This window comes from Astatotilapia calliptera, chromosome 12 (assembly GCF_900246225.1).
Source record: "Astatotilapia calliptera chromosome 12, fAstCal1.2, whole genome shotgun sequence".
Classification (NCBI taxonomy): Eukaryota; Metazoa; Chordata; class Actinopteri; order Cichliformes; family Cichlidae; genus Astatotilapia; species Astatotilapia calliptera.
In genome coordinates this window covers 28678196-28820160 of record NC_039313.1, presented here as the reverse complement: position 1 = coordinate 28820160, position 141965 = coordinate 28678196, and the positions used below count along the sequence as shown (strand labels likewise).

At 39.0% G+C, this 141965-nt stretch overlaps 9 protein-coding genes across 22 annotated transcripts; 3 read left to right on the top strand and 6 right to left on the bottom strand.

Moving 5' to 3' along the window:
• The first annotated feature begins 1429 nt into the window (after window positions 1-1429).
• Window positions 1430-15090, top strand: prlrb (prolactin receptor b). Of its 2 annotated transcripts, none has more exons than XM_026188253.1 (9): window positions 1430-1557; window positions 4611-4771; window positions 6930-7062; window positions 7914-8077; window positions 10632-10795; window positions 12485-12623; window positions 12747-12843; window positions 12931-13000; window positions 13097-15090. In XM_026188253.1, exons 2-9 carry the CDS (start codon window positions 4693-4695, stop codon window positions 13835-13837), a joined length of 1587 nt encoding a protein of 528 aa, XP_026044038.1. In that variant the 5' UTR covers window positions 1430-1557; window positions 4611-4692; the 3' UTR covers window positions 13838-15090. The 2 variants fall into 2 exon arrangements, with proteins under 2 accessions (XP_026044038.1, XP_026044037.1); XM_026188252.1 differs by lacking the exon at window positions 1430-1557 and adding an exon at window positions 2818-3014.
• A 1996-nt stretch (window positions 15091-17086) lies between these two features.
• On the bottom strand, window positions 17087-25081 carry LOC113033843 (selenocysteine insertion sequence-binding protein 2). 2 transcript variants are annotated; one of them, XM_026187977.1, is made up of 18 exons: window positions 24871-25081; window positions 24304-24422; window positions 24082-24223; window positions 23929-23998; window positions 22883-23088; window positions 22694-22778; window positions 22501-22595; window positions 20437-20580; window positions 20263-20349; window positions 20066-20167; window positions 19840-19972; window positions 19544-19710; window positions 19301-19430; window positions 19035-19194; window positions 18709-18929; window positions 18070-18224; window positions 17808-17973; window positions 17087-17690 (listed from the first exon to the last, which is right to left on the bottom strand). In XM_026187977.1, the coding sequence occupies exons 1-18, from the start codon at window positions 24877-24879 to the stop codon at window positions 17566-17568; spliced, it is 2316 nt and encodes a 771-aa protein (XP_026043762.1). In that variant the 5' UTR covers window positions 24880-25081; the 3' UTR covers window positions 17087-17565. The 2 variants fall into 2 exon arrangements, with proteins under 2 accessions (XP_026043762.1, XP_026043761.1); XM_026187976.1 differs by having other exon boundaries at window positions 24082-24226; window positions 24871-25080.
• Window positions 25082-27375: 2294 nt separating this feature from the next.
• Window positions 27376-35099, bottom strand: LOC113032966 (major facilitator superfamily domain-containing protein 10). 3 transcript variants are annotated; one of them, XM_026186156.1, is made up of 13 exons: window positions 34919-35099; window positions 33595-33776; window positions 32954-33050; window positions 32742-32845; window positions 32455-32613; window positions 32088-32279; window positions 29965-30067; window positions 29755-29866; window positions 29561-29669; window positions 29351-29441; window positions 28306-28353; window positions 28121-28210; window positions 27376-28004 (listed from the first exon to the last, which is right to left on the bottom strand). In XM_026186156.1, the coding sequence occupies exons 2-13, from the start codon at window positions 33745-33747 to the stop codon at window positions 27901-27903; spliced, it is 1362 nt and encodes a 453-aa protein (XP_026041941.1). In that variant the 5' UTR covers window positions 33748-33776; window positions 34919-35099; the 3' UTR covers window positions 27376-27900. The 3 variants fall into 3 exon arrangements, with proteins under 3 accessions (XP_026041941.1, XP_026041942.1, XP_026041943.1); XM_026186157.1 differs by having other exon boundaries at window positions 33595-33773; XM_026186158.1 differs by lacking the exon at window positions 34919-35099 and having other exon boundaries at window positions 32742-32813; window positions 33595-33676.
• Window positions 35100-36159: 1060 nt separating this feature from the next.
• LOC113032965 (zinc finger protein 462-like) lies at window positions 36160-51346 on the bottom strand. Of its 5 annotated transcripts, XM_026186154.1 has the most exons (13): window positions 51093-51346; window positions 50702-50766; window positions 47772-50616; window positions 45929-47729; window positions 45568-45833; window positions 44842-44960; window positions 44356-44484; window positions 43970-44213; window positions 43419-43561; window positions 43252-43315; window positions 43035-43050; window positions 39466-40690; window positions 36160-37414 (listed from the first exon to the last, which is right to left on the bottom strand). In XM_026186154.1, the coding sequence occupies exons 2-13, from the start codon at window positions 50709-50711 to the stop codon at window positions 37275-37277; spliced, it is 7002 nt and encodes a 2333-aa protein (XP_026041939.1). In that variant the 5' UTR covers window positions 50712-50766; window positions 51093-51346; the 3' UTR covers window positions 36160-37274. The 5 variants fall into 5 exon arrangements, with proteins under 5 accessions (XP_026041939.1, XP_026041935.1, XP_026041936.1 ...); XM_026186150.1 differs by having other exon boundaries at window positions 45929-50616; XM_026186151.1 differs by having other exon boundaries at window positions 45929-50616; window positions 51130-51346.
• A 116-nt stretch (window positions 51347-51462) lies between these two features.
• On the top strand, window positions 51463-56079 carry coq2 (coenzyme Q2 4-hydroxybenzoate polyprenyltransferase). The gene is made up of 6 exons (XM_026187068.1): window positions 51463-52465; window positions 53702-54033; window positions 54785-54951; window positions 55137-55286; window positions 55641-55829; window positions 55941-56079. Exons 1-6 carry the CDS (start codon window positions 52245-52247, stop codon window positions 56055-56057), a joined length of 1176 nt encoding a protein of 391 aa, XP_026042853.1. The 5' UTR covers window positions 51463-52244; the 3' UTR covers window positions 56058-56079.
• Window positions 56080-56188: 109 nt separating this feature from the next.
• Window positions 56189-64859, bottom strand: mboat4 (membrane bound O-acyltransferase domain containing 4). Its single transcript, XM_026186159.1, has 3 exons — window positions 64631-64859; window positions 59698-59922; window positions 56189-58449 (listed from the first exon to the last, which is right to left on the bottom strand). Exons 1-3 carry the CDS (start codon window positions 64750-64752, stop codon window positions 57501-57503), a joined length of 1296 nt encoding a protein of 431 aa, XP_026041944.1. The 5' UTR covers window positions 64753-64859; the 3' UTR covers window positions 56189-57500.
• A 4646-nt stretch (window positions 64860-69505) lies between these two features.
• gldc (glycine dehydrogenase (decarboxylating)) lies at window positions 69506-87042 on the top strand. Its single transcript, XM_026186328.1, has 25 exons — window positions 69506-70197; window positions 70374-70452; window positions 73399-73534; window positions 73943-74107; window positions 74330-74407; window positions 75220-75367; window positions 75522-75718; window positions 75816-75912; window positions 75996-76101; window positions 76357-76496; window positions 77360-77440; window positions 77589-77686; window positions 78372-78456; window positions 78572-78613; window positions 78708-78850; window positions 79493-79568; window positions 81255-81380; window positions 81733-81882; window positions 83665-83777; window positions 83939-84080; window positions 84587-84698; window positions 84806-84901; window positions 85095-85267; window positions 85362-85442; window positions 85935-87042. Exons 1-25 carry the CDS (start codon window positions 69910-69912, stop codon window positions 86073-86075), a joined length of 3093 nt encoding a protein of 1030 aa, XP_026042113.1. The 5' UTR covers window positions 69506-69909; the 3' UTR covers window positions 86076-87042.
• Window positions 87043-88330: 1288 nt separating this feature from the next.
• On the bottom strand, window positions 88331-95419 carry LOC113033057 (monocarboxylate transporter 13). Of its 3 annotated transcripts, none has more exons than XM_026186329.1 (6): window positions 95317-95419; window positions 94895-95041; window positions 93436-93666; window positions 93217-93360; window positions 92003-92785; window positions 88331-90762 (listed from the first exon to the last, which is right to left on the bottom strand). In XM_026186329.1, exons 3-6 carry the CDS (start codon window positions 93635-93637, stop codon window positions 90560-90562), a joined length of 1332 nt encoding a protein of 443 aa, XP_026042114.1. In that variant the 5' UTR covers window positions 93638-93666; window positions 94895-95041; window positions 95317-95419; the 3' UTR covers window positions 88331-90559. The 3 variants fall into 3 exon arrangements, with proteins under 3 accessions (XP_026042114.1, XP_026042115.1, XP_026042116.1); XM_026186330.1 differs by lacking the exon at window positions 95317-95419 and adding an exon at window positions 95169-95300; XM_026186331.1 differs by lacking the exon at window positions 95317-95419 and adding an exon at window positions 95133-95188.
• A 574-nt stretch (window positions 95420-95993) lies between these two features.
• jak2b (Janus kinase 2b) lies at window positions 95994-123229 on the bottom strand. Of its 4 annotated transcripts, XM_026186865.1 has the most exons (25): window positions 122654-122930; window positions 122421-122549; window positions 119395-119631; window positions 118774-118897; window positions 118549-118666; window positions 115762-115907; window positions 114373-114664; window positions 113989-114108; window positions 113669-113826; window positions 110302-110413; window positions 109760-109946; window positions 107478-107602; window positions 107137-107268; window positions 106291-106378; window positions 105205-105332; window positions 104847-104985; window positions 104498-104649; window positions 104204-104354; window positions 103609-103745; window positions 103295-103484; window positions 102920-103044; window positions 102645-102817; window positions 102410-102527; window positions 98436-98549; window positions 95994-96792 (listed from the first exon to the last, which is right to left on the bottom strand). In XM_026186865.1, exons 3-25 carry the CDS (start codon window positions 119624-119626, stop codon window positions 96685-96687), a joined length of 3369 nt encoding a protein of 1122 aa, XP_026042650.1. In that variant the 5' UTR covers window positions 119627-119631; window positions 122421-122549; window positions 122654-122930; the 3' UTR covers window positions 95994-96684. The 4 variants fall into 4 exon arrangements, with proteins under 4 accessions (XP_026042650.1, XP_026042646.1, XP_026042648.1 ...); XM_026186861.1 differs by lacking the exons at window positions 122421-122549; window positions 122654-122930 and adding an exon at window positions 123121-123229; XM_026186863.1 differs by having other exon boundaries at window positions 119395-119634; window positions 122421-122930.
• Between the last annotated feature and the right edge of the window lie 18736 nt (window positions 123230-141965).

Below are 141965 nucleotides of genomic sequence, written 5' to 3'. Positions count from 1 at the left end.
ATGTAACAGTAGAGAAAATCCTGAACACTGAATCATAGTGGATATATTTAGGCTTTTTTTGGTCAGCTATTAACTGTGACTCATCTAGAATCAAAAGGCCTAAAAACTGTATGACATGACAAATACTACAACAGAAAACATATCAAATGTTTGAGCTGAGAAAATGCATTATTTAAAGCAATATACTAACTAATTAACTAACTAACTAAAAAGAAATAAAAATATACTAATTTTGAATTTGATGGCAGCAACATTTCTCCAAAAAAGTTGGTGCAGAGCCATGTTTACCACGGCGTAGCATCACCTCATCTTTTTACAACAGCCCATAAATGTCTAAGACCAGCTGCTGGACTGTGGAAGAAGAATGCTGTCCCTTTCTCGTCTGTTAGAAGATTCTAGCTGCTCTTTCATGATGGACTGAATGTTTTCATTGGTGAAAGGCTTGGACTGCTAGCAGGTCAGTTCAGCACCCAGACATATATGCAGTTTGACAAGCTGAAATACCCACGCTCTTCCCTGAAAAATACATAGTCTGGATGGGAGTATTCGATGCTCTAAACCTTTAAGCGTTGATGGTGCGTTTCTAAATGTTTCCACTTCCACAGGCACTAATGCACCCTCATACCATAAGTGATCATCTAGATCATGTTCACCTAAAGCTCCTTTCTTACATGACAGAGTTTCAACCGGCATTTGTGGATGCACAATGAACTGTGTTTACAGACAGTGATTTGTAGAAGTGATCCTGAACCCATGACGTGATGACCAAAGCTCACAGACAACCAGTATTGATATTCTGTCTTGTCTCTTGCGCACAGGGATTTCTCCAGATTTTCAGAATCCCTTGATGATTATGTTCTGTAGATGATGGGATAAGTTTTTCAATTTTACATTGAGGAACATTATTTTAAAATTATTCCACAATTTGTGGACAGTTTTTTTTTCGTAAAATGGTGACCCTCTGCCCATTTTTACTTTTGGAAGCTCTGCCTATTTAAGGTGCTTTTTTGATGCCCTTGCATGTTACTCACCAGTTGCCAATTAACCTGATTAGTTGCAGATGTTCCAATTGCTTTTCTACCATTTTCCCCCATCTGAACTTTTTTTTAAAATGTGTTAGTGCTATTATGATGCTATTAATGGCAGCAGGCTTAAGGGAGCTTGTATTTTTCATAAAATACAAGTGAAACAACGTGAAACTTGTGCACACTCTGATCAGGTTTCACGTCATTTGTTTGTTAGCAAGGAGCTGCTTAAGTGAACTCCAGAAAACCTTTGTGGACATGGTGATCTGTAGTCTGTCCTTGACCAGTGCCCCTAAAAAATAACAACACTGATGATGGTGGACAAAGAGGAATGTCCACACCTCCATATCAGACGAGAGCATCCCCATAACATCATTTCACCTGTTGTACTTAACCCTTTCATATTCCAAAATAGAGGTTGTCGTCACTGGAAGACAGCTGCACCTGTTTGCAGCAAACAGTGTACAAGCCATCTAGAAATCAACAATACCGCACAGATGGATGCTTGAAGTAAAATTCAAAGATAAGGCTGGTGAGATTCTATATTTTACTTTTTGTTGCCAAATCCTAAAGTAAGACCAAAAGTAGCTACGGCTAAATCTACATCAGAGAATTAACACCAACAAGGAGATGTATATGGGACTGAATTAAAAAAACAAATTCTGTGTTCATGGTAACAAAAGAGTTAGTGTGGGGTGTATGTTAATATATTTTTATTTTACAGCAACAGTGTGATTATTGAATTTTATTACAAATTTCAACATTTAAAATGTTGCTCTCATACTGAAGGCCTTATAATTTACATAATGATGTTAGTGAAATCAAAATTCCCTAACATCATTCAACAAACCCATGTGAATGTGTGATGATTAGTGTTTATCTGATAACAAACCTAGTCATGACCCTCATATACTCACTCGAACAATTTAGGGTTTTGAAACAAGCTTTTATATGCTTGTAACCAGTATCTGTTTAATTCTGTTTTCTACACCCCTCGTTCATTTCTTCATTTTATGTTTGTTGGCTATTTAAAATAATGAAATAGGTGCAGAAATATTAATCTATCACAGAAATGGTAAACGGAAGAGAAAGTGTTAGGTACAAGAGGAGGTCGCTCAAAAAACTCTACTGTAACTTTCTTGAGTTTACAACCTTTTCTTCATGTGACCTGTAAAACATGACAGCAATATATTTTAAGAGAAAATGTGAGACAGGTGTGCTGCTCTCGCTCTGACTGAGTTTATGCATCTTGATGAGTCACTGCAGGCAAATATTCAGGCAAAAAAGTACAGTGTACACAGTGTATATATACAACAATAAAATAAAACAAGAAAACGTGAATATTTTTAGAAATCTGCCAAAGACCTGTTTAAAATTTTTAAATGGTTTTGTTTTTATTAGGCAAGTAACAAACTGAATTCACGTTTTTACACCAAAATGCAAAAATAATGTGTTTTACAATTTTTTCTGCCTTTTTTTTAACTGTAAATATAAACTCGTGGATAACAAAATAATCAAAGCATTAAAATATTTTGGAGTAGCTTTGATATGCGTGTGCATACTGGTGGATTAACCATTATAGGAACATTAAAAAAATGTAGCTAAATTTGCTAAAATACCAATAAAACATCATGAAGGTATGAAGACTGCCCTTTAAACCTGTTACTAACCAGCCAGTTACCATTACTGCTGGCACTTTCAGGGAATTAAGTGAAGTGAGACATCTCGCTGTGTTTACTCTCTCGCTCGTACTCAGGTGGGTATGTCGTGACGACAATAAGCCCCTCCCCCGACTACTAACGAGACACCTCTCTTCCTTATTTGTGGTCATACCTGGGGTGTTAGGCGCATTGGTTGCCAGGTGTGCGGAGCTCGTCTGGAGCTCGTTTGGCTTTGTGTCATGACTGAAGAAGGCTACCTTTTTTGTTCTGTACCCGTCAACGTCCGATAAATATCGATGATAAACATAGCTGCCAAGATCATAAAGTGGTGAGTGAACGCCAGAGCGCGTCTATTAACCCTCTACTAACCTTTAGTTGTACTTATTTGTGTGTTTTTTTTCCCCCCCGCGGCTTCCTGGTAAATATCACACCTGATAGGGCTGCATGTAATTCTTTGGTAATGGATTCTGTGCGTGTTGTGTGCTCGCAGGTTGGTCTACAGAAAATGAAAACCTAAATGTGCTATGTAATGCAATGCACGGTATTAATCAGGCTTCCTATCACTGAGTAGCTGAGAGTATAAAGCGCGTAAATCCACATGATTTTTTTTTTCTGAATTTAATGTGGGTTTTTAAAAAAAAGTTATTTCTTCCGCTTTAACACAAAAAATCTGATAGTAATAAAAGGAAGCAATTAGTTAATCAGTATTAGTACACATAATAAATATTATACATATAGTACAGTTTATATCCTTAGGTACAAATTATTAGGCCTATATTTATACAGAGTGTTGACTGAACATCTATGCTGTTGTGTGTTACCCTAGTAACAGTTTTTCAGCATGCGTCTTGCCAAACATTCTTATATTTTTGCACTTTAAATACAGCATAATAATGCAATTTTTTTTCACTTATCTTTAAACATGTAGAATATTATATGTACTTCATTAGAAGAATATTAAAATATATACGTTATACTAGATTCAAGATAGGATAGGTTTACTCCCAGACCAAATGTTTATTCTGATTGCCAAATAGAGTATTTAGCTTTGGGTTTTAATTTTGGCATGTAATTGAGACATAAGCCCGATCCAAGACTTGCTCCACTGAGCGATCCTGTTAAAACTTGTCAGAATGGGTGTCACAGCAGGGAAAAAAGGAGCTTGTTGTCTCTGTTTGTGCTGAGCAAAACAACACAAATTACAAAAAGGGAAAAGGTGTGGCCCCTTTGCGATATTCTGTACATTACAGGTTGGTAACCAGTAAAAGACGGTTTCCTACACCTCCTGTGGTGACTGATTGCATCAAGCATGTTAAGGTGGCAGAAAACTACTTTGGTGTCTGAGTTCCCACTGAGCTGAGCTTCAGTAAATTTCCAGTCCATGTAGAAAAGCCGTGCAGCAGTTTGCAGTGACGTGCAGTTATTCATCAAGCATTTCCAACATAATTGTGCGTACTTTGTTTCTGTGTGTAATCTTTATCCAAGTATCTCTCAGGAATAAGGAAGTGCATAAACAGTCCAAAGTGCGTGTTTGTGAATTAGATGACTTTTTTAAAATCCCCTACACACATATTAACGTATTCATCTCCAGCATTTTTTTTTAGACAATGTAAAATTTGCTTAACACCAAACGGCATGTTTCAAACTCTTTTTCACGTTTTGTCTGGCAATTTCTGGCAAATCCACTTTGCTTTTGAAATGAGCAAAATGAATCTAACATCACACTTTCAGTTTATTTATTTACTAAAACACTCATATAATGTTTGAAGTCCTTGATTACAGCTGATGATATTGCCAGCCAATTATTAACAGTTCATTTTAACGTTTGATAACCATATGAAAATTGTTACTGACCCGTATATGTAAATGAAAAACTGGTATTATTGGTTGTTTGCTGTTTTCCCACCATATCTGCTTGTTTCAGGTAACAACAAGACATTCTGCCTCAAGCTCGTATCACACCATTGCCACTTGCTTGTGATGTCACTTCCCTGTCACAGAGTGTGATGGCTTGTGCCAGGATGGTGAAGCATCTCAGGCTGCCATTGCTGCTCCTGCTGCTGGCATTAGCTGCAGAATGCAACAGTAAGTTAAATCACTGAGGCTCGATTCGCTCAGAATATTTACTTACGGTTAGACGACATTTCAGCTGAAGTATAGACGTTTTAGTGTTAATGCATGGGGTTTAACAGAAGTATTGCTCCTACATCTCTTTTGACGTCATGCTGAGAGGATTGATAAAGAAACATCCATCACTGGGCAAATTATCAAATTATTTTTGAACCTCTGAAAATTGGTGACATACATAAAAGTGGCTGTAACACCCAAACCTCAATGTGATTCTTTTGTTAAACCCTTTGAATTAAAGCTGAAAGTCTGCACTTCAATCACAGCTTGACTAAAATCCACTGTGCTGGTGTACAGAGTAAACGACTACATCATGGTCCAAAACTGGGCCTTAAGTGCTAGTGGCCTACAGACTATAAAATGCAGATAGTTTTGGATTTTTTTTTTTTTTGTAAAAGGATATTCGGTGCTCATTATCCTGAATAATTACATTTAAAAATTAAAACGAAACACCTTTTTTTTTTCTTTTTTCTTTTTTTTTTTTACTTAAATAAGTTTTCTCTGGTGTGTTATTCTGTTATTTGTAATCTAACAAAAAGCAGCAATGGTTAAAATCTCAGTTTGAAAACACTGAATCCAAGCAAGATTTAATGTACAGACTAATAACTGTGTCTCTACATTAAATCAGTCTGAAGATTAACTGTGAATCTTTGCAAACATTAAAGTCCACGAATAAAATGAAATGAAGTTATGTTTGATATTAGTGGTTTCAATTCTGCCTACTTTCCGTAGCCATGTTACGTCTAGCAGCTGGACATTTCTGGGCTCCTGCTCTCGAGCAGTAGGAGTTTTACCCTCACTTTATCCTTTCTTTTGAGCCAGAAGCTCCCTTGTTGTGCCTCCTCCACCAGATATTTGAGAGCATTTATCAGCATGGAGTCTGTCATCGCAATTCCAACACCCCACACTCTGTTCATGAGCCCACATCTGGCAGTCCTCAGTAATTTTCCCTTTTCCCACAGAGCAGGCATGGTAGTGGTAGATATGTTGTGGTATAGTGAGGTTGTGGTTTTCTGTTGTGGTAATTTTGATTTTGTATTGAGCTCATGTTCTATTTCCTTTCAAGCCACAGTAGTTGCCAACACCTCCAACTGCAAATCTGAGCCCCACCTCTTTGCCTGACAAACAGGATCAGGCACTCTGTTATCATGCTCTCTGTTTACTTCCAGCCTTATTGCTTTCAGTTAGGTTATACAGGACCCTCATATCAGGCCTATGTTACTGCTTCCTTCTAGAAAACGTGCTGCAAGGTGGTAGCTCTCCTCTAGGCCTCCTACATAGCCTTGATAATGATACACAGCCTTGCTTGGGGCATCCACCATATGTGTTCTCATAACAGCCCTTCAATAACAGCCTCCCAGGATGTCCACCTACTGTGCTCCTGTTGGCTAACAGCTCTGATTTTATTTGTCTTCTCTTTCATTTTCTCAGTCTCAACCCACATCTATCAATCTGTCCTACATTTATAGAAACAATCTTGTGCTTTTTCAGTCTAATGATGACGGAGTTTACTGAGATTCCAGACCACTATGCCCTGTGCTTGAACATGAGAATGACCCAGTCATATACAGATTTTATTATTGTTTTTTCTTAATATTATTCTTTTAGTTGCTCCTTTTATGGGTCTGCCTCCATTTCACCCGTTCCCTAACATCCTCCTCTGTCACACCAACCACATGCATGTCAATGACTATATCCATTAATCTTCTCTGTGGTCTTCTTCTTTTCCTCCTCTCTGGAACCTTCACATTCAATACCTTTGTCCTATATACTGACTGTCCCCACCTTGCCTCCCTAGCTTTGTCACTTAAGTATCAAGAAACCTATTAAACTATTTTTGACAAATTTTTCCACCAATCACTGTGGAGTTTTATGTCTAAATAAACATTATAGAAAATGCCATTTCAAATGGTCACAGGTTGAGTTGCTGTGAGCACAGCTTAAATGAATAAACTCTGGGTGGATGAGTGAAACTAAGATAAGTTATCAAAGGTAAGAGACAACGTTCACTTACCTGAGATAAGTGAATGCTGTCCTTTAAATAACTGTGCCAAGTTTTTTTTTTTATCATATTGTTTATTGGAAGCTGATGTCTCTTTGTCACGTGTGTTGCCAGGCATGTCTCCACCAGAAAAACCAGACAAACTTGGCTGCAGGTCCCCCGACAAGGAGACTTTTTTCTGCTGGTGGACCCCAGGCTCTGATGGAGGGCTGCCCACTGTGCATCACCTCTACTATAAGACAGAAGGGTTAGTTTAACCTACCAAGTCTGTTTTCTTGTTATTTTACACAATAGAGATTGTGGGTCCTCCGCTGGAATCAAACTGGAGTTTTAAGTACGGCATAGTGTATTTATCTTCACCCCACGCTACCAGATACTCCATGAAGTTTCAAATTCTTTATCACCCGCGTTGAGAAATAGTAAAGGTGTTGTTTAGTTGTACGTGGTGCTAGATAAGTAAATGTGGGGAAACTACTGGGTCTCTTTTCACACCCTTGTGAGCTGAGCACAAATATTTGTGGATGTGCAAGTACACCAACATAGACGTGGCTCACCCAAATGACCCACATTTCTCTAGCTAAATCCTAGCACTAGCATTTCAAGAATCTTCACAGATGAAATGCCACAAAACTGAGTCATGGTCCTGAGAGGATGGATCTCGAAGATGTTTGTGTGTTTGTGAAGCCCTGACTTGGTGACATTCTAAATCATTAGTCATCCCAGCGAAGAATATAATATAATAACATGCTAACCAGCTCATATTATCATTTAGGTTTCCAGTAGTTGTCTTTACTATAAATAATAAGGATATTATATGATATTTTTAAGTGTTTTTTTTTTTCTTTTTTCTTTGCTAATTTTGAATCATCAATCACTTAACACGCATATTGGGTTAATTGATTGATTCCAAACTGGGCAAACTTGAGTATGTGAGATACACTTAATGCTTAAGCCCATAGAATATGATAGTAAGGTGCAATAGAAATGACTGTACATGCTTACAGACTCATCAGAAAATCCAATTATTCATTTCATAGGAGATGCAACTGAAGTCACATTGCAGTGATCGGTGATGACATGTATTTTGTTCATGTGCAGTCAGGAGAATATGCGCCAGTGTCCGGACTACCACAAAGCTGGAAGTAACTCCTGTTTCTTTAGCAAGACCTCTATCTGGGTCGAGTACACTGTGATTGTGGAGGCCTCCAATGCCCTGGGGAATACTTCTTCAGACCCCCTTACTTTTGACTTGATGAACATTGGTAAGTTTTTCTAGTTTTAAATAATTTACATGAAATATATAAATCAAACATGATTTTTGATTGTTTTGTGATAAACAGAAACCATTAAAAATAGAAATATGAGCATATATCATTTCTGTAAAGCATTCTTGTACTAAAAATATCCTCAAAGTTTATTTATTTTTTTATTTTCTGGGTTGTAATGGTGGCACGGTGGTTAGCACTGTTGCTGCACAGCAAGAAGGTCCTGAGTTCAATTCCACCATCAGGCCGGGGTCTTTCTGTGTGGAGTTTGCATGTTCTCCCCGTGTTTGCATGGGTTACCTCCGGTACTCCGGCTTCCTCCCACCGCCCAAAGACATGCAGCTTGTGGGGATAGGTTAATTGGATAATCCAAATTGCCACTAGGTGTGAATGTGCGAGTGAATGAGAGTGCAAGTGGTTGTCTGTCCCTGTGTGTTGGCCCTGCGACAGACTGGCGACCTGTCCAGGGTGTACCCTGCCTCTCGCCCTATGACAGCTGGGATAGGCTCCAGCGCCCCCCGCGACCCTGAAAAGGATAAGCGGAAGCGAATGGATGGATGGGTTGTAATGATCATTTAAACTATGATTGCTTTTGGCCTATCACTGTACTGTGCACTAAACTATAAATCACGCTGACCTTTCTTTAGCTACACAGGTTATTATTTTACAACACTGAAGCTTGTTGATATAATTAGGATTTTCTGGTAATGATTAAGGGTCACTTCAAACTTTCTCATTCAGAATTAAAAACTTTTAAAATGTTAATAATAATAATAATCTGCTCAGATCAAAATATATTTGTGTCAGAACAGGAGTAACACAAAAATCTGTACGGACTGAGCTAATGATTGGCACAGTTTTATTGCCCAGACTGCCTTCTTGAGGCTGGTGAGGAATGGAAAAGTACTGAGTGACATACATGAGCCGCAAATAAAAACCTGAACAGAATGAGGTGGAACTGGTTTGTGCACAGCAAAACTTCTGTATACTCCAGCATCAAATTTCACACCTTTTGTTGGGGTTATACAGGCAGAGCGGTATCTGCGTCCTGTCCTGTAAGCAAACAGTAATTTCACTGCATTAGTTGTGGAGGGTTTTTGGCCTCAGAAAACACACTTTACAAGCACCCATGCATGAGACTAAGCACAGATCAACATGCTGGTTTCTGAATAGGGCAGCTGCAAACCAAAGTAGAGGTGTGGCCATAGGGGAGGCAATGCTAGTCTGCTGGTTGGTTGTTTCACATGTTTGCCTGCAAACAAATCATGGGTGTAGGGTTTCTGTTGAGTAGCACGAGAAAATATAGAGTGTCGGACTCTTCATTTGCTAAATTATGATTACATTTTATGCACTAGAGTGGTTTTTTTTGTTTGTTTTTTTTGTTTTGTTTTTTTCTAAATCAGTTCATTCAGTTCAATTCAGTTTCATTTACATGGCTCAAAATCACAACAACAATTAACTCAAGGCACTTTACATTGTAAGGTAAAGACCCTATAATAATACAGAGATGGCCCCCAACAATCAGACAACCTCTTATGAGCAAGCAGGTGGTGATAGTGGGAATAAAAAAACTCACTTTTAACAGGAAGAAACCTCCAGCTGAGCCAGGCTCAGGGAGGGGCAGCAATCTGCTGCAACTGGTTAGGAGGGAGAATGGACAAAAGACATGCTGTGGAAGAGAACAAGACATTAATAACTAACGATTAAATGCAGGGTTTTGTATAAAAGAAGTGAGTGAAGAAGAAACATCATGGGAAACCTTCTAGCCGAATAGACCTATTGGGAGCATTCTGTGTCGCCTGATCCAGCCCTAACTATATGCTTTATCAAAAAGGAAAGTTTTAATCCTAATGTTAAAAGTAGAGATTCACACTGGGAGCTGGTTCCAGAAGAGGGGCCTGGAAGCTGAAGGCTCTGGCTCCTATTCTATTATTGGATAGTGGAGTAGTGAAGACAGGAAAGGGTGAGTGGGTGGGGGTGCAGCAATGGGTCGCAGGTCAGACTAAAACCTGGGCTGCTGCATTCTGGCCATGTTGAAGGCTTTTCAGAGAGTTCATTGTAACAATAAATTATAATAGTACAGCTTAAAAAGCAATAAATGAACAGAAGAGGATGTTATGGATAGGCTGAGATGAAGTCAGGAAGTAATTTTGTTAAATGAGCTTGCTAGAGACCAAAATATTTACGATTATGATTTTTGCCTCACTTTAACAGCCCTACCTGATAGCTTGACAGTAAACGCACAAACTGTGGGTTAACTCTTGGACACCAAGAACCTTGTGTAAAGTCACTCCTCACTCCAACATGCCCATCTGTATCTACGCTGGTGTTATTGGATAAAGGCAAAATGACAAAAAAAATACAATCACTTTTTTCAGCCTAGTTCAAAATTTCAATATGTAAGCAAACTAAAGTTAATGCTCTTCTCATAAAACTTAATTTCATTTTGCTTTTAGTGCCAAATACCAAATGTTGGCATGCAAATATACTGAACTAAGTTTGTACCTGATAAACAGCATCACAGTCTCTGTTTCTCTCTATTGATGAACAGTGAAGCCCTTTGCACCTGAAAATGTTACAGTGGTGGTCAACATAGAGGACAGCCCACACCTCACCATCCAATGGCATACACCGTCTAACATAGACACAAAGTCAGGATGGGTCACTCTGAAGAATCAACTGAGAGTCAAACCAGACAAGAGCAAAATATGGAAGGTGAGTGGCTGACAGAGCTTCTCTAATATTGCATGGAAACGTTCTTACACTGTGCCAAAAATGAGTCCCCATGGAAAATTACCATTGGATGAATGAAACATGTGCCAACCTATTTTGTTCTCACCACTGTGTGTATGTTAGTAAATTATAATTGTTCAGAACAAACAGTTTTGTAGACTCTTCGTGCTATTTGGATACTATCTACATGCTAACCCTCCCCCACCATATATAAGGAAACAAGTTTCCGAAATGACAATAATAGTTATTATTGGTATTATCAGTATAGGAGGTGGTTGTTGTTGTTGTTGTTGTTGTTGTTATAGTAGTAGTATTAATTTTAAAGATTTGTATTTGTTTTCCTAAGGCAGCCAAGCTGTGATTTGTTTGTATGCATTTTCAGGGGGGCTTCTAAATGTTACTTTTCTTTTTTTGTTTTTTAAGATACATGATTTATCAATATTTTTATATTTTTCCGTGAAACTTCATTTAGTCAATTGATGAGGTCTAGTTATCCCAAGCACAGTGGCAAATCTACTACAAAATAACTTCAAACGAAAAAAATTAAGGTATTGCAATGGCCCAGTCAACGTTCAGACCTCAACCTGACTGAAATGCCGTGGCGGTACCTTAAAAGAGAGCCATGCATAAATGAATGACCGCAAAACTCAGTGAACTTAAGCAATGCAATAAAGAGGAGTGGGCCAAAGTTCCTCCACAATGAGGTGAGAGCCTGATAAAGTCATACGGAAAATGATTGCTTCAAGTTATGCATGACCTTGTGTTTTTCACACACTGCCTCTGCCTTTTGGCTTAGTTTTTGTTGAATAAATAGTGACATGGTGTAATATGTCACCTGCTGCTGTATCTGAGGTTGTGTTTACCCAGTTTTAAAACCTGGAAAGGACTAGATTTTTTTTTTTTTTTTTTTTTTAAATGTCTCTGTATATAAAACCTTCAAACTGACACAGCGCACGCTTCCTGTTTGTATTGATTGTATGTGAAAATTGTAAATAACTTTCAAAGATCTGTGGATCTGAATGCCAATCAAGTCTAAAAGTTACTTCTTCTTAGAAGTCACTTCTAAGTTTGACCAACATTAATTTTATGCAAACCTTTTAACAAATATACAAATCAAACCGACATAACATTTTAGAATTAAATGTGAAATCAAATTAAACTCCAAGTTTAAAGTAAATTAAGTATTATTATTATTACCATTTAGATTTTCTATCCAAAAAAACAGAAAGCCACACAGTGAAAGCTTAACATATTACCCATTATGAGTTGAAACCTCAAAATGTTACATTTTGAAAATTAATGCAATCACAAAATTAATTTTAGGTCTAACTTTTAGCAGTCTTGGCTAGTAGCGATTATCTCCTCTGTCAGATGATGAATCCATGTTGGCAAGTCAAGCATGAAATCAGGCTCTGGAATGAACTGCACCAGCCCAAATAGGAAATCATTAAACAACCTTTTACTGTCATGTGAAGAATAAAGTTGTGGTATAACCTGTCACACACGATTAATCAGTAAATCAGTATACTGCAGTTTAACCATAAATTTTATGGTTAAATTGTTTTATTTCAAAGTAAACAAATGTATTTTTAACTCTCATTTAGTCCAAAGGTGATCTTAACAGTAGTAGAAGTCAAATGTTTTGTGATTTCTTTTCCTCTTTCTTTCTAGAATTACGCGTCAGAAACACAAACACATTTCACCATTTACAGCATTGATCTTGGGGTGGTGTACATGGTTGAAGTGCGCTGTGCAATAGACAACAGCTGGAGTGAGTGGAGCAACACTACCTTTGTCAAAGTCCCTAACTGTAAGTCCCGAAAGCCCTTTACGCCTTCTTTACAACATATTGGCAAGTGCTAACAGTTAAAGATTAATAAAAATGTGCCTCTTTTTTTTTTTTCTTTTTTTTTTTTTTAAAAACAAAATTCAGTTTCTCGCAAGGACAATTCCTTTTGGATACTGGTTTTCAGCCTCTGTCTAATTCCATTGCTTGCGGCAATGATTATCTTGATCCTGAAGAGAAAAACGTATGTATCTGATATAAAGTCTAAATCACTCTATTTTACATGAAGACAAGATGTGAAGACTTGACTCATGACTGTTTTCTTTCTCAGTGTGAAGAAGTATATTCTGCCCCCTGTCCCTAGTCCAAAGATAAGAGGAGTTGATGTTCAACTTCTCAAGGTGATTGCCTCTCCATTCTGCTTCTAGAATATGCACACACAAAAAAAGCCCCATTGTTTTGGTGCTGATAATAATATACTCAATTAACCTTTGCAGAGCGGCCAATCTGAAGATGTCATTAATGCCATGCTTCTCAACCAGAGATTTCCTGTTATGATACCCTGGAAGGACCAGAAAGAGGATTACCTGATCGTGTCTGATAAAGAAACCTCGTATTTGCCATTGGAGAAAAAGAAAATATTCATTCTGCCACTTGCCATGGCATTAGACTCAGAAGTCCAATCTAAGGAGACAAGTGAAGTGGATCACTTTCCAAAAGACAGCGAGTCTTCCTCAGAGGAGAGTTCAGATAAGACAGAGTCGTCGCAGCTTCTTACTAAATGCTCAAGTGCAAACGTTTTAAATGATGAGAAGGCAAATCAGCTAAAAGGTGTCACTGAGAAGATCTTCCAACCGTTTGGAATCTGTGGTTATGTGGATATTCCGAGACATGAGCACATGCAGGAAGCAGACTACAGCAGAGTGAACGAGGTAAATGGTGACAATATTTTAATCATGAAGAAAGAAAATATTCCCCATACTCTGGACACACAGGGACAAGAAGGCAGTGTGCCTGATAACTACAGCATGGTGAAAGAAGTGAATAGTGACAACGTGGTTTTCCTGGAGAAACACAGTGAGTCAGTTAACGCTTCTTTTAAGGCTAAAGGCTACATAGACTGGGTCAATCAGAAGCCAAAAAATCTTCATATGACTGGGCACAGTGAAATGGGAGTGTGCCCACAACTAGTTGGTTGTGAATATGTAGATACTGTCCCTCCACCAGCTGTAATCTAAAACTTTTTATCATATAAAAATGCTATTATAAGGTGACAGCAGACATTCATCATTACTTACTGTTGAATCAAAGCTGTGAATAGTCTATATTTTTGCTGTTCTCGTTGGATGTACGGTTGGTACAGACATTCGTAAAAACCATAAAATATACCATCTCTGGTCCAGGGGTACTTGGGCTACTGAGTATAAATTATACTTGCACCAACAGCAGGTAAAAGTTTGTCCTTATTCAGTAGAACAGTTTGACATGTGCTCATTGGATTTGCGCATTTTGTCCAAACATCCATGAGAATGATAGTGCTCTGTTTCATCTCGAGTTATCTGGGGGCTGACTTTTTGTTTTGAGTAACATCCAGTGAATGGATTCTTTTCAACCAGATTTGGCTAATACTGTGGTTTACCAATTAATACCTGCAAAAACCTCAGGTGTAATTTGTGTTTAGTAGAAATTAGTATTGCCAAAGTTATGCTGAAATAGATCGAGACTATACCAGCTAAACATCAAATCCCTGCTTTTAGCTCAAAGCATGATGTGTCCGAGTACAGCATGACTGAATTGCTTTTAAGTCAACTCTTATATTACATTAGCCATGTCAAGCTTTCAAAACATTATTAGTAGAATGCTTAATTTGTGGTATAGCTAAGTAAAGTAACCCAAGTTTAATCATTTAAGGCTTGTTGGCAAAGAGACTGTTGCTTGATGGCTTTACAGTTACTGTTTTCATTTTTTGTTTTTGTTTTTTTGTTTTTTTGCCTCTGGAAGGTAAATTGTGGTCTGTTTCATTATCAAGAATGTACACAAAGAGCATATCCAGGTTTCTAAAGTCATTACAACGCAATATTATTGGCACATTTTTATTTATTTTTTTAAAGTGGTGGCATACTGTGCTGTAACTGACAAGCAAATCTGCATATGAACCTGTGCCTAGTCTAATCAAGTGATTATTTTACAAGATATGGTATCATTAAAAAAGCTTCAGACTTAAAGAATAGATTTGTTTTACTGATGTAAATTTATAATTAGATTTTTAAAATGCATCTTGTAACATAATACAAGGACTTCCAGATAGGTAATACTTATGCATTACGCATGTAAACAAGCTAATTACATGTGGAATTTAAAAGAAACTTTTGTTGTGTGTGTTTGTTTGTTTTAAACACTCAATTAGAGAGATGGGGAGAGAGAGCGAGATCAGAGGGAGCAGAGTTCAAATGGGTTAACAGAGATGACATAATAAAATATGGAAAAATCATTGTTTGTTCATTTTTCTTCTCTGCCTGAATCTTAAATACTCTCTATGGTCTAAAGGAGCATTTGGCTACCATACATTTCATTTTTTTTCAGAACTGGTTCATGTATGAACTAGCTTACATTCACCTCAAAAAAGGTGAGATATATAGATATAGATAGATCTATTTTTTTTTTTTTAAATTTAAATAAATTTTTATATACCAAAACCTGAATGTCAAAGATGTATCGGCTCATCCAGCTCACAATCCATCACCAGTCACAGGTTATTGCCTGTAAAATGACAAATGTGACCTTGGGGTGGCTGTAGCTCAGGTGGCAGAGCAGGTCAGCCATTAATCAGAAGGTCGGTGGTTCGATCCCTGGCTGCATGCCAAATATCCTTGGGCAAGATACTAACCCCATGTTTGCCTACTGGTGGTGGTCAGAGGGCCCGGTGGCGCCAGTGTCCGGCAGCCTCGCCTCTGTCAGTGCGCCCCAGGGCAGCTGTGGCTACAATGTAGCTTGCTATCGCCAGTGTGTGAATGTGTGTGTGTGTGTGAATGGGGGAATGACTGAATGTAGTGTAAAGCGCTTTGGGGTCCTTAAGGACTAGAAAAGCGCTATACAAATGCAGGCCATTTAACAATTTGGATAAAAACCCATTAGGTGATCACCGTGTGCATGTTTCATTACAACCTGATCAATACTGTTGGAGCGGCAGCGATTCTTACTTCTGTTTAGCATTTATTGATAAATGCTGATTGAACAAATATTCATATATAAAGACAACTGAAGGTTGTAGACTTGCTGTTCTCTATAATATTGGGGGTGTCTCAGCCAAATGTACTCAAGCCTCTACTCTTGTGCATTAAAGATTCACTTATTAAGTTGTGATTACACAAATGACACTTAAAATTGAAATTTAAAATTAATGGACTTCAAACTGATCACAAAATGTAATTCCATTGTTCTTGGGACAGTATCTTTTCTATAGTTAAGTATTTGTCAAAAAAATATATACCATTTTAAAAAAAACAAAAAACAAAAAAACAACAACACCTCAACAGTGTGGCAATACATACTTATCAGCACTTTTGGAGCTTACTAAATATTTATTATCTGTATAATTCGATTATAACAAATGTCGTAAACTGACAAATGTGATTTCTTACAACTTTTTCAGGTTTAAACAAATCTACACAAACAATACACAAATTAAATGAATGAGACTAAACATCTTAAACTTAAGACTATGCACAGACAATTTGACACAACACACATGTCACATGACACTGTTACCTTGCAAAATGTCTGTTATGAAATCTATTTTATATCTATTTCTCCCTGGCTTGAATCAAAATGTAAATGTAATGACTTAAATGCAAAACCATGTAATATCAGTCAGTCATTCAGATATTAAAATCCAAGCTTGGTTTCTACTTTTAAAAAATAAAGCGCAGTTTAATGGATTTTAGTTTTTTTGCCCCTGTGAAATATTGCATGGTTTAAGTTTATTACCCTGCGTGAACCTGCCAAAAACTGAACCAAATGTGTAGAAAAGATTTGTATTTGTGGGTAAAATTTTGAAAATGTAAAAAACAAACTTATTAACATGAGTGAAAGTCTAAGCAGGTTGTTTCATCTTTCATCCAAGTGGATTCTTCAGTAATAAAATCAAATTTATTTAAACCCTACTGAGGGTTGTGCTACATATGCTAAATACCAATTCTAAGCAGTGTGAAAGTCACAAAAGTCTGTATTTTAAAAAAAAAAAAAATCATTGACTGTGTCATATGCACTCTAAACAAATCACAGGTATTATGTTTATTGTGTATATATATTCTAATATACACTGCTTTATGTTGATTTCTTGTGTACAGACAGTATGCTATAGAGACTGGTATGCAGCATATGTTATATAACATGAATGAGAACATTGAAGAACATAAACATTGGTTTATCATTGTTCTTAAATTAATGTGTAACTTCAGTGTCATGGCAAAATAAAAGAAGGTAAATTTAAACCATTAATTCCTTTAATATGCAATCTTGAACTTACTCCACATGTTTACAAAGGATGATACACAACTCTTTATTCAAAACCTTCAAATTTTACTGGAGTCAAGGAATGTCACTATGTCAAAATGTCATTTCTTTATGTAAAATGACACTAAAATGTCAAAATCGTTTGAACTGAAGTTTATTATAAAGAAAAAAATGCAGTGTTAAATCATCATACATCCCCTTAACAACCTCCACACACTGTCATGAAGCTGCTGATCATTCAGATTGTGGGATCTCTTCAAGTTCAGCCCTACTAAGAAGAAATCATAAATAACTGGAATAAGCACTAACATGATACTGACAAAGTCCTGGAAAGCTGCGAGCCGCAGTTTGAGAAACACCTGCAGCACTGTAGCCTTGGAAGGCTCTTTTTCTGCCAGTACGATGAGAAATAAGGGGATCCATTTTTCAGGCACAAAAGGCTTCACAACTGTTAGCTCTCTTCATCATCAGTGTTTTCAGTACATTCATTGTCCAAGTGCATGGACCGCAGCTCCACCTCAAAGTCCATTAATGTGTGGTTATACTCCTCCTCCAACATTTTCTTCCAGATTTTTACTGAGAAAGGGAGACAATATGTAATTATTTTTTACTGTTTCACGATTACTGTTAGAGACACTTTGTTTTTTACTAGACAGAGCAATATCATCGCTATCCAATGTTACAGTTACTTACTGTATTGTGGTTCCTCTGGCTCCGTTACATCCGGGTCAGGCACAGGTTCCTCAGTGTTTGTTTCAAGCTCTGCCTCTTCCTGGTCTCTCTGCTCCAGGCTTGACACCATCCCTTCATAGGCTGTCCTGGCCTCAGAAGACAGCTCGATCATCTTGTGATAATAATCCTGTAGGTACGAAAGTTTTCAGCTCATTTGAAATTACCTATTAATGTCATCTTAAAACAATAATTGTGCGTACATTTGCATAACAATAACCCTGACCTGTGCACCATCATAGTTGAAGATGCCGACCAGGGTGACAGGCACGGCCTTGTTGACACAGCGTCCCAAAGCTTTTCTAGAGAGTGCAAATATGAACGGCACACCCTGCTCACGACATGTATCGATGATTGTGTGGAGAGCCTCATCCAGGCCGCCTGTGAAAGGTGATATTTTTGCCCTTTTCATGCAATTGTAAGCATTCCTTGTACGTCACAGCTCTCCCAGGATCACATTTATGAAAGACTATATGACAATTCTCGCTTTTCCATGTTGCTTGATAAATCAGAAAACAACAAATTGTATTCTCTCCATTTTGTCTTCTCTCTAATTTGTGATTTTTAAGACCAAAAAACATTTCTGAAATGCCAACAGGGAATAGTGTGCTTTTTAAAAGCAATAGCATAAAACTAGAAAAAAAGGAGATAATGAAGTTCTGAAACTGTAATGGACATGTTTAAAAATATTAAGTGACCATAAAGAATTGGGATGCATACATATAACTCCTGCTGATCATAGCCTAGACTTGAATTTTAAAGTAACAACACAAAGAACATGAAAGTTGGACTGGCCCAAATTTAAAGAAAACGTTCAGAATTCCTAGTTTCCAAACTGAAAGCCAACTATCAGGTCTTATAGTACCTTTGGACTGGATGCGTTCACAGTTAGGTGAGATAATGACACACTTGATCTTCCTGAGTTTGAGGTGCTTGTGGACCTCCCTAAGGCCCATCACGAGCCGCCTCTTCATGCGGGCCTTCATGGGGTCCTTCTGGTACAGGCGGTCCTGGAACCGAACCAGCTCCTTTAGCAGCAACATCACGCACTCATCCACATCTTTGCTCAGCATCTGGCTGCAATAACTGAAATGCAAATGAAAATGGAAACGCGATATACTCAGGGTGCAAGCAACCAACATCAACTTGTGACTGGTCATGCAGTGAAGCGTGCAGCTTTGGCAGTCTTACTCTCTGAATTTTCTGCTGTGGATTTTAGGTGCTGGGTATGACTGAGGTGAGGGGATTTGTTGCTGTATGGTCTCATTTTTGTCCGTCTCTTCAGCTTCTCCCACGATCTGACATGTGTCATTTAATTCATCAAATCCCTCTGCAGGAGAGCCAACCTCATCTATGGTTTGAAAAGCACAAAATTAAAAATATTAGCTGCAATCATTCGTTTCCAACAGCTCAGAACAAAGCATACTGGCAGCAATAATTTCACTGCATGCTCTGACCTGTGGCGTTTGCATCACACTGCTCTTTTTCTGTACAGTTACTCGCAAGTTTATACTCGCTTTCAGGCAGCAGTCCTCTCTCCTCCAGTAAACGCCTCTGCTTCCTCTCCTCTCTCTCCTTCAAAATGACCTGAGGAACCAAAACATGAGTTCAAGTCTATAAACAGAGCTACACAGCTGAAATGAATTCTCATAAAATTGATTATATTTGTCTTTATTGCATAGTAAATAAATGAACTTTGCCTTCTTCAGAGGAGTTGGTTTCTTTGCTTTGGGCACCTCTCTTTGCTTGCCTTTCTTTACCAAAGGACTAGTTGAATCGAGGGGATTGTGTGCAATTTTATCCTGCTGCCACAGAGGCTTCTTCTGGGCAGATGTTTGCTTCTGAACAACAGGTAGTCCTCCACCAACTACACATACAGGAATACTTATTTTTCATCAGGTTATGATAGCATGCACTCCAAGATCGGGGTTAGGAAACTACTTAAATTAGCATTATTCTTCAAAACAAAGTATAAAGTGATATCTATCAAGCCAACCTGTGAGAATAACTGGCTTAGCGTCCTGCTTGGCTTTCTGAGACTGCTGCTTCTTTTCCAGGGTGGCCAGCATGTTTCCGATGTCCAGTTGCATAGGAACCTTGCTCTTTTTCCCAGAGGCTTTCTCGCTTTTCTAGAAATCAGGTAAACAAGAACAGAACTGCACATTAAAATCAAACCTGTTTCCAATTCTAAAGGTTAACTTTAATGTACACAAGACACAAACCTGTCCTTTTTTTCCCGTTTCAGTGGGTTGTGTCTTTGCTGCAGGTGATTTTCCCTGGTTCTGGTCAGCAGATTGATGCTGACTTCCTTCTCTTTGGTTTTCCTTAAAAAGAATGTAAAAATCACTATCATAAAAAAACACTATAAAATGTAATTTTAGACTAATATTAAATATATATATGATGAAATGATGAGTACCTCATTGCATAGTTTTGTATTGCTGCTGGTTATTAACCTTTCAGTCTTCGACAAAGCAAGAGTCAAGTCTGGGAACTCCTCTTCATCCTTCAAAGAAAACCATACAACAGAAGTAATCCTTCTCCTAGGAACAGAACGAGTTGAACAAAAATTCACAACTCAGATTTTCTTCACCTCAAATTTTGGAGGCTCTTGAGAAATCACTGGCTCTGACGAGTCACCTCCTGCACCCTCACTGCTACTTTTCGGCTTCTTTTTTTTCTTTCGCTTTTTCCTCCCTGGAGCTATCTCTTCCTCCTGTGCAGCCATGCTCTCAATCTGATAAGATATAAAAATGACAAAGCTCAAACACCCCATGAAAATATAAAGGCTTACTGTGAAAATTTAGCTTTTTGTTATGTTGAGCAACCCATTTGATAAATTCTGTTATATCAAGGATGTAAACACCACGATATATAGTCTGTGTGTCTATAATTACATGTTTGCTTGATGTTCACAAATAATGTCTCTTTGGCCTCATTACTCTGTTGCCTTGCTTATTTTGGTTTGGTTTACAATGTCTTTGTAAATAAAGAACAGCTCTTCACAGAAACTCTCCAGTGTTGCCATAGTTTGAACACAATTTTAAGTACTGCACTCTAAAGATAATGTTAGAGATTTCCATGGCTGTTGTGAATGGCATTGTTTGTTGTTGTTAGATCAATAGATTTCTGATAATCCACAATGAAAGTTCAAACAAAGTTGAAAAAGACTTTTGGAGGGCGGTTAGACAACATAATCATATGCATACTATATGCAACTATATCTGCCTGTGCTAGAATGACTTAGACGGTTATAAGCGATATGTGTCTCACACAGTGCACAAACTATGTCAGGGTGCTGCTGCTTCCTGAACATAATGGAGGGAGGTGTGCCTTATTCAGAGCTAGAACACGAGTCCCTCTGTGCTAATTGCAAAAGAGGTACAAATTGCAAACCTGCAAATGGAGCTGCTAAATGTGGAAAGTGAAACGAGGCATAATAATCTCTACTTTGACTGTGACGCATGTCAAGTGTACAAGCTGATATGGTATTAAAAAACTGTAATTACCTTGGACTTCAGCAGGTGTGCTGTGTCAGATTTTATAACTATTGCAAGTTGGCATGCTGTAATTTCATTTACATTTATGAATAAAATGCAAGCTTCGAGAGAACATTTGTTGCTTCTTGCTTTTTCTGTGATGGTGCTCAGCCTCTGTGTGGATACAGAGTGTAACGGGAGAGCAGTGGGAGCTCTGTTGCAGAGTAATACTGTCCACATATTTTTAATTAGCGTGAAAAATCTACCTACATTTAAGAAAACCTAATAAAAAGGTTAATTACAAAAAACACCAAAAGCTACTAAATGGATGGTGCATAAGTGAAATTAAGTGTGATGGTTACTGCTGTGCGAGAGACATCAAGAGCCAAGAGTGAGCTATTTAAAAACAAAACAAAACATGACAACAAATGGTAAATGGCCTGTATTTGTATAGCGCTTTACTAGTCCCTAAGGACCCCAAAGCGCTTTACATATCCAGTCATCCACCCCTTCACGCACACATTCACACACTGGTGATGGCAAGCTACATTGTAGCCACAGCCACCCTGGGGCGCACTGACAGAGGCGAGGCTGCCAGACACTGGCGCCACCGGGCCCTCTGACCACCACCAGTAGGCAACGGGTGAAGTGTCTCGCCAAGGACACAACGACCGAGACTGTCCAAGCCGGGGCTCGAACTGGCAACCGATTACAAGGCGAACTCCCAACTCTTGAGCCACGATTGTCCCAATACAACAAAACGAATACATACACAACTCACAAATACTCAGATATATCTAGTAATATTTAGTAACAGCCTTACAGATTTCTTTCCATCTTGTAAGTATATAAAGTGTAACGCAGAGCAGGGGTAGTGAGAAGGCTGTTTCGCCTTTCTTGTAGAATAATGAAGAAAAAAAAAAAAAAGTGTTCACACCTATAATACTCACAAATTAACTTTTAAGTGTCCAATTAAATCTTTTTTTTTATATTTACTCAAAATTTATTTAAAGAAGTTAATTTCGGCTGCTCTCTTGTCACAAGGGACGTAGGAGCATCCCGTGTCGATTTGGCAAAACATGATGCCCTTCCGAATGCTATCACTTACGGATTGTTAAGATTTGCCAATTGCCTAGGAATCTGGTATAACTGTTGAGAATCTAAAACATGCATCATACCTGCATACTGTTACAGCTGATTGTCTTGTCATTGGGATCAAGTTTCTTCGGAGGCTGAGAGGCAATGTTAGCCCAGGACGTCACCACCGGTTGGACTGTGCACACACACCAAATAAAGATAATCAACGTGTGAAATATTTTTAAAACTGCCTTAAAATTGCTGAAAGACAGACTAGAGTAAATCTGAGCCTACCTGCTTGGATAACTTGGCTTTCTGGCTTGGCATTAGTGGCACACACCTGGGGACCAGGTAGGGTTGGAGATCCTCTGCTGCCAGACTATGCAACAAAAAATTACAGCAGCACCAACATCATGAGTATAGCTTTCTGTAATGTGCAAGAGCTGTCACATAGCTTAACATTTGATATTCCCATGAGCTGACCATCCAAGAAGATGCCAATTTTGGAGTTTGGGAGCTTGTGAATGGAGGATCCCAGCACTCTTTCCGAACAGTAGGAGCTGCTTTGGCCACTGAAACACCACCCAATTCCGGAAAATCAGCCATCTTCACTTCAAATGGGACAGAATTTGTCTGTGCTGGTTTTGGCTTCCCTGCAGAGGTTGGGGCAGATCTTGTACCTTTAAAACCTGGGAATGAATTATGAAATATTAAAGGAGAAATATTTACATAAAGCAGCGGGTTTTAAACATTTTGTGCCCAACATACTACAATTCTGTTCATCAAAACTGAACAAACAAACAAAATCTATAAGACAATAATATGCTAAAGAATCTCATCAAGAATTACTGCAATTCTCACTGTATTGACACCTTTGCTCTACATCATCTCAACTGAATGTTGTCAGTTCATTCTTTAATTGCATTTCAGACAGTTACAGTTTATCTGCAGCATCTAGATCTTGCAAGATACCGTTACACAAAAACCATTAAATGGTCTTGCAGCTTCAGCTGTAGAGCTCCTTTAAAGTAGGCCAAGTTTCTTTCAGAATCTCTCTGTGCCCCTTTAGCTTTCTTGGCACCATATTAACATTGCCAAACTGCTGCCAGAGGTTTATGCACTTGGGCTAAAGGCCACAGACATTCCAAATCCACGTGAAGCTGTAAGACAGGCAGCTTTCACAATAATATCTGCTGGGTCATCAGCATAGGTTGTTACTTGGAGTTTGAGTAACATGAGAAAGCAACAAGGTTGGTGCACAAACATGCCCAAGGCACTAAAGCAATAGCCAAGCCTTTAATGTGTGGGCAACTCACAAGTTAGCCGATCATTCGTGTCGCTTTGCCCTCCTGTATATGGCAGTAATACGTGCAAGCTTGATACCAAATCCCATGGGATATTTGGGAATCACTTGACCACAAAATGATTTCCAATGTTAAAAATATTTTGTTTGTACATTCAATACAAAAACTAGCATCTGAACCAAGAAATTATTCCCAAAAAAAGTTAATACCATGTACGCCACTTACCTTTTTTCTGCATGTCCACTGAGGTTTTGCCCATGAATTTTCCTTGAGAGTCCTTTTTGTTTTGAGGCATCTGTGAAGATTAGAAAATAACAATTTACTTCATGAATAAAGTTTGTTTACATGTAGGTTTCTGTAAATAAAAATAAAGCCAACCTTAGCTTGGGGATCCTGTTTGGTCCTATTGCTCTGTAGGAAGTTATCACTGGCCTCTCTAACAGGGCGGCTGCTGCTGTAGCCATGACTCCTCGGTGCATCTCCTCCTCTGCCTGCTGGTTTTGGGCTCAGACCTGACTGGCTTCTTAACAAATTGTAACAACATGAGCACCCGATGAAAAGCCAAATGATTAAATACCCCTGAAAATGATAACTTCCTACCCTCTTGAAAACTGATCGGAGGTATAAGGGTTTGGTAGAATCAGAGGTTGCGCTGATGCTGATGTGTGGGGCTCTGCAGGCGGTTTCCTCGACCCCCTCTGGTGTCTATGGTCAAAGTCCTGGAAAGCAAAGCACATGACAGTTTTTTCTTCTGCCACCAAACAGCGTGTTGGTGTTTGACCTTTGATAATCACGCCATTAATTCCAAATTCGAGTAGAATCTGCATAAAGAAATTTAGCTTAAGACTAACCGCTATATCGATGTTTTGGACTCACAATGCACTAAAAACGAAACGCATCCATCTCCACTTGATTACAGAACATCCAGCTTATGTTGCACAATAGTAACCGCCGGGTTGAAAATGTCTTACAGTATAACTGAACTATTAGCTCATTATTGTGTTCAAACCACACATTGTCTTAGCAGTATCTCACTCGTGTAACTAACAGTTAAAGTTTGCTAAGAGTTAGCTCACGCTCAGCTGCAAAAACTAACATTCGTTAGCTTTCTAGCTAACTAGCTAGCAAAAGAAAAGAACAAATGTGGCATTCATTTTCATAAAATACCTTGTCCATCACTCTAGTTGAAGTCACATCTTCGTATCTTCATATAAGCTCATACAAGTCGCCAAGCTCCATCTTACGAGTGTACAGACAATAATCTACCCCAAAAGTGTGTGCATGGCTAACCAGGCTAAGCAACCTGTTTGACAGCATGAAGCCGGAGCAGCTAGCTGCGTGAAACAGCTGGTGTTTACATGTGCAGTCAGGAGATCCACAGCGACACCCTCTGATAAAACAATGTAAACCGTTTAACGAGTATTCCTGTTAATTAAAAAAGTATAATAAACTCTATGAATCCATCTTTTATTGAGACCCCGAAGGCTAGAAAGACGCATAAACATATCTATAACTCTATACTCTGTGCATATATGTGTAAATATAAAACACTTAACATTATCTAAACATACCAGGAGGACCCCAGATTAACGTTGTTGCTTGGCCCTACTTAATTTAAGTTGCTTAAAATTGCACTACATACACATTATTACTGACGCTGGCTCCGTAGTGTAGTGGTTTGCACATCTGCTTGGAACGATAACACATTATTAGTTATATTTTGTTGTAGTTTGCTTGGACTTCTTTGAAACTCCAAAATAAATTGTTGTGTATTTATTTAGTATTTCATGAAAGAGAATTGCGTCTTTAAATTTTCTACTTTGTTAAATTAACAAAACTAAAAAGCTTTACTCTGAGTACCAAAAGTCAATGTCTGGTTTAATTATATAGCACATTTCATCATAGGCCTGCTTTAACTCAATATGCTTTACACAGAAGATAAAAACACCTATGCAAGTTTATGATGAAAACAAAATGAAGTAAAGTGCACATCCATGCACACAGTTATTAACTGTAAGCCTGTGAGAACAAAAAGTTTTTGAACACAGATTAGATTAAATTTAGGTCTGTAGACAGCTTAATCCAGAGAACACGACCATACGTGTAAGCACCCTCAGCACACTTAGCTTTATCTCTGGAGACAGTTAAAAGATCTGCAACTGAAAATCTGAGAAGAACGACTGAGTAATAGACACTGAGCTATTTAGAAGTTTACTGGAGGAAGTCAGATGTGTACTATACAAACCACTGAGAGCTTTATGAGCTAATAGAAGGATTTTAAATGTAATTCTGTATTCAGCTGGGATCCAGTGAAGTGACTTTAGCACTGGGATAATATGGTCCAATTTTCATGTCAGGACTCGCCGCTGCACTCTAGACAAGCTGAAGTTGTCCTACTAGTAATTTGGATAATCCTGCAAACAGAGCAGTAGTCCAACTTGCTGAACACTTGGACCAATTTCTCAGTTAGTTTGTGATTAGGATTTTCTAACTATATCTGTGGTAGAAAGCAGTTCTGGTGACCTTATTGATGTGATTATTAAAACTGAGATCACTGTCCAAAATGCTGCAGAAGTTCCAGACAGAAACAGAGTGAGACTGTATGGGATGATAAATATGAAAAAATTTTCTCTCTCTGACTTTTTGGACCAGGGACAAGGATTTCCATGTTTAAAACGTCTCTAGACAGCCAACTGTTAATGTCATCAGTGCATCAGTTTGTGAACAGAGGTTAGATCATCAGAAAGTGATAAGTACAGCTGTGTACTATCTGTGTAAGTATGATAGGATATATTGCGATTCTTTATGATAGTGCCAAGGAGGAGCATGTAAAGGTTAAAGAGTAATAGACTAGTAACAGACCCCTGATTTAATTTCTGTTACACTTTAGGGGCCAGATGTTTTGCAGTGGCACAAATGTGTGTTTTAGAGTAAAAAACTTTTTTTCTTCTTTTTTAGTACAGCCATTTCATTTTCAAGGTGCAAAATGTAGAGAGGAGAATATTTAAATCAGTGGTACAAACTGAATTGAATCATGTTTTCAGCACACAACTGCTGACTGTGTCAAAATTTAACACTGAAAAAAGTATACCTTGCTTTTTGCACTTCATACTGACCTGAACTGACTGTGCCTATGAAATAATTGCACCTTAGAAATGAGCGCAACTTTTGTAAATCAGCCATAAAACTAACCACACCAGTTTGGGTCTTGTGCTTACATGTTATTTTGCCCCATGATGAGAACTGGTTAAGAACCTGAACTGTTAAACCAATTGAATCACAAAGTCGTTGACTAAAAAGTCACACATAATATATCAAATTTAAGTTTCTTTCATATCGTACATTGAGTGTAAGGACTTTCATGGATGGTGCTTACACTTTCCTTTGTTTTAACTGGACTTTACAGTTATTTTAGTTTTCTTGATATGAAAGCATCGAACTGTGTATACTATGCTCAGAATAAATCAAGTTAAACTCAGATTAAAAAACAAAACTCATGAAGAATTTCCCTTTTTTGCATTTACCAAGAATAAAGATTGTAATCTTTATTTTTATATACTAAAAAAAATATCAAAAACATATCTTACCTTTAAAAATGTATTTCAGATACATATTGTGAAGTAAAATGTATGCAGCAAAAGCATTAAGTAGACCCAAATACTAAAGCATAAAGATGTTGATCAAAGCTGTACTTGAGTACAGTATTTAATGTGTAGTTCACATAGAATGAATTAGAAAAATTATACAAAAGGTTCAAAGTAAGATAACTGTTCATTGCCATGGACTGATGTTTCATTCTCTGTAGTAAAGAATAGAACATCAAAAAGTTTTATGTGTGTTAATGCTAAAGTATCCTTTGCAAAATAGAAAATCTTAGTGATTAATAAAATACAACATTACAAAAATATCTGTGTACCAGGAGCACTAATATCACATGGAATTCCTTCTAACCCACCCAGTCTACAATACACACCGGTCTATAAGAACACACAAACAACATTATGTTCATTCATTCGTTTTTGGTATTTGTACCATCTTCTCATATCATTTTGTTTCATTTTTTGATCTTTGGCCAACAGCATGGAAAAGTAAACATCCTATTACTGTGAATTTAGTGCTTGCTTTCCCAGAAGATGTAAACATCATTGCATTGATGTAGGTAATGAAACAAGGTTTTTTAAAAAGTCTTTAAGTTGCTCATTCCTCTTTTAGTCTCCTGGCTATGCCCAGGAGAGCTAAGGGCAAGACGAAGGAGGCCGATGTGATAAGAAAGCAGGTCTGTGCTCCAGCAATCCAATACACTGCAAACAAATCAGTTAAAACAAAACAAATATGAATATATAACAAATAATTCAAATAGCACCATCTCAAGAGAAAAGCAGCATATGGAAAGATCCTTTAGTTTCAGTTTCCTCACCTGAGGAGGACACAACTGGGCCCAACGCTCTGGCCAGGGCACCCAAACTACGCAGAATCCCCATCACAGTGCCCTTCTGACTGGCTGAGCCTAGAGGAATCAGCAACAGTGGGTAATCAGCAACAGTACCAACATTATAGCAGGATCAAAATATTTTTGATACTTTGATTTGATAAAAGGCTCACCATGGTCAGAAACTAGAGTCGACAAGCAGGGGACAACTATGGCAGCCGCTGTAAGAATAGGATACATAATACGTTGGAACAATTTTATAATTTAGGGACATTTAAGTAAAATGCTATATAGCACAATATCATACAAAACAGTAACAATCTGATATTTTGCTTCTTAGAAAAGTTAGAGGACGACTTGATAACAAAAAGTAACAAAAAATAATTTCCCCCAGGGATCAATAAAGTATTCTGATTCTGATTCTGATTCTGATAAGAATAACACGAAGTATTTAAACTAAAGTGATATTATCCACTCCTGTTAGGGAGCAGACTAAAAAAAAAGGATCCCTACTTCAATATGCACGCATATTCTGATCAAAACAACGCCTAGATTTATGGACTTTGCATCAGATTAAGTATCAGGTTAGACACCATGTTTCTAAAATTTTGGGGGCCAAATATAATAACATTAGTTTTTATCTCAATTTTGAAAATGAATGAAAAAAAAATTCCAGACATCCAGGCCTTTGTTCTGTAAGATATATCTGTGGTTTAGCTACATAATTTGCTGTAAATATAGCAGCATATAATCTGTATATCAATGAAAATGTATGTAGGATTTTCTTAGGGAAGAATGTAAAATGTAAATAGAACTGGTCCCAGTACAGAACCCTGTGGAACTCCACATGAGTATAATTCATTCTGAAATTTGACTGAAACTCTTCAGATAAACCACTCCTCTGCTAATGACTTCTTGACTATGTTATAGTTGTTCATTTAAGAATTTTTGAAATAAGAGAAGGGATGAGGATTGGTCTATGATTACTTAAGACAGCTGGATCAGGCAAAGTCTTCTTAAGCAATAGTTTAATTACTGCATCCTTGAAAGTGTTCTTGGCAGTGTTCTTCTATTTTAACAGTGTACTGTCCTGTTATGTATTTTGGCAGTAGTTTATCACATAGTTTTTAGATTTATTTACACATTCTTGGGTGCTGTCAAGACAAGACAGATGAAACTGAGTTACTGCATATTTCGAATACAGTAATTTTGACTCACCAAAGGAATACAGTGACAACCCAATGTACAGCATTGTTACATTCCACGATAACCCGATGATTACAAAGGCTGGGATCAATGCTATGATTGCCTAAAAACAAGAAAAATGGTTCAGTAAGGTAGACATTTGTGCAGTGATTTATCCTGTTCCATTAACACCAACAACGGCATTAGATCAGTATTTGCCATGCAAGCAGTTGGTGACTTTACCATACGAACAGCCCTGATGTGCTGCCCCGGTTTTATTCTGCGAGCATAACCACCCTGGATTAAAGCCATGATGACACCAATAAAGAAGAACATCTTTCCCTGCTCCATGCTGTTAGAGAGAAAAACATAAGGTTGCTGTTTGTCAGACTTAAAAGGGAAACTCAGAGTACACAGCCTTATCTTTGAGTTCATACCTTGTAAACTGGAAACGCTGGTGAGTAAGAAAACTTAAGGTGAACTCCAGACCAGAGAACAGGAAGAGGTAGCAGAAATAAACCAGCCCCAGCACTCGAAGGCTTTGCATTCCTGTGAAACACAGCCCAATAGTGCAGCACTGTGTTAAGGTTTATTCACTCTTTATAAACGGGACAATCACAGATGAATGCAGCGTATACACTACTCACCGTTTCTTGAAAGTTGATCTTTTTTCTTACTAACAGCTGCAAAATAGAACAAGGATAATGGATGCAGCAGGTCCCTGCAGTCCCCACAGCCTGAAGACAAAGCCTAAAATGGAACAAGAAAAATGATCTGCATCTCTCTCTCAGTGAATAATGATTTGAAAAAACAATGCTGTTTCTTCAGAAACAATAAGAATTATGTGAACTTGTAATTTTATTTTATTTATGTATTTTTTCTGCAGTGGGTAGGTGAAAACTGAGAAAAATCAGACATGTTCAATCCAAACAGTGATCACTGTCTCTTTGAAACATTCCTCGCCTGGTGGTTTCAGGTATGTTGCTCAATCTGGCAGACATGCACATAAATCATCGCCTTACTAATAAGGTGGTGTACACAGTGGATCAGCAGCCATAGACCTGTCCAGACATGCGTTAAGTGGAATGACAAAAATTGCTTAAAGTACACCTCATAAGGTTTTTTTTTGAAAAACTTTCATATAATTTCTGTTGAAGAAGGAATAAAGAGGGTGGAAATACTCTAAACATTGGACATCAGTATATCCTGTGTTTAGCAATGTTCTCCCTGTGTTTGAGTGGGTTCTCTCTGGGTTCCTCCCACAGTCCAAGGACGTGCAGTTAGTGGGGTTCTGAACTGCCCAAAGGTGGGTGAATGTGGTTGTCTGTCTCTATGAGTAAGCCTTGGTCAGATTGGCAACCTGTCCAGGGTGTACCCCGCCTCCTTCTCTCCCTATGGTAGCTGAAATATGCTCCAGCCACCCCACAACCCTGATAAGGATAAGCGGAAGAAAATGGATGGATGGGTGTTTGTTGGCGGTGGTCTGACTATTTCAGAAATGGATGATCTACTTTGATTTTCACACACAACCATCTTTAGGGTTTTCAGACTATGGCTCAAAAAAGACAAATTACTCAGTGAGTGGCAGTTCTCTGGATGGAAATCCAAAAGCCAGAGAAGAATGGCCAGACTTCTACGAGCTTTTAGGAGCACAACAGTAGCTGAAATGACCACTTACAACAAAGGTACGTAGAAGAATGCACAACATGTGGAATCTTGACGCAGGTGGGCTAAGGCAGTCAGAATTTGGTTTAAACAACATGAAGGAATGGATTCATCCTGCAGTATATCATGATTCAGGCTGGTAGTGGTGGTGTAATGTGTGGGGGATAATTTTTTGTACACAGTGAGTATTGTTGCTGACCATCCCAATCTTACTACAGTGTGCACATGCTCTGATGACTGATTAAAGTAGTTCACTGCACTCAAATGGACTCCAAAGTCAGCTGATCTCAATCTAACAGAGCACCTTTGTGAAATGGTGGTAGTGAAATTCCCACCATGTATGTGCAGCTGACAAAATCTCCACCTGAAACGGTTTGGTGCTCTCCTGTCAGTATGGACCAAAATCACTGAGTTTTTCCAGCACCTTGTTGAATTTATGTCTTGAAGAATTAAAGTAGTTCAAAAGGAGGGCAAAGGGTGGTCCAGCCCCCAGCAGCCTGTTACCTTAGCTCAGCATGAAAAATTGAAAACATTGGAAAACAGATAGTCACTGATACTGGTACTGATATTGGCCCTTATTGAAGTACTTTGTATTTAAGGTGTGTGATACTTCCTCTTCATGGGAAAAAAGTACTTTTTTACTAAACTAAATGTATTTTTCAATCATAGCAATCATTTTTAGAGAAACATATTGTAAACCCAATACAAATATATGGTTACATTGTTTTTTCTACTGTTAGATCAGTATGTTGTCAAATACAGTGGATGTCCTTACATGGTCATTTCAGACAAACAGCTCTGGCAATTACTAAAGCGGTCTAACCCATCTCCTGTTGGGTAATAGGGAAGGAGAACTGAGCTAAAGACTTCTTGTTTGAGACAAAGCCCAGTGTAAGATAAATGAGCACTGTTTTGAACTGTGAGTCATGGAAATCTACACAATTGTAGCATAATAGGTCAACTTTAAGTGAAAAAGGTTCATACTTGTTCTACCACAGGGTGTTTTGGGAATCCATACAGCACAACTGATGGCTGGAAAATGTATGTCTACTGTTTAAAACTGCATTTAGTTCTGTTTGCATTAGCAGGAGTGTTTCTAACTAACCTTGACGTCCTTTGTTAATGTTTCTGGCAGCATCAGCCAAATAAAGAGCAGATCGGCAGTGCTGAAAGCCAGGGCGAGCAGAGCTGGAGTGAGGTAGAAGACATTTCCTGTTGCTTTGGAGGTGATAGCAAAGTAGGCGCCCATCAGAGGCCCCACAGTGAAGCCCAAGGAGAAGGCAACGCCGATCATGGCCTGATTACAACAGAGGGAAACAGAAAGACACTTTATTTATCTATTCTCAATACATGTGCTAAGCTAAGTGTACTGATAACAAAAAAAAGTATGTATAAATATAACACAAAGTAATTTTAATTAATTTCACTTCAACAAAACATTTCCTGTAATGACCACAAATATTTCTGCCTACCATTCCTCGGTTCCGTGCTTTCGGGCACGGCAGGTCAGCTATGATGGCAGTGCAGAGGCTGACGTTGCCCTTACAAATGCCCCCAATTACCCGAAACAAAAGGAACATGCTGAAGCTCCGGGAAACAGCCCAGACTGCATAGGAGGACATCAGCCCTAACTGAAACACAAGGCACCCAATTAGATGTGAATGAGTCAGCTCTGGAGAAAGGGCTTTGTGTTTTCTTACAGAACGAACAGTGATAAACAAAACTTTAAAAAGTCCTAAAAAAGTGATGTTTTCCTCACTGTGGTGAGCATAAGCAGGGGTCGCCGGCCATATGAGTCTGACAGAGCCCCGGTTACAGGTGATGCCAGGAACTGTAGCAGAGAAAACAGTGAGCCAATCAGACCTGGGGGGGGGGGGGGGGAGGAGCATTATTAAACCAATGAGCCTGCAACACTGAAAATGTTGACCTTAACGTTGAATAAATCTGATGTTTAAAATTAATCCAATATACCTCCAAACAGGACACTGTTGTATTTCTTTTCCAAAGGAATCCCAACAGCCTCCCGGAACCAGTCCACAACAGTTTGAAGAGACTGATACACACCATCCTGCCCACACACAAAGCATCACAGAGCTATAGTATAAATACCAGCAAAGTGGTTGCTTCACCATGACTCAGCAGGCGGATTCACCCACGGACTAATCGAATCAAATCACTCATGAGTTTGTTACAGTTTTTATGGAGGAGATTCTTCAAACAAAACCATCTTTGTTCGAGGATGTGTTCACAATGTAGAAATGGTCCGTTGAGGGAATTCCATTCAAAAAAAATCCTATCTAACAATTTTCACACTGCAAAAAAAATGTCTTCAGTAAACACTGTTACCCTTTGATCATCACTGGCAGGAAATAAGGCTGCTGGAATCACCTTCAAAGTTTTAATGCTTTTAACCTCTTTCCTTGTCGTGTATAGCAGGCTTATCAGCTTAATGGACTGGACTGGTTCTTATATAGCGCTTTTCTACTCATCTGAGCACTCAAAGCGCTTTAATATCTGCTGTGATTTTAAAAGTGCCTTTACATGATTATACTGCTATAAATAAATAAATAAATAAATAAATAAATAAATAAATAAATAAATGAAAGACCAACCCTGCTTTCTGCATAGTGATCCAAAATAGAAGGCAGCAGAGGTAGAATCAGAGTGAATCCCAGCAGGTCCAGCAGCAGGATGATAAACACAATCTTGATGACCTTTGTGGAGAAGTTGCCTTCATCTTCCTTGGATTTGTTTACGGCTGACATTTTTCCACCTGATAGTGTTTCTTTTCCTGCTGTACAAAGAGCAGCACTTTTAATATAGTGTGTTAAAATGCCCCTCGTGACTTTTCTCAAATAACACAAACAAGCAGAGCCATCCTTAAAAGAAATTCACCCTTAAAGAGTTACTATTGTAGGCTATCCCAATCAAACTGAAGTAGTTTCTTTACATTTCCTTGAGTTTCTTGCTTTGTACAAATCATACAAAATCATCATTTAAGTACTTTTTCCTTTTAAATAAACTGAATTACTGTAACTGAAATAGGTCTCTATTTGTCTTATCACTTAAATGTGTAGGTACAGTACCTGTACCATGTGTATTTTTAAATCTATTTTTATTTAGTTAAATTTAGTAAAATAATGTTTATTCAGTTACTCAGTGTTCTGACATTTTACTCCAACTGCGGAAAACTTGTTAAAAACAGAAATAATCATTCATTCAGATAAGCAGGAGCATCCAGGGCTGGGTCGGGGAGGGCATCCAGCATAAAAAGCAGAGCCAATTTAAATCAAATATCAAATCGTTTAAGTTGCATATTTTGGTTTCAACAACTTAAAAAACGAAATAAAACTGAGAAGGTCGCTTTTACCCCAAAGGTAATTACAGTAAGTATCACTACAGTGTCCTAGAGAAGTATACTAAAACACTTAAATACTCAAAGAAGCACCTGAAGACGGTACAATATTTAAGTAGCTGTATTTTCGCGTTAAGGTTATAAAAATGTGGACGCTATTAGTATGTAAAAAGAAGCGTTTCCTGGACTAGACAGGTTTAAAATACAAAACGTTTACACCAGTTTATGCCGGTAAACGTGTAATTACCGACACCCTTAATTAACCACATCTACTTACAGTAAGTAATCAGGAAACAGAGGGAGAAAAACGTGTTGGTCGAGGAGGAAGGAGGAAACAATTCCTGCAGCCTTCCTCACCCGAGCAAATCCACCTCAATTTGTATGAACTTAAAAAGCATCAACACACAAATGTGTTAGATTGTGCTTTCAAATATCTTCATCTAAAAGCACAAAACACGTTTCTCTTCATGTAAATGGTTTGGATCCAGTGGTACTGACCAATATTTATCAGCATCGCATTTTTTCCTCGATTTTTCTCCCTATGTATTTCTTCTAATGTCACCTTAACACGTTTAACTTACCCAGTGTGCGCAGAGCGGTGGACTCAGAGAAGCAGATCAAAGTGAGGACAAGTTCACCTCGACCTGGCTCATCAGTCAGTCCATTATTGAGTACACACCAGGAAGCAGCGTCCTCTTACATTTGGATGACAAGAGTGTGTCGTAACCAACGCAAACACAAGAAAATGCTGCCTTCACGTGACCTCCGTAAGCTCGTATTTTCGCCTTTCTCCCTCGTTAAGGTTTTTCTGTGGTGGTCCAACAAATCTTTTGATTCAGTGCGTCAAAGCAGTGCTTAGAGAATTTATTGAAACAGTAAAGCTGTAATGCCATGTAGTTCACTTTGATGACTGGAATATAATCAAACAGTGGCATGGCCAAACGTTGTATTGTCATATTAACACCATTACTGGTGGCAGAGTGTGTCATAAAAAAATTTGAGAAAACTGAAAAGACAGCCTTTTAGTCAATCCATCTTCTGTTCGCTGATGCCTCATCAGAAATGGTTTCAGTGGCTGTCAAGAAGCCAGTGGTAGAAAACAGGGAGAAAATGCTCAGTATGCCAAATTGCACAAGAACTGGGCTGAAAATCAGTGACAGAAGTTCTTATAGAGGGCTGAATCCAGATGTGAAATGTTTAGTTCAAATTGTCAATATGTATAGAAGAGGTTATGGTGGAGGTGCTGTCATGATTTGGGGTTTCATTTCAGCCAGTGGTGTTGGGGATCTTATTAAAAAGCTTTTGATCAAACATGGAAAATCATGTAGGAAAGCATCTGCTTGGCAATAAGAAAATTTTTCACAAGACTGATCCCCAAACACACCTCCATGCAGTGAAAGAATATTGGGATAGAAAAAACACACACACAACTGAACCCAGTCAGTCATGGATTTTCCTTCCCAGAGCCCGGAACTTAATATTACTGAAGCAGTGTGGGATTATATTGACAGAGAACAAAACCAAAGTCAACAAACATCCAAAGAATTACAGGAGAAGCACTCAAGGGAACAAGGCTAGGTTAAGAGAGTTCAGTTTGTGTTGATGAAAAAAGGTGGCCATACCAAGTATTGAATTTCAGGCTCATCAGAAATGTCCAGACTTTTTTCTCAGTATACTGTATTTCTATTTTCACATTTTTATAATTTGCTACACCCATTTCCTAGATCCACATCAAAATTAAAAAAAAAAAAAAATAGGGGTGGGTAAGCCATTTGCACAGTATTATTTAGCTAATGCGCACATTGCTCTTTACATCAAGACATTTGAGATCAAACATTTATTGTTGTAACCAGATTATATTTTCTTAATGCACTATTTGATTTTTGCTACAGGGCAACACTTTTAATACAAAGCATCCATGTTTTATGATACAAGGATATGAACACACGTGGTCTCATAACACATTAACTTTTTAAACTTGAACTGTGTTTCAGTCTTCTGTAAATGTCCCTGATTAGTTCTTGGTCCAGCCTGCGTCCGTTTTTTGCTGTTGTTCAAGAAATTGAAAAAAAATGGACCATTTATTAATCATTTATGACCTATTGTGCACAAGTCTGTATCTTCAGATGTACTGCCTTTTCTGACACCAGTGACATCTACTGTAATGGTAAAATTAACTAAAAATGTTTAAATTCACCACTTTCATAGAAGGCGCCACTCTAAGCTAGGAGGAAAATAAATATCAGGTGCTGCAAACACACTTTAAATTCAAAACAAATTGAAGTATTAAAAAAAATAAAATAAAAAAAATAAAAATTGTTAACATGGAATACCAAACTAAATACTGATATTTTACTGTCAACTATTTTCCTTTTCAGTACAAAATACACAATAAAAGTGTGTTGAAATACCAAACAACACCTGAAGGCAGCATTTAATGAACTTTCTGTTATGGAAGTTGGTTCAGTTTGTGGTATTTAACTCTATGTAAACGTTTTCATGTAAAATTAGTTCACAGTGTAGAGGTTTCTGCAGATTTTACAGTAATAAGTTCTCGTAAATAATACCTCCCTGCCCAAACTACAGGAATAAAAATGAACTCTTGATGACAGTTGATCACGGCCATTATCCATTAGTGTTTAAAAAAAATACAAAAAAAATTCTAAAGATTTTAAATACAGTGTGTCACACATAATACATTCACCATATTGGTTCAAAGTTTTATTTACTGAATCACATCTATGTTTAACAGCTTTACCATAAAAGCATTTTATAGGAAGAAGTTTAAAAATGCACAAAAAAGGAAACGTAAATATGTAAACGTACAGTTAGATAAGATATGAGAATAACAAAATCTAAAATGCGCAACTCAACACAACACTGGAAGGAACTTTCCATAAAATGGAAACCCAAATAAAAAAAACGTGGAAAAGACTGTTAGATTCCATGCCGCATGACGTGACGCTTCAGTTCAGAGCTGTTCACCAAATTTCTTCCACAGAACTCACAAGTAAATCGTTTCTGCTCTGTAACCGAGGAGCACAGGACTTCAGCAGGTTCTTTTGTTGTTGTTGTATCTGAGGGAGGGGACAAAACAAAACAAATCAACAACGTAATTATCCCATACCGAAGATTCCTCAAAATCTATTTATGTTCACAACCCAATACTTACCTACAGTTAGTTATCACAAAAAAGTAGATAAAAGCTCAGAAAAAGAGTAAAAAATTACCATTAGAACTTAAGAAAAACCCGAGAAGTTCTCATATTTTTTGCTTGAACGACTAAATAAACAATGATCACACACATAGATCATCTCCTTTTGAATCACTTTTTATCATCAGATTTGTCTGTAATCACACACAGTCCTGTTTTTTTTCATTTAATTTTTCAAATTAATATTAGGAATGCACTAAGATACAGTCATGTGAAAAAGAAAGTACACCCTGTTTCAACTCTAAGGATTTACATATCAGCACATAATAAGAAAATATAACAACACTGTATATATGTAATACACTATATGTATTACTAATATTACATTTATTTAACAGAAACTCAGCCAAAATGCAGAAGCAGTGTGTGAAAAAGTAAGTACACCTTATATTCAGTATCTTCTAGAACCATTCTTAACAGCATTCATCGTCTGTATGACTTTATCAGTCTTTACAACATTGCTTCAGTTCAGTTTGAGGTTTTCAGGCATTCATTTAAGCACAGCCAGTCCTGTGGATTGGAAACGAGCCTAAATCATCGCCCCTCCACCACCCTGCTTGACAGGTGCTGCAAGGTGCTTGTGCTGTTATCCTGTTTGGTTTTCTCCAAACGTGATGCTTTGCAGTATCGCTAGACATCGCTATTGAAGCCTTTAGAGCATAGGTGTCAAACTCTGGCCCGCAGGCCAAATTTGGCCCACAGCCTAATTACATTTGGGCCACGAAGCCATACCAAATGACTATCAAAGATGGCCTACTGGTATTATACAGCTAATATATATATTGTTTAGTATTAAGCTTTGTTTGTTCCATATTCAGTTTTTCAGCAAAACGTGTTTGAGTCCATAAGAAAAGATTCATTCTTATATCACAATACACAATATTGTGTATTGTGTATTTTGTTGTACAGTTAAAGTTGAAAATAAAATAACTGTACAACAAAATACACAATACACAATATTGTGTATTGTGTATTTTGTTGTACAGTTATTTTATTTTCAACTTTAATTTATATATTTATCTTTATCTTATTCTTCCCAGTTAAATTTACCCTTCATTCTAATTTGTGTTGTACAGTTATTTCATTTTTAACCTTAATTTATATTTTATTCCTTCCTAGTTAAATTTACCCTTTTTAATTTTTCATATTTATTTCCTATCTTATTCATAGCCTTTTCCTTTTTTGTTCTCTTTAGGTCACGAGCAGTTGTCCAAGCATTTCACTACATATCGTACTGTGTATGACTGTGTACGTGACAAATAAAATTTGAATTTGAATTTGATTTGATCTGGAGGAATAAATATATTTCAATAAATATTAACGTTAGCCCGCGACTTTGTTCCAGTTTTGAATTTTGGCCCACTGTGTATCTGAGCTTGACACCCCTGCTTTAGAGTCTCAGATGTAGCTCTTCTACATATATGTCTTTGGTTTGTCTGAGCATCTTCACCTTGTGCATTGTTTTATCACACATGTGAATCAGATCAATGAACTGCCAGACAATTTGTTTTTACAGAGGTCACCATACTTGCTGATGATTGTAGCATCTGGCTGTTACTTACCTTCTTACATCCTATAGACGCAGCAAAGATGGCTTTTTTAGTTTTTCCACACCGCTTCTGCATTTTGGCTCATTTTTTGTTAAATTATTAATGACATAATAGTTCATCTTTAATTGTACTTATCTAAAGTCCTGACACATAAAACCTTACAATTCAAAGAGGGAGCACTTTTATTTTCATAACTCTATCATTGATGTTGCCCAATATCTGCATTTACCATCTCTTTTTCTGTACTTTAAACAAGTGTTAAAGTGTACTTAAGAGTGTACTTTTAAGTGTACTTAAAATATGTGTTTTGCTTACAAAAATGCACAAAAACTAATATTTCAATTCACTCATAATTTCTTTTTACCTTCAGGCTCTTGCAGACAATCATCATCCTTCATCCCGTCGTGGTCACCAGGCGCCTGATCTTGGTGTCGTTCCTCGTCTTCTGTGAGCATCTCAGATTCTTGGTTTTGCTTCTGCTCGAAAGGACCTTTCTCTTCTTCCTCCTTGAAGCATTCAGGAGAGTGCACTTCCTTCTTCAGACATTCTTTCTCAAGTACTGGTATTTCTGTGCAAGGTTTAGGTTCCTGTTCACTGCTTTGCTGAGTGTGCACTTCTTCCTGCTTTAATTTTGTAAACGAGACACCTAAAATATCACCGGTGATCATCTTAAGTTGTGCACAAGTGGGCGGGAGGGTTAACATATGTCTTTCAATTTTTAAACTCTCCTCTGTCCTCGTGTTATTTACATGTGCAATATTTAGCTTTGTTAAGGCTGAATTTGCCTCTATACCAACTTGATTCTTTGGATTCTGGAACAAAGGGAAGTTGCTCTCTTCAGCTAATGGGATATCACTTGCCTCAGTGCCCTTCTCCATCTTGACCGTTTTACCCTCATCTGCCTTGTTATGCATCTTGCTGTCATCATTGGCCAACTGTAAGATATGACGCAGTATGTCATCTTCTACCTTTGCCTCAATGTTCAGTGTTTTATGCTCAAGTGCTTTAACGTCTTGCTTTTGAGCTGGTGTTTCTTCATCCACTTTGAAATCATTTCCTGTCTCCATTTGTTGTTTGTCTCCAGATTCTGTGAATTCAGGTTGGGCTTGGTTTTCATTTGTCTGTCTCTCTTCCTCTGGATCGCCGTAATCCTCACATGGGGTATCTGTAGATTTCACTTCTGTTACACTTTGTTCCACATTTCCTGTCTCCTGTTCTCTTGCAGTCTCTAGCAGGACAAGCTCCGCTTGTTTTTGCAGCTCTTTTTGGACAGTAGAGTTTGGTTTGGCATTTTCATGTTGAATGTCTGATTCGGAAGTCTCGCCAGGACTTTCTCCGTTGGTTTCCTGGCATTCCCTGATCTGGAGTGCACTTTTCTCTGTGGTATAGTTTTCTTCCAGGTTCTCAGTTTGCGGAACCTCATCACAGTCTGCAAAAAGGTCCTCCATTTCTACATCTCCTCTGTCTTTATCTAGCTGGTCCATGTTAGACAAATGTTCCTCTTCTTCTTCTGTTACTGGCACATTATCAACGCTTGCCTCCAGCTGATCAAGGCTCCCCTGACCTACGAGTTCATGATTCTTCATGACCTGCATAGACAGAATCAAGGTCCAAATTATGATACACTTTTCCATCACATTATATTGGGGTGAGGGTGGGGCACTGATGATGTGGAAGCCTCAAAAACTTATTTATCCAATATAATACACTTGGAGTTATGGGGTTGAGATAAGACTCCCAGTCCTATAGTTTATGGGAAGACAGACATGACATAGTAAACACTTTCCTTGTGAGTTTATGGGCTTAGTCACTGATTTTGGAAGCATACTGAATAAAAAAAATGGTAAATGGCCTGCATTTGTATAGCTCTTTTCTAGTCCCTAAGGACTCCAAAGCGCTTTACATATCCAGTCATCCACCCATTCACACACACATTCACACACTGGTGATGGCAAGCTACATTGTAGCCACAGCCACCCTGGGGCGCACTGACAGAGGTGCCCCAGGGTGGTAAAATATTACTACAACTATTTTGCAAATCATGTTTAAATTGCTTAAAAATGTTGGATTATCTTTTGTCTGCTTACTGCATAGAGATAGCAGTTTCACTGTCAGCCCCTCTCCTTCTCACCACATCTTATTCTTTGAAACTAAGATGGTTGTGGTGAAAATGCTAATCTTGGGGCATCAAAACACAATTTCAGAAACCAACGGATCGTGTCACAGTAGTTGTCCATGTCCATCTTTGACATTACTTATGGTTTAATCCCTGTAAATGTAGCACTTTTTAATAGCCAAGGAATTGGGGTAGGATATGCACTGCATCACTCCATTAGGTGCAACCTTAATCAATCTAAGGAGCTTGCAAAGAAAAGCCTCTGGACTTCTTTGAGTTGCTTGAAGACGTTTCACCTCTCATCCGAGAAGCTTCTTCAGTTCTAAGGGTCAAATGGTGGAGAGACCCAGATTTAAACCCAGTGGGAGTTTCCCCCCACAGAGGGACAAAGGACCCCCTGATGATCCTCTACCTAATCATATGAGCCAAGGTGTGAAAGCGGGTGTGGGTCACAATCAGCCAGGGTTTCGGGTGAGCTCATTGTGAAGCCTGGCCCCACCCTATCATGTGATTTCCTGAGGTCAGATGGCCCAGGATGTGAGTGGGCGTTAAGGCATCTGGGAAGGGATCTCAAAACTGGATTATAGATGGCAGACAGTTGGTGTCATAAACCACCGCCTCTGTTCAAAGATGCTCGCTCACAGTGGACGTAAATGGCTTCTTTCACTCCTCTTTCAAACCATCTGTATTCTCTGTCCAAAATGTGAACGTTGGCATCCTCGAAAGAGTGACCTTTGTCCTTTAGATGCAGATGAACTGCTGAGTCTTGTACAGTGGAGGTGGCTCTTCTATGTTGTGTTATGCGCTTGTGAAGTGGCTGTTTGGTCTCGCCGATGTAGAGGTCTGGGCATTCCTCGCTGCACTGTACAGCATACATCACGTTGTTAAGTTTGTGTTTAGGAGTTTTGTCTTTCGGGTGAACCAGTTTCTGTCTGAGTGTGTTGCTGGGTCTGAAGTACACTGGGATGTCGTGCTTGGAGAGAACCTTGAGTTTCTCTGATACACCGGCTACATAGGGGATGACAATGTTGTTGCGTCTGTCTTTCTTATCCTCCCTCGCTGGTGTCTGATCTTCTTTTCTGTGCATCTTTGCTGACTTTATAGGATTCCACTTCTAGGATATAAGGATTCCACTTCTTGTCTTTTGATTTTGACCCAGGTGCCATCTACATATCTGTACCAATGGCTGGGTACTCTCCCTTTAAAAGAGCCAAGAGCCTTTCTTTCCACTTCCTCCATGTAAAGGTTGGCTCTTCAAGCAACTCAAAGAAGTCCAGACGCTTTTCTTTCCAAGCTCCTTAGACTACAATGACCTGGATGACTGAGAACCTTCACAGACAACCTTAATCAATATTAAACCGATTTGTGGCAAAGTTTTTGGACTACAAAAACATTTAGACTAAAGGAATCAAATGGCCCAGTGCCAATGTCTCTGTAGCCAATGTGATATGTGAATAAAACCATTCTTTTGCAAAAGTAAGTCCACTGTCTATATGTAGCTTGTGAAAGTGATGCAGTGCTACTAAGCAAGATGCATGGTTGACATTTAAAAATGTCATTCTGATGAATTCTTTATGTTAATTTATATATCTATTCATATTTTTAGGATGTATGCTCCCACTCTCTTTCGTTGGCTACTCCCTTCAAATACCAGACATGTTGACATCTGACATCTAATTGCTGTTTACATTTCTTATAGGCTTAAATAACTTAATTCTTCATTCAACTTCATTTTCTCTTGATTTTCTAGATCTTCATGGTTATGACAGCAGTGTGTAGAACAAAAGCACCGTCCGCCCATCAGTTAAAGAGAATACCTTTTTTGACCCAAAGGAATTCCAAGGATGCACAGAAGGCTTTAGAGAAATCCTGACCTGATGCTTATCGCTCAGGTGTGCCTCCAAATCACTCAGCCGGGTGCAGTCGAAATAGCACAGCCGACACTTGTAGGGTTTGATGTCATCGTGCCTCATCATGTGCAAATGCAGGTTTTCTGGGCTGCCACTGGTGAAAGTACATTTGTGACAGCGAAAGATGATGCCTTGATGGCAACGTGACAGCTTGGGGCGACGAACCTCTATTGGCACTACACGTTCCCCTGTAAAGAAAAAAAAAAGGAAAAAAGGGAATGCTTATGTGACAGCGTCAGGTATCGGAAAGCAGAACACGTTCCTACAAATCCTGCAAATGCTCCAACATACCACGATGCAAGACAATGTGATCAATCATGTTGTTCTTGTTCTTAGTTTGGTACAGACAGAAAGGGCAGCAGAGGTCCTTCTGATGAGTAGGCTTTGACTGGCAGGTAGAGTGACCCGTCTCCATGTGCATTTCCAGAGTTTTCCTAATGACAACAGGAGAAATCAGTGATAACATTGCAAATCTGTCGGTGTTTGGTGACAACTCGTGTTGAGTAATGAGTAGAAATGACAAATTCAAGATGTCTGTCAAGTCAAATACCTCATAACACTCATCCAAGTTATTTCCATACATCTAAAATAATTGACAACAATGTCTAAATTTGAATAAAAGAAGCTTCTTCTTCAAAAAGGGTTCAAACAGCAGATAGCGCGGCATGTTTGATTTAGCACACTTTTATGCCAGGTTCTCTTCCCGATGCCACCCCAAAGGGATTTGTGTCTCCTCCTTGAGGCAAACCAGGAATGCATTATGTCACCTGACTATAGAAACTAGTCAGATCCTGCGCATCTGTGATGATGCAGAATTAAAAGTAACTCTTACAGCACCTTACCTTAAACCTGTGAAAAAGTTGCAGTCTTTACATCTGAGGATTTTCTTTCCATGCCGATTTAGGCAGTGCCGCCGGATACTAGACAGGTGTCCAGTGCTGAAATTGCAGAACTCACAGTGAAGCACGCTGTTCTCAGGTAATTTTGAAAGTTGCACGTTCACTTTAGATTTGATGCTGCTCTGTGCCATCATGGTGTAGTGGTTTAACTGGCGCCGCACATCTGGGGGCTCCAAGTACAGAGATCCTGTCAAAGTTTCAAGGACCCACAGTCTGTTAGTACTGCTACAAAACCAAAAACTGTTTGTTTTATGAAAACCAAGACCAAGTTTAAAAAACAAACAAACAAACAAACACACACACACAAAAAAACATGAGATATGACTTGCCTTTAATCAGTTCAGGTCGCTCATCAATTTCAGGCAAGCTGTTCATTTTCTCTGATGAATTAGAGGACTCCTTAAACCTCTCTTCACTCTCATCTTTGTCTTCAGTCTCAGCTGCAGCCATGATGAGATCTAAGCATTCAGCAAAAGAATAACCAAATGAAAAAGGAAAGACATAAACGCAGACATAAAGCCACACGAAATCTCTCAAACCCCTTCTTGTGAAAGATGTGGCTGTCTTTAAAACTAAGCCAAAACCATCCCAGTCTGAACAGTTAAAGTCAGCTTCTAATATAAAATGCACCTGTGACAACTCATATTAACTTGACCAAATCCAGCATACAGAAAACTTATGCTAATAATCTACAACAAAAGACTAATTTTAAAAATTCTGGTGATTTTGAAATCAATGTTCGCAGATCAAAGTCAATGCATTTGACACTTAATGCTCATAAGATACCACTGGTGATCTTACAAATGAGTTCTTACCATTATGCTTTTTCATAAAATGACTCCTCCAGAGGCCAAAGATTGTTGTCCGATAGGTACAGCAACTACACAGAAAAGGTCTCAGAGTTCCAGATTTGTGGATGAGATATTTGCTAATGCTGGTGAGGTAAAAAGAAAAAAAAAAAAAGGTTCACAATCATTCAACTCTCACAAAAAATACAGCTTGGGGTGTTTGGGACTTGCTTTAACGAACAAAGCAATCAAAATTCAATTTCAACAAGCCTGCGAAAGATACATTAGTCAAACAGAGAGTAGATGAAGTAACTCCTAAAATCTGTAAAGGAGGTATAATTTCTCGACTTTGGTTCTCTTGTCAGAAAGCCATTGTTTCGATTTATGAGGAAACGGTCTTCTTGTGCAGTTTAAAGTTATACAGGAGTGGATAGAGGTGGAATTGAGGAAAGCGGGAAAGGGGAGTCTAACTTTTTATTTAACCAGGAAGTGAAAATGTTGAGATAAAGAAGCTTTTCTGCAAAGGTTTTCCAATACCCAGATAGGCACTGTACTTTTTCAGACTAAACAAGACCAACTGTTAAAATTTCCATTTGGCTATGTTACTTTTTAAGTGAGCCCACAAGAAGAAGAAGAAGAAAAAAACGTGGCAAAATGGGGTGACTGCTTTAATATATGAGCTTAAATTTGTCTATTATCAATACGTTTTTTTTAGTTTAGTTTTTAACAATAAAAAAAGCCCAAAGTTCTTACTTGTGTTTTAATCCAGATGTGGAGCTATTGTCCAGTTTCTTGATGGCTGCCAGGGCTGCGTGGCTGTGCTCATGTGAATGCAAGCCTTTCAATGACATAAACATCCGGCCGCACTGTTTACACGTGTGTTTGTCTCTATTCGATTCTAGTTCTGGCTGCTGTACATCAGAGAGTTCTGATGTAGCGGCGCTCTGTACTGGTGTCCCGTTCCAACGATTAACCTCGTTCACAGTTTCCAATGTGGTCGTTTCATCTTGCCTGCAGGGCTGGAAAAAAAATAAAATAAATCACAGTAATGGTCAAATAACACGAGTAGATCAGAAGACAAAGAGCGTAGACAGGAATTACAGCGTCAACTTACCTCACTGGATTCTTGCTCTAGTGTTGTACTAATAAGCGACTCCTTTCTCTGCGCAGCCTTGGCCTTCTTTAGCATCCTTGCTCTGTGGCGATCCATGTGATAACACACCATTCGAATCCCATTTAATTGTGTGTTGCAGTGGTCACATTTGTAAACCCCAGTGTTTTTCATTGTCCTCAATCCTAGTGACAACACAGTAAAGTCCAATTTCCACTCTGAGCGGTGAAAAGTACTATAGTGGTCAATGAGCAGCTGCGACGACTTGAATGTTAATTCTGGACATTTCAAACATTTAACCTTTGTGCTGTTGCCTGATTTAAGTATTTTGCTGGGAAAGTTCCATTTACGCTTATTATATTTGTCAAGAAGTTTGTAAATACTGACTGCATCCAATTTGTGATAATTTTTGTAGTGGCACTGGAGGTATTTTCGATACGGTCCTTTATAGGTGCACATCTGGCACTTGTACAACTGTTTGCTGCTGCAGAGGCCGGACAGCAAAGTTGATGGGGATGCCTCAGGAGTTTCCGTTTGTGGAGCCTGTCTACTTTTCGCAATTTTTACTCTTCTCGAAGTTTTGTTTTTCACAGAGGCATCCTTCCGTGCTGAGCCCCGAGATGTGTGAACCGGCTGGCTTTCAGTGTCAGTGTGCTCATACACTTTTCTGTCATGATGAACCATCTTACAGTGAGCATTGAGTTTTGTCAGTGATCCATGGATTTGTGAACATTTTTTACACAAGTACCCTCTTTCATTAGAACGTCTTCCTAAAGTACAATTGACCATGTTTGATGCAAAGACTTCACCTGTCTCAAGTTCATCTGCCCAGACTACAATTGCTGGATGCTTCATTTGACAGTGAGTGAGGGTCCCTTGGGAGCTAACATTCACATATGGACACTTTGGACACTTGTAGATCAAGAGGCTTTTTTCTGCTGTTATGCTAGACTTCAATGTCTCAGAGGCTTTTTCTTGTTGCTGAGTTGATGGGTCTTCAAACGGCGATGGCGCTGTCTTCTTGAGAGGCTGTTTGTATATGGGCACGTAGTATTTTAAATAAGCCTCCTTTCCATGCGTCACTGCATAGTGGCCTCCAAGATGCTTTTTCCTGAAGTAAACTTTAGAACACAGCACACATTTGTATACGCAGTCCTTTGAAATAGTATGCTTGTGGTTAGCAAGCAAATGGCGACCAAGAGCAAGTTTGGTGGTGCATGTGTAAGAACAGTGCTGGCAGTTGATCACGGCATAGATTTTCTTGCTTAAAACTGAAGTCTTTGATACAGATCCATGTGTACTGTAGGCTTTAGATAGAAGTATTTTACTTTTAACTAATGGCTTAGGAGCAGGTTTGGCCGTGCTTTGTGCTGTGCTTGCACCAGTCTTCTTGTGGTCTCGCTCGCAGTGTTTGTTCAGTTTCTCCAGCGTTGCGCAGATTTGGGGACAGGTTTTACACATGTGCCCACAAAGTTTCAAAGTCTCACCAGGAGGACTGCTTTTCCGGGTTTCGTCCAAATTTTCAACATACACCATATCCACATGGAGACTATCGGCCCTGGATGGGAGGTTGGGATGCTTCATCTGGCAGTGAGTGAGAACACCCTGATAAACGGTATTGACGTAGGTACAATACGGACACTTAAAGACATGCAGACATTTTTGGAGCTGCTGTTCTGGTTTTTGTTCTTGTTCATATCTTTCAATTACAGCTTCCGGGTGTTTCAATCCACAGTGAATGTGGAGACCCTGTTTGCTATTAAAATTTGCAGAGCAGTAAAGGCACTTGAACACTTTGGAGGACGCCTTTGCTTCATCCTGTGATTTATCAAACTGGTAGGAGTCAAATGAGCCGGGTCTGTCACTTTGGTCTTCCACCCGCCAGCTTGCGCTTGTTTTCTTGGAAAGTTCTGCATTCAAAGGATGAACCATTCGGTAATGGTGTGCCAGATCTGACAAAGATTTAGATTTAAAAGAGCATCTTTTGCAAGACAAACCAGCTCTATTTTGTCCGTATCTTTGGGATAGCAATCTGTTTTCAGTGCCATTGCCTCCACTCTGCTCTAGATCAGGCTTCTTCTTTTTACAAAGGACAATTTCAGGACCGACATATAACTGAAAATTTACATACTCAACGCAGGGGACACGTCCTAGGTGGCGTTCCTCGTAGTGCTCATAAACTGCTGCAGCTTTTTCATGTCTGAAAACACAGAATTCACAATAATAGCCGGGCTTTAATAATCCTTGTCTAAAATAATATCTTAAAATATCTGTGACTGTACGCTTTACTTTGTGAATTTTCCTTAAATGCGTCTTCAGAGCATATATCACGTCAGTTTTGTATGCGCATGCGTAACAGTTCAGGGACCTCTTTCTGTGTGGGATTGTCACTGAGGGTGTTGCTGAAATGACCAAAGATTTTGAATGCTTCTTTGTTTTTTTCTTTTTCATTTTCATCTTGAGGATTTCCTGAGCAGCTTCTTCATTTTGAGCGGATGTTAGAAGAGATTTCTGTGCCTGATTGTGGATCTTAGATGTATGCAGAAGGATTTCTGAAGTCTTCGCCTTAAATCCATGATGTATTCTGCTGTAATGGTGCATTACCTGATCCAAAGTAATATGCCTGTAGTTACAAAAGTGGCAAAAAAAAGCTTTTTCTTCACCTTCATTTATTATAGGAAGAGGTAGATGGGAAGAAGAGGAATCCTTTGCATTTGCTTTCCTGATTTCATCATGGATTAAAGCTGTATATTCAAGAACACACTTAGTGCTGGAATTACACTTTCGATGAACCTTAGCCTGATGGATAATTACTCCTTTTACAGACGGATTTCCGAAGTTGCATTTGTGGCAATAAAACAAGTTTTCTGGACATGCGTAGGACTTGTTCTGTCTCTCTCCTGTTTCGGAGGCATCTGCTGTGTAATCCTCCTTATACAGATCTTCTTTTTCCCTACACATCTTCACTTGTTTACTAGTATTAAATTGGGAAGATGAAGGACTTTTTGACATCTTAGATTCACTCTGACGTTTCTGCATCTCAGCACTATACCCTAGGACATCATCAGTACCTATTGGTGCATCCATAGAATGTTTTGCATTGTGATGACCAAGGATACTCTTAACCTTGGTACTTGTGTAACTGCAGAACTGGCAGTAAAATGTTTCATTTGGTAAACTGGATGAGGAAATGTCCAGTCCAGTAGTAATTTCTTTACTGGATTTTGTTGGAAACTTCGAAGATTCCCCTTTCGTGGTTTGGGAAGATTCTGAACGATTCTTACAGGCTTCTGGTGTGGTCTCTGAATGATCTACTACAATCACAGAATCTGAACACTTCTCAGATGTCATCTCTGATGCTGCATGTGATGTGGGACAAGCGGACTGTTTGATTTTATCTAATGTGATTACTTCATCTGGGTGGCTTTTTTGGTAGTGAACATCTAGACTCAGCTGAGACGATTCCTTTTGGGATTCAGACATTGAATATCTGCAGAACAATAAGGAATTCTCCACTTCATATGTTGCATGCTTTGCCTTGTAATGTTCTTTCAAAGACTTCAATAGATTGGTAGTAAATTTACAAAGAAAGCATTTGAAAACCAAACTGAGGCCACATGATTTCATGGCAAATACATCTGGGGCATCTGGATGATTTTCCAAGTAGTGCCTCTTGAGGTCAGCTGTGCTTAAAAACTCAACTGGACACTCCAAGCAACGAAAGGTGGCACTGTGATCACTTGCGTCCTGAATGTAGACAGAATTGTATCTGATATAAGGGTGGTCACTTTGATAATGGGCAGAAATTCGCCTGATGCCTACGTCACTGTAGTCACAATGTTTACAAGAATACACTTTTGCCACGTCTGCCTCGTCTTCATCTTCGCTGACTTCGCTGCTGGATGACTGCTGTCTTTCATTTTCTTTTTCCGTGAGCATCTCTTCGTTATCCAACTTGGCTTTTTTGACAGGATGACTTTTTAAACTTTTACCACTGGATCTCTTCACAGCACTGTCAGGAACAGTTTCTTTTCTGAATTGTTCCGGAGTTTTAGATGGTGTCAAATCAGTAGTCAAGTCAGTGTGCAAAAAATGGTACGACTTACTTCCTGTGATATCTATCACAGACTTTGCTGTGACTTTGAACACACCACTACTGTTTGGACAGGAGCTTGAAGGAGATTCCTGCAAAATTTTCAGGTCCTTTAACGTGCATTTCCCTTCTGAGGTAGAAATATCTGAAAGAACTGATGGATCTTCCGATGTTCCTGCAGCTTCATTGTTCTGGTTTGCTGAAATGACACTTAAAGTGCTGTCGAGGTTTTCTGAAATGATGACACCTCCTGACACGTTAGGATTTTCTGAAGTTTTGTGACACAGTTCCTCGTGTTCACTTAAACCATCCCAACTACAAGCTTTAAAATCACACCTCTGGCATTTAAAATTATCTCCTGAACTGCTGCTGCTGTTCTCTGTGTTGGCTTTGTCAGTCCCAGGGCATAAACCAGCCTCTCTGAGAGAAATTTCTGTATTGAGGCCATGCACCTTGTTGAGGTGTTCAAAAAGGTACACCTTCGATTTGAAGACCAGCACACAGTGACTACAATGGAAAGCCTTAATTTGGGATTCTTCAGTGACTGCTTGGCTGATGACTTGCTTGATGTGGCCAGAGGTGGAGCACTCCACTGTATCTGAGGGGGCAGGCAACAGACCAGTATAGATCAGCATAGGTCAGTATCTATTCACAAAGACGTTGCATACCTCTGTGATACATACCGTTTTCCATCTTGCATGCCTCTTTTAACCCACAGCCTTACACATTAAGTGACACACCTAGACAACTGAAAAAACAAATTATTATTTTTCTCAAGGCACAGAAGCAGCACAACATAATCCGACACTACTTCGTTACCCGTTATTAAGTTAAACGCACAAGTGAATACTTAAAAAAGAGAGCGAGAGAGCGAGATTGTACGCTTTGCTAATATTATCTTTAAATATGGCAGCACAAAGAACTCAACACCTCTATTTAACTTTCAGTGTAGCATATTCAACAGGAAGGAGACGTAAAACGAGTCAACCGAATAAACAGATCCTACCTATTTTAACAAAATGCCGAGATGTGCAACTCGCTAAAGTGCGCGATGCACGCAAGGTTTTTACTCACGCATGCACACAAAAACAGGACAAGGCTTAGGAGGCACCGTTTTGAACCGCTGCTGGAAGTCGCGTGAACACGGAGCACGTTTCCGCCATTTTTCCCGCGAGTGTGACTCTCCCTGGCCTGTGCTTCCGCCACCGCAACAAAACATCTTCACTTCCGTAGAATTCACCAACCCTTCAAAATAAAACTACCTGAAAACTACCTCCGCTGTGTAAGTAATTAAAATATCAATTATAATGTTTTTTTCCAGCAGTTACACGAGATTCGATATAACGACAGGATATTTTGGTTTAATACGAACTAGGATTTCTTGATTGTATTTTTTTAAATTTTATCAATTTGATTAAAAAAAATGTGTGTTTGTTAATATTCACGAAAACGTATGGAGTTTTTTGTTGTTGTTTTTTTTAACTTCCACGCTTAGTTCATTGTGAAATCTGGGGAAACAGTAACCGGAAGTGCGTAGATTTCATGCCTTAACGCCAAGCCCCCCTTTTAAAAGTCTTTTCTGTGTTTGTGATGGTGTTGTTTTCTGTTTTTATGGCTGGCGATATAGGTATTATAATGTCCAGTGAAGGGTATTAACAAATCCTCCATACTGTAAGTGTTATATAGCACCGCATATTTAAATAAATGGGCGCTATTGTTATTAAAAACTTATAACAGAAATCCTTTTTTCAGGCTCGGTTTCTATCGCAGGCAGTTGGCCACGTGCTTGCAGTGACGATGCTTGCTGAGCTGCACAGGTCACAAAGAAAGCAAGAAAAGCTTTGTTTTACCAATATCACCTTGGTATCCCAGAGAAATTTTATACTGATGTTGCAGACTTTTGCAGAGGGTCTGGCTTTTACAACAAGATGAAAGCTAAAACATTCTAGGAAAAAAAATAAAGGATCTAGATTTGTGTCACATATCACATCTTCACAGCAGTTTTTGCTCAATATGTTTCAAATTCACTCTTTATATGTTCATGATGCGCAAATCCTTTCGAGGCAGATATCCTGCTTTAAGCAGGAGGCCGTTTGTGTAAAAAAGGAACGACCATCTCTCAAACGAGAAGGGGCTTAAGAGTTTATCTTTCACGATCTTATAATGCAGTGAATGCAGCCATTCCTCATCTCACAATGAATAGTACTCATACTAAAAAAGTACAAAATGAAAGCATGTTTTTCATTATCAACTGCACCACTTAACCAGCCACACTGCTCTGTTTCTATTCTCATTGTAGTCTTTGGGGCGATCGTGGCTCAAGAGTTGGGAGTTCGCCTTGTAATCGGAAGGTTGCCGACATACATCGCCGCTTTACGTCAACTCCGAAGCCCTTTGGAACAGGGCCCTGTGCAGCACTGTTCAGCAAGAGCAGTGAGGTTTCAGTTGTAACGCTGCTTACATTTGTCACATGTTTTTTGCATATGCAATAATGTTGCATATTCCACAGCCCTACCCTGTCTTGACAAGTAAATTTAAGAATCTGTTTAGAACTTATTTAGCTTATTACTCACTTTGAATTTTTTTTTTATTGAAACTAAGCTTCTGGCTTATTGGTGTTATTTTAGTCATTATGCAGCCGTATTGTTTGTAAAGTTGGTGAAGCCTGCAGTCGGCTGAAACTGAAGAAGTCACATAGATAAGTGATAAAATGTTTCTACTAAACGCTGGGTCCAGATGAACAGAAATAAATTTCTAGGATCCGATCAGTTACTACTCCATGGTTGTTTTGTATGTTAACAAGAACAAAATAAGTGAAGTAGACTTACAGGGCTTGTTCAAAGAGGTTTTCCAACATATGGTTTTAACCAAAAAAGCATGGGTGCTTTTTCCTTAAAAAGTGCAAAAAAAGAAAGAAACAGGCAATTGTTAAGAACGCCTTAGGTGAAGCAGTGTTAGATAAACTAACAAAACACTGCTATTAAAAAAACTATTGGCATATAAAAGCTTCCATTAAGCTGAATATTATTTATATTATTGCATACATATGGTTGACAGAAAGTGACCTCTGTAGCTATTTCCCATTGAGGATTGCAAAAGAAACCACAAAAACGAATAAAACCAACTTACTGATTGTTTGTACATGTGCAGAGGAGGCAAAGTGGATATACTGGATAAAGAATGCTGAATATGGAGCTGCCATAATAAAAAATAAAAACTAGTTAGTGTGAGACCTGGTTTTTATTTAACCAGTAAGGAAATTGTGATGCACACTCCACACCAGTTGGAGGCGCTGGTCCTCCAACTTGTCTGTCAGCCTCAAAGAAGAGACGACCAATGACGACCCAGCAGGGAAGTATTGATGTGGTTGTCATCTGTCCAGTGTTTGGTCTTTTTAAAATCGGTATATTCTCTATTGTAACCTTCATTGTAAGCTTGCTTTGGCGTTATATCACACTAGAGTTAGCAAGTGTGTTGGTAGCATTCATTATATTTTCAGTGATAGCTTAGCCTCGTTACTGTAACACCAGCTTGTCTCATGTAGGTGTGTGCAGTGTCTTACCTAAACAGCTAAAACAGTCAGGTTGTTTCAGCCAAAAGTTTCACACATCTCTGTTTCTGTTGTACCAAATGTATTTGTTTAACCTTCGTTTGCATGTGTCTTTCTGCTTCTGTGTGTGCAGGGGTGATCTTTATGAGTGCAGAGACACCATGTTCCCAGCCAAGCTAGCTTTGAGCACTCTGAAAAGGATCCACCATGGAGCTTGTTATCGATGTCTTTCTACCTGCTTCATCCAGAAGGAAGGGATACAGGCTGGAGATGGGCCCCCCTCAGACTCCCGTGTGTGGAAGAGAAAGCCTAAGAACCAATCTGCAATCTGGTCATCAATAAGACTTCTTGAAACACAGCAAAACGGGAGAAGACGGTTCAGTTTATCAGCTGCTACTATAGTAGATTCAGCACCAGTACACGTCCAACCGTACCTCCGGCTGATGAGGCTGGACAAACCTATAGGTTTGTACTTATATGAACATCACATTGTTGGGTTGTCGTGTCTTCATTCACTCACCCCAACCAGTCGCGACAGATAGCCGTCCCTCCCTGTTAAAAGGGAGTTTTTCCTTCCTACTGTGACAAAGCAAGCTCATGTACTCAGGTTTAACTTCAGCAGGTCATTATGACCATGTCTACACATTCATTTTCTGCTATGCAATGATTTTTATCTGTGTCAGTTTAAAAGAAAAATATTGATATCTAGAATATTGCAGAATTTTGACTTTATTCCAAACATGCACTCTTTAAGCCCAGAACAATTTTTAGCAGCATTTTCACCATGTTAACAAAACAGAACAAAACAAGAAGCTATATAACATTAATACAGTCTTCAGAAAACAAATGGCTAAAATAAGCACATCATCTTTGACCTTGTAGAGCTATTAACTGGCACTAACAGGGAAGCATCTTTGTAAGCATGTAGCCCTAACTCATGATGTAGATAATAATTGTTAAAATTGTTCTTTGAAAGAATCCTACCAAACTGTAAAACTCTTATGTAATTACTGTGTAAGACAATGAGTCTAAAATATCTTGCCCCTGCATTTTTTCAGTGTCACTGCACAGATGCATCTAAAACCAAACCACATTTAAAATGCCACCAGATTAATGTAGCTATTGGCTGCACATTCATCTCTTTGTGGGCTTTGTTTCTGTTCTTATCTTACTTCCTTGTTTAATTCCCTTGAAATTCATTGCCTTTTAATCGTAGGGACATGGCTGCTGTACCTCCCCTGTACATGGAGCATTGCTCTGGCTGCTAACCCTGGATGCTTCCCAGATCTGGGCATGCTCACACTGTTTGGTACAGGTGCTCTTCTCATGAGAGGGGCCGGCTGCACCATCAATGACATGTGGGACAAAGACTTCGACAAAAAAGTAAATGAGATTTTCTTACAGCTGACTCCAAACAATGAACAGGACATGTTTTTGCAATAAAGTAAATTAAAACTTCCATTTCTAAGCAGACGTTAGTCTTACCTGTGTCACTGTCACTCCCCTGCTCAAAGTGTTTATTTATTTTTCAGCTCTGATAAATTGAAAGTGTTTGTGTTTTTGCGCAGGTGTCCCGCACAGCCTCTCGACCAATCGCATCAGGAGAGATTTCTCGAATGCAGGCGCTGGTCTTCCTGGGAGGGCAGCTCTCGCTTGCACTTGGGGTTCTTTTGTGTCTCAACTATTACAGGTACTCAGAATCAATTTTATGTATGAACGTTAATGACATTTTATTAAGAAAATATAAATAGAAGAATAGGAACAGGTATATAGGTTAGATTAAATCCTCCGAGTCATGAGAAAAAAAAATTAGTGCAACAGTTGAACTGGATCACAATATTACTACAGTGTGTTAATTTTCATAGTGTAACTAAAAGTGATTATTTATCCAGTTTAAACTGTGAGTACATGGTAGCTGTTCCTTTATATTTAAGAAATGCAGTTTAAGGGATTGCAGTTTACTGTGTTTACTGATGTTTTTCTTTGAGGTGAACATGAGATTAATGTGTCCCGTGTTACAGTAGGGACCTTGATTGACTGTGACCTCGTGTTGTTTTGTCTTTCATAAATAGGATAAGGAGGATGACATCAAAGTAGGAGTCAAATCTACTGCACTGAGGTTCCAGGAGCAAACCAAACCCTGGCTGAGTGGCTTCGTTGTGGCCATGATGTCTGGACTGGTATTAGCTGGGGTCAATGCTGAACAGACTCTCCCTTACTATGCTGTACTCACCGGTGTAGCAATGCACCTGACAAACCAGGTGAGGATCATGGTCAACTTTAATACAACATTTAAATGAGAAACATGCACAGATTCATGTGTTTTAAGATTAGGTTTTCCATTGAAGTATATTTATTTTCTTCTCTCGTAGATTTACACATTAGACATCAACAAACCAGAAGACTGCTGGAAAAAGTTTGTTTCAAACAGAAACCTTGGACTGTTGTTGTTTTTAGGTATTGTTGTCGGGAATTTGTGGAAAGAATAAAGACAGACTCTGAAGAAATGAACAAGCCTTCATATAATTAGAGACGATGTTTTATTACATTTGTGTGTTTTGTTTTTTATGAGAAGCACTCTTTTAACAACTTATGTATTTTCAAAAATTCCAGCAAATCTAAATTGAAATTGCTGCAATAAGTTTGACCACCAGGGAGCAGTATGATTCCTCCTACCTGATGAATGTACTGTACGCCAGTGGCCTCATTACTTTGTTTTGGTCCATAAAACACATAAATATCTGGGTCTTTGCGCGACATCCTTCATAAGTCACTGGTTGACATTGGTGCTCTTTGTTTTTATTCTGGCCAGGCAGCATTTACCCACTTTACCTGTGCTTATGTGTCAGAAACCACTTCCAGTTATTAATTATAGGACTTTGGTGAGAGTCGGCATGTAGATCTGCAGACTTTACTGGTTCTTTTTAGTGCTTTTGCAACATGAGACTGCTCTCACCCATGATGTTTCAGTACTCTAAAACTTTTAAACAAATTTTAAAGAGAATTCATTTACATCCAGTGAAAAACTAAGTACATCTTCCAATATAGAAGGTATGTTTAGTTGCAATAACTTAATCATTTTCTCTATGAGTTTATCAGTTCCTTACATTGTTGTAGAGGAATTTCGGCCCACTCTTCTTTACAGTGTTGCTTCAGCTCGATATTTGCAGGCATTTGTTTATGCAAAAGTTTCTTAAGATCCCACCACAGCAATTGAATCAGGTTGAGGACTGGACTTTAACCAGTCAATTGCAACACTTTGATGTGTTTCTTTTTTTAGCCATTCTGTTGTAGATTTGCAGGTGTGCTTGGGATCATTGTCCTGTTGTACAACCCACTTTTGGCAAAACTTTAGCTGTCACACAGATGGCCTCACATTTGACTCTAAAGTACTTCAGTATACAGAAGAGTTGAAGGTCGACTCAGTGAATATAAGGTGTCCAGGTCCTCGGCATCCTGTGTTTTGGTTTTTGCCAAACGTAGTTCTGTGCATTATGGCCATGTTGGGTTTTTTTTTTTTTTTTTTTTTTCTTGTGTGTCATTCAGTTGAAACTTGGCAAACCTAAACTGCTGCTTTCTTTTTAGAAAGAGATTTTTCTTCTGGCAAACAAGCCACAACTGTTCAGTCAAAATTGTACTGCCATGAGAGTCTGAGATGTAGCCCATATTACATCTGAATGCTCCGACCCAGAAACCGCTGAAACAACCGCTTTCATAGAGGTGATCACATTTGCTTTTGCTTTTGTTTTTTGATTAACAGCATGTGGCTGCTACTTACCCTCTTAATTCATATAGAAGAGGTAGGGGTGTAATTAGAGTTTTATAATTGCATCTGAAACGTAGAAAGTGTTATAATCTAAGCCCAGTTATATGTTATGTTCCTGAAGCCATAGTCAACGTTCTTTTTGCTTTAATAATATATCTTTGTTTGACTACTGTTCTAGTGAATTGAGGTTTAAAACGATAAAGTGCAGGATTATATTAACAAGTGGAAAAAGACCTATGTATGTTTTGGATAAAAGTCTCAAACCAGACGAATTTCTAAATTCTACCGCTATAACAATGCAGGTAACAATCATTTGAGTGTTTATCCAGTTTACAAAAGTGTAGATTTTTCTCTGTGTCGGTGTAATATTTGGGAGAAGGTTCCTGTGAATATGATGGTCTGCTTTCACTGTTGCTGCCCAGGTGAAAAACCCCACAAAGTGTCCTAAATGTAAACCGTGCCACCACAGTGAAAAACCAAAGCACATGAGCAGTGGGAAGTGTTTGTGCCTTGCATAAACTAGTCTACGCAGCCATGAAGCTGTTGTGGCGTTCCAGCGACGAGCAAACTGTGACATGCATATCGATGCCTCAGTGGTCCAGAAGTCCCCATCGGATAGTCCGCTCCATTTGGAGAAATAGTCCCCAGATGAATCTTCCCAAAAGCCAAACCCTGCTGCGTTATTGAGGCATTCGCTGATCTTCCAGTGAGAGTAATACTGTATTCTTAAAACCAGTCCAAGACACCAGGTCGACAGGATGCCATAGAGGATGCCAGGGTTGAAATCATGGATAAGATGTTTCAGAAAAAAGACAAGATAAAATCTAACCCACTCTAGCATTAATACTTGCATCAGCTTTAGGAAAACTACACCTAGAGGACTGGGTGGCGAGGTGAGGTTGATCCCCTCCATTAGAGTAATGAATTGTCCATAGGAATCCAAAGGACCACCAAGCAGTGTGGTAAAATTGAGGATGTAGTTGATTAGAGGGAGAAGCGTGACACAAGTCTGCCTTTTGGATGGTGTCAGTACGACTCGTTTCTCCTGAAGGTCCAAAGACACAGAGGTGATTCTCTGGGTGAGCAGCATCAAAGTGGACACTGCCAAGAACAGTCTGAAAGTGAAAGAGATATTGCTGTGATTAAATAGGATATCTGTATACATATAATGTTTTTACTTTAGATGTAAAAACATTATGTCTAACTTAGGCTAAGAGTTCATCTATAATGGTGAAGAAATGGCCTCTGACATTCATATCAGAGTCTTTTTAGTACATTAGCTGTTCTAGAGCTGTGATCACACAAAGTTGATTCTTGGAAACGGCATCTGAAAGGTTAGGCAACAACATAACAATTCTTGGAAACGAAACAAAGTCAACAGGCTGCTAAAACCACGTGATGTGGTTGAATGCTTCAAGCAACAGAGATTGTTTTATTGAAAAACACATGGTCGTTTTGAGTTTGACATATTTCACAAAAGTGTGATTAGGAACATTTTTGCCACTGTGTTTACAACCCTGTACGCGTTTGAAAACTGAAGGGACTGTGCTGTGTTCTAATCCTATCAAAGATCAGAACATAGCTTATATAATTGAAAGAGCAAGATAAATTGCTCAGGAGTTTCACCTCATCTCCCAACCGTTGTGGCAGACATCTGTCCCTCCCTGGAGGCTTCTTCCTGTTAAAAGGGAGGGTTACCTTCCCACCATCACCAAGTGCTTTGCCCATAGGGTATCATCTGATTGTTGTGGTTTTCTCTCTAATACTGTAGGGTCATTGCCTTACAACTTAAAGACCTCACTTTTGTGATTTGGTACTAAATTCAAATGACGATTTTATGTTCTACATTGTTATGTTTCTAATTTCATGATGCAAATGTGTTCTTTCTTATGTAAATATGATCTTTCTTAAAAAAGCCGTTGTCTCTGTTGTTCTAAACCTAGTAGATACTATTAAGCATTAGTGATACCTTTGAAGGTAATCGATGCCTGGATACCATCACGGATACTTGATTTTGAAATATGTGCCAAGCATGAACTGCACCTTCTTAAAGTATCCAAAAATGTACTGCTCTGGTCACAGGTCCTCATTCTTTTTAAAGGTGCCAACTTTCTGTAACTTGTTATAGAAGAGAGAGGGGTTTTAAATATTTTTTTAAAATAAATACCATAGAGATACCATACAAATCACTGCATGCTGCATTATTTATATTTTATACAACATCCTAACTCTGAACAGGCTTGATTCATACATCTGTACACCCTAGAGAATATTCACTTACGAAAGGTTCGGAGGATATAGCATGAAAACTGTCCCATATGTTTATGTAATTTGTAATGGCAGAGTGAAATCAAGATTAATACCTGATGATGACTGGTTCGTGCAGGTAGTATTCCCTGTACTGTATAAGTAGGTGCCAGAAGGTTTGCCACAACATCTGCATAACAAATGCCCAGGTGTGGATACAGCTGTGATCTACACAGCACACGAGTAGAACAAAGGCAAGTGTGGAGGTGAACAGGAGGGTGCTGTAGATGCCCATCGTGAAGACTGCCAGGACACTACCTCCAGCAGAAACAAACAGGTACCTATAGAGGGGAAATCATGCTGAAGGTTCTCAGTCATCCAGGTCATTGTAGTCTAAGGAGCTTTAAGTTGTTTGAATACGTTTTACCTCTCATCTGAGAAACTTATTCATTTTTAGAGTCAAATGGTGGAGCTTCCCAGATTTAAACCCTAATCTGCCTAATCACATGAAGCCAAGATGTGAAAACGGGTGTGGGTCACAATCAGCCAAAGTTTTTGACCTCAGGAAAGGGTGGGGCTACATTTTACAATGAGCTCACCTGAAACTTTGGCTGATTGTGCAAAGGATCATAAGGGGTCCATTGTCCCTCTTGGGGGGGACACTCCCACAGGGCTTAAATATGGTACTCCACCATTTGAACCGAGAACTGAAGAAGCTTCTCGGATGAAACATCCTCAAGCAACTTAAAGAAGTTCAGACACTTTTCTTTACAAGTTCCTTAGACCATCCTGAATACTAAAACTACAATGATTGGCCAGTTAATCAGTGTTTTTTTTGTTTTTTTTTGTTTAGTAAATACCAAATAATTTATTTCAGGTGGCAGCTTCTCTAGTTTGATGATACAGTTTTTCTTTTGACATGCAATGTATCACTATAAGCTAAATTTCTTTCAGCTGATGATGTCAAAAATTTAATGTCCTTTTGTAACATTTTCTCACCTTAAACCAAAAACATAACAAATAAAATGGCTAAAGAGTAAGATTTGTGTGTATGAGTGTATATATCTATATATCTATATATATATAGATAGATACACACACACACACACACACACACACACACACACACACACACACACACACACACACACACACACACACACACACACACACACACACACACACAGATTCATATAGTTAAAAAAACACCAAATGATATGTTTACTCAAATATGTGATCCATTTGATAGTATTTACAATCCAGATGTTACAGTGTTTGTATATGTAAACCCGGATAAGTTCAATACACTTAAATCATTTGAGGAAACCGATTCCCTTCAAATGATTTGAGTAATCAACCCAAAACAAAAAATTAACTGATTTAGTCAAGTAAACTTAAAAGTAAAATTATCACAATTTACTATATTGAGTCATCGCTACCTAAAGTGTTTAAGTATTCAATATTTCAAAAATAATTTGTTTAAGTACAGTTAACTTAATATTAATAGAAAAAACTAAATTGTTTAAGTGGTGCTAATATTACAAAACTCACTTTTTTGCGTAGTGTTTAATTAAAAGCGTCTTTTAATTAAATGTATTATTATTACTAAAACTTAATATGTCAAGGCAAACACACTCAAAACCAAAGACCACTAAAGTGTTTTTTGTTTTTGTTTTCTACTTTATTTATAACAAAACAAGACTTTTGTTTTCCTTTGAACAGTATTCCAATTTTTACACATGGCGCTTCTTAGAAGACATTTCTTTCAGAAACAAACACAATATTTCAGTTGTTCCTAGCCACGTTTTGACAAGAATTTATTTGTGGTCTCTGAGGTAGTTTTTTTTGAACAGTAAGTTTTTTGTTTGCACAATTGGACTTCCAATAAAACATTTTCTTTAAAACAATCCTTTTAAACAGATAAAACTGTGTATCACAAGTAAAGAACTTTGGTGCGACACTCTGGGTAACAAGTTGTAACAGTAAAACTTGTTTTCACAAATATTTTGACTTAGAAAAATAAAAACTATGGAATAAGGAATGGCCCCAGCGAGACAATGAAATTAAAGGAATAATTCACTGATTTTACATAATAAGATATGTTCTTACCTTAGCTTTGACGAGTTGATGTGTACCAGTCTTGTCTTTGTGCGTGCCCTCAGTCATGCAAATGGAGCAAAGCCTCTCCCATATATTCCAAATACCTCCACTTTTTGCTCCTTTTCGAAGCTACCGAGCTCCCCCATGTTTTCCCTATTTATGTAAAATTACATGAAAAGTGACACTCTCCAAGTTTAGTTTAACTAAATTTAACGTGTGGATTTTCTAAGCCGATAAGAAGGGGTACTATATTACAAGGTGTAATAACACTGTAGGAGCACTTCTTCATCCCCCCAGTAACTCAGTCTATGCTCCAGAGTGCACTAGGGTTACTGCGCGCTTGTAACATAGTGCCCCTTTTTATCGGCTTAAAAAATCTATACATTAAATTTAGTGAATCTAAACTTAGATAGTGTAACCTTTCATGTAATTTTACATAAATAGGGAAAACGTGGAGGAGCTCGGTAGCTTCTAAAAGGAGCAAAAAGTGGAGGTAGTTGGAATATATGGGAGAGCCTTTCTCTCGCACAAAGACAAGACAGGTATGCATCAACTCTTCAAAGCTAAGGTAAGAACATATCTCAGTATGTAAAATCAGTGAACTACTCCTTTAAGCCCTGGTTTTGCCATCCACTAAAAACAAAAGAAGACAATTACAAACACAATAATGACTTCCTGAACTTGAGAAAAAGCTGCTCAATGAAGAGTGAACATTCAATGTATCTATGCACACATTGAAAGCTCATTTTTTAGCCTTTGGAGTTTTGGAGGAGGATCGTTTCATCCCAGATTCAGCATAATCTGCTGGATAAACAGGAATGTATTCTTCATGCACTTTGGGTACTCCAAGTGGAGTGCATAAGTCAGTCCAAACAGGAGACACATTGCCAAAGGAAGACTGCAGATGGAATCCATTACCACATTGCCCTCTAGAAGGATCCCCAGCTGGCAGGGGTTCAGTTCTTGCTCTGGACTTCCGTTTTCACCATTGAAGATGATTCCTATTGGGATTTCAAGGTCACCATCAGCAGCATTCTACAGAGGGGGGGGGAACTGTGAGTTAACCTGTTGGTGGAGAGTAACACAAGTATAAAAGGTCAAAGTATTGTATTTCTATAAATGTTGTTTATTATTTAAGTACAAGTTAATTGTTCAAATAAAATAAAATAAAAACAGGAAAATGTGGGGAATCTGTAAGGCTTATTGTCATCATACAACTGTATAATGAAGTTTGTCCTCTGCATTTGACCCATTCTTCAATGTTGATAAGGCAGCAACCCGTAAAGAGAATGGCGCTGCAGCGGCGCACATGTTAATAAAGTAAACTTTACGAGAGGCCGTACAGGTGCAGAGGAGCGGTGTTCAGCCCCTCGAGCCTCAGCGAGGGGCTGAGTGTCAGAGCTCGGCTGTGCAGAGAATAATGACAGGTTTATTTGTCCGTGTGAACGGCTGGAGGTGCCCGGCCGTGCTCTGGTCCTCCTCCTCTGACCGGGGCCGGAGTCCGGACCCGGGCTAACCCTGAACACGGTTTGGATGTGCTCACATCACACAATGGAACCGCGCGGTTTGGATGGACGAGGAAGATGCTAGAACCATTACGCATGAGCAGGGGTTAAGGCTGTGAGGGTTACAGCCTTAAAACATTTATAATAAATACTTTTCACTACTTTGCGGATTTCACTTATTGCGGGTTGTTTTTGGGACGTAACCCCCGCGGTAAACGAGGGTTCACTGTAGATTGAATTAGCGTGCACATTTGCGTAATGTAACATGCAACTATTTTTGCTTAAAGTTGAAATAAAAAGATTTAACTCACCAGTGTGCGTGGAGGTTTGAGGAAAAGTACTCCCTATCGACTGTAGACTGAAACAAACATGTCCAATCTCAGGCAAAACCACCAAAAACGACTTGTCTTAATTTTTCCTGACAAACAAGTCCAGACGTCTCTTCGGTTCCAGTGCCAGGTGTTGTGCCAAAAAGTGATTGTCTGCCAAAAACTGATTTCCGGTATTTGCCAAAAAGCGATTGCTCATATTTAAAGTGCTATAAGTAACTTGTTGGGCTATAATATGTTAAACATATGTCAAATGCATCCCTTATGGATGACATAAAGTCATCTTGAGCCACAAACAACATTCGTGTAGCAAGATACAAGCCGCAATCAGTTTTTGGCAGCGACTTTTATATAACCTTTATTTATGCAGTAAAAAAAAATCTCATTAACATTAAAAATGTATTTTGTAAGAGTAAGTTGGCCAAGAGCACAGCAGAAATGGCAGCAAATATTACAATAGTTCTGTAAAAATATTTTAAGTGGGGATAAAGGACCGGATTGGTTATAATGTAAGTACAAGTTGTAAAGATACTTAAAAAACAGATAATTTTTTAATTCTTTATGTAACCCCTTTGTATCCCCTGTTCACCGAAGTCTATTTACGAACATACGTAAAGATATTACACATAAAAAATACACAGAAACACTGGAAATCAGTTTTTGGCAGACAATCACTTTTTGGCACAACACCGGGAAAAATATGGGAGGGGCAACAAAAACTTAAAAATAGTGAAAGTGCTTTCAACTAAACATGATCAGTAAACATCAAATTTACTTTTATTATTTGAGTGTTGAGTTTAAAACTTATTCTCTTATAAAAAATTGAACTTAAACTATTTATTAGAATAAACTTAAAATAGAAAGGACCATGTTAAATGTATTCATTTTAGTGCATCACATGCAAAACAATATAGGTTAAGTGCAAAAAGCTTCCACCAATGAGTTCTGTCTGACACAGTTATATGATTTTAGTTTTACAAAGAAAATTAATTACCATCAGTGATTATAGCTAAACCATTTGAATGCAAATAACTTTTGGGATTACAGTGTAGTACAGATCATTGTATGATGCAATCAATCAGTGGACTCATAGGCCATAATTATACTGTACATACCTGTATGTCAAGGATAGATGCCCCCGTTTTGCAAGAAAATAAAATAAGAAAGCAAATGGAAGTGAAAGACATTGATACATTAAAAAACGATGTTGCTCCCACGACCAGCCGATCGAGCCCATGTCTGCATTTCAGGCTGAATACCACAGTTGAACTCAGGCAAGCACAGTAGAGATTTGATGCTGCTGCTATCAAACGTAGGTAAAATATTTGTTTTATCTGTGGTTCCTATTGCAGTTTTATAGTGGTCATTTCTTTTGTCTGGCCTTATCAGTGCTGATTGTCTGTACAAACAGTACTGACATTTGTATGGTTTTGTAACTGTTTGTCTGAGAAAGCTTGTCCTTACATATTTCTGCAACTGTAGCAACCAAAAGAAAAAAGAAATGTCTTTTTATTTTGCAAATTAAACACTGACTGTTCATCCTTACTTTGTTTGGATAAGGTTTCTACTCTACCTTGACCTTCAGCAGTTTCTATAGGCTTGAATCAAATATACTTTTTATATAAACTCATATACTCCTGTATATGAAAGATAAAAATGAGGTGTGGTGGTGTATTTGTGTGACGGTGTAGAAAACACGAATGAGTTTAAACAAAGCAGGAGGCTAAAAGGTTAAAGATAAAATGAGGGGTCAAACACAGTCACGTGGGCGTGTGACATTTGTACCCCAGCAGTCAACAGCAAACTTTTGGAATTTACTCTAAAATAAACATCCAGCGAAGAAGAAACTCTGAAGGTCAAGAGATTTGTCATTATGAGATTTCCTCAATTGACAATAGATTGACAATATTATTTTTTTATTAGTTTCTAATCATTTCTAAGCTGAGCTTCGGTTGTAACCAAAGAAAATGTGACTTTTAATACTTTTTTAATGTTTCTGTGGCTTCAGGGTTATTGTTGTTACAGTCAGAACCAGTTTGTTTCAGAAAAATAAGAATATATTATATAAAATATAAAACATATATGGAGTGCTGTAGAGATGTGGAAATTTCTATGGGGTAAATGAGTGAGAATGGATTCAGTCATAGAGGAGTAAAAGTACACCACTTCTGACGTATGCAGGTTGAATTTCTCCAGTAGCTACAGGACATGGATCCTCCGATGTGTGGGGTTTTTTTTGTTGCCTTTTTTTTTGGACAGACATTTAGCTTCCACTTTAAGTCGTGGGAGAAAGACTCGTCAATGTCCACTGGGCAGGCAGGATGATGGGGCAGGGTTCCTCCTGAAGTCCAAAATCATCTCCACTGTTTTGACAGCAGCATCCAGGCTGTTGCCTCCCCACCGTGTTGCCAAATTGGCAATTTCAGCCCAAAGGATAAACATCTGAGATGAGCTCAATGAGAATTCGTATTAAAGTTTGACATTGGTGACTGAACACATTTTTCCTACCAACTGATCCTCTTGAAGAACTCGCTCCTAATTCAACAGTCGGAATCTGCATCATTCAAGATCTTGTATTTGTCACGTGCATACTAGTACACAAGTATAACACTCAGTGAAATGTGTCCTGATACGCTCCTCGACTGTGAAAAAATAGAGAGAAAAAACATTATATACAGTAAGTAAGTAAATATATACAAAGAGGCCATTGTGTGCAGTAAGTGAGTGAATTATATACATTAAGTACATTAAATAAAATAAAACAATCTGTTCAAAATTTGGGAATGTACATTGTGTAAGTGGGGTCAAAACTAATCTGGGATTCCCTTAACTATCATAACTTCCATAGTATATTAGCAGTTCCATTTAATATCATTTAACTTTACTGTTGATTGTTTTTGCAACAGAGAGAGAGAGAGAAAAAATTACAAAGACCAGTCAGGAAAAGAAAAGAGTAGAAAATTATGCCATGAATTGTAATGTTACACCAAAGAGCACATCCTTCTCCTGTGAGCATCATTTTAAGTATATGAACAGATTCCTTTTTGCTTCAGGTATCAGAGAGACAGATCTGTGACCTGTAATGTCATCTCAGTGAGTCTATCTGATGATAAAGACAAAACAAACAAAAAAACAATTAGTCCCATGAGTAAGACCCACACTATGCAAATATTGCTTCAGTGACACTATTGTTGAGTGTTTGTCCTCACAAGCATCAGAGAGAGGAGACCAGAAAGCATTTTCACTCGTGAGGTTTGGTGTTTGGTTTCTAAGGGGTTGCATTATTAACAGGATGATGCATCATTAAAGAGCTCCCGCAGTAAGCATTTCAATGATTATGAGGCTCACTATTACACAACACAGGTCATGTGGATCACAATGACTTAGATATAATAAATATAGCATTGGTTTGTTACTATTGGTGTTTTTTTTGAATCATTGGCTCTGTAGTGGTATTTCATATGGTACAAATGTCTCAAATGTTCAAGGTGAGGTGACCTTTAGACATCTAGAAATTTTTTAATTAAACTGCTACTTGTCCTGGCAGACATCCTCCCCTTTCTTTTCCTCAGTCAAGTCGGTCCCGTATCTAACAAGTGAAAATAAAAAATAAAATAAACAATAAAAGATGAATCAAATAGATCATTACGGCAAGGCTGGGATGGTCCATTTGGTAAAGTAAATCCGTTGGGCATCTTTCTTCGCCTTTAGACAATAATTCTAAAAGAACCAAACGGGACAGGCAAAAAAAATAAAAAAAATAAATAGATTTCTGGTGTTTGGTAGTAACTGCTGTTGTGAGTTGGTGCTTTTATTCAGTGACTCATATTAAGCTGGGATGATATTCATACTACTAGTTAAGGTACAAAAAAGAAACAGTAATTTAGAGTTCAGGGTTAGGGTTGGGGAGTTTAGCAGTGCAGCTGTCAGGACTGTTGCCTCGAGGCAAGAAGGCTTGAAACTGAATTTAACAAGTTCCCTTTCAGAATTGGCTGTAGTTGTGGGTGTGAGACTTTGTGCCTGTCTGGTATTTGGTGGGAGTTTTTATGGCGTGTGATATCCCTGTGATATCCTGCCAACCTGCGTAGACTGAACCTGCATCTTTCTTAGAAAGGGCTGGCACAAGCTCACATATAAACTGCTCAGCATTAATAAACTATGATTCACCATCAAGTTGCTACTTGATGAAAGCTAATACATCCTGTGACTATGAAACAGTGGTGTTTAATTCTTTTGAAATTTTAGAGGTCTAGAAAGTTATTTAGCAAAAATACATTATGCACAACTGATAACTGTTGTTATCGTTTTAAGATTATTCGATCAATTTTTAATCAGATGTTTGTAAATCTGAGTTTCTGCCAAATGTTTTTTCACTAGATCTTCACTGAGCCTTGTAGTGAAACTCAATTCAGTGGGAGCTTAGCAGCACATTAGCATAACACTAGAAACCTTGAAGGCATTGTTTCACCTTATATTTATATATTATTTCGATTAAGGAAAATGAAGGGGGGGGGGGGGGATTTTACCTGGAAAGTTTACCCTGGAAAGCTAGTTTTTCTCAGATGCTTTCATCCACATCTACCTTCTACATCACCATGATGCTTGCCAAGTGTGTCTTAACTATTAACTTTTGTTTTCTTCTTTCCAACACCCATTTCCTTGTGCTGTAAAACTGTAACATGCAAACAGAATTAAACCAAAGGTCTCCTTATTTGTCCTTAACCTGTTATTAGAAAAACACATTTCAATGACACCTTTGTTTTAGTGCAGGCAGTATTGTAAAAGTTAAATCACATACAGTCATGTGATAAACTTTTCCCCATGTAGTTTTGTGAGAAAGTAAACTCCATGATTCAGTAGCTTGTAGAACCACAGTTGACAACAATAACTTAAAGTTTATCTTTTCTTCTTTGCATGCTCTGCACTTTGGGTCTTGTGTGTCCAACAGACATTCTTCCATTAACATTAAACATGCTAACTGAGGCCTATAGAGTCTGAAATGTAGCTCTTGAGAAAGCACTGCATAGACTGATGTTGGGGTTAATTTGCTGGGGTGTCCACCATTGCATGTGTTTGGACTGTGGGAAGAAGCCCTAATACCAGTTGAAAACATGCCCAAGTGCGCAAGAAGGGCCCCAGAAGGCCAGTGGACTTGAACCCTGCCTTCTTGCTGTGAGGCACCACAATGCCTTGTGAATTATATTTTTGAACGATTAACATATTTTCCACCCCTATTTTAAAATATGAAATTTGCAAATCAGAGATGGCAGTAACAGGTAAAACAAGTCTGAATGACTCACCAGGAAGTAGTGTGTGTGAGAGAAATAAGTAAACCGATCAGAGCTCAACTGAAGCTGTGGTGAGAAGAACAGCTATCGACTCTCTGCATCACTGACTGGACGGGCAGCAATCTATAATAACCACATGCAAGAACTCTTTACAGCACAGCAGAGAATAATCTGCTCTCTTATGTAGTTTATTTCATCCCTGCACAGTCACCAAAGGGTGTACAGATTATATTTCCCAGAGTCATCTACACAGAATAGAGCGACAGCGTTCACCACTGAGATAAGACCTGTGTGGTTTGGAAACTTACGTTCAAGATCTGAAACAGCTGCGGAGACACTTTAATATCATCTGACATTTGCTGTGAGTGTGTTTTAACTAATTTAATAAGCCAGTTTCTAATAATTTTATTTGACTTTACTGATTTTTTAAACTGTCTATCTTATAGACCCACTTTATTACAGTGTATTCACTTTTCCCATAGCTTTTCATTTCCTTTTATAAAGATTTTTCACTCAATTAGCTTATTGAGCTCCTTTAGTGTTTCTTTACCTGAAATATCTTTATTCTGTGTAATTTCTTTTAGTTACTTGTGTGTTTATTCTATTTATTGAGCTGTTGTGGATTAAGTTGTTTTATTACAGATTATTTTTATCTTTCTTTAAACAACGATTTATTGGCATGTTTTCATCTCACAGGTTGTGGCTTTGTTTGTGAAACTGGAAAACACAAATAACGTGTGTTTAAAGTTCAGGTGTAACCACTTGCACTCACAGCACGTCCTGTTCCTAGTTTGTCTGTATTCTTGGCGGGTCGACTGATGAAATAATTCTGGATCCATACCCAACCTTATTATTCTTGCTCAATTGAAGATTATGGGCACGTGAAAAGTTGAGCAGCTGGTTAGCCGGGGCTCGTCACCGCGTCACGCAGCGTCTCCGCTCTGATTGGTCCGCTCTTGTGCAACTGTGCAGCCGTATAAACTCAGCAGTTTGAAGGAGTTGGCTGTATCTCCTGCGCCGGTCTCAGTGGGTAGAAAGTCTACTGAGTTAAGGGAGGGAAAGGCTTCACCAGTTTCTGCACGCTTGTCTCTCAGTGTGATTTAGAGATGCAGAGCTGCGCCAAGTCCTGGGGGGTCTTTTTGGCCAAGTCGGTGAATCCCGGCGCACCGCGCAGGCATTTGAGCGATAAGAGCCGCGTGGTTTGGAAACTTCAGTGCAAGATCCGAAACAGCTGCGCATCCCTAACAACATCAGCCCGGGCTCTGAGGACCTCTGCAACCGTCTCCTCCAGGCAGATAGAAAGGATTTTACCCAGACATGATGATTTTGCTGAGCGCCACATCGGTCCAGGTGAGAAGGAGAAGAGAGACATGTTGGATGTTCTGGGACTCGAGGTAAGATTTACGTCGCTGTTTCCCTCCTTCTATGAAATGGGCGCAAAAAAACCCACTCCTTTCATTTTCATTAAGACAAGTTTCAGCACAAAAACACCTGCACTGAGTGGCGTGTTTATGTCACTGGGTAGCGGTTTACGCGCCTTTGTTCATTAAACTTCCCCTTTTTCCTACAGTCAGTCGACCAGTTGATTGAAAACACAGTACCATCTTCTATCCGTCTGCAGAGGAGCTTGAAGATGGATGATCCAGTCTGTAAGTTTGGCCTGATGTGCACGTATGTGTTAGTGAAACAGTAGCTGAATCTCTTCCTGTTATTATAGCGCTGCAAGCTGCTGCCTAAATCTCCCTCGATGCGCCACCAATCTCAATTTCAAATTGTAAATGTAATTCAAATAAGTGTGTGTGTGTGTGTGTGTGGAGCGGGAATGAGTGTTAACCTCATATTGTGCCGCTTTATTTCAAATTTAAATTTATTTTTTTTAAAAACATGTCGAGCTTTTCCCACACCCAACGGGCGCTGAATGAAGCCAAGTGAGAGGCTGAAATGTAGGTTGCCCTTCTATTGTGTGGCGCGGAGCGCTCTCCCCTGTTAAGTCTTCCTTTGAACATATTTGGAGTTGTTTTTGCGAAACTCGGCGAGCGGCACCAATCTCCTGTTGGGAAGCCGATGCTCATAGGATGGCAACTGGAGTGTAAAGTTTAGCCTTGAGCTCCGGTCCCAAGTCCAGTTCAATCTGGTTACAGCGTTCACGTTACGTTACATCACAGCCGGGGATCCTAATAAGGTGGTTTCATGATGATGCATGGATGGTTTTTTTTCTTGCTCCTATACAACACGGATAGCCTACATTTCAGCAGCAGACGCAGACTGCTGTGTTTAATCCTATACAGCAGTCAATCTTTTTAACGCTTTTTAAGCTGCGGCTTTTTCAGCTCTAAGCTGATGGCTTTCTGTGTGAATTAACGTGTATTTTCATGTGGAGCTGTATTTTTGCTCAGTTTGTTTTGTGAAGTAGGCCTGTCCCTATCAAATGTGCAAAAATAGGGCTGGAGAGACAGGAGATTAAAAACATTACATATATAAATAAAAAAGCAGCATAAGTTACCATGGTTTCACAGATATGGCTCACCCTGCTAAGAATGACCTTCTTAATACAGAAAATCCAGATTCAATGCTGAAGTTACCTGGATGACATGAAATCCTGCTTCACAGTACAGACCTCAGGTCATCAAATTAGACAGATACAACCCCTGATGAACATGACATATCACACAATGTCTTTAGATGTTTAGCAAAAACTAAAATGCAGAAGCAGTTAGTGACAAACAAAGTGTAATTTAACTACCTTTAGCAGCGATAACTTTTTAGTAATCGTTTCAATCTCTCGCCTCATTGTGGAGGAATTTGGGCCCACTCTTCTTTACGGCATTGCTTCAGGTTGTTGAGGTTTCATTTATGCACAGCTCTCTGAAGGTACTTCCATTCAGCATATCAATCAGGTTGAGGTCTGGACTTTGACTAGGCCATTGCAACACCTTGATTCCCCCCTACCCCTTTCTTTTTTCCTTTAGAGATTCTGTTGTAGATTTTCTGCTGTGCTTGGGATCATTGTCCTGTTGTATGACCCAGTTTCAGTCAAGCTTTAGCTGTTGGACAGATGGCCTCACATTTGACTCCAGAATACTTGGGTATACAGAGGAGTTGAAGGTCGAATCTGACTGCAAGGTGCCCGGGTCATGTGGCTGCAAAAACATGTCCTAATTTAAGACATTGTAATGTCCTGATATGTAAAACCGAAAGAGAGAGTACTTTGCTTTTACCATGACTGTATGCTTATGAACTTGGATAAGCAAAAAAATAATTGATGCTCAATCAATTATGAGGGGAAAAAAAAAGGGGGGGGCATGCAATCAAAACAGACCAATGTGTATTAGCTCAGTCTTAATTGGGGTCAATAAATGGTGAAATTGAATTGCACCCAACTTAATGCCAGGCTACTGATTTGAGGCATGTCTAAAACCTTTACACTTGCAATGAATGATGACTGAGCTCTTTATGCACAGTCGAAAGAGCTAAGTCATGACAGTTTTTCTAAATTTAACATTTATAGTAATAAAAGGATCTTTATAAGAGGTTTCTAATGCTCAGGTACTCTAACGTGTCTATTAGCCAGAGTGACGCTGACCTGCCTGTATGTCAGCCCCTCCTGACACTGTCAGTTTTCATAATGCAACAAGCCATGCTGAAGGAACAAACTGGAGGCCGTGCTGGTTTTCTGCTTGTTCAGCTTTGAAGGGCTTCAGTTTGCAAAGCCAGCAAAGGATTCTCTCTTCAACAATAGACCTCCTGGATGGTTGTGAATCAGCTTTTTTTGCTGCCCTGTAGAACTCTGGGACCATGGGAAAGCAGTCCAACTGAAACGAACTCCGGTTCGCACGTCTCATCAACTCACCCTGAGCGTCATCTCCAAATGTACTTTTATTTATAGTTTGTCCTGAATTTCCGAATACTTCTGCCTTCCCCCCCCATCTTTTAAAGAAGCTGTAAATATTCACTTGTATACTGGCTGTGGTCCCTCACGCCACCACGACTAGAGGTGTCCTCCTTTCACCAAAACGGGAGTAGCCAGGACTCTTGGTTCAAACGGGTGGTATTGTCCATTCCTTGGAGTTGCTAGGCAGCCAGAAAGGCCAGAGGAATCTCAGAGGCTGGTTGTGTCCTGGCAGAGCTCCCTTACAGGACTGGGAAATGAAGCTTAATGAAATTGAGGAAGTAACAATATGTACTAGATTTTGGGGCCAGTTTTTAGGGAACATAAGATGTATTTCTCTCAGTATTAAAATTTTATGTTATTAGTGATATGAAAAAGATGGTTGAGGCTCTCAGTAGAAAAGAGATTAGCATTGGATTTCACTGACTTTTTAAAAAAAAAACTATTTAGACCACCTGACTGCTCACTATAATGATTTTCTTCATCTTGTTACACAATCAGTGGCTCACGTGAGGGTTGCAATGTTGTTCATCAGACCTTCAGACAGGTGTTGTTGTTGTTTAGCAGCAGACATGACAGATGTATCACATGATGTAATTTAAGTAGAACTGTTTTAACACTTACCAACATCCTGTATTTCTCACTTATGACTCAGTGACTGTTGTTTGGAATAAGTTTAAACAGCTTCCTTTTAAATATTTTGCAGGTGAGAATGAAGTTCTGGAGTCCCTTCAAAAGATTGCATCAAAAAACAAAGTATGGAGGTCCTACATCGGCATGGGTTACTACAACTGCTCCGTACCGCCGCCCATCCAGCGCAACCTCCTGGAGAATGCAGGCTGGTGAGTGCCGTCAGGCTACCTTGGATTGGAAGAAATGTGACAAAAGTGGTGTGAGCTGGTTTCTTCTGTGGACAATTAATGATATTTATTCCTAAATTTGGGATACTAATTTGAAGCTTAACTGTCATGGTGCAGAGTAACGTGCCCTCAATAAGAAGTCTTGTGATTTGATTTCACTTGGTCTTGTGAGAACTGCATTGCTCCAATGTTTTGCTGAACAAAATTTTCTTTCACACAGTTCCAAGTCAGCTATTCCGACCCACATTTTCTCTAAACTCTTAGGGTCAGAGAAGACATACAATGGCCTCCCCTGACCAGTCTTGGGTCCATAAATGCCATCGACTTTGTGCTATTGTTCTTCTGTCCAGTCTCGCTCTGTTGAATCATTGTTTTGGGTTTTGTTCACAGGGTCACTCAGTACACCCCTTACCAGCCTGAGGTCGCTCAGGGTCGCCTGGAGTCTCTTCTCAACTACCAGACCATGATCTGTGACATCACAGGCATGCCTGTGGCTAACGCCTCTCTGCTTGATGAGGGAACTGCTGCTGCTGAGGCCATGCAGCTCTGTCACAGGTATTTACATGCTGACCTGTTTAGACAAAAGTGCTCAGTTGATCAGAATCAGAAACTTTATTGTCATTGTCACGAGAACAACGAAATGAAGAATCTTGTGAAATTATATTTTGGCCACTAGAATGGATCGTAGTCTGTGCCACCTGTTGTAGATTCAAGATGTAGTGTGTGTGTATTAAACCTGCCTTACAGTGGTCTGTTATTGATTTTTGCTTCTCACAGACAAAACAAAAGAAGAACCTTCTACGTTGACCCACGCTGCCATCCCCAGACTATTGCTGTAGTGCAGACCAGAGCTAAGTATGCATCATAGACAGTCAATGTATGAGGTCTCCAGTAACAGTAAATCATAAAAAAGAATCTAAATATCTTTAATATTAAAATTACAAGATTGAAGTAAAAAATATTGCAAAGGTGTTGTCCTAGGCAACTTTATTTTATTTTTTAAATTCCCTGAGGTGTATTCTCTGTTGTGCCATCATATGTCCTCCTCGGGGTTCTGTCTTTGTGCACCCTGGACCACGTCAGCTCTCCTGCTACATTTACTTGCCTTTGCAGTGTGTCCTGGATCGTCTTCATGCTGACAAAATGACAGCCCGTTAAGTTAGTTTTATTTTGGGGAAGAGGACAAAGTGGCAGGGTGCCAAACCTGGCAAGGCGGCTTGGTGATGTGCAACACTGGTATTTCATGCTGCCGGTGAGCGGTTGCACCCTGGAACACATCCCAGTTGAGGTCAGGATGTGGCCTTGGTGGTGTTTCCTGACCTGATGCATTGCATTTAGTCTTAGACACTGGCTGTTTCACTGTTCCGTTTTTGAATTGATGGAGCCTTGCGTCCATTGCTAACGATGATCGTCTACGTCAATGTTGTGTGACTTTTACACACAAGACAAAGTTTGCTCATCCAAGTGTTCAGACCTGAACGGGGAGATTGAAATGTAGCTGCAGGGGTACTTGAAGTGGTCCAGAACTGCACAAAAATACTACCTTGAAGGGGAATTTAAATTGGGGGTATTGATATTTTTATTTTTTTTTTTTTAATTTGGGCGCAAGTTTGATTGCATCCTATGTCTGTATTTTGATCATTCAAGTTTTGACTGCTGTGTTGCAGCTATATTGGGGTAAAAACTGTTCTAAAGCTGCCTCATGAGATGGACTTCAGTGGACAAGATGTGAGCGGTGTGCTGTTTCAATATCCAGACACTGATGGCAGAGTGGAAGACTTCACTGCGCTTGTAGATCAAGCACACAAGGGCGGGGTAAGAAAGCTTTAACCACAAAAAGAAATGTAAAAGCTCCCCAAAAGAACCGTGGGAGCAGGGGATATAATTAGGCTTAAGAATGATCTTAATAACAAATGGGAACATCTTTGTTCATTTCCACTGCTGAGATTGGTTTTTATCTCCTGTCCAGGCCCTGGCTTGCTGTGCCACAGACCTATTGGCACTGTGTGTGCTACGTCCCCCTGGAGAATTTGGTGTTGATATCGCACTGGGCAGTTCCCAGCGGTTTGGGGTTCCTCTTTGCTACGGCGGTCCACATGCTGCCTTTTTTGCGGTTAGAGAAAACCTGGTCCGGATGATGCCTGGCAGAATGGTTGGAGTCACCAAGTGAGAAGCGACCTTCAGGGTTCAAGATTGCTAATCTTCTTTTCTGAGTAAACTGATGACAGTAGTAAGATGGTTGAATGCTATGCTGTTGTTGCAGAGATGCAGCTGGTAAAGAAGTGTATCGTCTTGCACTGCAGACCAGAGAGCAGCACATCCGCAGAGATAAGGCAACCAGCAACATTTGCACTGCGCAGGTACGATCCAGGTTTATATGCGTCCTTCATTTTGGTGAAATGCATTACTCTAAATTAATTACAAAAAATTACTGTGTTCCTAGGCTCTGCTGGCCAATATGGCTGCTATGTATGCACTGTATCATGGCCCCCAGGGACTAAAACACATTGCGAAGAGGACACATGGTGCTGCTTTGATCCTTGCAGAAGGTATATAAATATATATGCAACATTGCAGTAAAACTTCAGTCCTCACTCAAATTGAGAAATTGTTATTTAAAAAAAAAAAATGCTTTCCTCCTTGTGAACTGCAAATTTCTCATTTTACTTTGTGCACGTTCTCAGTAATGAGTGGTTAAAGACTGGATAGAGACAAATATGTCACCAAATTTCTGTTCTTTGTCTTTATCCAAACTTCTCCCCGTAAACATGCCGTGCACAGTTAATTCGCACATTTTCTTTCAGGTCTGAAGAGAGCGGGACACCGGCTGCAGAGCGAAATGTTCTTTGACACACTAAAGATCAGCTGTAGCGTGGCTGCCAAAGATATCCTGGAGAGAGCTGAGCAGAGGAAGATAAACCTGCGAGTCTACGCCGATGGAGTGGTGAGGATCAAAAAATGTTTTGGGGAAAGCGCTGGACTGATTAAGGTGGTCTAAGCCTGCAGAAGTGCAGCGACTTGCAGTTTTTGGATAATGCTTTGTAATTGGTGCACTGCAAAAAAAGGAGTGGAAATTAATGCTGCCTCATGTATATGCAGAAACTTTTTTTTTTTTTTTTTTTTTTTTTTTTTTTTTTTCTTCCTGCAGTAGTTTTCAGGCTGAAATGGGAGGGGATAGGGGATCTTTGCCCAGAAGCAACTGATTGTTGTAGCTCCTAGAAAACTCTGAATATGGCTTATAGGGATGAAGGGAAGTTTAGCACATTAATTAGATCTAAAACTGGATAAGATGAAAAATCCTGTAATTGGACATGTGGGGAAAAATGTTGGGTGCAAAAGAGAATTCTTGAGAGGATCAAGAACCAGTGAATCAAATTTAAACTTTGTAAGAGTGGATGTGACTTTTTAGCTAGTCTAACACACTTCCTCACTCATACAGGAAGAGCCAAAATATAGGAGTGCATAACAGCAGGTTCATTGGTTTAAACATATTGACAAATCTACAAATGATGCATGTAATGTATAATGAATGGATTGATACATAAATCACTTGGCATTCCTGAGATCAGTGTCAACGTTCCCTAATTAACTTTTCTGCAGTACAAATTTTCAATTTCACCGAGCTGGGATTGCAAACAAACCCACTGTTTGTTATAGATAAGCTGTCAGAACAAGTGCTAGTCTCAAGTTTTCACCCCCCCCCCCCCCCCCCCCCCCTTTTACTGTTTAGGGTGAAAGACTTGAGTCGCTGGAACACTTTAAAAAAAAAAAAAAAAAAAATCCTCTTTTCGTCTTCTCTTTGAACAGTTGGGCGTCTCTCTCGATGAAACGGTGACTGAGAGGGATTTGGATGACTTGCTCTGGGTCTTTGGCTGTGAATCTTCTGCTGTATGTTGATGGTTACTTCCATTGTTTGTTTGTGCTGTCTAAGTTATTCATTACTTAATATGTTACTGGTTTTTAATTTGAGCAGTTATTGTTTTATGGTTATGGAGATTGGTGAGAGAATGACTTGGCTTTAATTTGAACCTTTCAGGAGCTGATAGCTGAAAAGATGGGCGAGCGGGTGAAGGGGATCATGGGAAGTCCTTTCAAGAGGACAAGCAAATACCTTACACACCAGGTCTTCAACAGGTCTGTTCCCAGTTTAAGGACTGTACTGTTCCCAAGGGGGGGGGGGGTGTGTGTGTGTGTGTGTGTGTGTGTGTGTGTGGCATTTTAGCTGTAATAACCTTTGATTAACTGCACAATAAGAACTTTAATGGTGTTGCAGTCATATCTTACAACACCAGTAGTTCCATAAATGCAGTCTTGTATCCAGGCTTCCTGTGTCTGAGCCCTACGTTTATTCTTTGACATGATCCTTGACATAAAGAGGGTAAAACTTTTAGTTAACCTTAGGTAGTGTGTGCACAGATCAGCCACAACATTTGGACCATCTCCCCAATATTGAGCTAGAGTATTGTTAGCAGTGGGGTGGGGCCACTTTGGATTGACCATATTCTAAGGGTGTAACAACTCCAAAGACGATACCCATGTTGAACTGTTACTGCCTCATCAATGAAAGCTGTAATGCATGAGAATTTTTAACCTTACTTTTGTAATTTATCCCTTTTAAAGAGGTTGTGGTATGAATGTGTCGCTCGTATGATTGATGTGTTTGGGATGTGGAAATTTGGAGAGTCGGTGCTTTAGGGTATTTGCGGTGTTTCTGGAGCAGTCTTGGTTGGCTGCTGCATGTCCAAGATCCAAAACATAGCATTATTGCCATGCGAGCCCTCTAAGTGTTCGTGTCTCTGCTTCTTGTTTTTTCCTTCAGTTACCATTCTGAGACCAACATTGTGAGATATATGAAGCGTCTGGAGAATAAGGACCTCTCCTTAGTCCACAGCATGATACCCCTGGTGAGGCTACCATAAGTCAAGGCAGAGGTTCAGGTTCACAGATAGTTGAAATTTATAGCATGCTTTATACTAGTGTGATAAAGTAGTGGGGAAAAAAAAAAGTTTTTATTTTCAGGGCTCCTGTACCATGAAGCTAAACAGCTCATCAGAGCTCATGGTGAGTAAAAACAGGAACTAGTTTTTCAGTTTTCTTCAGGTGTAACATGAAATGCTTTTGAGTAATTATGTCTCACTGCTGTATCCTCTGACAGCCCATCACATGGAGGGAGTTTGCCAACATCCATCCTTTCGTGCCCCTGGATCAGGCAGAGGGCTACCAGAAACTCTTCAGACAGCTGGAGAAAGACCTCTGTGAGGTGACAGGCTATGACAAGATCTCGTTCCAGCCAAACAGGTGAGGGCACAAAATTATGTACTTGTTGGTGCACAGACCGTATCAGTTGGGTGGGCATGATATTTGGTAAAGACGGGAGCATGTTCCTCTTTAAGATGATTACTTTGATGGTTCCGTGCAGTGCAATCAAATTATCCCGAACCCTCCTTCTGGATCATAGAACCTCTGCAGAAGGAAGGAAATGCTCAAAGCAAGCACTTAGCAATACAGTTTTCCTTTACAAACATTTGTGAAAGAACCGTTATTTCAGAGAGCTCACTGAATTGGAGAGTGGTGCTGAACGTAGGATGGGGATGGTGCCTTTGCAACACAAAAGTTTGTGGAAAATCTAAAAGGGAAGAAATTTCGCAATCGACTTTTAAAGGGGAATCTCAGCAACATTATTAAAGTGGTGCATAGCTGGTTTCACACTTGCAGGATTAACTTGCAGGATATTACAGCTGATAAGCGACACACCCACCTCTGCTCTCTGTCACTGCTTATCAGTGTGTTCATGGTGGCGCATGCTACATTGGCCAAGAATGCACCTAGCTTCATCCCATCTTTCCCTCCTCTTTTGGTAATGTCTGCAGACTGGTCTTTGGACTTTGATGAGGCTGTGTGTGTTCTATGCATGACTATGGTGTCTGCCTTATTTTTCAGTGGTGCTCAGGGAGAATATGCAGGCCTGGCTGCCATAAAAGCCTACCTGAACTCAAAGGGGGAGAGTTCAAGAAGTGTAAGTGTCCTGGAAAGAGCAAAAGTCTAACAGGATTGCAGTCATGGTTAATTATGTTATTTTATCCAACCCAAAATTATTTTAAGCTAGAGTCTCTAGTCTCTGCAAGAAAATGGAATCCTTTTTTAATTTAAACTTGACTCTGAGGAAGAGCCTCATCTTCTGAAAACTCTAGAGTTAAAATGATGATCCACTGAACTTTAAAAAAAAAAAATACCTGGAGGTATAGAAACTTTGAGTTTCTAAGTTTCATTTTCAATTAAAGTGCTTACAAATATACACTGTTTAGCCACAACATTAAAGTTGCTGCCCTGGCATTGTGCAGTTCTTCTTTTTTTTGGGTGACGTAAAGGCGGGCGGAGTGCACAATGCTTGGCAAGTGTTTTTCTATCAGTTCAGAGGAATCCTTTTGCAACTGGCACTAGGATGGCAGATTCTTTGGGTCCTGTGGGGTCCAGGGTGACATGTCCATGGATCAGGCTTGGTCTGTGCATGCAGAGCTTGAATTTTTGAGAGCAGCTGCTTCTGATGTTTTCCTTTTTCCTGAGCAGTTTTTGCAGTGTCCTAGTAACTATGCTCCTGTCATTGGGAGAGCTATTGCTGTTTGAGGTGCGCTTGGTCTGCAACAATATATAAGCAGATGGTATGCATCAAAGCAATATTCACATGAGTGCCAAAGGTTTCTGAGCAGAACTTCATATGGCAACTAAGTTATCAATGTTTAGCTGTTGGTGTATCTAATCAGGTGACATTGAGAAGACTTTGCTGACTTGTAAAGACTATTTACTATCAGTATTATCCTTCCTGATACTGACAGGCTAACAGAGTATTAGCACATATGCCCTACAGGGTAACCCCCCCCCCCATCAGTGACAGGGTTATTGTTGTAAATTGAAACATCTGTGATGTTAAAGCATTCTCAACAGTAGCTCCTAAAGTATCCTGACATTCTTATTGATTGTTGAAGGATGATGAGATGCTACCCAAAATTAAAGACTAGCGTACTGAAGTATTTTCTCTTCTGTCATTTTATTATTTTTATTGCTTCCTAATAAGTAAATCTTAGTAGCCTGATTCCTGGAACTAGTCAAGGTCCAAACTGGCATCTGTTTGTGCAAACAAGGAGCTGAAAATGCTGTGATCCCATAGGCTAGCTGTTTTTTAAGACTCCATATTTGGAGGTTTTAAGACTTTGTCAAGTGAGAGTTCCTGGAGTGACAGCAAAGCACTGTTTTTCAGGTCAGTCATGTCTTTTTTGGCTAACACCGGATCCATGTGCCCTGGTTTGCCTGTGAAACTGGGTTGCAAAATGCCAGACGTGTCACCCTAATAAGGGATAAAAATCAGTTAATGACCTGCAGGCAGGTTACTCATTAGTAGCAGAGATCAAAGAGAGCTGCAGTTTCCTCCCACTGAGACCTTAAAAGTTAAGTTTTTGTATAAATGAAATTGTAAAAGTAGCTTAAGCCACCAGTCTCACTAATTTAATTATATCTATTTTTGTTTTTATTTAATTGAGCTTCACTTTGGATCTGAAATATCTATGGCTTTAATTGGCTCGGTTTCTCTTGTTGCATAACCTGCAGTCACAGCAGTTTTGGCGTGACTTTGGATTATGGTTAGGACAATGACTCAAGCTGCATTTTGCTTGTTCTGCTTTGCTGACTATTTTTCCCAATGCCTCAGGTTTGTCTAATCCCCAAGTCTGCACACGGGACCAACCCAGCAAGCGCTCAGATGGCAGGAATGAAGGTTCAAGTGGTGGAGGTGGATAAGGATGGCAACATCGATCTGTCTCACCTGAAGGCCCTGGTGAGAAAACGGATGCTGTTGTACAAGATTTGTGTTGTCTGCAAATATTAACAGGTTTATCCAAGACGGACATGTCCAGTTTCATAGGTGGATTTGAAGGGAATCTATTTTTTTGGAGTATTTTTGCTCTGCATGACTCGCAGCTCAAAATAATCCTCATTTATTGTAAACTCATGCAATCCTTCACGCTGTGAAACAAGCTCTTTTGATGCCTCTGGTCTTAAGTCGATCCTCACTCTAATCCAAATGTGTTCATTAATCCAAGTGTGTTCATGAAGGACTGGAACTTTGACTTCATGTAAATGATGGGACACAGCTTTATTATTATTTTTTTACATGTTTATCTTTCCAGGTGGACAAACACAAGGCAAACCTGGCAGCCATGATGATCACCTACCCCTCCACCTTTGGTGTGTTTGAAGAGCATGTCGGAGACGTTTGTGACCTTATTCACAAAAACGGTGGCCAAGTGTACCTGGATGGCGCCAACATGAATGCCCAGGTAATGCAATAAGTACAGTGGGATGCAAAAGTTTGGGCAACCTTGTTAATAGTCCTTATTATCCTGTATAAATCGTTGGTTGTTACGATAAAAAAATGTTAGTTAGATATATCATATAGGAGAAACACAGTGATATTTGAGAAGTGAAATGAAGTTTATTGGATTTACAGAAAGTGTGCAATAATTGTTTAAACAAAATCAGGCAGGTGCATAAATTTGGGCACCATAAAAAAAGAAATGAAATAAATATTTAGTAGATCCGCCTTTTGCAGAAATTACAGCCTCTAAACGCTTCCTGTAGGTTCCAATGAGAGTCTGGATTGTGGTTGACGGTATTTTGGACCATTGCTCTTTACATAACATCTCTAGTTCATTCAGGTTTGATGGCTTCCGAGCATGGACAGCTGTCTTTAACTCACACCACAGATTTTCAATAATATTCAAGTCTGGGGACTGAGATGACCGTTCCAGAACGCTGTACTTGTTCCTCTGCATGAATGCCTTGGGGGATTTTGAGCAGTGTTTCTGGTCGTTGTCTTGTTGAAAGATCCAGCCCCGGCGCAGCTTCAGCTTTGTCACTGATTCTTGGACTTTGGTCTCCAGAATCTGCTGATACTGAGTGGAATCCATGTGTCCCTCAACTTTGACAAGATTCCCAGTCCCTGCACTGGCCACACAGCCACACAGCATGATGGAACCACCACCATATTTTACTGTAGGTAGCAGGTGTTTTTCTTGGAATGCTGTGTTCTTTTTCCTCCATGCATAACGCCCCTTGTTATGCCCAAATAACTCAATTTTAGTTTCATCAGTCCACAGCACCTTATTCCGCAATGAAGCTGGCTTGTCCAAATGTGCTTTAGCAAACCTCAAGCGGCTCTGTTTGTGCTGTGGGGGGAGAAAAGGCTTCCTCTGAATCACTCTCATATACAGCATCTCCTTGTGTAAAGTGTGCTGAATGGTTGAACGATGCACAGTGACTCCATCTGCTGCAAGATGATGTTGTAGGTCTTTGGTGCTGGTCTGTGGGTTGACTCTAACTGTTCTCACCATTCGTCGCTTCTGTGTATCCGAGATTTTTCTTGGTCTGCCACTTCGAGCCTTAACTTGAACTGAGCCTGTGGTCTTCCATTTTCTCAATATGTTCCTAACTATGGAAACAGACAGCTTAAATCTCTGAGACAGCTTTCTGTATCCTTCCCCTGAACCATGATGGTGAACAATCTTTGTCTCCAGGTCATTTGAGTTGTTTTTGAGACCCCCATGTTGCTACTCTTCAGAGAAAATTAAAAGAGGAGGAAAACTTACAATTGACCCCCTTAAATACTCTTTCTCATTATTGGATTCACCTGTGTATGTAGGTCAGGGGTCACTGAGTTTACCAAGCCAATTTGAGTTCCAGTAATTAGTTCTAAAGGTTTTGGAATCAATAAAATGACAACAGTGCCCAAATTTATGCACCTGCCTGATTTTGTTTAAACAATTATTGCACACTTTCTGTAAATCCAATAAACTTCATTTCACTTCTGAAATATCACTGTGTGTGTCTCCTGTATGATATATTTAACTGACTTTTTTTAATTTTATTTTTATTGTAACAACGGGAAAATGATGACTATTAACAAGGTTGCCCAAACTTTAGCATCCCACTGTATCTGTTTTTTGTAAAAGGGGTAAAGACTGAGCTTATATCAGTTTTTTTTTTATTTTCTTGTTTTTGCAAGGTTTTTCTGTAGAATATTTAATTTAAATAAAAAAATTTGTTCTTGCTCTGCCTTGAAGGTGGGCTTGTGTCGTCCTGGAGATTACGGGTCGGATGTTTCTCACCTAAACCTGCACAAAACCTTCTGCATCCCTCACGGTGGAGGAGGGCCCGGCATGGGGCCAATTGGAGTGTAAGTCAGTGGATATAAAGGGAGAAATGGTGACTAGTTTGATGTGAATTTGTTTATAAAAAGAGAGAATTTTTTTTTTCTTTTTTTTTTTTCTTTTTTTTCTGGTTCTTATTTTGTGATGATTCTCTGACCCGACAGTATATTCATCTATTTCTTATCAGGAAGGCGCACCTTGCCCCCTTCTTACCAAGCCACCCGGTGGTTTCCATGCAGTCAGTGAACATCAGCAGCTCACTGGGCACCATCAGCGCAGCTCCCTGGGGCTCCAGTGCCATCCTGCCAATCTCCTGGGCTTACATTAAGGTCAGCACAGATAAACTGAGTTGAGACCACATTGAAACACATTGGTAAACTCGTTTCCACTAATCTGTTAGCATGTTTGAAACTGTTACTTAACCGTGTGTGATTTTTAAAAGTCTACAGTCACAAGTCACTGAAAACTTCCTGGGCTCTGTTTTTGTCACATGAGTAGTTGGTCACCTGGCTCTCACTTCAACTTAAGACAACATGAACAAAAGTGTTAATTTGTGATAAACATCCAGGGAAAGAAGTCATTAACTTTAACAGCTACTCTACATAGCTGATACACTTTGAGGCAGCAGCCCGCCACCCAAACTCCACCCTGTTTACCAGCAGGTGGAGGAAATATGCACATTATATAAAAAGAAAAGCAAAAAGAGGGGCAGTTGTTGGACAGAGTGCTAATACTGCTAATAAAGAAAAATGTTATATTAAAGCTGTATTAAAATGTTCTTTTGAACATTGGGCTTTTTGAAGCCCAGATGCTTTAATTCTGTTTTGGTGTTTAGATGATGGGATCCAGGGGACTGCGGCATGCTACAGAAGTGGCCATCCTTAATGCCAACTACATGGCCAAGAGGCTGGAAGGTCACTATAAAATCCTTTACAGAGGCAGGAAAGGTATGGTGCCGTCTCTGTGGACGTGTAGTGATGTACTCTCATTTTAAAATAAATAAAACCGCATAACTAACTATCTTTTTTTCCCCCCTCCTTCTTTTTGTGCACAGGTTTTGTAGCCCATGAGTTCATTCTGGACGTGAGGCCATTCAAGAAGACGGCTAATATTGAGGCTGTTGACGTGGCCAAGAGGCTGCAGGATTATGGTACCACATCACTCTGTCGGCCACAGTGTTTCATTGGTGGCCAAAAAATACCTTTGATTTGAGTATTTGTAGAGTATGTATGTATGTATGTATGTATGTATGTCCCTTTCATAATTTTTATCAGATGCATATTGATACCTATTGTTTATTATTGTAGTAGTATTATATATTTTCTTCTCTACTATTTGTCTAGGTTTCCATGCACCCACTATGTCTTGGCCAGTGGCAGGTACTCTTATGATTGAGCCTACAGAATCGGAAGACAAGGCTGAGATGGACCGTTTCTGCGACGCCCTGCTAGCCATCAGACAGGAGATCGCAGAAATCGAGGAGGGAAGGATGGACTCGCGCATCAACCCACTTAAGGTTTCTGTGCTGAAAACATACCATACAGTGGTTAATATAAAGCTGTGATATCTGAAGTCGTCATGCAAGTGTATGTCTTTGTGCCTGCGTGCAGATGGCCCCTCACTCTTTGGCGTGCATCTCAACATCCAGCTGGGACAGACCCTACTCCAGGGAGTGTGCTGCCTTCCCCTTGGTGAGTACCTTTATCCCATTAGACTTATTCAATGCCCCACACTCCAAAACGACCACAACTGACTTAATATGCAATGCATATTGTAAATTTTTCTCCTTTATTAAATTGAAAAACAAAAACAAAACAACTTCAATTATGTTTCCTTTGTTGCAGGAAAAAATGCATAATATGAAATCCCTGTTACTTTTGGGAAAGTCAAACTCGGTGAAAGCAGCTGTACTGTTTAAAGAACTTGTATTTATCGCCCTCTAGTGGTGAAAAATAAGAAGTGTAATTTGTCTCATGTCCTGTAGCCAACAACTTTTTCAGATTACTTAGCAATAGAGTTTTGGTTTTAATTAAGTTATAGATGCCCTGATTTAGTCAACATTGGTAATGGGGTTTGTTGACTGTTCACATTTTACATTTAATGCAAAGCCGGCTACTTGAAATGAGCTTTGTATAAATGTATTGTTTGAATTTTTTGACCCCTCTTTTCTCCCTTCTTCACAGCCCTTCATAAAACCTGAGACCAAATTCTGGCCTAGCATCTCCAGGATCGATGACATCTATGGCGACCAGAACCTCATGTGCACCTGCCCACCCATGGAGGTGTATGAGTCTCCATATGAGGAGAAGAGAGCCTCCTCCTAGATACTCTCTGTGGCTCAGTCCCATTGTCCAGCCAGCGCACAAAACCTCCAATTTTAAACATCTGTGATTTTTATAGAAGTTCTATATAGTGGTAAATTTCCTCAAAACCTGCACTAGGGCTCTGAAATCTCCAGGGAGACCCTCGAGTTTCTTAATTTTCACAGTGAAGCAGATCTGAGCTGCTGCTGATGTAACGGGTGGAAAAGCGTGCGAGGTGGATGATGGGACTGGCCTCTCTCTGACTGCACCCTTTTTGTGGGGTTGTAGGCTTTTGCCCTGACTTGAACTACTCAAATTGACCAAAGGTGTGACTTATTGCTATTCCAAGCTTGCGAAAATAAGCGCACCATTCAACACAGAGGCCGCTCCATAGCCCACCTCTGAAATGCTGTACTTTAAGCCAAGTGCAGATAATGTGACATCTGTAATTGCTCTTGGTGCCTCTGTTCTGTGTAAAATAGCTGCTTTCATTTCAACTTTTTTTTTTTTTTTTTTTTTAAACTGTCAGTATAGGAGTAATTAAGCCTTTTTTGTAACACTTTATAATAACCATCAATTGAATGAGTAATTGATAATTAAACTTTATTTGATTCTGTTAAGCTGTGAACTTAACATGTATGTAAACAGTCATCTGGATGGCAATTGTAAAGTCTGAAATGTTTATACTAGTTGTTTTACAGAGTAAGTAGGCAAGTGAGATGTCGATGGAGTAAACGCTGTAGACTGTAAATATGGAGGTCGTACATTTTCCTGCTTCACTGGCAATTTGGTTTTGTTTTCAGCATCTCCAACATCCCGGTTTTTGCTTTGCTGGCAGTTTGGTTCAGTTTAAGCACCAAACGCGCACCAGCGGGTTTGATTAAACGGCAGTATTTTATGATTAATTTGTGTGATAAATAAAAGAATCTTGTAAATAACAGCCATTACGTTGTTTGATGGTAAGTTAATTAAACATTACACAATATCAGGTCACAAGTGATGGTTATTTTAAGGTGTTACTTTTTTGTGAATATATCTCTTTTATTTGAAAATGTTTTTTAATGTAGTAACAAAGTAGGTAGTCCTCATTTAAAATCAGTTTCTCTAATCTAAAGTATTTGTCTGTAGGAAAAATGAATGTATTAAAAGCATTCTCTCCAACCAGGTAAACAAACATTCTTAACCTTGACTTATTTACCATTTACATTATATAAACAAAAAAAACCCCAGTTTGATCATCGGTAAATTATTTAGTATATCAATTATGACAAAATCTCCATCAAACAGATGAATGACCCCAAACTGGACTGTAACATGTTTTTTTTTTTTTTTTTTTAATGGTCCTTGAAATGATAAAAATCAGTTTCTTAGCAAATACTGACACGTTTAAACACGTTTAAACTGCCTAACCTCAAACTTATTTTCTTTTATGAAGTGACTGTTTCAACAGAACATGTTTTGTCATATGAAACCAGCTGAAAACTGAAAACCAGCTGAAACTGGTTTGAGAAGCTAATTACATAACATAATGTGAGTAATTCGCACAGCACATACCACAGATTCCTGCACACACACTGCAAATGTCCCCCTGAGTGTTTCAGTGGTTCTCCATGATAAGTCTTTAGCTTTAGAAAGGCCGGCCTGACCAAGACTCTAGATAACAAAAGAGGACACAGATTTATTTCTTAACAGTTCCCGTAGCAATTTAAAATGTCCCATAAATGCCCCATTTACCTCACACATATTAGATAAACAGTTTAAGACCAAGAGGAAACAAACTCGGCCTCAGGGTGTCACAAACTTGTGTACTTCTAGCGACGATCTCAAGCCTGGATAAATGGGATGGTTGTGTCGGAAAGGGCATCAGATGTAAAAGTCGGTGCCAAATCAAACACGTGGATCATCTACTTTGTCAAATCCTCTGGGAAAATAGAAGAGCAGGCAGAAGTACCCACGAGATATATAAAAGTGTGTGCTTAAAAAAAAGTAACCTGAACTGTGACGGCTAATTAGCTGCAGTAGCTGTGTGTCATCTTTTCAAGTCTGAACATTTACAGTTCACTACATATACCATAAAAACTGCACCATAAAATATGTTTCTGATTTGACAGAAATGAGGCTTGCTGATTTTAAACCACAATGCATGTTTACACTGACAGAGGCGAGGCTGCCGGACACTGGCGCCACCGGTCCTCTGACCACCACCAGTAGGCAACGGGTGAAGTGTCTTGCCCAAGGACACAACGACCGAGACTGTCCAAGCCGGGGCTCGAATCGGCAACCTTCCGATTACAAGGCGAACTCCCAACTCTTGAGCCATGATCGCCACGATTATAACATTTTCAACTGCATTAAAGGTCCAAAAACCAACAATTATGACTCTGATGTAATTATTTTTCCTCTTAAAATAGATTCTTCCTCTTAAAAGCATTTCACTGAGCCACACCGCTTTCCTGGGTCACCTGATAAAGATGGGGACTCTAGTGTAGCACTCCCCCCATAAAAACTATTCATTCTTATTGCTAAAAGGAAGAATCTAAAGTCTACGGTATTAACCCATCCAGCATATATACAGTTTACTCCTGCTTGTGTAATGTTAACTAAATAATATACTGCTTGAGGTAGTTATTGGAATTATAAAGGCTAATTTGGTACCATATGAGATTTGCTTCAGCAGCCACCCCCCCTCCAAGAAACAGATGAATTTTGGGAATGAGTTCCTCAGGACATCATCAGCCTTGTTATTTAAACTCTGCTGGAACTACTTTCAGTCACTTCTGCAGATGAAGACCTGCCTCACATCTGCTACAGACGTACAGCTGCAGTGATTCAGTTTGGTAATTCCGCTTGTTTTATTTTTAAAGACCAAAGTATTTATTTTTACTCAGATGACGTGGTCCTCCGGGCTAACTTTGGATAATTATAGTGTCACAAGTTTGCAGCCCATTAACGATGGGTTATACAATTCTGATTACAAAATGTGTGACTGCACAAAAGTTCAAGCTGAAACAATACAGCTCCTTTTTGTGATATCTGTTCCCTGGTGTGTCTTAAAATCTGTTAAGGGATTCGAGTAATAAGCTGGTTCATTTCTCTGATTGAACACAGAAGAATAAAGCCTAATGAGACCTGAAAAGCACGGGAATAAATTCACCAGGTCATCTCACACAGGGCATACAAAACCTGTTTAACTAGGTCAAATCACCTATCTGCTGGCAGAAAACTAAACATTTAACAAATCAAACTGCTTTCCTGGCATTCAAGCCCACAAAGACTACCCTGCATGAAGTGTTCAGACATAGGCACTTTACCCTGGAAATAGCTGGATTTTTTTGTCTGTAGAGTAACCACTCATTTGCTCTACAAATGGCAAAGCAGTTATTTTGTACTCATTTTTATAATAGCAGATCAATCATATGGAAAATGCAGAGACTTCTCTACATTTATCTCACTTCTTCAAGTGCATAAAATTTAAATAAGCAGCTTCAGATGAGGTGCCAACAACCAGAAGCTGTTTGGGGTGTGACATCTAAATAACTGACAAAGGCTTTCAGGTCAAAGAATGAAGTACATTAAGAAGTCATTCCACTGTAAGCCAAATTATCTGCAATCGATCACAGTATCTGCAGTTAACTCTTTCAACTGTTAGACTGCAAAAAAGGTGTGTTAGTAAAATAGAGTTAAACTAGTCTGCCAGTGAACGTGCAACACGTGTTTAGCTGTGAACAGCAGGATTGTAAGACTGCTTCACAGGAGAAGCAACACTGAAAAATCACCCCAAAGTTTGGGATTATTATCTCAAAAGTTTGCCTTACACAGAAGTTTGAGTTAGTCTGTCAGAATTTTGCGATATCTACCGTGAAATCTACCTGTCAATAAATGCTTTATGTCAGTGGTGGAAACGAGCTTCGACACATACTCACTGAGAAGCAAACAAGTGAAAATTAAGTGAAAGTGTTGTTTTTGGCGGATCCTTTGTTGTCACACTGACTCTGCTGACTGAGCTGAAAACCCCATCATATCAAGTAGTCTGATGCAAGGCCATCAGTTTAACTGCAAGCAGATTTCTGAACAGGAACACCAACGAATATCTCAAAACAGGCAGAACACACAAAAACCCCAACACTAAAACATCCTGAAACTGAAACTATTCTGCACAGAAGAAAAGCTGATACAACAGACGGGAAGAAGAAGAGTGCTGCTTCTGATGGTGCTTTCTCTACACATAAGTACTAATTTTCTATTTTGAATAAATAATTAAAAAAAGCTAAGTTTCTTTGTGTTTGTGTTCAAGTATGCCACACTTATCTGTTAGGATCCTATAATAGAGGATTCCATGCTTGGTTATTCTAGTGAAATGAAATTTCCAGGTGATGCAGTTACCTTCCTACATCACTATCTGTATATATAGATTATTTATAAAAATACATGAAAAAATATCCGCTGATATCAGTATGTGCCCCTAAAAAACATTATGCACCCCACAACTCTGCTGGGTTCTCCCTTTATGTAACAGTGTCTGACTCGGCTTTTGCCGTTTCCCAATCCTCCTGCTGGTCGATGGCACAATAAACTTGAGGCTCTGCTGCTTCTCTCCTCTTATGAACCAGGCGGTCGACCAGGACGACAAACGCTGTGGACACAATCAGGCAGACGCCCGAGAGGTAGAAGGCGACGCTGTAGTTGTTTGTGTAATCCACCAGCCAGCCTGCACAAGTAATCCAGGACAAGAAGAAACATCACACCACCAGTGCTGATGAATAAATGAACACGGGTATGCGTTCATGCAGAGAAATGTTTGAGACATTTACTGTAAAAGAGGTTTTGTTCTTTGATGACTTCTAACAAGCAGTCTTATTATTTGACATAAAAGCCAACAAGATCATGTCACGTCAGATTTAAATATTTAATGACCATAAAAAATTTAAATTTTTTTGTATCTGCTCTGTAATGTTTAACTGAACAGTTCACATCTGCTAGATGTGGCTAACAAACTGCTGAGTGCACCTGGAGCCCTGAGATCACAGCTATGCACAGCAGCAGCTCCGACACACATAATTGTCAAAATGTTTAGGTTTACTTCAAAGGTAAAGGAGCTAGTGCCGCTTTTATGTCAGCAAAACCTGCACCCTGAATTTATATCATTTCTGCTACATAACTTTGGACTTTTGCTGTAACGAAACAAATTTCCCACCTGTGGGACTAATAAAGGTCATCTTATCTTATCTTAATAACTATACAAATAAAATTTAATTTCATTGAACTAAGCTGAAATAAAATTGTGTGTGTCAGGCTTTATCTTCATATGAACTAGTTCTTATATAGCACTTTTCTACTATATTTAAACTTGAGTGCATTTCTATCTTTAGCAAAAAGTATCAACATTTCATATTAAAGTCAGTCTTTTCCAGAATCTGAATCAGACTGGTGAAGACTCCAATCTGATCCACTGGATGGCTTTGTAAAATGAGAATTAAGACATCAATTTTGGACTTTTAACTCTATTTTCATTCAGTTTACATATTTCCAATAGATAAAGACCTCCCCTTTATGGCCAGTTATACTTGACCAAAGTAACTAAGTTTTTTATTTACACATATACGTCTCAGAATTTAAGCCCAAAGAGCCATGTTTTCATTTATTTACCACAGCAGCATGTCTTTATTGATAAGAGAAACTAAGAGATACTGTTGAGATTGCATTTTTTTTGTTATATTAAGCTATCTCAGGGATTAAATTAGTTAAATGTCTGTACCCTGATGGAAAGGGCAGTTTCACTGGCCTGGTGCACATGATCTCAAAGATGGTTTTAATAAACTGCAGTAAAATTCATCAAAGTCAAAACGTGAAATAAAAAAGCACTAAAAGATCCTCATTCAGAAAATTGTTTTGCGACATTTGTAGTTCCATAACAAATAACAAAAAACATAATTGATAATCCGCATTACCTGCAGCAGGTGGACCAGTGAAACCTCCAATGCTCCTTAAAAGCATAAAGAGCCCGAGTCCACTGTCGAAACACTCCAGGGTTACAATGTCCACAATAGCTGTGACGTGAATGGCCACCACACAGCCAAACAGGAAGCCGTAGAGTGAGGCGAACACCAGAATGGCCCAGTAGTTTTGGCTGATGGGCAGCAGCAGGAGCACCACGCCAAGGAGAGTGGCCACCATGGTGAGCAGTTGCAGGTTTCTTACCAGCCTCATGTTGGCGATCCACCCACAAATCAGCCTCCCTGCCAGGTCAGCTGAAGCCAGAACAGAAAGAATCATAGCAGGCCAGTACTTATCCATACCCAGGCTGCTAGCAAAGGGGACCAGAAAAAGAGGTGGGATGAAAAACCCTGCAGCTGAAAATATTGCAAACAGGATGTACAGAAAAAATTCAGGTTTTCTCATGAGGAAGCACTGGAAGAAGGTCCTTCTCTTGGCTAGGAGTGTGGTTGCATCTCCCTCTAGACTGTCTTTGGTGTCCTGTGCAGGTCTCGTGGTCTTCTTCAGGGGTCTCATGAGTGCACCACACACACACAGGTTCAGCTGAAGGCCTCCAATGATGAGCAAAGCACCCCGCCAGCTGTAGGTGTCAATGAGCCACTTGAAGAACGGACTGAACATAACAGCAAAGACGCATTCACCTGAACTGGCGATGGCAAAGGCAATGGGACGCCATCGTACAAAGTAGTGGCTCACCATGCTGTTGGCAGAGATCCAGGAGAAGGAAAGACCTGTTCCTGGAAATAGAGATGATGAAAATTATTAACCACCCACTATTTTTTTTTACAAGACTCAGGTCTGCCAGTATTAGCAATACTTACATGTCCCAGATTCGTTTTAATTGTAGCGCGTCACTTCTAAGGACATGTGTGTGTCACTGTAAGTCTTTGCATACCATTTCATGCTGTTTTGTCTGTTTCAAAATGCAAACATTAAAAGAGTCCATTGCAATTGTAGTAGTAGTGCTGCTGGTGGAAAAACATGTTTCTTAACATGAAATGGAACGTGACGATTATCCTCAAAAATCACAAAATATTGAACTTTTAGTAGCAGTGATACTTTTCTTTTCTGCCCTAAAAATCAGTTTACAAGGTTAATTTTTTCATTCAAACCCTCAAAATGGTTCAATTTGCTTTGTAGGATTTAGAGTATGTCCCGGGTGTGCTACCTTGCAGGATGCCCATGGTGAGGTAGAGCCAGGGCAAACTGAGGTCCAGTGAAGCCAGCACCATTCCTAAGGTAGCCAGCAAGCCTCCAAGCATGATGACTACTCTCTGAGAAAACTGTAAGGTCATCGCACTGGCTGCTGGAGCTGCAGAGAGAATAACAATGGCTCTACGAAAACGCCTTTGGTTTAAAAACAACAGATTGAAAACCACTTATTTACCTCCTAGATGAAGCATAGCAATTGTTGTGGAGGTCACCCAAGAGGTGGTGCTGGCCTGTACTCCGAAGTGATTCTGGATTTCAATGAAGAAGTGTCCAAAGTTTTTGAGAACAGCAGCAGTAAGGCCCATGGTGAAGAAGGCTGACATGACCACCACCCAGCCATACCCACCGTCGGGGGGTTCAACTTTTCTGGACTTCATCTTTTAAAAATTATCTGCAGGCTTTTTTCCTGCGGATGAAAAAATCTCCAGTTACGGTGGCGATCAGAAACTTCTCAGAAGTGAAAAACTATACAACTGTATGAGTGACTACACAGGGGCGTGTCTAAAGGGAGTGTATGGGGTGGCACAACCCCCTCTGAAAGCTCTTGTCTCTTCTCGCTGTAGGCTACTATGTATTAAGTTGGATTATGACTTTTACTTAAGAAAAAGAATTCCTACATTTTAAGCTAAAAAGCAGGTATTATGCAGAAACTGTTGCTGTGAAGGACTTTTCTGCTTGTTTTTCTAATGTATTTTGTTAGAGAAACAGCAGTTGGTGACCTGTTGTGCGCTTCACTTGTGATTTTGCCAGTTTATCAAGATAATATTGGCAAATCAAATGTTTTTGGCACAGTGGCGTATTCAGATGAGGAATCTGCTTGTTAAAGCAAACAAACAGGACAACCTTCAAACTGGAGAGTCTGTTGCTGACATAAATGAACCTCCTTCCCTGTATGCTGATGCGGAGATGTGGGTAAAAAAGGGTGACTCGATGCCGATTATGCTTCACAGAAAACAAAAAAAGTCCATCTTCAAAGCAGAGGTTTTTCTGAGTTTGATATGATATTTATTTAAACTGATATTTTTCAAACTGATAGCACTTTGTGCTGTTGAAATTTGAGCTCATTTTATATTAAATATTAATGGTATGTGCAGGAGGGTATTTAAGTCTTGCGTATTAAAACTTTTGTTACATTTAATTGCATCATCTTTATCTGAGGAGGAAAATCCGAGAGTGAGAATATTGTTCATATTAATTTTATTAAATATACATTAGTGTTCTTGTAAAAGCTGTGGCTATAATAACTGCAATAACTGCTATTAATTATTCTATAAAACGTACACAGACAGGAACATGCTCATGTTTTTGTTTTGCGAATATGCTTATCTTACATTTCAAATTATTATAAGTTTATATGCCTCACGCTTGTTAAAGAGTCTTTTTAGAGGTATTTAAATGTTAAAATTGTATCATCCCTATTGTTGTTGTTGTTTTTAAAAAATATTTATTTCTAACATTAACATTTCTAACATTTGCAGCCGGGTTTCACAAGCTTAGCTCCCAATGAGCGGACTAAACATTTAAAATAATGTTCGATCAGCATCATTTGTCTTATTGTCTACAAGGCTGGTACACTCACTGCGTCTCCTTTACGTTAAAGGTATTGACATAAACAGAAAAAAGTGGAAAATCACCTGCCAAGCTAACGTCCTTCCCCGGGTCTTCTCGGAATATCTGCTGCTAACATACCGGCTTATGTAGTGTGGTGAAGTCGCATCTGCGCTGTGAAATCCAGCTCTCCTCGGAATTAAAGTGCACTCTCATTTGGACGTTTGTGGTGACTGAGAGGACAGAAAGAGGTTACCGTTGGGATGTGTGCCATTCAACTTTAAAGATTTCTTCGCAGTTATCAAAACCACGACAGCTCACAACCTTTAACGTCCGCTTTAAACACGTAAGTCCGCCTACCATCATTAGCGAGTACGAAGTCACAGCTCAAACGTCGTCATCCGGATTTCAAAATAAAATATCAATTTCCATATATGTTGTATTATCTGTTGCTTTTGAATTAGCAAGTAAAAAGCAATTAGACATGTAAAGAGCGATTCATATTTACCGTGGAAAGCTACATGCAAGGTTCCTTTGTAAAGAGATCGGTGTGACCTTTTCCGCAAAGTCTATTTATAGCTTTTAGCAGTTTGAATCAGCAGCCAATGGACGTCAACTTACACCAGGAGGAAAAAACGAAAACAGCAGTAAAATAAAGAATGTGATCTTTTTATTAAAAAAACAAAACAAAAACAATCACTATTTGACTCCAAAGAAGTTATTTCTGGATTTTTGACCTATTCTCTCTTTTTGCTGGTGTCACAAAATCAGAACAAAGTACTGTATGAGTAGCAGCAGAGTCTAATCTAGAGAGCCATGTGAAGCACATCTTAAGAGAAAAATCTGTAACAGCACACAGGGAATCAAAGACTTTGGGGAACACATCCACTAATCACCTTGACACCAATCTCAGATGATCCCTTCATCTCAAGGCAGCATTTTCAGTGAGAGCAACATTTCCAAGCGACTTCTTTCCAGAATCAGCTTTATGTGACTTTCTTACCTGGGTTATTGACAAAGACACTGGTGTAAATGTTTGTGAATCTTCAGTCATTTATTTTTTGCTGTTGCTTGGAAGGTTCTCATTTGTCACTATCCAATAACTGGCCCTATGAACAGCACGATACTTTATGCTGAAAAATGGCGTTAAAAGGAACTGAACACAAAAAAAATCTGCGTAACATATACACAGTTGAATTATACCGTTTAATTTTCACACAACCTCTTACATTGCAAACAAAACAATTCTTAAAGTAATTTTTGCACATACTTCATTTACAATAACATGGCAGTTCAAATATAATATTTAGTTTAATTTTACAAAATTATAAAATTTTACTGGACATATATACACAAATATACTGTAGGTATATACAAACATAGATAGAAAAACAGCTTTTGTCTATTTCTCTGGTTGGACAAGGACAAGAAATGGCAAGAGCTAGCCCTGCTAGCTGTTTGTATAGACACAACAGGCACTCACTCTCACACAAACAGACGCTTGCACACAAAACTTGTTCGCCACAAGCATCTGTAGCTTTAGGCCTGGCAACAGTCTACTCACAGTCTAACACCTCAAAACTTTTCTGTTACAAATTTGACCAAACAGATTCAGAATTCAGGAACATCACCTTCCACTTTCAAACCGTCCAAGCTCCTCCTCCATTTCCACTGTGCTGTTGGCCAACATGGGGCACCTTGCTTAAAAGGCACTAGTTTATAAGCAGGCTCAACTTTTCCATTTGCAAGCTGCTCTGCCACATGCTGGGATCCATCAGGAGAAGGACCTCACTTTGGGCTTTGTCCCTTTGCCACAAGTAGGGCAATAACATTAAGAGCATCTCGGGTGAAGAGGAGCAGGGCACTTTGGGTGAATTTAAAACGCTTTACTGTCCCTGAACAGGTCGATGCGCAGGGCCAGCTCCTTGAAAGAAGGGCGCAAACCAGGGTCTTTGTCCCAGCACTCCTCCATGATTTCATGTATCTGAAAAAGAGTAGGACACGAACAAATAAACAAACAAACAAACAAAAAACTACTGGTAGTGATTTGATTCCTGATATGGAAACGGAGTCATAACAATCCTCAGAAGGATTTCTGTTGATTTTCCTGATGACTAACAACAAAACTCTTGAATGTCTAAACTATTCTCAATGGGCAACTTGTTGAAGCTCAAACTGAACTTAGAATGGGGAAAAAGATGATTTAAGTGACTGTGAATGTGGCACAGCTGTTGATGCCAGACAGGCTGGGATTGTCACACACCTGCAGAAACCACTGGTAGTCATCAGTGCTTCCCTCAGCCTCCTAGTAGGCACATCTATGGGATCAATTTCAAACTCCTATGCTGCTTTGTACTCAAGTTATAACATTCACAGCCACAACCACAGTGTACCCATTAGGGCTGGGCTATATCATACCGTTCACGGTAATACCGGTGTAATTTTGGGCAACGATAGGAAAATGAAATATCGTGATAGAATATGGGTAAAACGCGCATGCGCAGTGCCTATGTTTACATACGCACATGGCGGTGACGCAGAATGAGAAGAGCGAAAGTGGATTGTTGAATGAAACGGATGAACCAGAAGTGGTTTGTAAAAGTGCTGCAACTTCAGTGGTGTGGAACTGGTTTAGCTTTCGTCCGTCAGATACACAACAAAGCACTATTTTTGGTAGCGCATGCTAGCCGGTCGTCGTTATTACCGTGTTGTTTGGAAAATACGACAGTGCCCCTTATAATCCTGTGTGCCTTATGTATGAATTCTGGTTGTGTTTACTGACCTCGAAACGATTTTATGTGTTAGACGGCGCTCGAAAATCTGTCAAATGTTTTAGTACGACTTTGCTAAGCTACGAAGCCGCACCGCTTGATGGATTGTCGGAGCATTACGGCAGGAGCCTCGGGGAGTGATACGTACTGTGCTTCAACATAATATTACCGTATTGTGTGTGTGTATAACCTCTTTTTAAGTTTTGTGGATATTATACATGGTTATGCTGAGGATATGCCGGCCAGTTTCCACTGGAAATGCCTTTTGGTTAGATTGTCAGCAAGGAATTTGCACTGTTACATTTTTATATAACTTTAATGCACATAAAAAACAGCTACTTGTTTAAGTGAAAATACATTGATGGGGTTTTTTGCACTAATAAAGTTGTGGAGTTGTAAAGTATTTTGTCTAGTGTCAATTATATCGTCAGTTATATCCTTATCACAAATTTTCAAATGTATATCGTGATAAATTTTTTTGGTCATATCGCCCTGCTCTAGTACCCATTTTGTAATAGTAGCTCAGAGCATGATAAGACCACGTTACAGAGTTCTAATGATGTCAAACTCATTCCCCTAACATGACTGTGAGTTTACTGTAAGAATTAGGCCAACCACGAAGGCAAAAGGGCATACAACCCAGTACTAGGCAGGGAGTACCTAATAGAGTGGCAGAGAAAAGCATGACTTCAATTTAAAGATACAATTGCTTGATTTGTAACTAAGCAACTACTTGGGAATAAAGCCGTCCAATCAGTTTGTCTATGTTCTGGTCGAAATTTGTTAGGGCTGATAACTTGACAAGAAAAACAAACAACCCCAAAACAAAAGAACAAACAGCAGAGCACGATGATACCTCTGTAGGACATCCCAGGGGTTGAGGCAGCCTGCTGCCTGATTTGAGGAGCTCAATGAGGTGATAGACAATCAGCTGTCCTTGCTTGTCATTCCCCATCATGGCCATGAAAACCTGAGCAGGAGGAGAGGAAAAAATGTTTCAAATAGCTTGGCTTTCACCATATGACTTAAGCTAAATAAAACTTAAGCTCTTGAGAAAGCGCAAGAATATCCTTACAGATAAAGCAAACTGAAATCTAATCTAAGACTAGGCATGACTGGAACCAGCCTCTCCTTTACAAAATATAAAGTCACTTAGTGAATCAACAAAGTATAACTAAAATATAAAAAATACACTTAAACGTCTAATAATTTTAATGATTAATTTTAATAAAATAATGTCCCCCCCCCCCCAAGAAAAAAAGAATCCTATCTCGGGCTCTCTGGAAACAGACGCTCTACCTGGAAAGTGCATTTATGTGCACACCTCGACTCAGCGATGCTTCAGGTGAGGGAGGGAGAAACAAAAAGAATGCTGCTGCAAAGCTTTTAACTAAGACACGAAAAACTGGGAGCCAGTTCATTACACTGGCTCCCAGTACATTTTAGAATTCATTTTAAAATCTTGGTGCTGACTTTTAAAGCTTTGAATTGTGATGCCCCTGCCTACATTTCTGATCTTTTAGAACCCCACGCTCCCTCTCGCAGCCTGAGATCATCTAATCAAAGGCTGTTGGTAGTCCCACGAACTCGTTTTAAGACCAGAGGTGATAGATCTTTTAGAGCAGTGGCCTCCAGGTTGTGGAATGCTCTCCCTCCATTATTACGTTGCCTTGATTGCATTTATTCTTTTAAAAAGCAGCTTAAGACTCATTTATTTAGATTGGCTTTTAATTAGATTTGTGCTGTATGTTTGATTATTGATGTATTTTATGTATTTCTGTTTTTATATTACTGTGAAGCACTTTGTGGTTTTTATCCTGTGAAAGGTGCTATATAAATAAATTGATTTGATTTGAAAAAGAGCCTCTTTTTTTCCTGGAGCAGTCAGATAACCTTTCAGTTGTTGTCAGGGTTCAAATGTTATGATTTTTTGTTTTTTTTACAGAGTATGAATCACTGCATGATGTTAAAGGCATGCATTCTCCAAAAGACACATGCTGACAGGTCTGTGAAGACGTATTTGTTCAGTTGTTCAGTTGGAGGGGGTTCCTTCAAATTTATTTAGCATTTTTGTGTTTGAAGGGATTTCCTGGCTCACAATGAGCCTTTGGCGATGACTAAATGCTATTGTAAAAATGCTCTGTCTTAATAGATTAAAGGAATTAACTGAGTTCATTTTATTTCACTCAAGCTGGATATCAAAATAACCAAGTTTAGACAGTAATATACTCACTCACTATCATAAACAAGCTAACTAGTTAACTCAATAACTGATGGATTAAAACTAACAGCATGTGTTCCAGTTTGTTTTATTTTGTTTGGGGTTTTTTTGCTGTATAGGTGGAGAGAAAAAGACCTCTTGATGGGGTTAATTTTTGCATTTTTTAAACAAAATGTCTTCCAATCTGTTTCAGATTGTTGACGGGGCCACTATCAGCATACTCTTTCCCCCTTGGACACCTACTAGTAGTAACTCTTATATAGCTTACTAGGGCTTCACTTGGAATATATATTGGCATAAAAGAAAACAAACCTCCATGAATGATTATAAATTACTTTTAAACGAAAACTTTATTTAAACACAGATATAAACCTGAAACTCTGCCCTATGCATTTATGAAGGGGATTAAATATGATTGCTCCATTTTTCCAGGCATATGAAAACTCCTTGAAAACTAATGTTTAGTTTGGTCAGGTGTAAAATTAAAAAAACAAAATACATATCTGATATGTGTGCGTTCTGAACACCATCTTATGTATTGTGTTGTACCTGTTACTTCAAAACAGCAGACTAGCTCATTTCTGTTAGGTCTGAAAGAAAATCTGAATTCACAAAGATTTTGAGGCGATTTCCACACACTCCTTTTTCAACATGAGAACCTTTTTTAACCGATGTTCCTACAAGCTATGAAGTTAACCTGAAGGGTGTGACTCAAGGATTGTCCAGGTGTGAGTCAGGTCACAACACTACTCCACTATTAACTAGAATAAAAAAACCACTATGGTGCAATTCAAGTCACAACTCAAAACCTACTTGTTTAAACTGGTTTACTCGCTTTAATACAGATTTTACTTGCTGTCAAATCGTGTTTGGTTTTTTTGTTGTTGTTTTTTTAAAATTTTGTTTGTGGTTGTATTTTGCTTTTTTTTTGTATTTTAATTCATTAGAATCTATTTTAATCTACTGTTTTATTGACGTCTTTTTCTCTTTGTAAGGTGACCTTGGGTTTTAGAAAGGCACCCTCAAATAAAATGTATTATTATTAAGAAACTATTTACTAAGTATCCTGCAATAAAATGTAACAATCCAACTGAGAGAGAAGCACGGGAACTGATGACAAAGACTCGAGAAGTTCCATGCTGTGTTTCTTCATCAGTTTCTGGGAAAAAGACTTGTGGTAGAATTATGAAAGCAGACAAAGACCGAGGCACCTTTGAGTCATCCTGCCTGGTAGTTTGTGTTTCGTGCATTTTTCTTCTGTAGTATAAGATTGCTAGAAAATCAAATTTAGTACTTTTGTGACCTTTACAGAATAAAGAACACACAAAACCTCATTTACAGCTTTTCAAAATGCATGGCAAATGTGACATGGACATTTCATTTGGTACTCCACAAAAACATACAACAGAATAGTTTACATGGGGAAGTTGTTTTCAACTGTTCTACATTAAATATAAAGTTTAGGGTTTTTGCACACAACTAATGACAAATACAGAAGCAAAAGCTAAGACTATGAAATCAAGATTTACAGCCTAGACACCAGCAACCTCGTGGAAACTTGTAGTCACTAGGGAAAAAAAAAAAAAGTGTCCTCCCCAACCAGTTTACAAGTGGTGAAGTCAGTCAGAAAGTGGGTGCTGCATCAAAAACCTCATTGTGCTTGCTTTGGTGCCAGCAGATTCCCATGATCACCTCTAGTTTGTGTGGACTGTGATATCTCTGCAAACACTTGCCATTTAAACTCCGAACAGTACTAAAAACACAAGCAGTGCAACATAAACTGGAAATGAAAAACAGTCACCTTTGATAGTTAATGTTGTACCTGTGCTGCAATGAGCACACCTCAAACAGTGCAACTTTTACTTTTTACCGAATACACAATATAGTGTACGCTACTGACGTGTAACACAGACGAGCCAAAGATTGTCTTCTTTACATACTTTTTTTTTTTTTTATGTATACATTTTAAGTATACATACTTAAAATGAGTATAACACTTGAATGTTTCTTTTGAATCCTTTGTCTTAACTTGTAACAAGCCAATATAATGTTTTCCAGGCATATGAAAACTCCTTGAAAACTAATGTTTAGTTTGGTCAGGTGTAAAATTAAAAAAACAAAATACATATCTGATATGTGTGCGTTCTGAACACCATCTTATGTATTGTGTTGTACCTGTTACTTCAAAACAGCAGACTAGCTCATTTCTGTTAGGTCTGAAAGAAAATCTGAATTCACAAAGATTTTGAGGCGATTTCCACACACTCCTTTTTCAACATGAGAACCTTTTTTAACCGATGTTCCTACAAGCTATGAAGTTAACCTGAAGGGTGTGACTCAAGGATTGTCCAGGTGTGAGTCAGGTCACAACACTACTCCACTATTAACTAGAATAAAAAAACCACTATGGTGCAATGCCCAAAAGACAAAAGGCAATACTGCCTGCTAAAAATGGAATGTTGATCTGTTTGTTAGATGTCAGGGTGCAATGAGTGGATTTTGGTAATGCACACAGAGATGTGCTCTTAAAACTCTAAAGTTACTTTCTTTTTTCTTTCTATACACACATAAAAACTTGAAATGCACTGTATGTATGATGTATTACTTACTGCAGGAGGACTGCAGTTCTTGTCACTGTGGGTGAAGAGCTCATAAAGTACAACTCCAAAGCTCCAGACATCCGACGCCACAGAGAACTTGCTTTCAGTCAAAGACTCGGGGGCATACCTGTGAAGCAGCACACCAAGTCACCAGATTTCTCTGAAGTTAATTTATAAGGCTATACTAAACTAAAAATAGAGAAGAGGATCACAGTTAAATTCTAAAAAACAAACATATTCTGACCAGAATATGGGGCTCTCTCCAGGATCCTTCACCATGTAGTAGTCTTTGTCCTGAGGCAGGACTTTGGTGAGGCCGAAATCCCCGATTTTTACTCTGAGTTCGCTCTCCACTAGGATATTTCGTGTTGCCAAGTCTCTATGGATATACCGCTTACTTGATAGGTACTCCATACCCTATGTAAAGATGTAACAAAAACAAACAATTATATTTTATCACTAGTTTAACTGGTCAGAAAAACGAACAAACAAGGGACAAACTGGCCATGTCTGCAGTACCTTGCAGATCTGAGAAGTGTAATGGACAAGCTTCTGATGCTCGATTCGCTCTCGGTTTTTTATGAGGTAATCTCGCAGACTTCCAAAGGGAAGATATTCCATGATGAGACGGAGGTTTCGTCGACCTGAAGGAAGGAAAATTTCCAAAATACAAAATGCTCATCTGTAACCGAATTGTAGGAGGACATAATGAAGCCACACTGGGGGGAGGATACTAAGAAATATGTATGTAGAATTATTTTTTCCATTCCCACATAAGATAAAAAAGTAGAAAATGTTTGTACCATGCATTTAGTTAATGAAAATGTAAAACAGCCTGCTTACTTTGTTTCTGTAAGAGAAAAACCAAGCTACAGAGACGTTGATCAAAAGTACCTGCACTGTAGCAAACACCCTTGTACTTGACGATGTTCTCATGCTGAAGAGATTTTAGGATCTCGATCTCCCGCTCGAAGTCTCGCATGTGCTCTGCGGTGCTGTGCTGAAGTTTCTTCACGGCCACGACCTCTCCGGTGTTGTCCTGCAGTGGGTCATATCGACACATCTCCACACTGCCAAAGTTTCCCTTGAACAGAAGAACAAATAATTGAGCCGTCGTTGTTTATTCATAGTTTGATTTTTAATTGTACTGTATCCTTTTTGAATGCACATTTTGTTCAAAAATACCTCAACCTCCACATTTATCATACCTTGCCCAGCTGCTGTAAGAATATGAGGTGTCTCTCTTCAAACTGAGCTGGATCCTGATTGTCAAACCCACCAGATGCCCACGCAGAGCCCACTGTCCTATTTGGCAGGATGTCACTGTCCACGATCAACTCATAGTCTGGGAAGAAAGAAAGAAAGGAGAAAACTCTTGTGTCTGGATGGAAAAGACATTGGACTTGTCTGGCCTCCCCAGGGATGAATCATAGTTGAGGGATAATGGACACTTGTGAAATCTCTTTTTTTGTCATCAGGATCATGTAAAAACCAGCTGTGAAGTGGAGGGGTGAGTCTGACAGTGAAACTGCAGGCAGACCGACCCCAGGGTAAATACTACGGATGACCAAGATTTAAAAAGAGACTTAATTTTGCATTCAATATGACCCACTTCTATGAAACCGGAAGTTTGTTTTATTTTTTGCATCCACAGCTATATCCATCTGGTGGCCTTCAGCTAGAATCCAGATTTAAGGCACTTCCACATTATTTTTTTTAAATGTTGTGACCCAGAAGATACTACATTCATGTTTCTGGTTATGTTTTTACAACTTCAGTTTAGTTTTTGAGGCGTCTACCAACCTGGTGTGAAGAGGCTGTGGAGGTCACGGATAACGGCACGAAACGTAGGCCTGAATGTGGGCTCATAGTCCATGCAGCTAGAAATCAGATTAGCCAGTTCAGTCCACTTTGGTGCAGGAAGCTGGTGGTGATCCATGTAAAACAGGGTTTTCTAGGACAGAAAATTGGGGATTAATGCCGGTGTGCAGATGCAGATGGAGTGACTTAAAGCAACTCTTCAATTAGCATGCATTTATATGGAAACAATATATATATATATGAATATATGTTTTACATGTTGCCACTCAGCTTTACCTTGGAGTTGTCTAGTGTTGCTAAAGGTTTATCACCACCACTGCAGATTTCCCACAGTGTAGTGCCAAAACTCCACTTGTCAGCAGCCAGACTCAGTTTGGCAGGGTCCTCAATACATTCAGGGGGCACCCAAGGGATCCTCTCAATGAGAACTGATTACAGACAAAAACATTTGACCTTCCACTTTTAGCTCTTCACTTACCAAATGCTTGCAGAACAAGACAGCAAATAACTCATTTTAGCTCTGTTTTTGTAACAAAAAAGTAATAAAGCTCACTGCAGTTACATTAATATATTAACTAGCTATCTACTGCCCCCTGCTGATCTTCGACACAACGGACAAACTCACTTTCTTTGGGCAGGACAGTGATGCTGATACCAGGATCACTTAGTTTGATGAAAGGTGGGTTCCCAGCCCTCCGATCCTCTTCTCTGATCAGGAGAACATTTTTTGCACACACATTCCCATGAACAAGATGTTTTTCTTCCTACAGGAACAGAAAAGAGAAGCTATCACACTTTCTTATTAACAAAACACTTCCTATGTTCTTACATTTATTTTTATAATGTACTTTAGTTTTAAAGTTTCACTTCTTTTTAAAAAAAATGTTTTCAGTACTAAACAGCTGTAAGCAACAAAGAAATCTATATTTATCAATATTTTAGCAATGACATGACCTAAAATGAAGCGGCACATATTTTCATACCAGGAAGTTCATGGCCCAGGCCAGCTGCTTCGCCACTTCAAGCTTCCACAGAAGGTTAATAGAGTTCTTGTTTTTCTTCAAGTAGGTGTCCAGTGAGCCGAATTTCACATACTCCTGAACCATGATGTCTGGAAAGAAGTTTTTAAAAAAATAAATACAATGACTTAAAGATGTGGGAATTATGGTTTGTACAGTACAGCGATTTATAGATTTATTACAAAAACCAAATTCAGGAACTGAATGTTTCTAACAGAATCTCAGATGGGCTACAGCTCGGTTTTACATTACAATCAGTTTAGATACATGTTTTTAATATATACCCACTGAGTATATATAAAGAGTGGCTGTCACTTATCAGTCAGTGTGTCCTCGTCTTAAAGCCTCAATCTTTTTTCCAGTCGTCATCTTAACATAACAAGTAAACAGATCTGGTTTAAAAACTCAGCGACATTGCAGTCATACGGCAGCGGCTTGTTAACATTTTCTAAACGACCATCATTTAGAAAATGACCATCATGCTGTACTCAGAAACAGCTGGCGATTGACACCATAAAGCCACTGGTCAAGTGTTTAATGATGTCATAGCTTATGAAAGCTATGAGGGTAGCTTTCCTTTAGCCCAAAGTCCAACCAGGTCCAAATGTACTCCCCACAAACACTTTCACTTAAAACCTTCACAGTGGACTTCTGGCTGTTAAATAAACATGTTGACTCTTGAAGATTTACACAACCAACAAAACCTTAGTTTACATTGAAATATTTACTGATTTCTTAGCTCAGCAAAAACAGGTTTTGGCATTAAAAAGTTCTGTATTAGTATTACTAGTACTACTAATCAGTACTTGGTTGTAAGTACTAATTAGTATTAACGTTAAAGTCGAACGACAAGATCATGTGTAAGATGTGGGAATTTTGGCGACTGACCCCGTTGCATATGGATTTCTGGGACTACCTTTCTCAAGGATGTATGAACAGCCAAGTTCAGCCGGTCAAGATTGTGGTAAAGCATGGTGCATAGTTGGCACATTAGGCTTAATGACATGGCTCAAATTGTTTGCCAAATAAATAGGTACTGAGACAACTTACTCTCTTCTCCACAGACACAAACGCCGTAGTTTAGAATAAGGTGTACGTGAGACAACTGGCTCATCATGCTGGCGGCTTCAAAGAACGACTGCAGGACAAGAAAAAAAAAAAAGAAAATATATATTTGTTTGCTGATGGAAAAAATACCCCCAAACAAAACTATATTACGTCAGTGTTTTAGCTATATTTGTCTAACAAAACCTAAGATAAGCTCCAATATTACTCCAAGAATACCTCCTACTCTAAGGCTGTGCAATGAATAATCAAATTAAATTTAGGGCTTCCAATGATTATGAAACCAGGATGATTGAGATAAAATTCATTTTTGCGGATCCTGTTATGCAATGGTGATCTTGTTTTATCTTGTTTTTTTGTCTTTCCTTTACAATGATGCACTTCTGCCCCTTTCTAAAAAAAAAAAAAAAAAACCCAACCCCAAAACCAAAAAAAAAAAAAAAAAAAAAAAAAGTGACTCAAGGCAACAAAATAAAAAAATTAAAAATAGATACCCTCTCCAGCAAACAGTCACAAAAATAGAGCCAAATGATGCTTTTATAAATCAGGAAAAGCTTATGAAAAGAAGTCACATGGCTCCTGCTTGAAATTTCCACCGTTAAAGAGTTCCTTAAAATATGCCAGTAAAGGGACTCAAGAGCGGTGGTGTAAAGTTCCAGTGTTTAGGCTGATGATCTAAAGCACACCACAAAATGAATTCAACTAACTACCAGTACTAGTCAAAGCCTTTGTTATGCCCCCCGACGTAAATATAATAGAAAATCTGGGCAATCACACAAATTTACAAAAATCAACGCCTCTGTAAGCAAAACATGCACAAAAGCCACAGACCTCAGAGAAGTTCCTGTGGGCCTGGTCCAGCACTTTCATGACTACTTCCGTTTGGTGCTCTCCATAGTCTCTCAGCTCCTTTCGAACCCCTTTAAAGATCTTCGTAAAAGTCCCTTGACCGAGACTCTCCATCTAAGAGAAAGATCATCATTGTATAAAAACTCATAACACCAGCACATTTAACTTATTGGTGAAAATATGGAGGGTATCCTATAAAGGTATAGCAATTCAATACTATAACATAATAATGCTGAACATTAGAAACATTCATGTAAAGAATGACTGGATAAATGAGGGCATACAGACATATTAAACGCTCTGAACATGTAAACTAAGCTTACAAATTCCAGATCTTCTTTCCTGATCTTGTGAAACACCATTTGACTGATGTTGTGTCGATGTAGTGATGGGGACAGTGGCACTTCTGAACCTTTGTTGCTCCTGCACACGAGGAGGCACGACTTTTCTGTTATTGGAAAGAAAAGAAAACATACTTTCAAGTTTTACTCGTTGGCACAGCCTCTACCTTAACCAAATCTCACAGTTTCTCCATTAATATTGAAAATTCCCCCTTCCTTCCACGCAGGTAAAGAGTTTGGGTGTTATACTTGACAGTACTCTCTCATTTCAGTCTCACATTAATTACATAACCCGGTCTGCATACTTTCACTTACGTTTTAGGTGTATTCATAACCTTGCCCCTCCTTATCGCTATGATCTGCTTCATATTACCACAGTTTCCCGCTCTCTCAGATCTTCATCTGCCACTCAATTTGTTGTTCCTTCTGCTCGGCTTATCACTATGGGGCACAGAGCTTTCAGTCGCTCTGCTCCTCGGCTGTGGAACTCACCTCCTTCAGCCTTAAGAAATATAGATTCCCTTCCCTTATTCAAGTCACAACTCAAAACCTACTTGTTTAAACTGGTTTACTCGCTTTAATACAGATTTTACTTGCTGTCAAATCGTGTTTGGTTTTTTTGTTGTTGTTTTTTTTAAAATTTTGTTTGTGGTTGTATTTTGCTTTTTTTTTGTATTTTAATTCATTAGAATCTATTTTAATCTACTGTTTTATTGACGTCTTTTTCTCTTTGTAAGGTGACCTTGGGTTTTAGAAAGGCACCCTCAAATAAAATGTATTATTATTAAGAAACTATTTACTAAGTATCCTGCAATAAAATGTAACAATCCAACTGAGAGAGAAGCACGGGAACTGATGACAAAGACTCGAGAAGTTCCATGCTGTGTTTCTTCATCAGTTTCTGGGAAAAAGACTTGTGGTAGAATTATGAAAGCAGACAAAGACCGAGGCACCTTTGAGTCATCCTGCCTGGTAGTTTGTGTTTCGTGCATTTTTCTTCTGTAGTATAAGATTGCTAGAAAATCAAATTTAGTACTTTTGTGACCTTTACAGAATAAAGAACACACAAAACCTCATTTACAGCTTTTCAAAATGCATGGCAAATGTGACATGGACATTTCATTTGGTACTCCACAAAAACATACAACAGAATAGTTTACATGGGGAAGTTGTTTTCAACTGTTCTACATTAAATATAAAGTTTAGGGTTTTTGCACACAACTAATGACAAATACAGAAGCAAAAGCTAAGACTATGAAATCAAGATTTACAGCCTAGACACCAGCAACCTCGTGGAAACTTGTAGTCACTAGGGAAAAAAAAAAGTGTCCTCCCCAACCAGTTTACAAGCGGTGAAGTCAGTCAGAAAGTGGGTGCTGCATCAAAAACCTCATTGTGCTTGCTTTGGTGCCAGCAGATTCCCATGATCACCTCTAGTTTGTGTGGACTGTGATATCTCTGCAAACACTTGCCATTTAAACTCCGAACAGTACTAAAAACACAAGCAGTGCAACATAAACTGGAAATGAAAAACAGTCACCTTTGATAGTTAATGTTGTACCTGTGCTGCAATGAGCACACCTCAAACAGTGCAACTTTTACTTTTTACCGAATACACAATATAGTGTACGCTACTGACGTGTAACACAGACGAGCCAAAGATTGTTTTCTTTACATACTTTTTTTTTTTTTTTTTTTTATGTATACATTTTAAGTATACATACTTAAAATGAGTATAACACTTGAATGTTTCTTTTGAATCCTTTGTCTTAACTTGTAACAAGCCAATATAATGTCTTGATTCATGCTCAACCGGCCAGCTAAATAAATCCCAGAACGTTGATTCTGTTCATCTGAAAGTTGCATTTTAAGTGGGAGAAACACTCCACCAAGTCACAAAATAGAATCTACTAATCACAAACTATACAGTTTCACACACACTACCAAGGCTAGTTGTGTACTGAATTGAAAAAATAAAACAAAACAAATGTCATCAATGATCACAGGCACCAGCCTGACCATCCCTGCCCAATACATTTGTTAAATTTATTTAAATTTCCATTGGTTAGAAAGAACTAATGTGTTAACTTATAAACGAATGCGAAGAGATAGAGTCATTATCCTTTCAGGATACAGTACATTTTCCATTCATCACAATTTGTGGAGTTTACAGACTCCACAAAATCCTTCTGATGCAATATCTACCATCTGTGCTCTGCTAACATGCACCTAAATTGGACAAATCCAGATTCTGTTAGTTTTACCTTTGGATTTAGGAGGGCAGCACTTGCTGAATTGGAAAATGATGCTGTCTGAGCGCACTGTTTCCTTCTGGTAGCAGCTGAGCAGTTCTTGCAGACTGCTGAAGTTTCTTTTGGTTCCACTGAGGTTGAACTCTCCACTTGCAGACCTGGTGATCTGGCAGTGCTTGTGTTCTATAGCATCATACACCTGGCAAACGCAAAGAGGACACCAAATTAACCATTTCAATGATGAATTTAATGTAAACCTAGAATCCTTTAATCATGAAAGACATCACAATAATACAATACAATACCAGAAAGAATTAGTAGGTATTAATAAACACATACTGGTGCATTTCAACAACAAATGTGATAACATGACAAAAGTTAATCTAAAAGATAAATATAGAATGTATGAAAGTTACTTACCTAGAAACTAAAAATCTAGCCAGCCAATTTGCCAGACCAAACCCACTCATGGACTCTTATGTCACATTTGGGCAATACACACAAACAAACAAACAAAAAAATGAAATGAAAGACCACAACTGAGTGTCACCTACCTCAACCGGGAAAGTCAAAAAGTATTTGTTGAAATCTTTCGGGCTACATCTCAAAATGTACAGTCCCCGTTTGTTTCCAGACTTCTGAAGCCAATTAACTGCAAACTCCATTCTACAAGAAAAACAACAAAATAAAATTGATGGAGGAAAATGCAGTATTACCAGTTAGAAAGCCTTTATTGACATCATATTTGGGATTCAATACAAGTGGGATATATAAACTCCAACTGCCAAAGGAATCTGTCTACATTTTGGCCACATTACTAAACATTAAATAGGAACACAATAGTATAAACATTTTAAATACCCATATTTATTTATGAGTGTAAAACACCTAAGTGTTTGTTTTAGTTTAGTCTAACCTAAAACAAACACACTTCCAATAAAAGCATAATGCAGGCTCAAATTGCAGAAATAATCATATTTAAACATCTAGGAATTATCTCACACTCTCTTTCACACACACGCAAATATATTATTACCATTTGCTGTTAAACTGACAATTTAGCATCAGCCAAAAACCTGCGATGACAGAAAATTAAAAAAAAAAAAAAAAAGATGACAAAAATATCAATATTCATGAAATTATCCATCCATCTGTTATAGTCTCACACACACACACACACACACACACACACACACACACACACACACACACACACACACACACACACTTGTCTCTGTCTTTCTCATTAACAGCATAATGTAAATCTAGACTGGGAAACAGCTTTGCTAATGTGCAAGTGTTAAACTTACACATGCTCAGTGTTGCATATGCTCTGAGTTTAATGACCGACTCTGAAACATTGTAGACTGGTGAAAGTGGTAATGTTTAAAGATTATACATGTAAAGAATTAACTGAGAAAACACTTGTTGAGCTGAAAGGAGAGGAGCGGTTTTTGTAGAAACAAAGAATAATATATAGGTTTGCCTTTTTGTTTTAGAGACTGGCTGTTCTGTCAGTCTGATTTAAAAAGTAAACTGACAAGGACAGTTCCCCATAAGATGATATTAAGTGGTTTTACTTCTTTGATCACCCATATCTACAAAATACAGTACTGTGCAAAAATCTTGCAGCCACCCCTTATTTCTGAATATTGTGTTTCTAAGGAGCCAGACTTTCTTGTACATTTTGAAAATGGTCTCCAAGATTCTGAAAGTGTTTCAAAGATTTCTTTGAACATTGGCTGCTTTTTCACTCATTGACAGTGTTGTCTTTGTATCTAACAATTTCAGAGGAATGTTTTTTTTGTTTGTTAGGCCACTTAACACTGACCAATGAATCACTCAAACATAAAGGCCAGTAACACAAGGGGTAAACCACTATTCTGCTCACACATAGAGGACAACTCAGAAAATAACCACTTTTTAATTGAATCATTAGGCACTTTCTTTCGAGCAGCCTGTGGTGTGAAGTGTATCATTAAAACTTTTGAAGAACTTCAAAACCTTGCTTTAAAGAATTTTGAGGTCTTACAGCCTTGACTTAAACATAAATAAATAATCTTATTAAATACACACACACACAGTCCCCACTGCTGCATAGGCCTAAAAGTCCTCAGTGAGATCATTAACATTAATTCACTCAGGCTATAGTCTACGAAATGGTTTAAACGTCAGCCACCTCCTCTGCATGGATGACATCAAGCTGTATGTCAAGAGCAAACAAGACATCAATTCATTGATCAACACCACTAGGATCTACAGCAACATTTGAATGCCATTCAGGCTGAAGAAGTGTAGTCGCATCAATCGCCAAATATGTGCAAAGGTTTAAAGCAAGTCTTGAGGATGAACGGGAAGAACAAGATCTAGGCAATCAATACCTACGCCCAGCTGGTGATCAGATACCCTGCTTGGATAATAAGCTGGGCAAAGTAGAAGATGGAAGCCACTGACATCAAGACAAGAAAGCTTGTTACTATTCATGAAGGTTTCCTGCATGGAGGGAAGGTGGGCGAGGAACAGTGAGTGTCAGAACCACGATCAAGCATGAAATAGCAAACATCCATGAGTTCATCTGGAAGATGGCTACAACTACTCACATGCTTAGTGAATACCTCAGGCAGCAGAAACCCAAGCAAGAACAGAAAACATCATGGAAGGAGAGAACCCTACACAGCATGTATCACCGCCAGATGGAAGTGGAAGCTGATATCTACTAATGGATGGACAAAGCTGACTGAAAGACTACATAAAGGCACTAATCGTGGCAGCACAGCAATTAGACCTGATCACAAGATCCATAGTCTGCTGCACCAAGTTGCAAGATGCTAGCAGGCAGGGCATATACGGAACGCCATAACCAAGTGGCTGGCATAGTATACAGGAAAATCAGAGTATGGCCTGGAAGTCCCAACGTCAAAATAGGGTGGTTGAGAATAACCGAACTAAGATCCTGTGGGAATTCCAGATAGAGACAGACAAACTGGTGATGACTAACCAACTGGACAAGCAGAGGAACAAGGCCATTAGGGCTGGGCGATATGACCCAAAATTCATATCTCGATATTTTTTAGCTGGATGGCGATATAAGATATATATCTCGATTTTTTTTTTAAAGCCATAAGTTAAGAACAAAAAGAGAGTTCTTAGTCACACTGTGTCCCAGATGTCACACGGGCACTTTTATTTACATACAGCGTAGATGTACATGAAGAAATTACTCAAAAATAAATTATCAGCATTTATTAAATAATCATGGTCCATAAATAAAAAGAAAATGTTGTTTTTGTGCATAACAAAAAGCTCACAATTGTGCAGTCAAAATGTAAACTAATAGACGCTGAGCATAGTAACAAAGAGACAGATTTCACAGCTGCACCACGTCTCTGAACAGGTGCCATTTGTGGTCCTTATACACACACAGTACGTATCACTCCGCGAGGCTCCTCCCCGGTAGCCGTAATCCTCCGACATCAAGCCGTGCAGCTCCGTAGCTTAGCAAAGTCATATTAAAACATTTTTTGACAGATTGCTGAGCGCTGTGTACCACATAAAATCGGTTCGCGGTCAGTAAGCACAACCAGAATTCATACATAAGGCGCACTGTCGAGTTTTGAGAAAATGAAAGGATTTTAGGCCGTGCAGCCCCTCCGGGCTGCATGTCGTTAGCGCGGTTAGCTCGTTAGCGTGGTTAGCTCGCTAACACGTTGACGCCGTCCAGCTCTACTAGAGCTCCAAAGCCTCTAGTAGAGGACCCAAGCTTGAAGGATAAAGACTGCCCACAAGGCAAGTGGGAAATTTTATTCACCTATATAAATGAATAAAACATCAAATACATCGTGTTTTACATCATTCAAGCTGGATTTTTTTAAGGGGGAAGTTCTTACACATGTCGATGTTACAATATAATATTTTACATACGTGATTGGACCGTGGCAATGAGAAGATATGGCCTCAACCAGCCTAGGGGGAGCCACTTCTTTACAAAGGTAATGATGTGCATCTGTGGTCAGTCGATAGTAGCCATCAACGAGGGACACAAAAGAGAGGGCTTCAAGCAGGCTGGGGAATTCCAGTTCCTAAAATATCAAGAAAAATGTAACAGACCACATCGTTGATTTGTGTCACACAAACCAACAAAGAAATGTGAATTTATCGGTATATTAAAAGGCATGAGTAGACACTTAGGTGATGGCTGTGGTGAGAGTCTACAAAGAAATAGATTTATAAGATGAAATTACCAGATTCTTGCCATCTTGCTTGTTAATGGTAACCACCCGACTCTCTGCAGTGCCGTCTTTGTTGGCCTGTTTGATGCTGATGTTGGTGACATCAGGGAAATCACACAAGGTCTGTAGTTCCTGGCAAAACAGTGTAACATAGGAACTTAAAAGAAACAATTACTACAATAACAATTCAATGCTGCATTAAGGCCCTTTTACAAAGAAAGCAGCAAGTGCTGCACTGACTGATACCTAGGTGGAGTTGATAGTTTAAATCTGTTTTCTCAGAATCTAAACACTTGTTTGTTACCTCAAGGACTATCAAAAAAGATGTTCCAGTGAAACGTCAGTTTCTTTATCTTCCAAAATATACACTAACACAGTAGTACTCATTGTACCAACCTGTTCCGAGTCCTTACTCAACTCCCGACACCACTGTATGCCAGTATCTGCTGCCACCAGGATGATGCGCTGGACGCCTGATGGCTCCTTGACCTGGAAGGTCTCTGTATAGAAGGACTTCTCCAGAGACTCCATGCTGATGAGGTACTTAAGCTTAAGGTCACGAACTGTAGTCCGACACTGGCTAAACTGCTGGATAAAGCGCTTGAAGCGGAAGCGGATGCGTTTACGTGTCAAGAAGTTGCAGTCCTGGATCTGAGCTCGCATGTCCTTTGGCAAGAAGGACTTGTAGCTAAAAGAGATTCAGTAAATTCTCATGTCAGCGTGATATGCCAAGTATCATGAATCCTTTAAATGTCTCACAAAAAAAAGCTCTGCACTTCCACATATTTTGTACAAAATTATAAAATAAAAGATAGCAACACAAATTTAAAGAGTTGTTCTTTGATGTTTCAAGTTCAAATACACTAAATGGACAAAGGTTTTGGCCAACACCACATAATATTATGACCACAAAATGTTCACTTGATCAAGCATCTAGCCATTCAGTCTGCCTTTACAAACATTTATAATCAAATAGATGGTTCTAAAGAGTTCGCCGATTTCCCATTTGGTACTTTACTAGGATGTCACCATCGCAATAAGTTTGTTCTTAAACATTCCATAATCAACCTTATGTAAAATTATTGCAAAGTGGAAGCATTCAGAAATCATGACAACTCAGTCACAATGTGGCAGACAGCATAAAGCTATAGAGTGAGGTCAGTGAGTGTTGAGGTGCTGTAAAAGTCACAGATTCTCTGCTGACTCCATAAATGCAGAGCTCCAAACCTCAGCAAAAACTCTGCGCCAGGAGCTTCATGGTATGGACTTTCATGGTATGGACTTTCATAGCTGAGTAGCTCCTGTATGTTTAACCTCCTAAGACCCGAAGTCTTCCATGACATGCATTTTTAATTTCTGTTTGATATTTGGGCATATTGGGGCCCGATGAATGTAAAAACAAAGAATTACCAGTTGTTGGGGTTTTTTTTTACCTTATTTTTGTTTTTAAGAAAAATAAGAGCCACATATGAGGATATTCGTTTAAAATTTCGATAGAACAGTAGCAGTATAATTTCCTCGTAAGTGGATATCAGGCCCCTGTAGAGCAAAATTGAGTATTTTGGTCTAAATAACCCAAAATGTGTGGTCCACATATGTGAACACCAGGTCCTAGGAGGTTAAGTCTATAGGTGCCTCAGTAATTATGTTCACCTGGTGCAAATTTGCCAAATTCCTTTCACAGCTGTTTTTGTTAAGGCAAGTCAGCATTATTGATGCACAACACGAGTGAAATCAATTAGTAGCAGTGAAACAGATAAAACCCATAAAAGCAACTCTAAGTACCTTATAGAGTGATATATATCAAGAGGCGACAGCTGCTTTTCTTTGGCTGATCTTGTCATGTCAAGTACAGCCAAACCAAGGCACTCTTCTTGTGTCTCATGGGAGTTGGAAAACTTCACCAAGCCATTCAGATAGTCATTCCTCCACTGCGATGAGAGAAAAATACCAATCATTGTTAGTTGTATCTGCTAACGTTCAGGTGAGTGTACTGCTGTCTGTCCATATTTTCAAGTCTACCGTAACTCAACTTAAGTAATTTCTGTATACCAAGTGTAGGGCTGTTCGATAGAACAATATAAAAACAGTCTATCGTTTCATTTTACGCTATCGTTTGTTTCGTGGTGTCGCAAAATAAACTGCTTACGGCAATATTTGTTTCATCGTTTTGGCACTTGGTCACTGTAGTGGCTATATTAATTTCTTAAAGTTCTCTCTCTCTCTTATATTTGATATAACCACACTATGGACAGACAAGCGCCTGTTTTCTTAACGACGGTAAAACCATCGCGTGTCTGCTTGTTTATTTTCTACATAAACCTTTCACAATAAAGCTCAAGATCCTGTTGAGACTTTTCAAAATAAACTGAATCACGTGAAAGAGTATGCAGATTATTTACAGATGAAAAGCAAAAAAGAGCCGTCAGGTGCTAAAAAAAATAAAGCTTAGCCTCAATCGTTAGAACAGGCTTTTCCCCGCAGCACACGTGTAATAAATACTCACAAAGAAAACGGCGGCCGTTACAACTTATGTCTAAAAATGTATAGTTTCATGCATGTTAAAAACACTCGACTCCAGGTACACGACGCCCAGCTGGAAACAATTCATGCAAGTCGAGCTGCCCGAGATTCACAGAATTTACAGAAAATGTTACATTTTTGTGATTTATATCGTTATCGGACGCTAGATGTCTTATATCGGGATATGAGATTTTGGTCATATCGCACAGCTCTAAGCAAGTGTGACAGTTTTTAATTAAACCAACAATCTCAGGATATGCTCCTATTAAAGCACACAAAAGACTGATATTTAAAATGGGTATGGACCATACAATCACTACCAGGCTTACAAACAATTGCCTCATTTTTTGTAAGCTCAGTTATGGTGTTAATCCAAAGCAGGCAATGCTATCCGTGTTCAGTAATGTGCAACAATAAATTTAAAATTAATTCAAATTTATATTTTTATTGATCACAGCCTCATGTCAAGGTTCTTCCTCCCATTCTCTTTGCCTTGTTTTTTTTTTTTTCCCCTATGTACAAATATTTCTCTGTCACCTTCTGACCCTAACAGTTTAGAGAAAAGTTAGGTACAACATAGGTTGCTTGCAGTGACTGGATCAAACACTGATTATGCAGGGTGGCTCTTTACCACAACTGACCAATGAATGAGCTTCCCGTGAGGCCCTCTGGCGTCATATTTGCAGCTCTTGTTTTGACTGTAATAAGAAGCCAGTGTGAACACTAAACAAGAGCAAAACTACAAGATAACGTTCAACCCTTTTTTTTAACATATGGCATTGGGCACCAATTACAAGCTATTGTTATTGTGTCTTCAATAAAACAGTTTTTTGTTATTACACCCAACACTGAAAAAAGGGTTTATTAAAATGACAGCAAATTCTAAAATTCAACAATGCCCCCTCATTTTGGTCTTGCCCTTTTACAAATTATCAACTTTCTTGTCAGAAGCACAGACTGTAAGCTGACTAGACCACAAAGAGTTTAACATATCCTATAAATGAACGCAAGCATACAGAATAGCTTTAACGGCTGCAAACACACTAACATATTTAAATGACCTCTTGGGTGGTACTTCATCTCTCCCTCTTAGGGTTTTGCCGGGCCACCACGACAGACTTCCATCGCCATAATTCCACATAATCCTAAATTCATGCAGAGTTCAACTTCAGCCACATTGTAGGCTTAAACTATAACCATTCACCTACCCTGGAAATATTTCTATTACATTGTGGTCACTATACATTACTTTTTTTTAATTGTTTTAACTGGCTGTACAGTTTTGAGGACTCTTCTGATAAAGTTTACTGCACTTGTCACTTTCTTTCTTAAATAGATATTTTTCATTTGTTTAATGTTAAAAAAAATGAACTGTATATAACACAATTTCATTCTAAACAAAGCAAAACAAATGCAAGTACCCAATGCAGAGTAATATTTAAATATTTAAATAAACCTGTGAATTTCCAGCAAAAACATACAGTAGCAGGTACTGGTTTTGTTATTGATCCTTACTGGTACCCTAACTGTACCTTTCAATAACAGGATTTTTCTTTATATTACTGACTTAATTAATAGGCCTTAAATGCCAGTTACATTTCTGGACAGTGACAGAAGAGAAATATCTGTGAAATGCAAGTAAGGAACTTGCTTTCACGTTAGGTTTCATAGATGCAGAGGGGTAAATTGCTGTATACAAATGCTAACACTACAGTCACATCTCTCTCTTTCGTGTGAGGGAGATAATGAGATACACTGAAGTTGCCAGATCAGAGAGAATAGAATAAAATACACCAGTATCTTAGTTTCTTATTCATATCTTTATATGTATCCCTGAGTAATGAGGAAAAAAAAAATCATTTAAACATGTGACCTAACTCATAATCTACCAAAGTCATAGCTCTGCACTTCAAGGATAAAAGCTGCTATTTTTTAACACGTTGTCTACATTACTGGTAATAAATGCTGCTCTTGAATATTTTTGTTAAATTAACCTACATATAAACAATCAACTTCTAACCTATTTGGGGTTTAGGTGAGAGCATTTACCTGAAAGAAGAGGTACGACATTACAAAGTCATCAATGACGGGGCTTTCTGAACCTTTTGTGACTCCGTATCGATAAGCCCTGGATGCCCCACCACTATACCAACCAGGGAAGTAGTACCTGTGAAAACAGGTTAGAAAGAAAATGCAGAGAGTCATTAAGACGTTTTCATTTTAAATCTCAAAAAGACACAAGAGAAATTGCAGAGGCAAAATAAGATATGCTACCGTATTCTGAAAAACACATCTTCAGATGCAGTCTCATCAAGCTGGAAGATGTGGTTGGGTGAAAACCACAAGTGATCCTGCTCTCGGAAAAGACCAAAAAGGCTGCAATAAAGTGGTGATATACCTACAGTGACGAAAGAATGAGAGGGCACATTATGTTCTGTAAACTTGGATTATATTCAATTAGGTAACTAACAACAAATGAATGCTTTATTTAGAGGGAGCTCTGAGGACTATGCCTCAGGATACATAGAGTAAAAAGTGAAAAAGGTCAATAAGATTGTCTAAAATGTCATTTGTGTTTGTTTTATCATCAGATGCACAATGCACAGGTGAGTGTAGTCCCACTCTGCAAAGCCATACTGTTGATGAATTTTACCTCTTAAAAAGAAAAAGAACACAGTACAAAGCTAAGCAACTTTATTTTTTCTTATCATTAAAGACAATAAAGGCAAAGTTTAAACACAGCATGGAGATGAGCGAACAAACTACCAATTTTTCTGTTATTAGGTTTTACTGTGGCCTCTTGATAACCTTATCTTGGGATCTATGCTCCAAGTTACAGAAAAAAAAACATGAATGGGAGTTCTTTATGGAGACTTGCACAGCGTGAGTACTCACTGCATGCCTTTGCCGCATCTATGCACAGCTCTTCAGCTACATAGTCCCCAGGTGGGTAGCTTAGAAAGCTGCCGTCGGCCACTCCCTGGTTGGTGTGATATAAATGAAGCCTTAGAACAACAGCAGCTGGTCTTGTGTCTGCAGATTCCCGATGGGCAGTCCCATTTTGGTGCGCCACTGGACATGTGTCTGTCACAGTGTCCATGGCTGGCAGGGAGGCCATCAACAGCATACAACCTTCAGTAATAATAATAGTAGTAAAGTTAATTAGTATAGAACCCATCAAAACCAGCATTACAAAATGTTTCCCAGAAACATAAAAAAAAGATTAAAAAAAAAAAATATATATATATATATAAAAAAGATGCATATAAAAACCATTTAACCATAAATTAAAACTGACAAAGCAAACAAAAGTGTACGTAAAAGAATGACTAGGATAGTGTGATTCCATTGTAATAAATAACTTAAAATTCACATAAAAATCTAAACATTAAAAGAATAAAATGAAAAAAAAAATGTCTGTTAACATTTGACAGAAAATAAAGGTTATTGAGGATAGTTGGATCAGTGGATTTTACTGGGAGAAAGAGCTGTCTGTCATCAGCATGGTAGCAAAACTAAATGCTATTTGACTAATGTGACCTACAGGTAGCACAACAAAAAAACAAACCCAGTACAGACCTCTGAGGGACTTCATATTTAAGAAAGGAGAACTACCAGTGAAACCAATGTTGTTGTTGTTGTTTTTAAATTGGTCAGATATGACGTAAACCAACAACTGAGCTTTCCCAGACATACCAACCCAGTGGCACAGGAAAATTTTATAGTCTACTGTAACAAATGATGCACACAAGTAGCACAAAAGGAGAACACTGACCAGAATCAGCAGTTTTTAAAATATTACTTGATAATCTAATAAAGACAGTAATTCGACATCTGTGACGCTGACTAAAACCTGAAAATTTTCAAAGATATTCTGAAATAATGTTTCACAGTGACTGGCATAAACTATGATAAAATGTTATGGCTGATGTAGGGGACATCATTAAAAGAATCAGGAGATACTATTTTTGGATTTTACGTCATTAATTTTATCACTAAACAACGTTTTTCACTAAACATGGTAATCTTACTAAAACTTGGCTTAAAAAGACAGTCACACAAAGGAGGTCAAAGTCAGGAATCGGGAGGAATACCAATGGTGGCTGGAAGCACTGATGAAAATTTTTGTCCTGTTTTCTCATTAAACGAGCATAAGCATACTGACACGACCTCTTTTGGCTCTTCGCTTGGAAAAAAGATATCAGACAGAATCAGAATCAGTTTAATGTGACATGTCAGCATACAGAATGATACAGAGTTCTTCTTTTTCGTCTCCTTTTTTTAAAGCACTCTGTGATAAATTCAATATTCTGATTATGGTACATGGAATGAACTTTTACATAAACTGTTATCAAACGTGTTGCATAAAGCTGAAGTACAGGGGAACCATTGTCAGGGCAGAAAGATTATAAAAGCTGTATATCTAATTCAACCAATGGCTGCCTTTACACGTAGAAGTCATTTTTTTGTCAATTACTTACACTTAAATAGTAAAGACTGTAGATATTAAAGCTCTAAAATGAGTACAATTTGCACTTTGCCACAACAAAGCAGCATAAGGAAATCGTCTTTCAAACAGCTGCTAATCCGCAAACCCCTACTGCTCTTGCCCTAATCAAATTGAGAGCTGAATTATGAGTGTTATGGTACTTCTTACAAAATTAAAACCTACTATAAATAGCTTATGATTGTGGGTTAAATAGGATGTATAAATAGGCCATTATCACAGTCCTGTGCTTATTTTATTGGACAACGAAAACACTAAACATCTTCAATTTAAAATAAAATTTGTTAATAAACTTCTAACAGCAAAGAAATGACAGAAATTAGCTCTGCTCAAGTGACTAGTGCTATAACAAAATAAGTGGAACTATGCTGGAGTATAAATAACTCCCTTTCCTTTGTCGTCACTTTTTGACATCACTGAATCAAAGCGGATGCAATTAAACTGAACAACAGGGAAAAAAAACAGCAGGAGTAACTTTTAAGTTCAGGTTCATATTGCTTAAATTGTGGACACTACCTTATACACAAATTCTGTTTAACTTTTTCTTGTGGAAGAATTTATAGATTCTTATTTGTTTTGACATTGATTCTGTAATTTTCATTATTGTTGACACAAAAAAAAATTTTGCTTAAGAGCAACTGGAAAACAAGGCTGACTACAGTTAGACCTACCTACTAACGATTTATTTCAGAAAACATCAAGAAAGAAAAAAAAAGCAATACATGCTTGTTAAAGTTTCATTTACAGAAACTGCAACAGCTAACCGAAAACAAAAGCTCAAATTAAAAGGAACTAGAAAAAGTGAAAGCGCAGCATTTTTCTAGATAAATTATTTTTTTCCCCACTTACATGATTAATTTAAAATTACACTGGTTTGTAAGCAAAAGAAAAATACTTTGAATGCAGTTTGATACTTCCCAGAGAGAAAGAGGAAACCCATGACATTAGCTTTAATAAATTCTGACGTGCAAATACACTGAGCAAAAGGGGGTTTGGCTACATATACCATCTCCTATAATTTAAGACAAGGTTCTGCAATAATTGTTTCCTCAAGACTCCTAAATTTCTCTAACTTTTATTAGGATTACATGATACTACAGAATTTCTGGACGCGTAGTACATTAACCCAAATGTGACAGGTAGCAAAGTCACAAATCGATAGTGCGACTGGGCATATCCAGTGATATTTTATAAACTTGGCTTCAGAACAAAGTCACCAAGGCCATGATCTTGCGTGCTACCGTTAGCTATAGCTTCATTAGTTTAATTAAGCTGGCGCTAACAGCCAAGACACGCACCCATATTAGCTTAGATATCATGCAAATAAAGTATATAAATGCATTTAGCAACTCCAGTATTTAAAAGTGAACCGTACAACCATGTCAATGAACAATTTACGAGTGTAAACACTTACTATGGTTGAGGGGCCAGACGTGCAGCTAGGTAGCTTTCTCCTAGTTACCTAGGCCAGCAGTGCAGCCAGGATGGGAAAGCTACTGCCAGACACTTCTGCTTCGGTTTTTGTAAGACCGGTTCTTGATAGCTGTCCGAATAAATAATAATTCATTTATGGCCTAAAGCCACTTGGAAATATTGTTTTTTCCATGTCGCACTCGGCTGGCTAACTCGCCACACAAGCTAGGCTACCTCTGGTCAGCCCAGCGCTACTCATATCACTCCGGAGGAACTTCAGTTGTTATCTTCACAATCTTCTAACTTCAGCCAGTGTTAACTCAAACAACGTCGCGCGTGCGTACGACTTGCCCGACAGCACGAAATTCATTTAAAGACCGTCATCTCTTTGTACGAGAACATTTGACGAGGGCTACATTATTGACATTAACTAGTGAACGACTAGCTACTTTCCCAGCCGTAGCTACAGCGAAACCAAAGCTCAGGCGAGTCAACAAGCCAGCCTTTTCCATCATACCAATGCTGCATTTAGGGACTGTCGGAAACGAATTACCACTTGTATGTGGTTATTCATAATTCAAAATGTCACACGTAACAACATACACGAGAACCATCAGCGTAACATTCGAAACTCATTAAGCAGTGGCTTGAAAATTAAAATGTACAACTATGCTTAACATTAACTTATTTACCATACTTACTAAACATCTGCACGACAAGAAAGCAGGAGATGAGTAATGTAACAGGAGTACTGTGAAGATTGGTGTACAGCAAAGAGAGAGGTGGCAATGGAAAAGGCTTGTTGTCAGTTGTAACTGAGGCTGGATACTTAAGGAAGTAGAAAAGGACTTGTATTTATATGTTAGGTAAAGATCGAGTTGGAAAGGATGTGCAGCTCTGGGGTAATTGTTTCCTCGAGACTCCCAAATTCCCCAGATTTTCACAAGTATTACATAATACTGCAGCAATTTCTGAATGCTACTAGTGTGGCATATTCAACACTCACCCAAATGTGCACAACAGGAAAGGAGAAGATGAGGAATGTAGACAGGAGTAATGGGAGGATTGGTGTACAGCAAAGAGAGAGGTGGCCAAAGAAAAGGCTGGTAGTAAATTGTATATGAGGCTGGAGACTAAGGAATGAGACAATGACTTGTATCAAGATCAAGCTGGAAAGGATTTTCAGTAGTTCAAGATGATTGAAGGAAAGAGATGGAAATATACTCACAAGTGATGAGAGTGTGCTGGGAAGATGGAAGGAGTAATTAGAGGAGCTAATGAATAAAGAAAATGTAAAAGAGAGGAGGATGAATGGAGAAATGATTGTTAATCCGGGAATGCAGAGGATTAGGAATGAGAAAGTAACGGCATCTATGAACAGGACGGGCGGTCGACAATTCAGTAGAAAAGAGTAGAAAGACAGCTGATGCTGATGATGACATACCTGTGGAAGTATCCAGACCTCTATGAGAGGGCAGCAGACTTTTTAACCATATTGTATAACAGAATCTTGAAGAGTGAGAGGAATTCTGAGTATGGTATTGATTTTCAAGAACAAGGGTGATCTCCAGCACTTCAGTGACTACAAAGGAATGAATTTGATGAGCCACACTATGAAACTATAGGACAGAGTATTTGAAGGTAGACTGAGAAGACAGATGACAATCAGCAAGCAGCAGGATTATTCTGAGTAAGAGCACTACAGATGCAATCTCTGCTAGGAAGTGTTGATGCTGGAGTAATATAGAAAAGATCAGAAAGAGTTTGACTTTGTCTTTGTAGATTTAGATATCTCTAAATAATAGAGTGTCAAGAGAAGAATTGTGGTACTGCACGAGAAAGTCAGGAGTTCCAGAAAAGTATGTTAGGGTGGTGAAGAACATTCTCGATGTCCTGAGAACAGTGAGACACAGACGAAGTAGATGGGGTAGACTAGTCAACATCTTTGATGAGTTCAGTGACTGGAATTTGGGACCTTAGTGGCTGGTTCTTGAAAGGGCAGTCATTAGTGTGAGGAAAAAGAGCATGTGCTCTAACTGTCCAAACTGCAAAGGTGACTTTCTTCATCTTCACCTGCTCTTTCCTGTTGGACAGGAAGATGTTGCCTCACTGGCAGATCAGAGGGGATGCACTAAACTGGGAGAGTTTGGATCATTTGGTGGATGATTTTCATCATCATTTTGAATGCCAAGCTGAAATCTATAAACAGGATCCTTGCACAAGTCCTTTAAGGTGTTCTAGGACAGCGGTCCCCAACCCCCGGGCCTCGGACCGGTACCGGTCCGTGAGTCGTTTGGTACCAGGCCGCGAGAGTTGAGGCTCAGAAAACTGTATAGTTTTCAGGGTTTTTATCGGTTTTCAGCGTTATTTTGTTATTGTTTTTATCGTTTACTCGGTTTTCCTTGGTCTTTTCACGTGTGTTATGAATAAATTTTCTTTTTTTCGGTACCGGTACTAGTTTTATTTTGTTGTATTTATCCGCGACACCTTAAAGGCCGGTCCATGAAAATATTGTCAGGCATAAACCGGTCCGTGGCGCAAAAAAGGTTGGAGACCGCTGTTCTAGGATGTATTATCTTCCCATAATGATTGCATCATCACACCAACACAGACCTATTTGCCCAGTAAGTAAATAACAGGGTAACCAGCAGTTATCCTGTAATGGTCTTCAATAATCTCAACATCAGATGTTCAAAGGTCTTCATGACCACATACATTAGAGCAACACGCCTGTAGCCATTCAGTCCTGTGATGGGGACTGGAATGATGGTGAAATATTTAAAGCAGGATGGTAGCTGGCACAGCTCGAGGGATGTATTGAAGATCTAAGTGAAGATAGGAGCCATCTAGACCTAGTTCTTTCTATCTGCGGAAGAAGCTGCTCACATGAGTGTCATACAAATTGCTGGTGCCATTTAAGGCTGAATATAAACCACAAAACCAAATCCGCTTTTGCTAATTGTCCAGTATACTGATCTGGGAGTGCTGGAGTTAATCCAGTAATCATATTGCTAACTGACTATGTTTATTCTGAAATGCTGAATGTTGATACAATCATTAATACCATTGTTTTATTGAATGTTATTACGAATGTACTATTGTTTTTCAGGTTGTAATACTCATTGGAATAAGAAAAAAAGATTTCATGCACATGTAATATTGTTTAGTTGAGACCAGTAAGAAAAATAGGGCTTAAAATTTTTCATGAAGTGAATATCAGTGAAATTAGTTTTTAAAGCAAAATGAAGCCCTAATTGTTGATGTTCTAAAGGTATTTATATACATCTATGATTGATTTAATTGGTATCACACAGTTTCGACAGTTTCTATTAGATGAAATGTGAACATCAAGATTTCCAGAAGCCCAGAAAGGCAGCATCTTCAAACTGAATGAGCCCTCATGGTGAAAAACTACATAACCCACGCACCAAAAGTAGAATGGACCTGTAGCTGCACTGATTAAATTATATAAAATGTATGAGTCAATAGTTTTTGAACAAATGGGGCGACCGTGGCTCAGGGGGTTGGGAAGCGTATCTGTACCGGAAGGTCGCCGGTTCGATCCCCGGGCTCTCTGTCCTGGTCGTTGTGTCCTTGGGCAAGACACTTTACCCTACCGCCTACTGGTGTTGGCCAGAGGGGCCGATGACGCGATATGGCAGCCTCGCTTCTATCAGTCTGCCCCAGGGCAGCTGTGGCTACAACCGTAGCTTGCTTCCACCAGTGTGTGAATGAATAGTGGCATTGTAAAGTGCTTTGGGTGCCTTGAAAAGCGCTATATAAATCCAATCCATTATTATTATTAAATGCCAATTAACTGAAATAAGCATATCTAGGCTACCTATAGGATGTGCCGTTCCATGTACACATGTGTGATTAACAACAATGAAGCAGACTAACCTGTAATTAAGCCTTATTATACATTTCTTTCTGTCAAACACTTTGTAACTTAGTTAAGATACTACTACTACTACTAATAATGATGATGATAGCAGTAGTGCTATTACTGTGTAGTGAAAAAGCAGAATCATAAAAGATACGTTCCACATGTAAATGGGACCTGTAATCACTTGGTAGTTCAGTCACTTTAGCAAGGTTGGTGAGTTCACTGGATCTCAAAGGTGTTGCAGGGAGTTAAACTCAGAGCTCCTTGCAAGCCAGCCACATTATCCACACCCAGCAGGGAAACTACATATTTACAGCACAAGTGCATTGTTTTGCTGGGACAGGAAAATGGCCCTTCCCAAAAACTGCTGGCACAAAGTTGTAAATAGACCATTGTCTAAAAGTGTGGTTAACAATCTACTGTTCAAGACCATAAAAGGGGGTTGCAGAAGCAATCTGCAGAAAGGCTTTTTTCTTAAGAATTGTTGACAAATTTACTATGCTGTAATAATTAATGTGCAAACATGTGCTAATGAGAACCAAGCATAGTATCAGTGAGGCTGAAAAATGTAATTAACTTTCAAACTATTTCACTGTAAACTAAAGGTCTAAAGGTTTACAGAAATCATTATCATTGATTTTCTTGTTCGAAACTTACTCTGTCAGGCTCAAAGGAGACATATTATATATAAATGATTACTATTGTTGTGTCTTCTTTTAAAAAGCTGCTTGTATCCCTTGCAGTTGACTGATGTTTGCTTGAGTCACCACACAAAAGTTCGTTGTGTCTTTCTACAGTGACAAATCTTAATCTTAAAATGGCATGACAACATTCTATTTAAGATTTTTTATGGAAGACATGCCAGTGAATCATAAACTTTATTAGAACATACCATCTGCAAAATGTCTGTACAAAAATAACCTCTCACTTTATCAAGTCATGGCACTAACCTTTGTCCTCTGGGCACCACAAAGGTCTGCACAAAATTACGGGCAAGCAGATATTTCAGTCTGGACTTCCTGACAAACAGCATTGGTGTCCATGCAGCTGGAATGGTGAAACTAATGGAGTTGAGAAGGCTTGTAAAAAAGTGGATAGGCCTATTGTGTGATTCTATGGGACAGATAGATAAAGAGGTACGGAAAGAGGTTTGTAGTTTTACAGTTAAAATAAGGACAGAGAGACAGACAGACATATATACATACGTACATCTATGGGAGGCAGACATTTATGTCCCTTAATAAAAACCCATAGGCTTGCACCTGACACACACTCCCATACACACTTGAATGAATTGAAAGCATTAAGACAGTCCCGGGGCAATCAGTTGACACACATACACACACAGAAAAAATATCAGGTGTTTGAGTAAACACATATTCACGCACGTACACACACACACACACACACACACACACACACACACACACACACACACACACACACACACGGAACAAAGGAGTGTGTTTTGCTCCAACACACCAGTGGATCTAAAACAGCATCCCAGCTGGTTTGCCCTCGGCAGAGAGAGACGAGGTGGAGGGAGGAAACAAATGAGAGAATGGGAGAGCAGGAGACATGGGGAAATGAGAACACCAGAGGCATAAAGAGGAAGGAGGACAAAGTGGAGGAACTGAGAGAAAGACAAGAGAAAACAAGGGTGAGGTAGTGGAAGAAAGGGAAGTTTGGAAGAGAGGAAAGGGAGGAAGATTTAATGAAAGCAGCAAAGCCTTCAGTATCATTGTTCTTTTTTTTTGCAGTGCATTGGATCTTTTTTTTTTAAAATTAGCTGTCTATATTATATCCAGATAACCTATTAAATTATTTTTCCAATAACAAGACTGATAAATCATCAGCTTACTGTCACTAAACAGCCCTGCTTATGCCATCAATACTGAGGTCAGCCATCCAAAGCCGATCGATCGTAACTATATTGTCATGTGTAGTGAGATTGGGGAGCAGGTGGAAGAGAGTCTGGAGAGGTGGAGATATACTCTGGAGAGAAGAGGAATTAAAGTTAATAGAAGGACGACAGAATACATATGTGTGAATGGGAGACAGTGAGAAAGGGGGAAGGTGACCATGCAAGCAATAGTGAAATAGATACTGAAAGCGGGGTCAAAATACTAAACAGTTTTACCCATTGTAGTTTTACTCTTTCAGCTTTGTAGTCCTGGTTTTTAGTTAAAACTTAATGCACAGAAAAAGAGTTGGGATATAAAAGGTAAAATGATACAGGACAACAGCACAGCACACCTGATAGATACATCTACACAATGTTGGTAGCTCCTCATGTTTGGCAGGTTTTACACCAAATGCCACTCCTGACACAACACCTGAGGGAAGTGTGTCTCCTCCCAGAAATAAGCCAGTGATTTTTTTGCTTGTGTAAACCAATACACTATAGAGTCACTATTCTCAGCCAAGTTTAAAAAAAATACTTCCAATTTAATTTACACTCCAATAATAACATTTCTTCATAGAAATTCTGATATTTATTCTCAATCATACATTTTTAGTTCTTACAACAGATTATAACACAATTTCTGCTTAAAAACATAATATATAACACAGTAGCTGTGTTGAATGATGAATGGGCAATCATGATCCAAAGATAATTACTTGACCATGTTGGAAATATCATAATTTTGGTGTTCCTCTGAAATAAACACGTGGAATAAAGTTGTTTAAAGACACAGTTATGTCCTATCATCCTAATAACATAAGCACTATATTATTATACTATGTGTTAAGTGTAAAAACACACATTGTAATGTTATTGTAATGATTATCACATGCGAAGTTAGCTTCAGGTACTAAATATACCTACAGGACAACTTTTGCACAGTTTCCTTCGTGTTTCACTAGCAATTTGCTGGAAGTGGATCTCTGACCTTTTCATTTCATTCAAGCCAGAGATCTGAATCATCAGATTTACAGCTTTCTTAACGTCAAAGACATTACCCAATGTTTTCTGACAGGGTGTGGTATGTGTTGACGCATTTCTCTGACATGTCAGTAGTGTGCCAGTCTGCAATGACAGCAGAGCCATGATACAATAGCATTTCTTCACTGTCAGGTTGCTCAACATCTGTTAATGCAGGGGTGTTCAACTCCAGCCCTCGAGCGCTACTGTCCTACAGCATTTAGATGCACCCTTGTTCAGACACACCTTAATTAAATGAATGGCTTGTTACCAGGCCTTTGCCAAACTTGATGGCATGCTGAAGAGGTAATTTAATCATTCAATTCAGCTGTGTTGGAGTAGGGATGCATCTAAAAGCTGCAGGACAGTAGCTCTAGAGCAGTGGTCCCCAACCCCCGGGCCTCGGACCGGTACCGGTCCATGAGTCGTTTGGTACCGGGCCGCGAGAGTTGAGGCTCAGGTGTGAAATGTATGGTTTTCAGGGTTTTTATCGGTTTTCAGCGTTATTATGTTATCATTTTTATTGTTAACTCGGTTTTCCTTGGTCTTTTCACGTGTGTTATGAACAAATCTTCTTTTTTTTCGGTACCGGTACTAGTTTTATTTTGTTGTATTTATCCGCGACAAGGCCAGTCCGTGAAAATATTGTCGGGCATAAACCGGTCCGTGGCGCAAAAAAGGTTGGAGACCGCTGCTCTAGAGGACTGGAGTTGGACACCCCTGTGTTATTGGATGGTGTATCAAGCAGCTTAGATGTGTACTTCTTGATTGTTTCAGTTTAAAAAAAAATCTTGCAGTTTTTTTTCACATAAGGTCAAAACTGACTATGTGTCACATTAATTAAATAATTTTAGAACATTTGTTTTGCAGACATCAAGATGATTGAAAGGTGCTTTTCATAGGCCTTACCACTAGATGGGGATAAATACACACAACTTGTATGGAGTGGGAGACTGAGGAATGCACACACCTACACACACACACACACACACACACACACGCACATACAAAAGAGTGAATATGAAACTGAAAAAAAAAGCAGAGAAGCCCAATGACAAGATAGAAAAATTGAAAGAACAGAGGTAAAAATGTTCTTCTCTCAGTCCCCGGTGGTTTTCACAGAGCCTCCAAAGGCCTCCCATGCCTGTAACCCACCACCTGCGTCTCCTTTTCCCTCAGCCAAACACACACACACACACACACACACACACACACACACACACACACACACACACACACACACACACACACACACACACACACACACACACACACACACAGTGCCATTTTCTTTTCCAAGTCCTCTCTAAAATAAATTGAGTTGTTGGAGACTTGAGAACAGCATCAAGCCAGACAATCAGACGCTTTCCCACATAAAAATAAACTGGTCCTGTTCCTACATTCTGTTAGCTTCTTAGTTTCTAATTACTCAAAGTAGTACTTACATTTCCATTTTGTCTGTTGTTTATTTATTTATTTTTACTAACGTTGATGCTTTATTGAACAGATTGAACTTTGCAGTTTAAAGCATTTTCAGCTCTAGTGAGCAAAAGCTCCCCCCAAACATCTGGTAAACTAAAGATGAAAACTGACACTTCGAGAAGTCTAATTCTGCCAAGAGATAAGCAACAGTTGTTTTTGCTAGAAATCTGTCCTGTCATACAGTCACAGCTACAATTGGAAAGCTTATTAACTGCAATTCATCACTCAATTTAGCAAATAAGGTAAGGGAACTACATGTTCCTTCAGTACCAACTAATATCTTTTCAGCTTTTTTGAGACAAATTAGAAATCACTGTAATAGAAAGGGAGTTGGACTTCACAGACGACAAAAAGTTGGAGAAACTGACCTTAATGTTCTCAGTAACACATGGTACCTTTTCTCTGCATACTAATTTGACCTTTAAAGAATGAAAAAACAGACATCTTATTCAGGAAACTGACCCACAGAAGGACAAAATTCAGTACAGATTAGGGCTGCACGATTAATCGTTAGAAAATCGCGATCTCGATTCATACTTATGTGCATCTCATTTCCAAATGACAACGATTTTAAAAAAAAAGAAAAAAAAAAAGACAACGACGACGATTGTACCGCATTTTGATCCGGGACGTAATCTGCATGAAAACAAGCGCTCACTCTTCCTGCTCAACAAATGACAAGGGCGGGGCCTTATACCACGTGATACAGAAGCTGTGCCGTGTGATGCTAAAATTAGCAGGGAAAAAACAACGGAGAGCACGTCAGGGATAACGAGAAAGTGACAGGAGAAAATCCGTCCCGGTCAACCACCCAAACATCAATAACGGGAACCTTATACAGCGCTTCCCTATACCCGTACTCTGAGTCCCTCCCGGATGGCTGAACTTCTCACCCTATCTCTAAGGGAGAGGCCAGCCACCCTTTGGAGGAAGCTCATTTCCGCCGCTTGTATCCGCGATCTCGTTCTTTTGGTCACTACCCACAGCTCATGGCCATATGTGAGGGTAGGGACGTAGATCGACCGGTAAATTGAGAGCTTCGCTTTTACTCTCAGCTCCCTCTTCACCACAACGGTCCGGTGCAGCATCCACATCGGTGCAGCGTCTGCATCACTGCAGCCGCCGCACCAATCCGTCTGTCGATCTCCTGATCCCTTCTCCCATCACTCGCGAACAAGACCCCGAGACACCCTTTTCCGGCTGAGAACCATGGCCCCAGATTTGGAGGTGCTGATCCTCATTCCCGCTGCTTCACACTCAGCTGCGAACTGTTCCAGTGCGAGCTGGAGGCCTTCACCCGATGAAGCCAACAGAACCACATCATCCGCGAAAAGCAGATGAGATTCTGAGGCCACCGAAGTGAAAGCCCTCCACCACTTGGCTGCGACTAGGGGCCTGGCTCCGGGGTGGGGCCCGGGTAACCCTATCCCGGGCAGGGTAAACTGTTCCCTCGATGTTTTCTTCATAATCTCAACAATCATATACAAAATATCATTTTGTTCTGTACATGTTTAAACAATAAGAGAATGTATTTTCCCTTATATACAAACACAGTTTATTTGATCCAGGGTAAGGTCAACTACAACTTAATATGGACCTGGCCATAATCTGATCTCTCTAATTGCCTTGCAATGTCCATCTTTCTGTCTACTGTACACACAGAACCGTCTCTTTCTCCATGAAGCCTTTGTCTAACGTTGACCTTACCTTAACCTCGAGCGAATTCTTACCTTAACCTCAAAATTAAAGCGTAATGCTGAAATTTGAAGAAAGCCCAAATGTTCTTAGTTTCTAACAACGTTCTTATTCTCAAGGTCTAAAATTTAAATCAGTCCTCACAAAGACAGAAGTATGGGACGACACAAACACACATAGATGCACACGATACCCACTACCTGAAACGACTCAGCCAAGCCGAGCTGGGAGGCACAATTATGAGGAGCTGCCTTCTTGACCTTCTATCTGCCAACCAATCAAATTGAATGATGATTATCATATGAGCGATAATCTCTTTAAAGCACTTTTATATAACTTTTTCTTTTTCCCTCTGACTGTTTGTCTTTTTCATTTCCCTTCTCCAGTATCTTTCTTTCAGCGCTTTACCTGAATCTCTCTCTCTCTCTTACACACACACACACACACACACACACACACACACACACACACACACACACACACACACACACACACACACACACACACACACACACACAAATGTTCCTTCATCTCCTGTTATATCTCTTCTACCTTCTCACTTGCTCTTTCCTTCCACTTTGGAAAAGGGCTCCCAAACGTCTGCGTTAAAAATGTCATATCATAACTGATCTTATCCATCACAGTCCTGCACTGCAAGAGGCGCATTTTTTAATGGTGTGCAGAAAAGTTATGTGATACATAACTGAGTAATGCTGAAATATGTATTATGTATACCTTCAGTGTTTCACTGTTGTAGTAACAAATTGAGAACATAGGAGCCTTAGCCTTCAGGTATGCTCTCAACTTTGAATTCATTTACATTTTATGCACAAAATATGTTTAAAGTTTAAACCCTCTAGATTTTTTTCTTGAACTCAAATACATTTTTTTCCTAAAACTGCAATTAAATGAATAGGCAGCATGGTAGCCGAGGTTTGCACTGTTGCCTCACAGTTCTATATATTATGACTGAATGTAATTATATTTAATGTCCATCCATCCATCCATCTTGTTCTACTTAAGGGTTGCGAGGAGGCTGGAGCTGCAGAGGGTCTTGGGTTTGAATGCATTAAAGGCAGGAATGGTTGTCTCTCTGTGTTGGGCCTGTGCTAGAATGGCGACCTGTCCGAGGGCCTTGCCTTTTCCCTGTACCCTGCCTTTTGCTCCGTGACACGTGGCATTGGCTCCATCCAATGGATGGATAAATGGATTGCCATTAAATATAATTACATTCAGTCATTATATATTAGTAGATTCGTAGTGGTAGAGTCCATGACTCCAATGCTGATTGGAGTGCAGATTGTCTGCCCAAGCAGGGATTTGTGTATAAATGTAGTTCAGTGCAATCTAGCCTCATTAGCCTAATAATGTCTATCAATCTCCTTCTATGTGAGAATCTATTAAGTCACTGCTAATGAAAATTGAATAGTTCCTGCTTTAATATCTGTTTAATAAAAGGATGATCTGATATCGTTGTATTGTTCCCAGATCATCATGAAAATGGTGTTCCACGTTCAACATCGCAAGTGACCAATCACATTGTTGTGACGTTATTCTTTTGCGCAGCAAGCCATTCGTGCATTTATGAAATTCCAATGTTGCAAGGACAATATCAATTCTGCTTACCGTTTAGGGTTACGGTTAGGGTTAGGGTTAGGTTTAGGGTCAGGGTCCATTGATCGGCGGACAGAGGCGGTTTCTCGCAGCTTAAGTACAGTTTTTGGTGTTACGGCGATTTTTCCCGAAGTCACAAAAGTATGACATCACAACATTCTGATTGGTCACTTGCAATGTTGATCCTGGAACAACATTTAGTATGATGATCTGGGAACAACACCAACACGACGATATCAGATCGTGCTTAATAAAATGGCTGAACTGGTTTGAATTTTATTGTGAAGAAGACACCAGAAACAATTAACTGTAACAAATTATTATTAACTTTATATAGAACAAATATAAAAGCTGAATAGTTTAGAGAGGGATAAAAACAAGTGTTTCAGTTGTTATGACAGTAAATTTCTTCACAGAAAAAATATAAGTAACAAGATGAACATGTAAAAAATGTAAAGTTTTAAAGGGTGCATTTTTTGTGCATTGTTTTGGGAGGTGACAATAAGTATTTTAAAGCTGTCTGTGTTTATCCCCAGCATTTTTTGTTTAAGTTAAAGTATCTTTTAAATTTGATCACACCTTAAAATTCTACAGTATCTCCTTAATTATTAGAGGAGTAAAAACAGTTTTTTTAACACTATAAACAACCTGTGATTAAAACATGGTTTTATTTATGTTGTTTTTCCACAGCTGGTCAGGATCGTTTATAAGTGCAGAGGCCTTATTTTTTAACAGCTCATACTATAGCCCTGAACTCAGAAATCCAGTTAGACCAGATGCTTAATTTCAGATGATCCCATAAAATTCTGAAAATGATGACGATCTGTCCAAAAGTGTTCAAGCGGTAGCTTCTACCATCTGTTGAGCTAACTGTTTGGTCAAGCATCATACACAAGAACATACACAGATTGTGATTAAAGCGAGCCTTTGTGTTACACACAGAGGATCTTTGGTTGATATCTGTTGAGCTGAATCTTTCAATTTCACACTGTTCTGTGAGCACAGTGTAACTGAGACTAACACGAAATTTTTAACATTCACTTGCCAAATGAAATATAGATCAAAGTGCAGTCACTGAGTGTAATCTATGTAAAAAGCATGTTGTGTTCACTGCATGCAGAAACTCCTCACGTGCATAATTTTCTCACAACAGAACTGATTGAAGTCTCCCACACAAAAATAGTGCATCCTTTGACGACATATGAATATGGTAAAAGGTATTTGTCGTGCGTAATGAGCTTCATATTTTGTCTGGCCTGTGCATCTAAGAGGAGGCATCTAAGCGTGAAAGATCATGTTTAAACCACTTCATTAGCTTTCAATGAAGCAAAAATGCAAAAATGGTTTGGAAGAGCCAGCACACAACGGACTAGTCTGTACAAAAGATGTGATTTCTGGCAGGAGGAGGACTTTTGTGTGTGTGTGTGTGTGTGTGTGTGTGTGTGTGTGTGTGTGTGTGTGTGTGTGTGTGTGTGTGTGTGTGTGTGTTTGCTTGTGTGTTGGGACAAAACTCTGTTTCCAGTCACATTTTATGAACTTATACTTCCATTTTGGGACACAAATCTCATGGCTGGTTTAAGGGTTACTACTCGTAGAACAAACACACCACGCTCACTTGATGTGCATTCACATCCCATTTGGGCAACAAAGTTACACCTCTGCAACTTAAACCATTATTAATTTTAGGGTAAACTTTTGCTGGGGTTTGTTTCACTACTCAGGATGAACAAATAATTAGAAATTTGCATATTGCATGACTGCAATATATATCTGGATACTACTTTAATTTTATATTTATTGTCTTGTGTATTGTAGTTGTATGTAAAGAACATCAATTCTGCAGGAACCAATGCAGTACACACGCTATCAGAGGGAGTTAAAAACAAAAACCAATGTACTTCATTGTATACATTTGCCACATTAGTGAAAAAGAACAAGCTTCGATGTATCTCTGTGGGTATGTCTGGGGTAAAGTGTTATCCAGTACTTGACTGGCCTTTAAAACTAAAACAACATGTGAATGAGGCTTGCATGCTTCTCTGCACTTGATTAAAATGAACATTAATGAACAACCAGAAATAAACGTGAAGTTGCAGTCTGAGTCACAAAGTGGTAAACTGCTGAAGATAAGGGATGTTTCAATTAAAAGGCTATGTCATTTTGATTTGAGTTGATGAACATCAAGTTAGCCCAAATGAAAGTGTTGTAAACCCAGTGACTGATTGTTGCCCCTGTAATAAATTGCCTTGGCACAGTGTTCATAAGCACTGGCTCACTTTAATGTATAAAGACAGGAAACTATAGAAGCTTCCCTACAGTATAATTCTCCTGTTATTTAGCTTTAACCTGCTACAACATCTCCATTTATCTTTTACGATAATGATGGGAGCTTACGTAAACTTTAAAAGGTGAGCTCCAGCCTGGTGTGCCTTTTCCTCACACTTGGTTTAGTTAAAATATCCCTTTATTTGAACCACTGGCCATGAGAGAGTGTTTGAGCTAAAAATAGTTTTGACATTTAGAGCAGAAAATACAGATCAATGGTGAACTGAAACACAGCAAATATATTACTGTAAGTGTAACAGTGAAAGGGTCACATCTATAAAGTAACAAAATGAATTAACAGCCTTAGCAAGAAGAAGAATAAAATGAAGGCATCAGTGAGACTGATGTGAGTGAGTATGCAGAAAATGGATGAGAGGCTGTGATGGAAGGGGATGGTTAAAGTTTATCACTATATGACTCAGACTCACTGAAGGAACTAAAAGGTCTAAATTAGGAACATCATCTCTCATATGTAATTTCACTGAATCAATCTGCATGGGCATAAAGTCGTCTTGTCCATCTTTTATTCATAGAAATGAGAGAAAGAAAACAGAGGGACATGCTGGCTGGTTATTCTTGCCCATACGCCAGTCATTTCCATGTTCACACCTAAACCACCCACCCACCACTAAGTCTGTGTCTCATTTGTCCTTTCTGCTCACACATTTTATGTACCCATGTAACTCTGTGCGTATGTGGTTGTCGGTCTGTGTGCCCATGTGTGTGTATGTCTGGCTTGGACGGTTAATTCTCTCTGCCAGAAAATGTCCTGCAGCAAGAATTTGGAGTTGAGAAAGTGTCCACTGCTCTGTCTATATGCGACATGGTGCCAAAACGGGCATGAAGCCACTTCCTATTAGCATGGAGCACAGCCACAGCAATGGCAAAGACTGGTCGGGAGTGCTGAGAAAATCTCCATATTGCCAGAAACAAGTTTGAGATGCAGCTAAAAAAAATCCCCCCAAACTGCCAAAAACTTTATTAATCCATAATCACATTAATCCTGTGATTAATACAAAAAATGTAAGCGAAGAAAACGAAAATTTGCCAGTCTTGTGTGTTTTTTGTTCACTGTTGGCCAACAATTACTGAAAATTAGTAAAAAAAATTAAGGAACACAATGTCTTGGCCAAAGCAGAATTATCCTCATGCTTCTACTGTCAACAAACGATTAGAAGAACACGCTAGTGGTTTTGATGTGTTTAGTCCAGAAATATTTGGATTTTTCCACATTTGTGCTTCTTGTTTTAGGCCAGTCAGCATTTTCTGTAATCCTTTATTGTTGTGCAGTAGGCTTACTGCTTACTGTTGGTAGAAGTTTTCATATCTGAGAGTTTAGACTTGGCTGCTGACAGTTGTTGGTACATTTGGGAAGGGCCAAGTGGAGTAGTCTCCACTCGCTATGGTCTGCTTGTCTAATATTTCTTAGGTCTATGTTGTACCATCAAAACGACAGGACTGATTCCCTGGCGCTTGGACACAGGAACTTTATGGATGTCCTGTAGTGTTACCTGGCAATGGATCCTTTGAGTCTCCTTCGTTTTGGGTATAGACTTGTGCTAGATCTAGATCTGAATGAGATCTTGGAAGATTATCGGACGTCTCAATATATTTACCTCTTCTTAAGCTGTTCCTGAGCAGTTTTTGGGGTGAGACTGCATTGTGTTGCCAGGATGTGCTGGTGCAGTGGGTGAGCGCTCAATCTAACACACTGTTTTGGTTGTAGTAAAAATAAATATTGAATACTAGAATCTAAGGTTTCCCAGGACACCACTGTATCATACTAACATGATAAGGTTTATTGACTTAATCTGGTATTGGCTTGCCTTGGTTGTTTTTGAGCTTTAGAAACCAAGAAATCAATTGAGTTTCGGCAGTGATTGGGTATAGTACTGGTAGAAAACAAAGCAGCTCTGTAGTAAAACAGACATAAGTTAATGTGAACTCTGTTCTGGGACTCAGACCTCGAACTATACGCTAGTTTCTTTTAATCTGTTTGATCTGAGCTTTGAGCCAGTCTTTCCAAAGTGTTAACTTGCACTGCAGCATTGCCTCCCTCTCCTTCTCCATTTCCATTTCCCTCTTCGTTTCCATTGTGCTGGCAGTATTTAGGGCCCCAGTTAACAAGCCATTTAAGTCCCATCTTCTCTGCTCCCTAATCCCACTGTCAATACCCATACATGGCTGTCACTCATGCAGACGCATTAAGCCTGTCATTCCCTCTCTGCTCTCTCGCCGTCATCTCCTCATCTTTGCTGTTTCCCTTCCTACTCTCCACCCCGCTCTCATCTGTCTCCCGCTTCCATTTTCTCCTATTTCCTCTCTACCCTCCCTCCGTCTCAGCCATTCAGTCTCCTCCTCTCTTCCCATCTGCATGCAAAAAGAACGCGACATCTTCAGTCTTTTCATGTGATCGACTGAGAGGGACTGTGTTGAAAACTGTTTATCTTTTGATAAAGATGCCATGTGCAGGATCTGCTTATTAATAATAATTTGCTGTAAATCAGCCATGATGATACATTCCGATGTATGCCTCTCACATTCAAGTAAAACCGACAAGGACCTGCTTGCCATTTTAATTTGGGTGAATATGGGAGCTTGATTGCCTGCAAGAGTAATTGTTGATGTACCCGTCAACAGTATTTTGACGACTGACATAGTGAAATGCTGCCTTAAAAAAACAAATCACAATTCTGCCAATACTGGGAAAATTGCACACAATGCTTGCAAAGTAGCTGTATCACTGAACTTTAGGTGAATAGTTCTTGTGTTGAAGTTGCTTCCCGAGGCAGATTTAAGCCTTGTAGTGAGAGCTGCAACTGAGGACAAATAATGTTTGGGAAGTTAACTGTTAGCACAATAGCCAGTCACAAACAGGCTATGGCTAGCCAATCAATAGTTTCCTTAGTATTTTTTCTGTACAGGGTTCAGAAAGCAGACAGCAACTCAATATTGTTTTAGTGTGCTGTTGTAGCTACATAGGTGACTGCAAGACCACACACACACACACACACACACACACACACACACACACACACACACACACACACACACACACACACACACACACGGTAGGCAGAGACAAAGTGAAAACAATGCCAGCTACACTAGCAAAGCTAGTGACAAAGCTAGAAAGCTGTGACATGCTGACCTTTGAGAAAACTGAAAATCATAAAGACAGTGCAGGAAGAATAGTTTATTATCTAGGTGCCCTAAAAAAGACAAAATAGTTTACCAATAAAAACAAAAGAGGAACACATAGTATAATATTTATTTTAAATATACTTACCTGTTGGCTACAGAAACAAACTTGCCAACTTGACTGTAGGAGTTGAGAAGGGAATGGTAACCTCGTATTTTTTTTCTTTTTAATTGCATAATCATTTAAACAAAATGCCCATGGTGACTACACAAAACAATGAGACTGGCAAGCTATTGTGCTATCTTTTTTTTTTTTTTTTAGCTGTTTAGTGCGTTTACCACACTCCCCAGTGTGGTATACAATCGAATTTTTCATCTCTTAAGTCTGACGCCATTAGCCATTTCCGGGTCCAAACTGTTTTTGGGTTTTCAAACTCAAAAATCAACAATGCAGCATCACTGAGAGTTTAAAACTTCCCAGATTCTTTGATTGTTAACAAAATCTTCCAGGTGTTACAATAAAATTTTACATTCAGGCATTTGGCTACAAAACGGATTTACAGTTTAACAGAGTTTGATGTTAGCTCTAAATTAGCTTGCTAGTATCCATCTAAAGATGATATGCCATGTTCTGGCTGAGGGATTTCTAAAAAACTAACTGTACAGGTCTGCTATCACTGTGGATAAACATGAAAACAGAAAAACTAATCAGCAGCAATCTTTGTAGGGTTATTGAAGTTAGGCTAGCTGGCTTATAATGGCATGCTACCTAGTGGCTAGCTACCAAGCTATGAACACGTTAACACAGTAAAGACATAGGATGAGTGCTAACTTTTTTGTACTTAATAAAAGTTAATCTCAACATCCCTGATGGATGGAGACAAATGCAATCACACTGCATGAAATAGATTCTGAAAACAGACCAAACAGTTAAGAGAATACCTGACATGTTTCATCCACAGCACGAGGTTCGTCTCTGTTAATATTCTACATGGTTTGGATGACTCGCTATGAAAAATACCTGATCTGAAGCTTCGACAAAACATCGACCACTGATTATTTTTAGGGGCTTTTTTTTAATATTAAATCAAACAAGATATGAAGCATTCCAACCTGTTAAAAAGACAACAGCCCTAATGAACACTGTAGGAGTTTAGACCCAGAAGCAGCTTTGATATGTTACTTAACAGCCTGTTAGAGGTGTGTAGCTCGGTTCTAAGTGCCAGCAGTAAGAGGGTCAACAGATCACTTTATATTCCTGTCCTACGTATTTTTTATTTTATTTTTTTTTACTATTTCAGTATAGACTGTTCACAACTCTCCATATAAATTATCTTTACCTAATACATCACCATATTATATTTACCAGACTGAAAAAAGTAGCTGGTGTTGTTTTTACCTTTGTGCATTTCATCATGTCAATATATGCTTCTGGAAACACCTAATCCTTCCTTCTGTTGTCTCCCTGTCTGTCTATAAAAGAAAGATGCTATAAATAGAGTGCTGAAGTAGCTTGAGGCTGTAAAACTGATGGCAACTGTGTTAATTTACCATGAGCAAATAGAATTCAGGCTCACTTTAATTGCTTAAAATTTCTCATTAATAGCAATATGCAGACAACTGTGCGAGCTAATAAGTCTTCTTCGCTCACTCTTTCTGTCTCTACCTCCCTTGTTTGCTCTGCAGTTCTTTCTCTGTTAACGTCACGTCGCTAATCAGCATGAGTGTGGATGGATATCCAAATGCAATCACAGGCAATTATGCTCCTTGCTGTGTTTGTGTGTGCATGTGTGTGTGCATTTGTGTGTGCATTTGTGTGCACATTTAAGCCCATTAGGAAGTGACGCACTGATTAACTGTCAACTCTCATGCTGCCTGACTGCCAGTCACACAGACAACAAACAAAACACAACACTCCCTGACTCCCGAAGACACACACAGACGCATATAATTTGCTCTCTACCCATTATGCACTCAGGATACTTGTCACAGTCATGGTCACAACAGCAGGATAAACTGTAGCTAATTCTGTTGAGTAAAATAACTGAAAGACCAGGGGGACACGTTATAAAACACCTTTCCAGTGCTGAATAAGGACAATAATTCTGTCAAACTTTCTGAGCTTTTTTACTGTTGTGCTACTTTGCTCGGTTTTGTTTTAGACTCCTTCAGCCTTTATTGTGCAAGTTCAGCTGCAGTCATCTATTTCAGCCGCACCGTGTCTCATTCTGCTTGTGGAAAAACTGTGCAGCCTGGTCCATTCTCCAATGTGCTGACCCAGTTGTGCGACAAGCTCACCCACCATCTGCCACACTCTTTTAGTGTTATTTATATGATATTATGGTGCTTCTGCTACATCAGGATACTATTCTGTGTACAGTTCTGGTGAGGAACTGCTGCAGTTGGTGAGATGGTTTGTGTTCTCGGGAAAGCAATAAGTAAGATTTGTGCTGACACACAGCACAAAATGACCATAC

Coding starts and splice junctions, on each gene's coding strand:
- mboat4 (XM_026186159.1), bottom strand. CDS start 64,752: ATGGGCTCGATCGGCTGGTCGTGGGAGCAACATCGTTTTTTAATGTAT. Junction 59,923..64,630: donor CATCTATCCTTGACATACAG/GTATGTACAGTA, acceptor TCCCCTCTATAG/GTACCTGTTTGTTTCTGCTG. Junction 58,450..59,697: donor CACGAACCAGTCATCATCAG/GTATTAATCTTG, acceptor TTTCACTTTCAG/ACTGTTCTTGGCAGTGTCCA.
- LOC113032966 (XM_026186156.1), bottom strand. CDS start 33,747: ATGTCAGCCGTAAACAAATCCAAGGAAGATGAAGGCAACTTCTCCACA. Junction 29,442..29,560: donor ACATCAGGGCTGTTCGTATG/GTAAAGTCACCA, acceptor TCTTGTTTTTAG/GCAATCATAGCATTGATCCC. Junction 28,354..29,350: donor GTTGTCACTGTATTCCTTTG/GTGAGTCAAAAT, acceptor CTATTCTTACAG/CGGCTGCCATAGTTGTCCCC.
- prlrb (XM_026188253.1), top strand. CDS start 4,693: ATGGCTTGTGCCAGGATGGTGAAGCATCTCAGGCTGCCATTGCTGCTC. Junction 8,078..10,631: donor TTTTGACTTGATGAACATTG/GTAAGTTTTTCT, acceptor ATTGATGAACAG/TGAAGCCCTTTGCACCTGAA. Junction 10,796..12,484: donor ACAAGAGCAAAATATGGAAG/GTGAGTGGCTGA, acceptor CTTTCTTTCTAG/AATTACGCGTCAGAAACACA.
- LOC113033057 (XM_026186329.1), bottom strand. CDS start 93,637: ATGAAGTCCAGAAAAGTTGAACCCCCCGACGGTGGGTATGGCTGGGTG. Junction 93,361..93,435: donor TGCTATGCTTCATCTAGGAG/GTAAATAAGTGG, acceptor TTCTCTCTGCAG/CTCCAGCAGCCAGTGCGATG. Junction 92,786..93,216: donor CACCATGGGCATCCTGCAAG/GTAGCACACCCG, acceptor CTCTATTTCCAG/GAACAGGTCTTTCCTTCTCC.
- LOC113033843 (XM_026187976.1), bottom strand. Junction 20,581..22,500: donor TCAGCTGTAACAGTATGCAG/GTATGATGCATG, acceptor ATATCTTATCAG/ATTGAGAGCATGGCTGCACA. Junction 19,973..20,065: donor AAACGGGAAAAAAAGGACAG/GTTTGTGTCTTG, acceptor CCTGATTTCTAG/AAAAGCGAGAAAGCCTCTGG.
- gldc (XM_026186328.1), top strand. CDS start 69,910: ATGCAGAGCTGCGCCAAGTCCTGGGGGGTCTTTTTGGCCAAGTCGGTG. Junction 78,851..79,492: donor ATCTCGTTCCAGCCAAACAG/GTGAGGGCACAA, acceptor CTTATTTTTCAG/TGGTGCTCAGGGAGAATATG. Junction 84,081..84,586: donor TCTCCTGGGCTTACATTAAG/GTCAGCACAGAT, acceptor TTTGGTGTTTAG/ATGATGGGATCCAGGGGACT.
- jak2b (XM_026186861.1), bottom strand. Junction 103,746..104,203: donor CCACAGCCTCTTCACACCAG/GTTGGTAGACGC, acceptor CTTTCTTCCCAG/ACTATGAGTTGATCGTGGAC. Junction 102,818..102,919: donor ACACTTCTCAGATCTGCAAG/GTACTGCAGACA, acceptor ATCTTTACATAG/GGTATGGAGTACCTATCAAG.
- LOC113032965 (XM_026186150.1), bottom strand. Junction 45,834..45,928: donor TAGAGCAAGAATCCAGTGAG/GTAAGTTGACGC, acceptor TTTTTTTTCCAG/CCCTGCAGGCAAGATGAAAC. Junction 44,214..44,355: donor GCGACCTGAACTGATTAAAG/GCAAGTCATATC, acceptor AAACTTTGACAG/GATCTCTGTACTTGGAGCCC.
- coq2 (XM_026187068.1), top strand. CDS start 52,245: ATGAAAGCATGTTTTTCATTATCAACTGCACCACTTAACCAGCCACAC. Junction 52,466..53,701: donor AGAGCAGTGAGGTTTCAGTT/GTAACGCTGCTT, acceptor CTGTGTGTGCAG/GGGTGATCTTTATGAGTGCA. Junction 54,952..55,136: donor ACAAAGACTTCGACAAAAAA/GTAAATGAGATT, acceptor GTTTTTGCGCAG/GTGTCCCGCACAGCCTCTCG.